Here is a 144,179-nt window from a genome sequence, read left to right on the forward strand (position 1 = left end):
AAACCATAGGTTCAAATACCAAGGACTAACTACCATGGACCAAAGGTAAGTTCTCCAACATATACACACTTTCCCTTGCATGAAAGTCCGTGTATACGCATACGCACCTTTGAAACGTCAAACCCGCGTGTATATGCGTCTTCGTCTAGATGAACCTGCGTATATGTCTTTTCCTTCATTCTGAAAGCCTGAAATGAGATCTCTTACCAAAGAGAGTTTCCATCAAGGACAACACGTGTGCCATAGCTCCAAACCTGTGCCATAATGCCAACAAAAAGCGTTTGAGGAATTCTGTGAAGAGTAAGGTATTATAAGGTACTCCTTAGTGGTCATAACTCCTCAACAAAATGGAGTTGTGGAGAGGAGGAACCGAATAATCCAGGAAATGGCTAGAGAAATGTTAGATGAAGTAGCAGTGAATCACCATTTCTAGGTAGAAGCAACTGAGGCAGTAGTATACTTGTCAAATAGAACACATCTCAGGCTTGGCAATGATACAGATCATAGAGTTATGGAATGGTAGACCCTCATCAGTTAAACACCTTAATATGTTTTGGTAAAAGTGCTTCATTAAAAGAAATCAAAATAACCTTGGAAAGCTTGACTCATGTGCTCATGAAGAAATACTGCTTGGATATTGTATTCAGAGAAAAGGATATAGATGCTAAAACAAGAGTACAAGGAAGATAGAACACTGCATTGAAATAGTGGTTGCTGAAGTAGGCTCACAACTTGAGTCCTCTGTAAGTAATTTGAATTCATATAATGAAGAGAATTCAAAGTTGAGGGTTGCAGATTTGAATGAAACAAATTCAAACAATGAAGGTGAATAAGAAAGCATGTCTTCAAGGTAAAAAATTCATTGTATTTATGCACAAAAGGAACACCCTAAGAGTTAGATCCTCAGAGATCAAAGACAAGGGGTCCAGACTAGAGGAAAACTTGTGGGAGGTACAAATCTTGCTAGTTTGGCCATATTGTCACAAAGAGAAGCCAAGAACCTTTATCAAGCAAGTGAAGATAAGTTCTGGGTGAAAGCCATGAATGAAGAGCTAAACCTAATTGAGAAGAATGACACATGGGAGCTTGTCCCAATACCAAAGGAGAAATTTTTTATTGGAATCAAGTAAGTTTTCAAGAACAAACTGAATGAAAAAGGTCAAACAATCAAGAACATAGCTCGATTGGTCTTCAAAGGGTATGCCTATATATAAGGAGTAGACTTTGAAGAAAACTTTGCATAAGTAGCTCACCTAGAATCCATAAGAATCTTCCTTTCCCATATCATTCATAATAACATCAAAGTTTATCAGATGGATGTAAATTGTACCTTTCTCAATGGAGACTTAGAAGAGGAGGTTTACATAGAGAAGCCTGAAGGTTTTCTTCTCTCCTCTGATGAAGGGCTTGTATGCAAATTAAAGAATATTGTATGGTGTGAAACATCACCGTAGAGCTTGGTATGAAAGTTTGGACAAGTATTCCCAACAACAAGTTTTTAATAAAGGCTCAGTTGACAACAACCTCTATGTAAAATCTGAAAATGATCATCTTATGATAGTGGTTGTGTATGTGGATGACATCATATTTGATGACGATCTTAAGTAGTTGGGGCATAGATTTGCAAAATGTATGCAAACAGAGTTTGAAATTTCCATGATTGTTGAACTTTCCCTTTTCTTGGGTTTGCAAATTTCTGAGTCTCCACAAGGAGTTTTTATATCTCAACCAAAATACCTCAAGGAAACTTCGAAGAATTTTGGAATGGAGGACTACAAACCTGTCAGCACACCCATGAATACTGGGCTATAGATGGTTCAAGTAGGATTCAATGCCATAGGTAAATTAGACTTAATACATATCGATGATAGGAAGCTTACTATATCTGACAGCTTCAAGGATATCATGCAAGCAGTGGGAATTATGACAAGATTTCAGGCCTGTCCACGAAAAAGTCATGTGGTGACTGTTAAGAGGATTTTCAAATATATTCAAGGTACAACAAAATGTGGGTTGTGGTATGCTAGGAGTGAAGACCTCAATTTGAAGGCCTACACAAATGTAGATTGTGATGGAAGTATTGATGATAGGAAAAGTACTTTAGGTGCAACCTTCTTTTTGGGTGACTGTTTGGTATTGTGGGTTAGTAAGAAACATGGCTCCATCTCTCTATCGACTGTTGAAGAAGAATTAATTGTCGTTACGACTTGTTGTACAATGATTCTTTGGATGAATCAAACCTTAAAGGATATACATGTATAGTTGTCTAATCCCATTCTAATAATCTGTGACAACACTAGTGCAACCAACATATCAAAAAATCTACTCATGAATTCAAAAACTAAGCATATTCCCATCAAGTATCGTTTCTTGAGGGAAGAAGTTGTAGCCAACATTGTTAAACTTGTGTATGTTCCCACTAAATATAAACTAGTAGATATATTTACCAAGAGACTTGCAAGAGAACCATTTGAGTATCTTAGGCAACAAATATGATTTGTGACTCCTCCCTCAAAATGAATTCATTTTGGTAGGAGGTGGAAACTACTCAGCAAGAGGAACTCATGGCAGAGTAGGTTTCATTTGTTTACGGGGAGTGCATGTGAAGTTTTCTTTGCCATTGATTTCAAAGGGGGAGAAATTTCCCATTGGATCAGATCATGCCTAGCCTAAGGGGGAGTCTGCAATGTTTCCATCAATACCAAAGGGAGAGGTTGTTGGATATTTGATGCTATGAAGGTGGCTAGTTGTGTAAGTGTTGGAAATGATGTCAAACAAGGCTCAACTTGATGATGGGGCTTCATGCCTTGGTTTTTGTGATGATCTGCTATGTAGAGACTTTGGAGCCATATTTTGAGCAAAAGATGAGCTCAATTCATAATCAGACTCATTCCATTTCAAATTTCTCTGGAAGAGCTTTCCAATAGTATGTTGAAGTGTAGAAATAGACTTGCGGTTCGAAAGATATCACCTGCCTGAGTTCAGGGTGATTATGGCCTGATGGAGTGAGGAATATCAAACATCGGAGGTCCAGGCAATTGGTGATTGGGGGATTCAAGTCTCAGTACACGGTTGAAGTGAACCGCTGATTAGGGATTTGTGATATCACATATTGGTGGTCCCAACAAATGAAAATTGGTGATCATAGGTATTGTCATGAAGCACAACAACGATATGTTATATGCGATTATCGATATCGGTAATTGTAGTATTGGAGGATGACATAGTGGTTACCAACACATAGTGGTGCATCCACATTTGGTGTTTCAAAAGTTATGCTCGGATTGATTCCTCTAGTGTTAAATCGCCAGGAGATCCAAAAACATTTTTACAAAGGAATTCGCTACAAAAGCAAGTATGGCGGGCTTTTTACTCTCTCCTCCAGGAGGACACATGGAGGTGTATGATTGGATTTGATAAATATAGATGAAAACATTAGAGAACCTATGATGAGGACACATGGAAATGTTTGATTGGTTTTCATAATGCCAGGATGCTACTTACGGTAAATGATGTCACGATATGGATGGACACGTGGCAGGTTATTTTGGGATTTTGGATGGCCTAACGGGCCATATTCGGGTGAAACTTGTCACTGGTCAGAATATGCCACATGGCATGTGATGACATCACTTCAGCAATCAATGATCAACGAAACGACCTCCTAGGGTATAAAGCGATGGTTTTATGAAACAAATCTGTAAGGGGGCAGCAAAGGAAATATAGCCCCCATTGAGGGTCTTAAGCCCTTAGCACCTTAAGGATGAGCCCTCGGTGACATCCCTCAGTTCTATGGATGAAAACACAAAGAGGTGCTTATACATAAGGGGCTGAGGACAATGAGAGTTTGTTATTATGTATGGATTTTATGTGTAAAAGTTTCGATATGGTAAGGGATCTCATAGTGTTCTATAGTGAAAATATGTGGATATAACAATAATACAAAGGTGTATAAAAGATGTATGAATCGACAATTGTGGCTTTGAATGCAGTTTAGTAAGGTTGATGGCTAAGGAACCCTCATGCACACATTGTAAAGATAAATGAAGAACAAAGGTGCCATGAGAATGTCCAACTAAGTCTCTGTGAGCCATAAATGATCATGGGGAGCTTTTGTGAAATGTGTATGGAGCACTGAGATTTAAAGGGAGCTATAAATTATCATGGAGAGCCTCTATGAAATATGTAAGGAGAGCTAAGATTTTATACACAGCACGAAGTGCCTATAATGAGATAAAGAAGTGATGATTGCCCATTCCTCTGATCCTAAATGCAGTGATAGCATAGAGGAAGTGTATTTTAGAAAAAGGATGGGATGCCATACTAGTAGTACACACCTAGGTAGATTTCATGATGAAAATGACTATAGCAATCCAATAGCAGCACAAAAACAAAAAGGGGAATCTCCATTGAGCTATGGTGAGGGTGAGCATATGTGCGAAAGAGAAGAGCTGAGAGATAAGGCATTGGGGTGTTGTAAGGGTAGTTCTATGTTGAAAGTAGTGGATATCCCTGAGTAGAGATAGCAGAGAATAGAGAAAGTAGAAAAAGGTGGACTTCCAAAAGTGTTTAGAAAGTAGAGTGCAAAAGTTGTATATACATACTACCATTAGATGGTATTTTACTTGTAATATTTGATGCTTCTGATTTCAATTTGAAAATTGTATGAAAATGTAGAACAGTGGAAATGACAAGTTGGTTTCTAGATACTTAATGGGTAGGTGAATCTTAGCAAGTTGGTGCTTGCTGAAACAAAGGGGGTTGGTGCCTCTTAGCAAGTTGGTTCTTACTGAAACAAAGAGGGTTGGTGCCTCCAGTGAGTGTAGGATCACAAACAAGCAGATGTAATTGACTAGGTGCTTAAATCACATCATAAAACAAAAAATAATTGGTGGTTTTTACCTTCTGGGTTTCCACGTGAAAACATTATGTCAAATGTATGCTTTACATGAGATTGTTGTTTGAGTTTGTGTATCTAAAATTTTAGTAATTTACTGGTTCATGAATGAATTGTCTCATATAAAAAATAACATAAGAAGGAACTCAAAGTACAGTAAGAAATGAAAAGTAACAGTTTCTTAAATTACTCATTCACCCCCCACCCCCCCCCCCTTCTAGCAATTCCTTATTCCAACAAGATGGAGGGAAGAAGGAAGACATAGAGAGAGAGAAGTGGAGAAAGAGAGAGGGACTGACAAGGGAGAGATGTAGAGAGTGTGTGTACATTTGAGGGTGGCATAGAAAGACAAAGAAGAAGAGGTGGGAGGGGGGGTATAGAGGGAAGAATATTTCTTACACTGGATGCATTGATTTTAACATACATGGTGATTTAGAATACTATTTCATTTCTTACACAAGATGCATTTGATTTCAGTGTAAATGCTAATTTTTAATAATATTTGATTCCTTGCACTAGATGCGTTGGTTTCAGTGTAGATGTGGTTTTCTAATCTTATTTTATTGCTTACACTAGATGCATTTATTTCAGTGTAGATGTTTTCTAATTCTATTTGATTGCTTGCCCTAGATGCATTGATTTCAGTGTAGATGGTTATTTATAATCCTATTTGATTTTTTGCACTAGATGCATTGATTTCAGTGTAGATGTTTCCTAATTCTATTTTATTACTTGCACTAGATGCGTTGATTTCAGTGTAGATGGTTATTTATAATCCTATTTGATTTTTTGCGCTAGATGCATTGATTTCATTGTAGATGGTGATTTATAATTCTATTCGACTACTTGCAATAGATTAATTGATTTCGATGTATCTGTTCATTTCTAATGATATTTGATTGCTTGCACTAGACACATTGATTTTAGTGTAAATATGACGTCTAAAACTATTTTATTACATGCATTAGATGCATTGATTTCAGTGGAGATGTTGATTTATAATTTGTTGTCACTAGATGTATGATGGTACATTAATTTTAAAGTGATTAGATTAACAGTGTGATTGATTTTAGTGTAAGCACAAAAAAATTATTTACAATCTGCATTATTTTTCGCGTTATAGTAATTAAACCTATTAATATTGGAGAGAAAGGGAGAAAAGGTAAGATATTTACTAGAATAGCATGAGTTAAGGATTTGAATGGTTTATTATTTCAGCTACACTTTTCATATAATCAAAATGAAAATATGACAAAACTAATAGGGGTGAAAATAAGAATAGTAGAAGAAAATAGTTGAGATTAATCAGAATGAAGACTATTTCTAATTGGATACACCATTATTATTCATATCTTTTCCATTCAACACTATTACAGTGCCACTTTGCATTCAGAATTTATTTTTCATCACTTTTCATAGTTAAAGTTATTGACAATATCCGTTATCTCAACAGATTGAGGTAACTCAACAAATTTCAAATTAAAATTACTCTTCAAGATATATTTTACAATACTGGAAGGGACACTATTAAGAATTAATTAGTTGTCAAAGACTGTGATACCTAAAATTAAATGAAATAGATGTGCAATAGCAGTCCTCTTGCAAGCTATTGACAAGGTTGTCTTCTTCATCACCAACTAATTACTAATAGACAATTACATGCACATATAGAAATATAACACAAAAATTGTAATATTCACAATTATCATCCAAATCCAAACACATAAAAATGAAAACCACTCAAAGCATCTAAACACAGACACAAACAAACCACTCAAAACATCCAAACACAAATGTACAAACCATTCAAGGAAAGAAACATAGACTAAATTATTGAACATAATTATATGGTCATTTTAGGCAAATAAAACATAATGTAAATTTCAAAGTATAAAGTTTATCTCAAATATATAAATAATAACGATAATCCAAATATATGACATTCCTACCCTGAACTAGAACCAACCTAGATCCATCTAACTCTAGATCTATCATGCACTGAGAAGGATCAAATCGCTCAAGGTGCAGACCTTTCCTCAAGTTCAAAACTCAAAAAGGAAGGTATGCACACCAAAGGGTTTCGATCCCTCTCAACACATGATTGATCCAGACTTAGATGGATCTAGGCTGGTGGTATTATAAGGGAAGTTGAGAAGAATGATGGAAACCTTATATATCATAGATGTAATAGAGGATCTGTAATTCAAAAGTCAGTTTAGCCATTTGGATCGTGTATTTTGGTTGAAATTTCTTTTATGTATTTGGAATTTAAATAAAAATTCATGTTACCTTAATTGAATTCTTCAAAGTTTCCAAATTCATATCTTATAGCTGAAAACATGAAAGTTTTGTTTTCTTTCATGAATTACAACCTTATATATGCATCGGGTGAAGGGTTTCCTTGATTAATTAGGTTGATGGCTAAACATGGAACACTTTTTCTTTTCTTTTACAAAGTACAACCACATGTATACATGAGGTGAAGGGTTGCCATAAATTATGTTGATGATTTTAATCGCATCCATTCTTGCCTTGATACGCCTCAACTCCAATATCTAGCCATTCTCCATTTCAATCCTTCCTCAACCACTTCTTCTTGGTGGCATACAAACCACATGATTCCTATCAACCTATTAATTTTTCTTTATATTAAAATATTTTTCAAAGATCAAAGGAACTCTCTAACACCATAATTAATGCAATGTTCCCATGAATAATATTCGTTGTTTCCCCAACAAACAATAAAAGAAATTTAAAAATAACTTCACGTTTTCCTGGCCCTACAAATTCTGCGAGGGAAAACCCCTTGAGGCTCCTTTTCTTTTCTTTAGAAATTTTTAACAAAACCTCGAAGAGAGTGTCTTGTACATAGTTTTCAAAGTCCACATGGTGCCCACGAAAAGCCGAGACTTTCATCGAAACCTTTCATTATTTTCCAGTGCAATGTTTCTCCGGACTATAGGTAAGACCCAAATTGAGGTTGGGGTTGCTCACTCCGCTTCTCACCAAGTTTTACACTAATAGCCCCGACTACCGACTATCTGACGGGCTTACGCACACGTTTGGGGTCAGGATTTATTTTTGAAATGGATAGAATGGAAGAAGGTTTGGAGGATTGACCTTTGAATACTACTCTATCAATTCAAATTATGATGATTAAAATAGAGAACTATATACTAATGAAACTCGACTCCTAAACAGGGATTTATTCTTCCAAATTAATTTTTAGAACTCCCTTCAATAGATATTCAAGTCACCTTTTGTAACAAAACTTGATGTTATTCTATCATATAAACTTCCATGGATTGGAGAGTAGTAATTACTATGATGTCATCCTTTTCACTTTGCATATGAGGGATTTGACACAAATCATTTTAGTGAAGAATGAACCACAAGAATTAGCTCGATATTTGGAGATTGGATAATGGTAGAACATGAGAGAAATTGTTCATAACACAATCACGAGGCCCTTTGATCATACATATATATTCAATATCAAAAGAGAAACTATCAATTAGAAAACCTAGGTAGGATACTAACAAAAACTTCTCGTGAGCCAACAACTCGACCTATTCCTAGAAGCCTCTTCGTAACAAACAAAAAATCTGTCCCATAAAAATCACACATATACTAATAGAAAAAAGACGTTTGTTATAGTTGTCCCTCAACGGACACATAAGAAAAACTGTACAAATATTTACATAGGAAATTTTCTTAAAAATGAAAAGAAAGTGCAGCGATGCTCTCCATCAAGAATTATCCTCGAGTGTTATATAGTGTTGATGAGGTCCATACTTTTTGAAGTGAAGTTTCATTGAGATGTGCTTCTTGGAATGATTCCTCTTATCTTCCACTTTAGTTTCACGTGATTAACTTAAAACATCTCTATTTTCCTAGGCATGGGTGTATGGGGATAATTAATATTATCAAAAATGGGTGGGAATATTAAGTGTGGGAATATTAAAATGGGTCGTAATGACCCATTCATGACCCTTTGTGAAATGTGACATATGTTTTGTTTAATAGATGTAATATATAGGTGGTGAGGGAATGTTAGTGTTAGACATAAACATATAAAGAACTATAGTCTATATAGAAAGTGAAAACTTGAGAAAATTATTATCAAACTTTTGTATAACTGAACGATTTCGGATAATAAATCACCCCTCGTCTTGCAAATATTTTACTTTTGTGATGTTAACATAATTTTGTATGAAAGAGTACAGAAAATCACATTCGAATACAAATTAAACAAGATAAAAAAGAAAGGAAACCATGAAGAGGGAGAAGACCAAAACTTGATAACGAGGTTCATCGAAGGTGCACTATGTCTCTGAGCCCTACTCAAAGTTGGGAGGAATTTTAGATTAATCTTAGAAAAATAAAAATGTACACATGGGAAATATTACACCTTATATCTCCAATTCTAGCGATGGCCTAAAAATGCACTGCTCGGAGGAAGAAACATACTACACGGTTGTATTCTTGGAAAAAAATCATAAAATTTCACTATAAACTCAACAAAATTTTGTCACTATGACTTATGGGCTATAGGGAATGTTAAACTATTCCCTGCAATATTTACCTACAAGAATATTCCAAGAGTATTGTAGGAATGTGCTAGGGAATATTCTGTCGTCTTTGTTTCTGTGCGCATAGAGTTCCAATGCAATGTTCCAACCCATGGTGATGTACAAATGATGTGTTGAAATAAATGCGAGATGTAATATTATGTAATTAATATTATCATGGCACTGTTGATGCATTCATGATGGAAATCCTGTGGGTCTGTTGGCCACCTAGAGGTCCTATGTTCGACTCCCTATAGACTCGCTCTCTATATATATATATTGAATATAATATAACTCCCTGCCAATTTTCCATTCAACTAAACGATTATTTGTTCCAACAAATTAACTCTGAGGTTTCATTGGTCTTTCAATATTGCAATCAACCAACCCATTCATCCAAGCTTATCTTACGATGCCACTTTTCTGCTAATTGAGCCCTGAAATTTTGTAAAAGCACCAAATAAATCATTGCTAATTTCCTTGGAAAATATGTCGTGGTCCAAGGCCAATCACCCAATTATGAGGTGCCACATGGTTTCCTATGATTTGGCCAAATGGAACCCTTTGATTGGTTTTTATCTAGCAAATTCAAGCTTTCCACTTGTCAACACTAGATTGGTCCAAAATATTCCTCATATTTTTCCATGTCAATGTATGTACAGATGACAACAACATCTGTACTGCTGATGTTAGTTGCGATGTTGCAGCTTGTGGGTCATGCCTGCAAAAAATTTAAGTTGTTTGTCAAAAAATTCAACTGGCCATAACTTTCAGATACATTTTTTAATTGATGTGTCTTTCATGCCATTTTATTCATAATGACGAGCTATTTAATTTGAGATATGTTTCACCGAGCTTTTTTCGACTTAACAAAATTATCCTTTTAGGGTCCTCCTAGATTATTCTTACCCACTAAGGAGCTTCTGTCCTCCAAAATAATAAACATGATCTGTAATATTCTATACTCCCTCATCTACACAACAAGTTCCCCAAGAAGCCACACTTCCTTCTCATTGACTTTTGTACTTTGGAGCCATATGTGATGAATCGACACCCATATTCTATGAAAACCTATAGTATAAATTGAAAAATACATGTCCTTTTGAAAAGATGAATCATGACCCAAGAAAACCACATACTTTCCAAAAGTGTATAAAACACATGGTCAAGCTTACATCATAATCATAATATCAACCATTTCCAATCTATCAACGAAAAGGGCTAAAGGTATCACCATGTTGCATTCATAGTGATGGAAAACACTTCATCACTTTTACAAACATGTCACAACATGTGATTTACAAAATTTGGTCATGGTCACCTACTTAAAAAATTTACCCATCTCCTACCCAACTACGTTAATGGGTTCTCTTCCTATAGTTGGATTTCTCATTGAATTTCTTCACTGACTGGCTTTTTATATTACCTACGAAGTCACAACTCTCGATGGAGCTCTGCACATGTGGCCGTGTGATGTTCACCATTCTTGCATTGGCTGCAAAATTTCTTTCTCCTCCAAACTTTCCTGACTTTATTTGAATGAATCTATTTTGTGTGACTTTGACGAGGATAGCTTGTCATAGATATTCCTTCGGAATTCTCACTATCATTAGAATGTTGTCATGTTCTTTCCACATCTGTCGTTGACCAGTCACTAGTTGTCTTGGAACATTATCTAATCTCCTTTCTAACATTTCTAAGTCTTGAATAACAAGGAAATTCCTCCACTTTGATGGTATTCACAACTCCATCCCCTTTAATGCTGAGTCCTTTTCCTTGATTCCCATTTTCTTCACCAACTTTGAACCTATCCCTATAGCATGTTTCTCAAAAGCGGTTATATCATCATCATAAAGAGAACATGAACTTTAAAACTTAGTTTTTACCTCTCGTGTCTGTGATGATGGCTTGTCACATTGAAAATTTTCCAACGCCTCTTGCTTGGCTTGTAATTGATGTTGCAAATTTTATTTCTCGTCCTCTTCTTCTTGTAGGATTCTCCTCAATTCAACATTATTTGCTTAAATTATTTGGTTGACCTCGTCAAGTTCTTGAAGCCATGTAGTGTTTGATGCTTATCTCATCTTTGGCACAACATCAACTGCAATATTTGTCTCATCACTTGAATCAGAACCAAAGTCAATAGGTCCACCACTTGTAATCCCAATCACTACAATAATCACCGCATCACATGATTCATGTGCCAGGCCAACTGGTTCAACACCAGCAAATCTAGTAGTTATGACCATGGCCTCATTTCCTTAATCAGATTCATGGTCATGTTGCACAGTGGTTATTTTCTTCTACTTCTCTTTCATGCCATTCCTCTTTGGATTTAATTTTAGATGTAGTTTCTAGAAATTCTCCTCATCGTGACCTTCATTCTCACAATGAGCTATGTTTCATTTTCCTTTCTTGTTGCTGCCTTTTTTGCTTAGTTTCCTTGTTCATACTTCCCCTTATTTCAAGGTGAATTGATTTCACACTAGTCAATTCAAGAGTAATGGGTTAAAATAACAACAAATTATGTCAAACGTAATGATGTAAAAACCCAATATACTTCATGTAACATACCTCCATCTACATAATTTTTTATTTATCTTTTACATGTATAATGACAAAGGTTTCTACATACCCTGATAATTAGTAATCAAACATTACCATTTCTATCTTAGTTGATACGCATCACATGACTATATTAGATACTCTCATATCGATTGTTATTAATGTTGCTTGATACATATATATTGTGGTTCTAGTATTTTTTTCTGTGTTACTTACTATTCAATTAAGTAGGCATTGGATCATTTGCTAGTTCTAGCTTATTCACCATTGTCTCCTCCCCTAGAGATGTGTTATGTAAATATTAAACTCCATAATATCAAATATTTGGGTTCATGGTGACACATACAATGTTTCTCTTACCTTGGTGTCTGGATGAAGTCGAACATAACTGTGGGTCATAGTCCACACTGATGCTATTACCCTCTTAATATATAGTCTCCAAAATGTATAATTAAGATTTTTTCTATAACTCTATCCCATACATCAATGCTTGATATTTGTTCCATTCACCTTAATATTTACCGAGAAGGGTATGTATGGCAAGCTTCATTTCCTATGGGTGAATGGTAATAGGCCACATATAATAAACCCATGTGACCTTCACATGGCCTACTACACCAACCACCCATTTACAGTTGAATTGGAGCTATATTCCATCGAATGGAAGAAGTGAATCCTCCTCTGTTACCATAGCGTGGAGGCTATAGCTTGCCACATTTGGTAACTTCTAATATTTCTTGCAATGTTGAGCTCAAGTACGCTGCAATGAGAGAGATGGGGATGTTAAAAGATGGGTTTTCTTCTAGTTCATCATGGAATTAACCAGTTTGCCTTCTCACTTCCACCTATCACCGGTAAGAATACATTTCCTCTAATTTAGTTGTATTGTTCGTTGATGTTTTAGCATGCCTATGTCCATATTTGCAATGAGGCATGTTGATACTATCCGTTTGAATTCTAGTTATGACCTATAGTGAGATTTTTCTCATTTCTTCTTATAGGTAAAGACCCTATTCCTCGTTACTCTAGCTAAAAATATTTCACCAATAGTTTATTAGGGTTTTAGGTATACAAATTTTATTTTTTGTCCCTTCATGTCCTAAAATTTCTAATCATGGGTTGATGTGTAGAATCAGTGACTTATTTAGGAGATGTTTAGTTTTGTTTCCTTGACATGGGTATAGGTACACTTACCTATTTTCTATTATTCATATATTATTATGGGTATTTTCTTGGTAACCCCAGCCATGGCAGGTTGACGCCCCAATTTATGATATTTCGTGAACTTCCTAGGAAAAGTGAGTTTTCGAGAAAAACCCCATCATCAATAAGCATCCAGCCAAATTTATTATGGATTATATTTGTTATCTATTCCATTATGGTACCCATTCTCGCAAGCAAGGTTCTCACTGACTCGTTCCACTATTGCAGGTAATTTTGGTACGTGTAGGCTTAATGTCTTTTTTTAATGACGAAGTGAGGGTTAGAGTTTTGTCTCCCACCTACTAACTTCTTCTATTCACACCCAGGTCTGTTCCACTGCACAATTTTTTCCTCTTAAATGTGTCATTTTAGAATAAAAGGGATACTTGTTTCTCTTCTTTCTCAGTTTATATTTCTCTTGTTAATGGCCACTGCTAGATTTTCCAGTCTGGCCACACACTTAGGAACTTGAATACTCTCTTGTTATCACACTTTTCTGTCAACAGTTGAATGTAGACAAATACATAGAAAAGGTTATAGACCTCCAGCTATTTAATGAGCTTGGAAAAAAATTTCCCACTAGGAAATTTTTCTTATAATTATTTTCTTCGAATAAAATGTATTTCAAATTTTCCTCATAGTGATTATATACTTCCTTGTTCCATGAGTTATATAAATTTAGTCTATATGCCAAGCATATCATTGCCTTTCCTAGTTCTCCTATATTTTAATTCTCTCTAATATTCGTATATGACGATTAAGTATGGTTTTTGTATGTATCTATTGCATATTTGGTTAGAGAATGGTTTTATTTTATTTACTCTTATTAATTGTAGCTTCACAGAGGATGTGGTTTGTAACATTTTGTTTTCCCTTTTCTCTCTCTTATGTATATACATTATTCTACAATTGATTTTACAAACTCGTTGATTTATGTCGAATAATTAAGTGGGAAATTTATATTCTAGTCAATTTGTAAATACCTTAAGGGCTTTATGTCTCTCTAACCACTATTGAATTTTCCCTTCTCAGCGAGTTCTATTCCAAGGGTTAATCATGCTTGTGGTAATTTCCTTTTTCTGAATCCATGTTCTAGTGCAGTATTAATTCTATTAAGTCTTGTGTACCATTAGTGGATCTGAGAGGAAGTACTAGAAATAGGTTTCAGAAATTGTAATACCTCTCTTGATGATTCCAAAAATGATAGAACTTAATATTTCTCTTCCACTCTGACTTTGAAATCGGAATTACCTTTGTATTTTCCTTGAAATATTGATTCCACTACAGCTAATCTCCTCCTTTGGTAAGATTGGGGAGGGAATCTACACTTTGACTATATCAGTCGATTATGGATAGTAAACCACTAAATACTCTAAGTATCAACGAGTATACCTATTTCATTTACCATGGATCACAAATTTCTTCTCAATTTGTATTTCCTATTGATTGCTCATCAAAACATATAATTTAACGATCCCTTCATTTACGAAACGTATCTTGTGAGTCCAACGGGAAATTTTATGCACTCTTGACTGTAAAATAAATTGACCCATGAACACAAAAGTAACCATGTACTCAATAGATATTTGAGGTAATACGCCCTAATATAACACAAAAGCACTATATTTTTTTCAAGCACGAGTAGAATTTCCTTCATACATTATTACACATTTACTATTTTCCTAGTTCAAGCATCTTCATATAACACATTCGTCAAAATTTAATTATTCATAGATTCATGTTGTAATTGTTATTTTGTAGTTCATGTGCATACTCATAACTACCCGGCCACCTCACCCATATAGGTGCAATAATTATGATAATCAATACAATATACAAATATAAATATACAACTAACGAGTCCCATCAATAGACCTTGCACGCTTAGAGAATAATATAACATAGGAGTACCCACATAAACAACACATTCAGAATTTTCCTATAGCCATAATTTTAATATGTATCTAGAATTCTAATTATATTTATAAACTGGGATTGCACTGGAATGAGTCAATTTCTTCCTGACCTTCAACTAAATCCTCGAGTTCTCCCTGAGCAAAGATGTGCTCTCTAGAGATCCAACAAGTCCATCCCTTGACAATTTACTTTTATACATTTCTTCCATAGCATATGTTACTTAGCAACACCCCTCTTTCGTGGCTTTGCCAACACATGCATGCCAAGGCTTCCTTCTTTTTGTCTTTAAAGCCCACTTTTCTCTCTTGCGGTGCTTTATTCCACCCATACTTAGCATCTTTGTCCAACAAAGTGATTTATTGGATATCTCTATCCTATCCTATTAAATATTATTTATTGCATCCTAGGGATTTTTAGGAAGTATAATTATGAAAGATTTTATCTTGATCTCATCGATAATTTAGATTTTCTATGTTTTTCACAAGAATATCTTAACTCTAATGTCTCATTCCCAAGCAATCTGTTGTGTAGTAATCCTTAGATCTTTTATCTCTTTCAACATTGACACTTCTATAATCAATAGCTTTGTGTCCAAAAATATGACGCTTATAGCAGTGACCATTAAAAAAGTAGGCACACCTATTGTTAGAAACATTGTAAGATTTAACAGAGAAATACCTTGGTCAACTGGTTGTTCGACTCATCCTCCATTGGTGATATCCTATTTGTTTGGATGCTCTTTTGTCTTCATGAACGATTTCATGATGATTCCTCCTATGAAATTGTGGTTCTTCAACTCCTGCAGACATGAAGTTTATCTTCTTCTTCTTTTCGATAGAACATTATTGTTCCTTTGAGTACCCCAATCTGGTTCTGATTATTGAGGTCCTTTAATAGCTCAGAATTTGATTTAGTCTTCTATTCCCTTCAACAAATCTCTCATTTATACCCCTCTAGGTCTTTGCCCTCTCAAGATCAGTTATAAGAGAGACCACCTCTGCTTCAAGATACTGGCATTTTTCTTCCCGTTCTTGAATAATATTTTGGAATAACTCCTCATTTCATCTGGCTTCCTCTAGTCTAACCTTTAAAGACTGAGAATCATCTTTACAATCTTTTGAGGTCATTTCCCTCTTTAACTTGAAAAAATCTCGTTTTAGTTACTTGTTCTTATTGGCTTGAGGGGGCTTGGACCCAAGTTTAGATTTAGATGCGCTAACCAACAAAACCACACACAATCGGCCCTTTCAGCAACAACCCATGTATCACAGACTGCAGTCTCAGTAGAGGAAGTATTGTGGGGTACTAGAACCATGCTTCCTCATCGAGAAGGATATGTCATGTGGCTTAAGGTGTCCTCTACAGTTTTAACCTAGTTTTGACCTTGGCGAGCTCTTATTCATGGGATTTAGATGATTTCCAATTAAATAAAGCTATAAACTTCGTGTAACTATCTAATCATTCACAAAACAACATCTAATAGTTGATCCCGATATTGGGAGATTAATTAAGATAGAATACAAACAAATATGATTCAGTTACACGTAAATACAAAAAATAAATAATGCATGAAAATAGACACAAAATTTCCTTAAATATCTCTCTATTACTTTAGATATTCATTTACAACCTTTCCAGACCCTGTGCACACAACTATAGGGGCCCACACACTTAGTTGCAGACATACCAAGGTCTCCATGCACTTAGCTGTAGGAGCCTTCCCCTTCACGAAAAACATAGAAATATCTACAATTACACACCCAAAATCATATCATCATGAAGTACTTTTTTCTATTCCTTGCCTTAGACTTACTAAGACATCCCTTTATATATCCTTCGCTATTACAATACCATGGTCCACAAACCATGAGTGGATCTCAAAACAATATCAAGACATAAAGGGTTTTGACCTTCCTAAAACCCCTTGACACCTATTTGACCTATGCTACTCATGCTCTGCTCCTTAAAATGTGGAGACTTACAATATTTAACAAAATTTGACCGATGGGACCCTGTCCAAAGAGGCCCCCAAAACAATGATGTGACTCGTCCTTGGGTCACTCCACTGGTATGCTCTAGATATTTTCTTTTAGGCTATTGATCGAAGACTTCACTGGGTGAAGCACCTCTGTGCATCGAACAACTGTCTATCGCACTTCTTTCACCAACTTTTATGTAGTTGACCCATCTGTCACTAAGCAAATGGTCTGCTGCATTTGGTGCATACTCTTAGGAGTGATTTCCATGTCTATGATAGATGCCATGGTAGATGCCATGATTTCCCCTCTTTCAATCGAGCAAACCGTTACATAGGGGCCAGGGTGTGCGTCATTGCCTTTATCTCATCGTACAACATATGCTTATCCCAAATGGAAACTTCAATATTCTTTACCTATGGGTCCTCTTGCATTGAAACCCACCATTCGAGAGCTTCATCAAACAACTGGCTACACTCCTTTACTGCAGCATCAAACTTTGCCCCGTCAGTTTTGATGGAAGCCTCACACTGCTCTCTGACTTCTCGTGGGCTGCAGCTTTCGTTGAAAATCATTGATTTGGAGTGGTAAATCAAAACAAAATGTGTCCACCTGCACCTTTGAATCTCTAAATGCATTTTCAATGTATTTCACTGTGTCTTCAGAAGCAAACTTTGACTAAATTAGGAGCTCAGGGAGCTCACTACATAACCTTGAAATGGCTTGCTCCAGTTGTGCCCTTCTCGCAACTCCTGCATCAGAGTCCTGGAGAGGCTTGTGCTTTTCATGTAACATCTATTGACTAGTGATATGTACATCCTTGATCACCATGAGATCCAGTTTCTCGCGGACTTTAAGCTCATATGCTACAGCTTGGTGTAGCTCATGCGGTCTATATAGAGGGAGTGCCACAAGATTAACACTTACGTCTTTGGGTAGCTGGGCACACTCCAATTGCATGACATCATTCAAATGTAAATATCCAATAGGAAAGCATACAACACGGATCTCTGAGATGAGGAATGATTGCACACTACTTGATGTCATTTGTTGCATGCTTGCTTGGGACTAGCTCGCTTGAACCTGTCTTGCATGAAACTACAACTCTGTGAGGCCCACTTCGACCTTAGACAAAACGAATTGGTACTAATCTTCAATATGACCCCAAATTTTTTTGTCGTAGTCCAAATATTGTCTCTAATCTCATTAAGGTCCCCCTTAGTGAGGAGCATGGCCTCTACACCGACAATCTTATCAGACTTGCGCTTCTCGCATGCATCTCCCACACTTGACTTAGGTTTCCTTTTAAGAATAAAAGCATAACCAACATTCTCTGGGACATCAAAGGGGTATTCAGTACTCTGATCTTGTTCTTTAGTATGTGGCTCAACATTGGCCTCACCCTCTCATTCTTGCACAATATTTTTCTCTAGATTGATGTTTCACTTCTTCTTTCCTTTTGCACTAGTTTGTTGGTGCCTGTTGCACCTTCAGAACTAGTACCCATGATACCTTCAACAACATCCGTGGGAAGAAGCTAGTCAACCGTCCACTTAATGACTAACTGTGTGATATCATCTTCAGTGACCAAAAATGACAATGCCCTCCATTTCTTCATCATATCGTGCCTTGTGTGGATGTATACATTATGGAAATGGGCCTTAAAATCTACAATGCTTCGATATTCCTTGAACAAAGTGGGTGATAACTGTGGCTTTTGGTTAATCACCATACAAAACTCGAATTCAAACAGTACCCAAAACATCTTGGTTTCAATGATATGGTCAGAGTCTTTCGTTTCCCACAGTAAGGTGAATTTTATAGCCTCGTACAAGTCCAGATATGTCATTGGGAATCAGGAATCCTCTAGCATCCTCCAAGCTAGAAACACAATCAATAATGGTAACCACATGTAGTGGAACACTTTTCTATCCTCCAGGGCTTCGCGGCAATCATCCAACAATTATTAGCAGAGTTACTTTTCCCAATTAAATTGGAACCCCTCGCTGCACTACACAACTAATGATACCACTGGTGCCAGCACTTCATCGGCACAACACTTCCTGATTAATTTTTCTGCCAAGATCTATGCAGCAAACCACCCAACTTCATTCGATATAGAGCTAGTGGCATAGCCTCGTGACTTCTTCACCAATCTGAAGTCACTCTTCATCCGAACTGTGAGATTTTTCTCCTATGACTAGACCACAAAAGCATGTACGAGGTTTGCACCCTGATAAGGTAGTGTTGTGATTCTATAAACCAACATATCATTAATTTGGATCGACCCTCACAGCTAGAGGTACCGATCATGAACCAACGCGAACAACTAATGCACACAGATGGTATTAATAATGTTGTGGCTAGAATGTGAGACATACAACATGTTGAGAAACCGTACACACTCAATACCTACCACCCACTTCATTGATTCAAACCTCGTGACACTCACCTCCTCATAATAGACCGATTTCAAGAATTTACTAGGTTCTAACTGTGGAAATTTCTCATGCTCGCCCAAATCCCAATCCTCCATCTTTAGAAATCGTACACGGGCTAATAAGTTTCCCTCAATAGGTAGTTCCTCTCAAAGAAATGGCATGAATAACTTGAGTTTAAATGAGTTAGGGTCCTTAGTTACTTTTGTAGTTGATCTCCTTGGGGTTATATATGGCAGTAGCTGAGAAATAGGTTTTCACCCTCTACATTGATATTTTCAATCCCCATAGTTAAGTCTTCTTCATCGAGGTCCTGGGGTTCCATAGACTACTTGGTTTATCCATAAGACCCTTCTGTCTAATCTCAGTTGGGAATTTTGCATGATGGTATCTGAACCAAGGCTTGTTGTGGCTTTTTCTTCTTTTTCTTTCCTATCGTGGAGGTAGTAGGTTTCGGCCTCAACAACCTAGGTGTTGTAGTAGGTATTGACTATGTTCGAGTCATGATATTTCTTACCCCTCTCTTCAAGAATTCTTTCTCAATTTCTGCCCAACTCAGGTAACCAGATATACATCAATTCACTCAGCTCGTTAAGCACAACCACACAAAAAAATTTCTCAAGAAGAAAACTGGCCAAATATGGAGCGGGGTGCAATATTTATAACTTGGTCTAAATTTAGACTATCTATTCCCCCACAAATCATACTCATAAATATGATTTTGGTGGCATATGCTCCCATATTTGCAATTTAAATGTAGTTCTCCCACTCCATTTAATGGAAAAATAGTCGTCAAAACCACTGTAGTTGTTCCAATGATCATTTTTTGGGCAAGCTACATGGAAATTCTCCTTTTAGCACAAATAGTTCATCGCAACTTCCATCTGTGCATTCCTCCAACACATCACGTAGCCTTCCTTCTTTGACAATTTTTTTTCTTGGCAATGTAGTTTATAGGCTTGTTCTTTCTTTCAGCTACGAGTAGCACTAAGACTTTCCTCTATCGACGTAATGGTCAACAGAGGTAGGATCACCCCTATAAACCTTCAACATACTTCCATTAATCCTACCTAAAAATATTTCCCCACTGATCTTCGTGAGTTGAATTGTAATACCATCCAAAATGTCCTTAATGATATAGGGTCCCAACTAGTGCATCTAAAACTTCCCTGGAAACTTGGTAAAATTGTTGTCATACGTTATTACTAGATTCCCATTTTTGAAGGTGCACTACTTGATGTGTCAATTGTCCCATGCCTTTTTGTGAGATTTTTGTAGTTGCGAATGAAAACCATCCAAAAAGTGTTGTTACTCTAATTCCACCAACTGTGCAAGTCGTTCCTCCATGATGTCACTATCTGCCATCTTGGTTATTTCTCTGATTCTTAGGTTGGGCCCTATGTATTCCATCTAAATTACTTGTTGTTGTCCGTAAAGCAATTGAAAGGTTGTTTTCCTGGTCAATTTCCTACAAGTAGTCCTATAGGTCCACAGAGCCCCTGGTATATGCACATCCCCTATCATTCCTATTAACATTACATACCTTTGTGAGGGCATTCTCCAAGATTTTGTTGAAAACTTCAACAATGCCATTTTCCTAAGGGTGATATGGTGTACTCTGGTGATGATACCTCTGGAATTCATTGGTTAAAGATGTGATTGTTTCGTTCACGATGTGCGAACCTCTACCACTCATCAGAATTTTTGGGCATCCAAATCTTAACAGAATAAACTCAAATATGAACTTCATGGAATTGTCAACGCTACAATCCTTCAAAAGTTGTGCCTTTGCCCATTTGTTTAAGTATTTTGTCGCAGTGATAATATAATGCGATCCCATCCTTTTCTGTGGTCGATGAATAGGTCCAATGAAGTCAATCACCCACTTATTAAATGTTTGTAATGTGACCTGTGGATTTAATCGAAGTTCATCTTTGCACGACGGTCTCCCATTTCTTTGAGACATATCGCATGCACTATAGTATTCCTTAGAATATTTATGTACTATTGGCCACCATAGTCCTACGCATAGGATCTTTTGTGTGGTAGCATTAAATGCATAGTGTCCTCCGACGACACCACCATGTGACTCTGCTAGAATATTGTGCCTCTGATATTTAGGTACATATCAGCGTAGGAATTCATATGACCCCATCTTATATAGTTCCTTCTTTTGATGCATAGTATAATGCTCAAGAGCTACGCTAGTAGATAAGAACTAAATGATGTCTATAAAATCTTGGTTCGCAACCCCGACAACAAAGAGCTATACGTGAGGTAATCGTTCCCCAATATTCGTAGGATCTTTGCTATTTTTGATCCGAGAGAGGTGGTCCAATCTAGCATTCAATCTCTCTAGCTTTACTATGATTTCAAAATCATATTCTTGAAAAAGGAGTAACTACCTATAGATTCCCCCCCCCCCCAACACATGCTTATTGACCAGGTACTTCAAAGAAGAATTGTCCGTGTACATCTTAAAGTGTGTACCTAGTAGATAATTCCTAAACTTCTGTAGTGCATAAACCACAACCAAACCTTTTTGCTCTGTGGTTGACTAGTTCCTTTCAGCCTTAGATAGTTTTTGACTGGCGAAGGCAATCGGGTGATCGATATCTCCTGCCCCTGGTTGTGTTAAGATGACTCCCAATGATATGTAAGATGCATCCACATCCACATGAAATTCCTCCTTCCAATTGGGGAATACTAGGATTGGCATTGTAACCATCCTCTCCTTCAAAGTATCCAAGATTTTCTAACAACCATCATCCCACCAAAACGTAACCTCCTTCTTTAAGAACTTGTCCATGGGCACAATGATCGGCATACATGCCTTAATAAACATCCTATAGTACCCAGTGTGAACCAATGTCACACACAACTACTTTACATTCCTATGGGGATCCATATTTATAATGAAGGCAATCTTAGTAGGGTCTACCATAAATCCCTGCTTACAGACAATGTGGGCCAAAAATATTTTGTAAGGTACACAAAAAATGCATTTCTTCAACTTGAGAGAGATCTGGTAGCTCCTACAGGTATCCAACCTCATGTGTAGACTAGAAACATGCATCTTGAGCAGCCAAAACACTATCCAATCGTCGAAATAAACCTCTAAAAAAATATGAATGAACTCCTTGAGCGATGTGACAACCACGCTAGACAAAATTGCAGGGGAATTTTTGAGTCCAAAAGGAATAATTTTATATTGGAATAACCCCCATTGAGTGGTGAAGGTAGTCTTACTTCTTTCTTCTCACATGATTTTAATTTGGTGGTAGTCCGAGACTCCATCCATAAATGAGTATGCTTCCTGTCCGCCAACATTCTCAAGAACTTCACCTATAAATGACGTAGGGAATGGATCATGAAAACATGCATCATTTATCTTCCATAGATCTACACAAATCCTGATATCGCCTTGTGTTTTCTTCTCTTCGACCACCATGGGACTGACCCACTCTGATTCCTCTACAAGCTCGATTATTCCGGCTACAAGCATTTTATCGAGTTCCCCTCATACCTTTCCATTGTACTTGGGTTTCAATCGATATGACCGCTACTCAATAGGCTTTGCATCGGGTTTTAAATTGATCTTCATTACCCCCAAATATCCTACGATCCCCTTCAAATTAGAGAACTTTGTTGGAAATAATTCATGATATTCATGGATCAACTTAGCTACCTTATCGACAATATCTTCGTCCTTATAGTCACCAATGTTTGCAAATTTTTTTTATGTATTTGAGCCAATGTTCACCTGATTTGTGAGCAAAATTTGCGAAATATCAGGGATCTCCGCACCAGGCCCCTCAACTTCACATTGTTCTTCTGATTTAGGGAAATTAATATTCCTCGGATCCTCATCAACTTCTTCTGTTATAACATTGTAACATTTTAAAACATGTTTTTGTTGAATATGTTAGACTCCATCTTGTCAGCCTGCTGCAGTCAAATTCACCAAGGTTCATTTCTCGTCATTTGCAGTCATTAAAGAGTCATTTTAATTCTTGAGTCCAGGATTTGGTCTTCTGCAGGCCAGAGGAAGGTTCAGTAAGTTTTTCAGGGATGTCATTGTCAATAATGTGAGATTGATTCTTCCTCAAAACCCTGTTTTGAAGAAGAAATCATCAAATGTGTTTTTTTAAGAAGATGTGATTTGTCAAAATGTTTCAAATTCTCCAGCTCTTCAAATGGCAGCAGCTTCAGCAGCTCCTGTCCCTGCAAAAGCACAAACAAAAAGAACATCATCAGCAATCAGAGACAAAGAAATCAAACAAAACAGAGTTTTACATCCAAATTTCAGAATGCCAAATTATACAACGTGCCCAGCTGTTTGGTGGAGTTGATGGTTATAATATTGAAAGTGAACCATGTGTGGCTTGTAGCTGGCCAGACATTGGCAAGAAAACTCATGCTTTCTCTCGTAGATAAGGCACAACATAATCAACCTTTGAGTGTGGATCCAAAATTTTTTAATGGACTAAGAAGTCTTCTCTGTAATTCGAGTTTGGACAAAGGCAATCACTGGAGAGGGAACAATGTGATGGAGTAAAGGTTGAATTACAGAAGTGGAGAGCGAAAATTTGTTTACAGAACCATGGAGTGGAGATGCGCGCTACCCATACAGAGTGTGCGCTACCCACATAAGATGCGCTACGCACATAAGCTCCACAGCCAATATTAATTAACACGGGTGCTATCCACTTGTCAGGCGCTACCCGTTGGGCAGGGGCGCTACCCATACAGTGACAGAGCCCAGAAATTTTTTGTCTTGTGCCCAGATTCTTATCAAATCGGTTCCATTGACTTGCAAGTAGGATTCTAAAGGTTGCTCAGTAGATTTTAGCATGATTGTGGTGTTATTAATGTTGGGAAACAAGCCTTGGTTGAAGAGAGAATTGTATTTCATTCTCTGTCATTCCAATGTGATCGACGATAGAACTAAGAAGTTTTGGATTGAGCGGGTGACAGGATGACACCACTTTCAAGGAGACAGCAGAGCTTCTTGCAGTATGAATATGCTCGATATTGGAGTAACGCAAGATGCCACAGTTGAAAAGGAAGGATACCAGTTGACTCCCTTTAGATGTGTAGAGGAATGCTATGGTTCTATATTGTTGGACATGTTTTGAATTGTTATATATGGTTCACGGTGTCGTTGAACAACTGGAAGACAAGCAACGATATTCATATATTGTTGTTTGGAAAAGTTCGTTGCATATGTTTGAAATACACAGATGTTTTTGTCTCAGGCCATTTTAAACTCTGAGGTGCAACATTATAACATAAAATGTTATGACGATTATGTTTGCTTAACATATATGTAGACATGTTGGAGGAGGCTTTCATTTGTTTTCTTCTATGACAAGATTGATAATAAGGGGAGTCAGAGTTAATGTTCTGTTTCTTCCAACAAATAAATCGAAATGAAAGTGGCATTTCCTAGGTGGCAGTCATTGCACTATTTGGGCATTCGATTCATTTAAAGAACATATGTGGCAGCATGGAAACATGCCCTTAGCAGAGACACCTGTCGTGATATTTTGGGAGGGTGGTATAATGGCAATGGAAGTGAATAAATAGTCAAACCAAAATTAAATGAAAAATACCAACCATAAGCAGAGAAATAGGGTCGATTTGCCTATTTTTGGCCTCAGTTGCAGTTCAGAAAGTCTAACTATAGGTTCTACCAATTCATTTGTTATCAACGAATAAATTATAACGCTGCTCCTTTTAAGAGCAGGCTTATTTTAGGTGAAACTGCTCCTTATTTTCATCTATCAGTTATCACCTCTCATAGTTTATTTAATGTATTGAAATATCATTTGTAGAGGAGAGTTCTGAGAGGTGCATGGAGGAGAACAGAGAGCTTTATTGTACAGTTGTTTGATAGAGATTAATTGAAGAGTACAGCTCTGATTTATAAGATTCCTATGGATTGAAATTTGGCATATGTTTTTCTCTGTTTCATATGTATCTTGTAATGTTTTTCATTTCATTCATAAATCGTTTTCAATTTGAATGTTTCTGAGTGAGAAGGGTAAAATTCAGCTTACTGCTTTTCCCTAGAGAAGCATTCATGTTTTGTGTTTCTTCCTCTGTCTAAAAGGGATTCATATATTAAAACGCCTTTCAGCTTTCTTAACAGTCCTTCCATTTCATATAATTTTAGTTTGGATGCTTAAGCTCTTGCCTACCTTGCCTTATGGAGTAATCTGTGCCTTTGATTAAATCTCTGCTCTTACTGTCTTTGCCCCATGCAACCCAGAAACCCAATTATTTATTAAAACCTCATTTCATATCTATTTACTAGCCTAAAATCAGTATTAATTTTGAGTCATCTCAGCCCCTTTAAAGAACTCTTGCCGAGACAAACCCGGAGAGAGCCCTCTCCTGTCCTCGTAGGGCTAGCTACGAGGCTAAGCTTGGTTTGATGTTGCCTCAAGTTTTGCCTTCCTCAGCCTGAGGCAGATTTGAGCGCTAACATAGTGGCGACCATACTGGGGAAGATGGTTTGCTGTTGATGTGACCTTCAACTTGTAGATTGTCTTTCTCCAGTACATGAAATCAAGTTGCAGATCTGATGCTGATGGTGGACAGCAACCGGACACATATGAAGGCTGAGACATTCACCTGGTGACTCCAGCTTGATCCAGAGATTCCAGTGTGCACTGATCCATTCATGCAATGGTAGGGTGTGTGGCAAACCCTGCACTTTGTGAAGCTATAAAAGAAGTAAGAAATCAGTTAGCAGATTTTGAAATTAATGAAGATTTTTTCAGTGCCTTGCTTCAATGTTTGAAATCTCCGAAGCTTCCTCTTGAAGCTATAATTGGTGTCTGTGAGTTAATTGTTGAAAAACTTGAGAAGGAGATTCAGTATTTGAATGAGCAGATCCAGTCATATGATTTCCGAGACCCTAAAATGTTCTTGGAAACTCTTCCTCCTTCGAAACAAGAAACAATAGAGTTGCCTATACATGTTTGCATTGATCATGTGCAGCTGGATGTATGTATTGCAGAGTTGGGGAAACAAACAGAATCTGGCTTTCGCGATCCTATTGCAATGTAGATGGAAATTTTTTTGAGTTTGACTGACAAATCAAACTGTCTTTTACATGATCAGGCTCATTACGTGCATGAAGGGATGCCAACAATTACATCTGTGTCCTGGTGGAAACTTTCTCAAGCGGCATCATTCTCAGGTTTACTTGAATGGTTGATCTGGCATTTTAGTATTACCTGATCTATTGTTTTTACAGCAAAGTAGGGTAGATTTTGTAAATAAATAAGCAGCCATAAGGCCGCATTTCGTTCTGAGTTTCATTACAGTTTTAGTGTGAAGTTTTCCGAGTCAGTTTTTTAAGCATTTCAGTCAAGATTCAGTCCATAAATAAGTCAGAAGTCTCGTGTTGTCTGTTGAAATAACGACTCCATACCCCAATGGATAGAGGCACTGTCTGCTCTCCCAAAGCTCTGCGGTTCTTGGCACCTTCAAAAAGCGGCAGCTACCATCCGCATTGGAGCCAATGTTAGACTCCATCTTGTCAGCTTGCTGCAGTCAAATTCACCAAGGTTCATTTCTCGTCATTTGCAGTCATTAAAGAGTCATTTTAATTCTTGAGTCCAGGGTTTGGTCTTGTGCAGGCCAGAGGAAGGTTCAGTAAGTTTTTCAGGGATGTCATCGTCAATAATGTGAGATTGATTCTTCTTCAAAACCCTGTTTTGAAGAAGAAATCATCAAATGTGTTTTTTTTAGAAGATGTGATTTGTCAAAATGTTTCAAATTCTCTAGCTCTTCAAATGGCAGCAGCTTCAGCAGCTCCTGTCCCTGCAAAAGCACAAACAAAAAGAACATCATCAGCAATCAGAGACAAAGAAATCAAACAAAACAGAGTTTTGCATCCAAATGTCAGAATGCCAAATTATACAACGCGCCCAACTGTTTGGTGGAGTTGATGGTTATAATCTTGAAAGTGAACCATGTGTGGCTTGTAGCTGGCCAGACATTGGCAAGAAAACTCATGCTTTCTCTCATAGATAAGGCACAACATAATCAACCTTTGAGTGTGGATCCAAAATTTGTTAATGGACTAAGAAGTCTTCTCTGTAATTCAAGTTTGGACAAAGGCAATCACTGGAGAGGGAACAGTGTGATGGAGTAAAGGTCGAATTAGAGAAGTGGAGAGCGAAAATTTGTTTACAGAACCATGGAGTGGAGGTGCGCGCTACCCATACAGAGTGCGCGCTACCCACATAAGGTGCGCTACCCACATAAGTTCCACAGCCAGTATTAATTAACACAGGCGCTACCCACTTGTCGGGCACTACCCGTTGGGCAGGGGCGCTACCCATACAGTGACAGAGCCCAGAAAATTTCTTTCTTGCACACAGTTTCTTATCAAATCAACTCCATGGACTTGCAAGTAGGCTTCTAAAGGTTGCTCAAGATATTTTAGCATGATTGTGGTGTTATTAATGTTGGGAAACAAGCCTTGGTTGAAGAGAGAATTGTATTTCATTCTCTGTCATTCCAATGTGATCGACGATAGAACTAAGAAGTTCTGGATTGAGCGGGAGACGGGATGACACCACTTTCAACGAGACAGTGGAGCTTCTTTCAGTATGAATCTGCTCAATATTGGAGTAACACAAGATGCCACAGTTGAAAAGGAAGGATACCAGTTGAATCCCTTTAGATGTGTAGAGGAACGCTATGGTTCTATATTGTTGGACATGTTTTGAATTGTTATATATGGTTCGCGGTGTCGCTGAACAACTGGAAGACAAGCAGTGATATTCATATATTTTTGTTTGGAAAATTTCGTTGCATATGTTTGAAATACACAGATGTTTTTGCCTCAGGCCATTTTAAACTTTGAGGTGCAACATTATAACATAAAATGTTATGACGATTCCGTCTGCTTAACATATATGTAGACACGTTGGAGGAGGCTTTCATTTGTTTTCTTCTATGACAGGATTGATAATAAGGGGAGTCAGAGTTAATGTTCTGTTTCTTCCAACAAATAAATCGAAATGAAAGTGGCATTTCCTAGGTGGCAGTCATTGCACTATTTGGGCATTCGATTCATCTAAAGAACATATGTGGCAGCATGGAAACATGCCCTCAGCAGAGACACCTATCGTGATATTTTGGGAGGGTGGTATAATGGTAATGGAAGTGAATAAATAGTCAAACCCAAATTAAACGCAAAAAACCAACCATAAGTAGAGAAATAGGGTCAATTTGCCTATTTTTGGCCTTAATTGCAGTTCAGAAAGTCTAGCTATAGGTTCTACCAATTCATTTGTTATCAGCGAATAAATTGTAACGCTGCTCCTTTTAAGAGCAGACTTATTTTAGGTGAAACTGCTCCTTATTTTAATCAATCAGTAGAGGAGAGTTCTGAGAGGTGCGTGGAGGAGAACATAGAGCTTTATTGTACAGTTGTTTGACAGAGATTAATTGAAGAGTACAACTCTGATTTATAAGATTCCCGTGGCTTGAAATTTGGCATATGTTTTTCTCTATTTCATATGTATCTTGTAATTTTTTTCATTTCATTCATAAATCATTTTCAATTTGAATGTTTCTGAGTGAGAAGGGTAAAATTCAGCTTACTGCTTTGCCCTGGAGAAGTATTCATGGTTTGTGTTTCTTCCTCTGTCTGAAAGGGATTCATACATAAAAGCCCCTTCAGCTTCCTTAACAGTCTTTCCATTTCATATAATTTCAGTTTGAATGCTTAAGCTCTTGCCTACCTTGCCTTATGGAGTAATCTGTGCCTTTCATTAAATCTCTGCTCTTGCTGTCTTTGCCCCATGCAGCCCAGAAACCCAATCATTTATTAAAACCTCATTTCATATCTATTTACTAGCCTAAAATCAGTATTAATTTTGAGTCATCTTAGCCCCTTTAAAGACCTCTTGCCGAGATAGACCTGGAGAGAGCCCTCTCCTATCCTCGTAGGGCTAGCTATGAGGCTGAGCTTGGTTTGATGTTGCCTTGAGTTTTGCCTTCCTCAGCTTGAGGCAGATTTGAGCAGTAACATAATACTCCAGTCAGGTTGTACCCATGTTAATCTCCTGAAGAACTTCATCAATATAGGAAAACCCATCTTCAAAACTGAATGTGAGTAGGAATCTCTCCTTCATCTCATCCAAGTCAGTGGTCCTTTGTTACAGCTTTGCTTCTAAATATGAATTCTTTGGAATAACATCTAGGGTATGAATAAAACTATGCAACCAATTAGGTTGAGGTATTTCACCCCATGCCTTAGTCCATCGCACCAAATTCTCGTGTGGATCATCCTTCGCTTTGTAATTTTTTGGGATTATTCATGTAGCCAAATCTTAATTGCATCATTCGACGATATTCCTTGCAATCAGAAAGATTCTCCCTATGCGTACCCCACCATCTTGTAGGAGTAGCTCGTAACGCCAGATCTAAGGCCTTGAACAGATGTTCTTCTAGTACATCTCTTTCAAAATGTTTAATAAATAAATTTAAATCACCTAAGGCATCATAATAGGGTAACTTACATACGTTAGCAGACACACAATGTAGTGATTTTGTAATCCAATTGCATCGCAACGTAGAGACCTCATGCAACCGATTCTTCTAGTTTTCTAACTCTTCATATGAGTTGGATTGGTAGGAGCTATTCTTTTCCCAACTGATCCTTCCATCCATAGTGGGATTGATCCAATATTCATCCCACACAATTAACTTATAAATGTCCTCAATGTTGTCATCTTCATAATAGTCACGTTTCGGTTCTTTGTACACACAACTTCATCTAGATCCAATCAGACAATTACTCGTAGTTCATTCTTCTCAAATACCATGCTTCACTTCTTTAAGTTGATGATTTCATTCATGTCAAAATCCAAATAAATCCCAAGCAACATAGGGTATGGATTACTATCATCGATGATATCAATAACTTTGAAATCATCCACTGCTCTAGCTACTTCAATATCTACAATTACTCCATGTAGGCGCCCCATTGGAATTATCTTCTATTGATTCACCATGCGCAAGTGAATGGGAAACCATTGAAACTTAGGCTTTACCATACGTTCCCAAGTCTATTTTGGCAATACATTAGCATTAGAGCCCATGTCTAGGATGACCTGATCCATTTCAAAATCATCAACCTGTGTCGTCAGTTGCATCTCTCTACTAGTGCTCTTCTTGCTTTGATTTACCCTATTGACTGTAAGTTGTCGCAGGGATGGTTTATCCTTGCTTGCGTATTTATATATTAGGTCTTCCAATCCCACTAGTACCTTCCAATCTCATAGTAGCTTCATACAGGTCAACATAAATGATTTCAACACTATGGGATCTAACTTTTGGGTTCCAATAACATCTTCAGGTTTCTCTTTTCGCAAGGCTACCAACATCGGGTTCTAAGATGTAGAACCACCATCAGTCATAAAATATTTTCTGGCATCCATGAATGTTTCATTTTCTTTATGTAAATAAAATCGAGTATTCTTCTCACCAGCCTTTTAGAACCATGACTTTGATTTTGGATGTTTCCCTTCAACCTTGTCTTAAGCAGTGGCTACACTGCTTCACTTGAGTATTTTGATACTATGATCATCTTTGCGTGGCTCACATCTCATCATTTTTATATTCTGCGTTGTTTGTTGGGTCTTCTTCTCCTGCATCTTCACGATTAAGACTGTGAAATATTCTATAGCATGATCAAATTGACGACAGTACTGACATGAGGGTTGCATTGGATTCTGGCAGTCATGCGGAAAATTCCCTGGTTCTCTGTAGTTGTAACAAATTATCTGGCCCCAACCTCTTCTAGCTCCTCCTCTTCATCCTCTTCCTCGTACTTGAAATCCTCCATAAGTTGTAGGTGAGCCTTAGTCATTCTATGTGCCATTCTTAACTTGCATCCTATATAGGGGATTTTTTTCCATCATTAGCTCATAGCTTCTACAATTCCTTCGTCGTGGCCAATTGACTTACAAAATTTACAAAAGTATTTCTTTGGAGATTGTATAAACTTATATAATAAGGAGCAATTATTAGTTGAATGGTGTCCTATAATTGGAAAATACTACACCAAGTACTCGCACCAGTACTTGATATTTTTAGTGGGTTAGAACCTCCCACAGCTATATAATCCTGAAATATAGGGCATTGATCCTTATTATGACTTTCTGCCTCGCATTTTGAGCACCAAACTTCAGAGTGTGTCTCTATCTTAACCTCCTTTCCCTTCTTCAAGTCCTGCAACACCATATGTAGGCTTGCTAGTTGTGCATGGATCTGTTTAACTCTTACATTTGTATCCTAGATTGACAAAGCTTCTAGCTTCGTTGTGATTTCCAATGCTTTGGCCTATGACCCAATCGTCTACTGAGACAATGGTAACCTTAAATGAGGTAATATTGAAGCTATGTACTGATCCCTATGTTGCTCATTCGACATTTGAAGATTAGCCTGACTTAATAAACACTTTAGTTGTTGATCTATATCCCATGAAGATTTATTAAACCTTTTTTAATCTCCTTGATCTTAGTCACACATTGAGCTTTTGATTTTGGCTTCTTAAATTCTACGTTCAACGGATCCTTCATATTAGTTAATGAATCACCCAGTTCAGTCATGTTGTATCTAACATACCAGGTAAGTGTTCTATCCTACAACACTGTAACAAGCTGTGATTTCTTTATATCATCATCAGTGATCAGTTGTCCTTTCCACACAACTTCTGTGATGAACCAAAATTTTTCAGGATCCTCGGATCCCTGGCCCATGAATGTAGGAATTTTTATCATATTTGTCATACTGAATAACATAGGTGGAGGTTGAGGTGTAGGTGTATTTGGTGGAGGTCAACATCGAGGTAGAGTGATTGGATGTGGAATTCGTGAGGTACCCTATCCTATAATTTGAGGCACACCTCTAGGAATATTAGGGCTACTTCACTCTTCATCACTTTTAGAATCTCCCAATAAGGGACTCAATTCACTTTCGAAAAATTTGTCTTGATCTACTCTGCATCGCTTTCCACTTCGTGTAGATCTGATTGAACCCCTATTAAACATTAAGGTAAAGGTATAACCTTCTTTTGTCATAAAAGCATTTTAATCTAGGTTTTTAGTGATCTTAGGTACTTACCTCTCAAACCTTTGAAGAATCGTCGTTCGACTTCGCTATAAGACACATACATATCTATTCAAAATTTAGTGATGAAACCACCCAAGATAATATCAATCCAATAGTAAACATCCTTCACAGCCTTATAATCAGATCTTTCCAAACATCTGATGACTTTTGGAGTCCACACAATAGGATCATCGTAGTTATGAGTAGGTTCGCTATCCTCTAATTTGGACAGCCACTCGTAGAACTTGCAGGGGAAGGATGAAAATAAAATTTCATGCAATTATATATAAAGATACCTTTGTAGCCTCTTTTCGTTTGACAAACGTGGATTCCTATTCTCCTGGGCTGCAAACTCATGCATCTTTCGATCTATCCACTTCTTGATTTCCTTATTAATCAGTACCCACTTATGCAACATCACACATCCCTCAGTTAGATCCAAGCATCAGTAATGGAACGATTTGTTGGACGAAGGGGACTTTTACCAAGGTTCACAATTAGTTGCACTTACCAACAAAACCCTTAACTACCGACACTTTCCACAACAACTCATGTAGCGTGGGTTGCAGTCTCACACGAGGCAATATTAGGGGATGCTAAAACCAGTCTTCTGCATCCAGAACGATATGTGATGTGGTTTAAGGTGTCCTTTATGGTTTTAACTCATATCTAACCTTCACGAGCCCTTATTCTTGAGACTTAGATTATTTCGAGTTAAAGAAATATATAAACTTCATGTAACTATCTAATCATTCACAAAACAACATCTACTAGTTGATCCCCATGTTCGCAGAGTAATTAAGATCAAATAGAGACAAATATCATTTAGTTACGCGTAAATAAAAAAAACACACAACGCATAAAAATAGACACAAATTTGATTCAAATATCTTTCTATTACTTCATGTCTTCTTTTACAACCTTTCCAATCCCTGTGCACATAGTTGCAGGGGCCCGTGCACTTAGCTGTAGTAGCCTTCCCCTTCACCAAAAACAAAGAAAAATCTACAATTATAGAACCAAAGTCATATCATCATGAAGTACTTTTTTATATTCCTTGTCCTATATTTGCTAAGACATCCCTTTATATATCCTTCGCTATTACAGTACCATGGTCCGTAAACCATGGGTGGATCTCAAAACAATATCAAGACATAAGGGATTCTGACCTTTCTAAAACCCCTTGACTCCTACCTAATCTGCACTACTCACACTCCGCTTGTTTAAAGGTCGATACTTACAATATTTAACAACATTTGACCAAAGGGAACCCGTCCCAATAGTTCTCCACTTCTAGTGTTTCATGGTTTCCTTGTTCTCCTTTCGAAAGAAGAGGCAGACTATCCTTGCTCTTGATAGCTTCTTCAATTTTTTCTTTCTGGTATGAAAACTCCTCATTATCTAAGTTATACATTCCTTCTTCTGCATGTGCAACTGTTCCTTCAACTGCTTGCTTTTCTTTCTTTCTTTCTTTCTTCAACGTATCAAGGGAACTAATGAGTTCTCCTTCAATGTTTACCACTCCTTCCTCGTCTTCCTCTTTAGAGTCCATAAGACCATGTCTCTTGGAGTTTGTTTTGAGGGCCATAAGAAGATACTTGACTCATTTTCTGATGAGCCTTCACAGTCTAATTCTAGAGCCAAATTATCTTCTTTGGAATAGAACCCATTATTTTTGTAGGGTTTCTTCTTTTGAAATGTCTGAGACTTATTTATAAATTTTAGATCTTCATTTCCTTCACTCTTTTCTTTATAGGGGCATTGTGAAGAGACATGTCCAACACTTCCACAGTCAAAACATTTAAAGCGAAACTTCCCTCTATATTTACTAGAGCCATGCTTAAGTTTTCTGGATAGTTGAGCCATAACCCAATAAGATTCACTGCTACAACGGTCTTGATGAACTATGTGCTCCATTTTGAGATACTTCAAGTTGACCATTTCCTTTGTGGCTAAGATTTTGGGATTAAATCTCATGGGTAGAGATCTCAATACCTTTTGAACAATAAATTCTTCCTTTATTTCGTCACCAAGTCCTCTAATCATATAAACTACTTCATTAATACTGAGGAATTATTCAGCAATGATTTCATGCTTAGTCATCTTCAAGCTTTCAAACCTCATTCTAAAGGTACAATTCTTTTCTTTATCCACTTTGTCATCTCCTTCATGACACTAGTTAAGCTTCTCCTACATTTCATAAGCAGACTTACAGTGCATGCCTTTCACAAGTTCAGACTGACTGAGACCAATGAGAATCACATGTTTCGGTTTACCATTTGTTAGATAGAGTTTCTTTCCATCTGCATCTGTGGCAGGGACATTTGAAACATTGTAATTTATTAGTGCAGAGGTCCAAACATCTACACCGAGGCACATGAGATATACCACCATTCTTACTTTCTAAAATGCATAATTGGCTCCATCAAATACTCGTACGTTACTCAAGTAAACTTCTTTTTTCTATTGCATATTCATAATTACTTGAGGATCTACCTTTCAGTGGTTAAATTGTTACTGAAGGAGCTTGGCTCTAATACCAATTGTTGCAGCAACGAATTGTTGAGAAGGGAGGTGGGGAGGGTGAATCAGTATTTTAATAAACTGTTACTTTTCTTTTCTTATTTTACTTTGATTTCCTTCTTATGTTATTTCTTATATGAGAGCATTAATTAATGAACCTGTAAATTAATAAACTTAGCTTCAGAATCAAATTGTGAAGACTCATCAGAAAATGAGTCAAATAAGTATATTCTTATGGCCCTCGAAACAAACTCCAAGAAACAGGCTATTACGGACTCTGAAGAGGAAGAAGAGGAAGGAGTGGGAGAACTTGAAGGAGAAATAATTAGCACCCTTGATGAGTTAAAGAAAGAAAGAAAGAACAACAAGCAATTGAAGGAATAGTTGCAACATGCAGAAGAAGGAATGTATAACTCAGGTAACGATTATATTACATACCAGAAAGAAAAACTTGAAGAAGCTATTAAGAGCAAGGATAGTATGGCTCTCCCGTTGACAGGAGAACAAGGAAACTATGAAAGATTAGAAGTTGAGAACAAGCAGCTGAAACAAAAATTGTTCAATTTAAAGAGGGAAGCAAACTAAAAAAAGTGAAAATATGATTGTCTGTCTTTGAAGGTTGAGCAGGAGGTAGTGAGACAAAAGGAGGAGGTACTTCAAGATATGATTCAATAATTAGAAGAAAAATGTGAGCACCTTGAAATAGAGGTGGTCTCTCTAAGAATTGACCTTGCAAAAGCAAAGACCGAGGAGGTTCGATATGAGAGATTTTGTGAAGTGACTAGAAGACTAAATCAGATTCTGAGCTATCAAAGGTCATCAGGAATGAGAACCAGACTGGGGTACTCAAAGGAAAAAGAATATTCTATGGAGAAGAAGAAGAAGATAAACTTCAAGTCTACGGGAGTTGAAGAACCAAAAATTCATAGGAGGAATAATCATGAAAGAGTTCATGAAGACAAAAGATAAGTTTAACAAACAACAGATCGTCAATGGAGGATGAGTCGAATAGCCAGTCGACCAATTGCTACATCTTACAATGTTTTTAACAATAGGCGTGCCTACTTATTTTATGGTCGCTGCTATAAGTGTCATATATTTGGAAATAAATGTATTGCTTGTAGAAGTGTTAAATTTGAAAGACATGAAAATATCAGGTTTAATGCACATCGGACTGCTAAGTCTCTAGACTCCTCTTTAAGGAATCAAAATTCCTTCACTCCCCTACAAAGTGAAGTTGAAATTTTTAAATGTAATAAATTCGGGCACAAAACCAACGATCGTAGAAGTAGTTTTTAATACCTTTCTAAATCTCAAACTGATAGACATAAACACCTACAAAAGGATAAAGGAAGCCTGAAAAAAAAGACAAAAAATAACATGCCATGTGGGATCACATTATCAGTTCATGATAAGGAAAAAAAATGGTATGTAGATAATGGTTTCTCTAAACACATGATTGGAGACAAAATAAAGTTTATTTCGCTAAAATAAAAAGGTAGATGAGACAATGCCACCTTTGGTAACAACACTCCGCAAGAATCAAGGGAAAAGGCGAGGTGAGCATTAATTAGAAGGCAGAACCATAGAGTGGGATGTATGTGGAAGGATTGAAACACAATATACTCAGTGTTAGTCAAATGTGTGACAATGGGTATAATATGACCTTACAATATAAATATTATGAGATCCACAATATAAAAGATGGAAAACTAGTGGGAAAGACAGTCAGGTCTCACAATAATGTTTGTGTTCAATGACTCAAGGGTCAACTATTACTTGAGTAAAACAAGAGAAGCCTATCTCTGGCATAAAAGGCTCGAGCACATGAATTTTGGTGTCCTAATAAAGATAAGAAAGATAGGTGTAGTAAAAGGATTGCTTAGATTCTCAAGACCTGATAAGACAATCTACAAGTCATGTAAGTTTTTCAACAAGACCAGGACTCATTTCAAATCAAAAGAGTTCTCCTCATCCAGAGCTCTGGATCTTATTTAAACAGATATCTATGGTCCCACTAGAATAAAAACATTAAAAGGAGAAATTTACTTCTTATTCTTCATTGATGATTTTACTAGGGCTACATCGATTCACCTCGTAAAAGAAAAATAAGAAGAATTTGAGCACTTCAAGAAGTTTAAAGCTCGGGTAGAGAATGAGAAATATTTGAAGATAAAATGCTTGAGATAAGATAGAGGGGGATAGTTCACATCAAAATAGTTTGAGGAATTATTTGAGGAGTAAGGTATTATAAGTTAGTTCTCAGTGGTCATAACACCTCAACAAAATCGAGTTGTGGAGTGGAAGAATGGAATAATCAAGGAAACAACCAGAGTGATGTCAGATGAAGCAAGAGTGGCTCACCACTTCTGGGGAGAAGTAACTTAGGCGGCATTATACTTGCCATGTAGATCACACCTCACACTTAATAGTGATAAAACTCCCTATGTGTTTTGGAAGGGTAGACCCGCATCAGTTAGAAACCTCAAGGTGTTTCGGAGAAAGTACTTCATCAAAAGAACTCAAAAAAACATTAGAAATATTTACTCACGTGCTAATAAAGAAATACTACTTTGATATTGTATTCAGAGAAAACGATACAAACACTACAACAAGAGGAAAAGGAAGATAGAAGACTACATTGAAATAGTGGTTGATGAAGTAGGCTCACAACCTAAACCCTCTATAAGTAATTTGAACTCAGATAATGAAGAGAGTTTAGAGTTGAGGGCTGCATATTTGAATTAAAAAAAATTAGACAATGAAGGTGAGGAAGCAAGCACATCTTCAAGGCCAAAAAAACCTTGTAGGTATGTACAAAAGGAAAACCTTGAGAGTCTTATCCTTGGATATCAAAGAGAGGGGGCCTAGACTAGAAGGAAACTTGTGGGAGTTATAAATATTGCCAGTTTTCCTCTACTATCACAAATAGAACCCAAGAACCTCTATCAAGCAAGTGAAGATAAGCTATGGGTGAAAGCCATGAATGAAGAGTTAGACCAAATTGATAAGAATGACACATGGGAGTTTTCCCCAAGACTAAATGAGAAAAATGTTATTGGAACCATGTGGGTTTTCAAGAAAAAACTAAATGAAAAAGGTCAAGTAATTAGATTAAGTATTGGTTGCTCTGCAAAGGGTATGCCCAGATAGAAGGATTGGAATTTGAAGAAAACTTTGCACAAGAAGCTCGACTAGAAGCCATCAGAATCTTCCTTGCTCTTTCCATTCATAAGAACATCAAAGTTTATCATATGGATGTAAAGTATTCCTTTCTCAATGAAGACTTAGAAGAGGATGTTTACATGGAGAAACCTGAAGGTTTTCTTCTCTCCTATGATGAAGGGTTTGTATATAAATTAAAGAAGGCCCTGTATGGTTTGAAACATACCCCTAGAGCCTAGTATGAAATATTATACAAGTATCTCCAGCAACAAGGTTTTAAGAAAGGCTCAACTGAGAGCAATCTCTATGTAAAATATGAAATTGATCATTCTCTCATGGTGGTTGTGTATGTGGATGACATCATATTTCACAATGATGTGGAGTACGTGGGGCACTAGTTTGCAAATGATATGCAAACATAGTTTGAAATGTCAATGATTGGTGAGTTTCCTTTTTCTTGGGTCTGAAAATTACTTAGTCTCCACAAGGAGTTTTTATATCTCAATCCAAATAGCTCAAGGAAACTTTGAGGAAGTTTGGAATGAAGGACAGCAAAGTGGTCAACACACCCATGACTAGAGGTTGTAAATTGTGGAAGGAAGATGTAATGCCATAGGTAAATCAAATTGAATAGAGATCAATGATAGGAATATTATTGTATCTAACATCTTCAAGGCTAGATATCATGCAAGACGTGGGAATTGTGGCAAGATTGCAGGCCTATACACGAGAAAGTCGTGTGGTGGCTATTAAGAGGATTTTCAAATATCTTCAAGGTACAGTAGAATATCGGTTTTGGTATGCTTGGAGTGAAGATTTGAATTTCAAGGCGTACACAAATGTAGATCTAGATGGAAGTCTTGACGATAGGAAAATTACTTCAGGTGCTACCTTCCTTTTGGGTGGTTTCTTGGTATCGTGGGTTAGTAAGAGATAGGGTTCCATCTCTTTATCGATTGCAGAAGCATAATGTATCATTTTTATGACTTGTTGTACAATGATTCTTTGGATGAAGCAGGCCTTAAATGATACATAGGTAGAGTTGTCTAATGCCATTATAATAATGTGTGACAATACTAGTTCAATCAACATCTCAAAAAATCAAGTCATGCATTCAAAAACCAAGCATATTCCCATCAAGTATCATTTATTGAGGGAACAAGTTGTAACCAACATTCTTAAACTTGTCTATGTGCCCACTAAAGAGGAACTAGCATATATCTCTACCAAGTCACTTGCAAGATAATCATTTGAGTATCTTAAGCAGTAGATAGGAGTTGTGACTCCTCCCTCCAAATGAATTCCTTTGGGAAGGATGTGTCAGCTACTCAGTGAGAGGAACTGATGGGAGAGTAGGTTTCATTGGTTTAGGGGGAGTGCATGTGAAGTTTTCTTTTCCACTGATGTCAAAGGGGGAAAAATTTGGCATCGGAGCAGATGATTACTAGCCTTAGGGGGAGTCTGCAATGTTGCCATCAATGCCAAAGGGGGATATTGATAGACATTTGATGGTATGAAGATGGGTAGTTGTGTAAGTGTTGGAATTGATGTCAAACAAGGCTCGGTCAAATGATGGGGCTTGATTCCTTGCTGGTTGTGAATATCTACTATGTAGATACTTTGGAGCCCTATTTTGATGTAGAATATGGGATCAATGGATAATTAGACTCCTTTCATTGGAAAATGATATAAAAGAGATTTCCAATGGTATGCAGAAATATACAAATAAACTTACGGTTCGAAAGATATGGCCTGTTCGAGTTCAGGGTGATTCAAGCCCTATGCAGGGAGGAAAATCAGAGATCAGATGTCTCGAAAATCAGTTATCGGGGGATTCAAGGCTCAGTGCAGGGCAGAAGTGAACCACCAATTAGTAATTTGTGATATCGCATATCGGAGGTCCCAAAAAATTGCAATTAGGGATCAAAGGTACTATGGTGAAGCGCAACATCGATATGTGATATGCAATTAGCGATATCGACAATCATAATATTGAAGGACAACACAATGGTGTATCAGAAAACAGTGGTGCATCGAAAATCTCCTTTAAGTGTTTCAAAAGTGACTTTGGGATTGTGGCCTCTATTGTTAAATCACTGGGAGAGCCAAAAATATTTTTCCAAATGAATTGGATGCAAAACCAAGCATGTTAGGTCGTTTTTGCATCTCCTCCAGGAGGACACGGGGAGGTGTCTAGTTGGCTTCGATATGGACATATGGCAGCATTAGAGAAGCTCCAATGAGGACACATGATAGTGTTTGATTGGTTCTGATAATGCGAGGTGGTTGCTGACATCAGAATGATGTCAAGATATAGAGGCCCATGTGGCAGGTTGTTTCAGGTTTTTGGATGGCATAATGAGACATATCCGAGTGACACATGTCACTTGTCAGAAGATGCCACATGTCATGTGATGACATCGCTTTGGTAATCAAAGATTGGTGATCCTTGGTTACTGGCATAGTTGCAACATAAATAATTATTCTATAAATGGCCTCCTGGGTATAAAGCACCAGTTTTAGGAAACAACTGTTTAAGGGGCCAAAAAAGGAAATATAGCCCTCATCAAGGATCTAGAGGCCTTAATGCCTTAAGGATGAGCCCTCAGTCACAACCCTCTATTCTATGGAGGAATACAAAAATAGGGGCTTATACATAAGGTGCTGAGGACTATTAAAGTTCGTTATTCTATATGGATTTTATGCGTAAAAGTGATGATATGGAAAAGGCTCTGATAATGTGCTATAGTGAAAATATGTTGATATAACATTAGTACAAAGCTGTATTAAAGATGTATGAATTGGCAGTTGTGGCTTTGAATGCAATTCATTAAGGTTGATGGCTGAATAACACCCATGCACGCATTGTAAAGAGAAATGAAGAACAAAGGTTCCATGAGAATATCCATCTAAGTCTCTGCGAGCCGTAAATGATCATGGGGAGCTTCTCTGAAATATGTAAGGAAAGATGAGATTTAATACACGGCATGGAGTTCCTGCAATGAGACAAAGAAGTGATCACCCCCCATTCCTCTAATCCTAAATGCAGTGATAGCATAGGGGAAGTGTGTTTCAACAAAAGGATGGGGTGCCATGCCAGTAGTACACACTTGGGTAGATATGATGATGAGAATGACTACATCAAGCCAATAGCAACAAAGAAACAGAAGGGAGAATCTCCATTGATCTATGGTGATGGTGATCATATGTGTGAAATAGTAGAGTTTAGAGCTAAGACATTGAATTAGAGTGTTGCAAGGGCAGTGTTGTGTTGGAAGTAGTCGAGAGCCCCAAGCAAAGATAGCAGAGCATAGAGAAAGAAACAAAAGGAGGACTGCCACAAGTGTTCAAAAAGAAGAGTGTAGAATTTGTATCTATATACTACCATTAGATGGTATTTTACTTGTAATATTTTATGCCTTTGTTTTAAGTTTGAAAATTGTATGGAAAATTATAACAATGGTAGTGACAGGCCGGTGCCTAAATATTTAAGGGGTTGGTGCCTCTTGGCAAGTTGGTGCTTGCCGAAACAAAGATGTTTGGTGCCTCTAGTGAGTGGGTTATCACAGAAAAACACATGTAATTAAGTTGATGCTTAAATTACATCATAAGACAAACAACAAATTTGTGGTATTTTCCCTCAGGGTTTCCACATGACAACACTATGTCAAAAGTATGCTTTACATGATATTGTTGTTTGAGTCTGTGTATCTCAAATTCTAGTATTTTACTAGTTCATGAATGAATGCTCTCATATAATAAAGAACATATTAAGGAACTCAAAGTACAACAAGAAAATAAAAGTAGCAGCTTCTTAAAATACTAATTACCCCCCGCCTTTCTAACAATTCCTTATTCCAAGAAGATGGAGGGAAGTAGAAAGATATAGAGAGAGACAAAATGGAGAGAGAGAAGGAGTCAAAATGGAGAGATATAAAGAGTGTGTGTTATGTTTGAGGGTGAGATACAAATACAGACAAGGAGAGATTGTTGGTGGGGGAGGGAAGAACATTTCTTACACTAGATGCATTAATTTTAACACACATGGTGATTTCTAATACTATTTGATTTCTTACACAAGATGCATTGGTTTTAGTATAGATGTTGATTTTTAATAATATTTGATTTCTTGGACTAGATGCATTGATTTCATTGGAGATGGTACTTTATAATCCTACTTGATTTCTTGCAATAGATGAATTGATTTCAATGTAGATATCGATTTGTAATGATATTTGATTTCTTGTACTGGACACATTGATTTCAGTGTAAATGTGATTTCTAATACTATTTGATTGCGTGCGGTGGATGCATTAATTTTAGTGTAGATGTTTTCTAATTCTATTTTATTGTTTGCACTAGATGCAATGATTTCAGTTTAGACGTTGATTTCTATTTATATTTGATTGCCTACACTAGATGTATTGATTTCAATGTAGATGTTGATTGTTTATTATATTTTATTCCTTGAACTAGATGCATTGATTTTAGTGTAGATGTTGACTTCTAATTTGATGTCACTAAATGTATCATGGTACATTAATTTTAAAGTGATCAAAATAATAGTGTCATTGATTTTAATGTAAGCACAAAAAAATTATTTACAATGTGCATTGGTTTTTGTGTTATAGTAATTCAACCTATTAATATTGGAGAGAAAGAGAGAAAGGATAAGATATTTACTGCAATAGATCGACATAAATATTTGAATAGTTTATTATTTCAACTACACTTTTCATATAATCAATATGAAAATATGACAAAACTAACATGGGTGAAAATATGAACGGTAGATGAAAATAGTTGAGATTGATCACAATGAAGACTATTTGTAATTGGCTACATTCTTATTATTCATATTTTTTCCATTCAACGATATTACATTGCCACTTTGCATTCAAAATTTTTATTTAATCATTTTCCATCATTAAAGTTATTGACAATATCTATCATCTCAACAGATTGAGGTAACTCGGCAAATTTAAAATTACAACTATTGTTCAAGATATATTTAGTAATACCTGGAGGGACACTATTAAGAATTAATTAGTTGTCAAAGATTGTGATACCTAAAATTAAATGAAATAGATGTGCAATATCAATCCTCCTTCAAGTTATTGACAATATTGTCTTCCTTGTTCATGACCAACTAATTACTAATAGACAATTACATATAAGTATAGAGATATAACACAAAAATTGTAACATTCACAAACATTAACATCCAAATCCAAACACAGATGTAAAAACCATTCAAGGAAAGAAACATAGACTAAATTAAAGAATAAAATTATATGGTCATTTTAGGCAAAGAAAACATAATGTAAATTTGAAAGTATAAAGTTTATCTCCAATATATATATATGTAGTAACGATAGTCTCAAAATATGACGTTGGTTCATTGAGCTAGAACTAGCCTAGATCCATCTAAATCAGTATCTATCATGCACCGAGAGGGATCAAATATCTCGAGGTGCAAACCTTTCCTCAAATTAAAAACTCCAAAAAAAAGTTATTCACATCAAGGGATTCGATACCTCTCGGCACATGATATATCCAAAGTTAGATGGATCTAGGCTGGCGGTATTATAAGGGAGGTTGAGAAGAATGATGGAAACCTAATATATGGTAGATATAATAGAGGATATCATAGATGTAATTGAGGATCTCTAATTCAAAAGTCAATTTAGCCATTTGAATCATGTTTTTTTGTTTAAAATTCTTTTATGTATTTGAAAGTTAAATAAAAATTCATGTTACATGAGTTGAATTATTCAAAGGTGCCAAATTCATATTGTATAGCTAAAAACATGGAATTTTTATTTTCTATCATGAATTACAACCTTATATATACATGGGGTGAAGGGTTTCCTTAATTAATTAGGTTGATGGCTAAACATGGAACACCCTTTTTTTCTTTTATGAATTACAATGACATGTATACATGAGGTGAAGGGTTGCCTTAAAATATGTTGATGATTTCCATGGCATCAATTCTTGCCAAGATACGCCTCAACTCCAATATCTAGCCATTGTCTATTTCAGTCCTTCTTCAAACTGCTCTTTTGGTGGCATACAAACAACACGATTCGTGTCAACTTCTCAATTTTCCTTGCTGTTATAAGATTTTTCAGAGCTCAAAGGAATGCTTTATCACCACCATTAATGCAACGATCCCATGAATAGTTTTCTTTGTTTCCCTTAAAAATAATAAAAAACAATTCAAAATAGCTTCATGCGCTCTTGGCCCTACAAATTCAACGAGGGAAAAACCCCTTTAGGCTCCTCTTCTTTTCTTTCGAAACTTTTAACAACACCTCAAAGAGATCACTCTGCACACATTTTTCAATGTCCACATGGTTTCCAAGACAATATGAGATTCTATGTGAAACATTTCACTATTTTCTAGTGCAATGTTGCTCTCGACTATAGGTAACACCCAAATTGAGGTCAGGTTTTATCACTTAGCTACTCACCAAGTTCTACACCAATAGCCCCGACTACCGACTATCTGATGGGCTTATACACAAGGTCGGGGTTAGGATTTATTTATGAAATCAATAGAATGGAATAAGAGTTGGAGGATTGACCTCTAAATGCTACTCTATCACTTCAACTTATGATTAATAAAATACATAACTATATATTAGTGAAACTAGACTCCTACACAAGGATTTATTCTTCAAAATTAAATATTAGAACTCCCTTCAAAATATCTTCGACTCAGCTTTTCTAACAAAACATGATGTTATTCTATCATATAAGTTTATGTTGATTGGATACTAGTAAGAACTACACTTTCATCCTTTTTTTGTCACTCAAGAGGGATTTGACACAAATCTTTTTAATGAATAATGAGTCATGTGAATTAGCTCGATATTTGGAGATTGGATAATGGTAGAACATGATATAAATTGTTTATAACACAATGAAAATAGTTCCTATTTTATTCTCCATCCCTCGTACTCACGAGGCCCTTCAATCATACATATATATGAAATCTCAAATGAGAAAATAACCATTAGAAAACCTAGGTAGGCTACTAACAACAACTTCTCATAAATCCACAACTAGGCCTATTTCTAGAAGCCCCTTGGTAACAAAAAAAAAAAATATCCCATAAAAATCACACGTCTACTAACATAAAAAACACATCTCTTACAGTTGTCCCTCAAGGGATGCATAAGAAAATCTATACAAATATTTACATTGGAAATTTTCTTAAACAATAAAATAAAGTGGAGTGACACTCCTACATGAAGAAGTATCCTTGAGCGTTATATAGTGTTGATAAGGTCCCTACTTTTTGAAGTGAATTTTTAGGGAGATGTGCTTTTTAGAATGAGTCCTCTTATCTTCCACTTTAGTTTCAAATAATTAACTTCAAGCATCTATATTTCCCTAGGCATGGGTGTACGAGGATAAAGAATATTTTCAGAAATGGGGAGGAATGTGAAGTGTGGAATTACAAGAAGAGGCGTATAGGATTTAATAATTATGTTAATGTAGAAAACTATGTGTCTAAATGTTTATTCTCCTTTTGGTAATGACCTGTTCATGACCCTTTATGAAAAGTGACAAATGTTTTGTTGAAATAGAGGTAATATATATGTGGTGAGGGAAGGTCAATGGCAGACATAAACATATAAATAAGTATAGTCTATCTAGAAACTGAAAACTTGAGAAAATTATTATCCTACTTTTGTATAACTGAAAGACATGGGATACTAAAGCACCCCTGATCTTCAAAAATATCTTACTTTTGTGATGTTATCATAATTTCATGTGAAAGAGTATGAAAAACCGTATTCGCATACAATTTAAACAAGATAAAATGTAAAGGAAACCAAGAAGACAGAGAACACCAAAACTTGATAACGAAGATCATCCAAGGTGCACTATGTCTCTGAGCCGTGTTCAAACTAGGGAGGCATTTCAGATTAATCTTAGCAAAACCAAAGTGCATACATGGTAAATATTACACCTTATATCTTCAATTCTAGGGATGACTTGAAAATGCACTACGCGAGTGAAGAAACATACTGCATGGTTGCATTCTTGGAAAAGTATCGTAAAATTTGAATATAAACTTAACCAAATTTTGTCACTATGACTTCTGGGCTCTAGGGAATCGTAAAATATTCCATGCAATATTTCCCTACAATAATATTCTAAGAATATTCTTGGAATGTGCCATGAAATATTCTTTTGTCTCCACTTTTCTGCGTGTAAAGTTCCAATGCAGCACTCTAACCCCTAGCGGTGTACAAACAATGTGTTTAAATACATGTGAGAGGGAATTAATATTATTGTGGCATTTTTTATAAATTCACAACAGAAATCCTGCGGGTCTATTGGTCATGTAGAGGTCTCGTGTTCGACCCTCTACAGACTCTCTCTCTCTCTCTCTCTCTCTCTCTCTCTCTCTCTCTCTCTCTCTCTCTATATATATATATATATATATATATATATATATATATATATAGAGTTATATTATAATCAATATAAATATAAATATAAATATATATATATATATATATATATATATATATATATATTTATATATATATATATATATATATATTTATATTTATATTTATATTTATATTGAATATAATATAACTCCCTGTCATTTTTCCATTCCACTAAACGATTATTTGTTCCGCCAAATTAAGTCTCATGTTTCATTGGTCCATCAATATGGCGATCAACTAACCCATTTGTCCAAGATTATCTTCCGATGCCACCTTCCCACTAATTTGTCCCGAAAATTTAACAAAACTACCAAATAAGTCATCACCAATTTTCTTGCTAAATATGTCATGGTCTAAGTTGAACCACCTAGTCACAAGGTGCCACATGGTGTCCTATAATTGGGCCAAATTGCACCCTTGGATTGGGCTTTATCTAGCCAATTTAGGCTTGCCACGTGAAAAATATAGACTGATCCAAAATATTCCTAATATTTTTCCACATCATTGTATGTACCGATGACAACAACATCCTTACTGTTGACATCAATTTCCATGTGGTAGCTTGTGGGTCGTGGCTGCAAAAATTTTTAGTTGTTTGTCAAAAACATCAACAGGCTATAGCTTTCGAATACGATGTCATATTGAGGTGTCATTCATTCCATTTTATTCATAATGACAAGCTATTCAATTTCAGATATGTTTCACTGAGTTCTTTTGGACTTAAAAAATCTAGCCTTTTAGGATCCTCCTAGATAATTCCTCCCCACTAAGGAGCTTTTGGTCCTCGGAAATAATAAACATGATCTGTAATCTACTATAATCCCTCATCTACACAACAAGTGCCCTAAGAAGCCACACTTCCTTCTCGTTCACTTTTTGTATTTCAGATCCATATCTGTTGAACAGACACCTGTATTCTATGCAAACTTGTATTACAACTTTCAAAATACATGTCCTTTTTATAAGGCCAATCATGACCCAAAAAAACCACATACATTCAAATATTTTATAAGACATTCATGGTAAAGTTTACATCATAATCATAATAGAAATCAATTCGAAGCTATCAACTAAAAGGGCCAAAGTATCACCATGTTGCATTCATTAGTGATGGAAAACACTTCATCACTTTTAAAAACATGTCACGACATGTGATTTACAAAATGTGGCCTTTCCGAGCTACTCAAAAATGCTACCCATGTCTTACCCAACTAGCTTAACGGATGTTCTTCCTATAGCTGGATATCTCATTGAACTGCTTCATTGACATCTTATTTCTATTCCTTATGATGTCAAAACTCTAGATGGAGCTCCCCACATGTGGCCCTCTAATGTTCGTCATTTTTGCATTGGCTGCAAAAGTTCTTTCTCCTCCAAAATTTCTTGACTTTCTTTGAAGGACTGTATTTGTGTGACTTTGATGAGGAGAGCTCGCCTTAGCTCTTCCTTTGGAATTCTCACTATCATTGGAATGTTGTGATGTGTTGTCAACATCTGTCACTAATCATTCATTGGTTATCTTGGAACATTATCTAACCTCCTTTATCACATAACTAGGTCTTTCATAATAGGGAAATTCCTCCATTTTGATGGTATTCACAATGCCCCTCCCATTAATGTCAAGTCCTTTTCCTTGATTCCCCATTTTATTCATCAAATTTGAACCTATTCCTATAATATGTTTCTCAAAAGTGGTTAAATCATCATCATAAGGAGAAATAAAATTAAAAACTCAATTTTTACCTCAGGTGTCCACGATCATGGATGTTCACATTGCAACTTTTCCAAGGCCTACTACCTGGCTTTTAATTCATGTTGCAAATTTTTTTTCTCCTCCTTTGCTTCTTGTAGGAGTCTCCTCAGTTCAAAATTCTCCACTTAAATTCTTTCATTGATCTTGTCAAGTTATTGGAGCCATGTACTGTTCGAGGCTCTTCTCATCTTAGGCACAACATCAGCTAAAGTATTTGTCTCATCACCTGCATCAGAACCAAAGTCAATAGGTCCATCACTTGTCATCCTAAGAGTTGCAATAATCATCTCATCACCTGATCCATGTTTGAGGTCAATTGGTGAAACACCTACAAATCTGGTAGTTGAGACCATGTCCTCATTTTCGTAATGAGATTCATGGTCCTCTTGCATAGTGGCTATTGTCTTCTGATTCTCTTTTCTTCCATTCGTCTTTGGCTTTAATTTTAAATGAATTTTCTAGCAATTCTCCTCATCATGTGCTTCTTTCTCACAATCAGTATAAGAGGGATTTGCTTCCTTTTCCTTTACTTTCCCTTGCTTTCAAGGTGAATGGCTTTCACACTAACCGAGTCAAGAATAATGGGTTCAAATAACAATAAAGTATCTGAGAGATAATCATGTAAAATCCGAATATACTTCATGTAACATACCTCCATCTAGATAATAATTCATTTTTTAAAACTTGTATAAAGACAAAGGTTTCTACATACCCTTTTAATTGGTAATTAAATCTTACCATTTCTTTCTTAGTTGATACCCATCGCTTGACTATATTATATACTCTCATATGTATTATTGTTAATGTTGCTTGATAAATATATGTTGTGGTTCTAGTATTTTTTACCATGTTACTTACTATTCAATTAACTAGGCATTGGATCATTTGGTAGTTCTAGTTTGTTCGCCATTGTCTCCTGCCCTAAAGATGTTGGATGGAAATATTAACCTCCATAATTTCAAATATTTGGGTTCATGCTAGAGTCATGGGAATACATAATTATTATAATATCCTTTACTTATTTATACATGGTGACACATACGATGTTTCTCTTACCTTGGTGTCTAGATGAAATTGAATATAATTATGGGTCATAGTCTGCACTGGTGCTATTACCCTCTTCATATATAGTCTCCAAAATGAATAAGTAAGATTTTTTCTCTAACTCTCTCGATACATAAATGCTTGTGAGTTGTTCCATTCACCTTAATATTTAGTGACAAGGGTATGTATGGATGGCTTCGCTTCCTATGGGTGAATGGTAATATGCCAGATATAATAAACCCATGTGACCTTCACATAGCCTACTACACCAGGCACCCATTTACGGTAGGATTGGAGCCATATTCCATCCAACAGTAGAAGTTCCATTGTTACCCTAGCATGAAGGCTATAGCTTGCCACCTTTGGCAACTTCTAAACTTGTTCCCACAATGTCGAGCTCAAGTACAGTGCCATGAGAGGAGTGGGGATGTTAGTAGATGGGTTTTCTTTGAGGTAATTGTGCCCTCAACCAGTGTTCCTTCTCACTTCCACCTGCCACTAGTACGAATACATTTCCTTCAATCTAGTTGTATTGTTCGTTGATGTTTTACCATGCCTATGTCTAGATTTGCAATGAGGCATGTCGATACTGCCAGTTTTAATTATGGTCATAAAGTATCAAGAATTTTGTCTCATTTCTCGTTATAAGTAAAGACCCTATTCCTTGTTACTCTACTTGAAAATACTTCAATGTTAGTTTATTAGGGTTTTAGTTATATGAATTTGAGTTTTTGTCCCTTCATGTCCTAAAATTTTTAATCATGGGTCGAAGCACAGAATGGGTGATTTATTCAAGAGATGTTTAGTTCTGTTTGCTCGACATGAGCACAAATATGCTTACCTATATGCTATTATTCATACATTCTTCTACATATCTTCTTGGTCACCCCAGGCATGGTAGGTGGACTGCCCCAATTTCTGAAATTTCAGGCACTTCCTATGAAACCTCGGTGTTGAAGCGAAACCCCATCCTCAGTAGATATCCAACCTGATTTTTTATGGATTATATTTGTTATATATTCCATTATGGTTGTCATTCTCGCAAGAAGGGTTCTAACTAAATGGTTCGGCTATTGCAGGTAATTTCGATACCTGTAGGTTTATGGTTTTTTTAAGGACCAAGTGATGGTTAGAGTTTGGTCCCTCACCTCCTAACTTATTCTACTCTCACTCAGGTCAGTTCCACTGCGTAACTTCTTCTTCTTAGAGGTGTCATTTAAGAATAAAAGAGATAATTGTTTCTCTTCTTTCTCAATTTATATTTCTCTTGTTAATGGTTGTTGCTAGATTTTCTAGTGTGGCCATAGACATAGGAACTGAAATACTGTATTGTTATCATTTTTTTCAGCAGTTGTATGTAGACAGATATGTAGGAGAGGGTATAGACATCTAGCTATTTAATGAGCTCGGCTAAAGATTTCCCTATTGGTAATTTTTCTATTAATTATTTTCATTGAACAAAATGTATTTCAAATTTTCCTCATAGGGATTATATACTTCCTTGTTCGATGAGTTATATAAAATTCCTTTTGTTTGCTAGTTCTCTTATCTTTTAATTCTGTCTAATATTCATATATGATGATTAAGTATGGTTTTCATATGTATATATTCCATATTTGGTTGGAGAATGGTTTTATTTTCTTTCCTCTTATTCATTGTAGTTTCACATAGTATGTGGTTTGTAACATGTTTGTTTTCCCTTTTCTTTCTTTTATGTATATACGCTATTCTACAATTGATTTACAAACTTGTTGATGTATGTCAAATAATTAAGTGGGAAAATCCCATTCTAGTCAATTTGTAAATATCTTAAGGGATTTATGTCTGTGTAACCACTATTGAATTTTCCCTTCTTAGCGAGTTCTATTCCAGGGGTTAATCATGCTTTTGGTAATTTCCTTTTTCCAAATCCATGTTCTAGTGTAGTATTAATTTTTTTGAGACTTGTGTACCATAACTGGTAGTTAAAATGATATTCTTTTCCTCACGTGCATCCGAGAGGAACTACTAGAAGTAGGTTTCATATATTGTAATACCTCACTTAATGATTCCAAACATGACATAACTTAATATTTCTTTTTCACTCCCACTTTGAAATTAGAATTACCTCTGTATCATTCCTTGGATTTTGGATTACATTGTAGCTAATCTCCTCCTTTGGTAAGCTTCGGGAGGGAATCTAGACTTTGGTTGTATCAGTCGATTATGGATAGTACACCACTAAATACTCTAACTATAGACCAATATACCTATTTCATTTACCATGGTTCACAAAGTTCTGCTCAATTCGTATTTCCTATTGATTTCTCATCATAACATATAATTTAATGATTCCTTCATTTAATCAACATATCTTTTCAATTCAAAGGGAAATTTTATGTACTCTTGACTATACAATCAATTAACCCATGCACACAAAAGTAACCATTTACTCAATAGATATTTGAGTTAACATTCCCTAATATAACACAAAAACACTATATTTGATTCCAGCACTAGTAGAGTTTCCTTCATACATTATTGCACATATATCATTTTCCTAGATCAAGCATTTCATATAACACATTTGTGAACAGTTAAATATCCATAGATTCATATTGTAATTGTTGTTTTTCGATTCGTGTGAATAATCATGACTACTCGGCCACGTCGCCCATACAGGGAAAATAATTCCAATAGTCAATACAATATACAAATATAAATCTACAACTAACGAGTAACATCAATAGAAATTGCATGCTTAGAGAATAATATAACATAGGAGTACCCACATAAATGACACATTGAAAATTTTCCTATAGCCATAATTTTAACATTTATCTAGAATTCTAACTATATTTATAAACTGGGGTTGCACTAGAATGAGTGACTTTCCTCCCGAATTTGAACCGAATCCTCCAGTTCCCCCTGAGCAAAGATGTGCTTTCTAGGGATTCAAAAACTCCATCTCTTGATAATGTATTTCTTATACATTTCTTCCATATCATATTTTTCCTTAGTGATGTCCTCCTTTTGTGGCTCTGCCAACCCATACATGTTAAGGCTTCCTTTTTTTTTCCTTTAAACCCCTCTTTTCTCTCTAGCAATGCTTTATTCCATCAATACTTAGCATCTTTCTCCAGCTAAGTGATTTATTGGATATCTCTATCCTATCCCATTAAATCTTATTAATTGCATCCTAGAGATTTTTAGGAAGTATTATTATGGAAGATTTTATTTCGATCTCATCTATAAATGAGATTTGCCAAGTTTTTCACAAGAATCTCTTCACTCTAGTGTCTCATTCCCAAGTAGTCCCAATATATTTGTTTATTAATAAATAATCTATTTATTACATCGCAATACTTTACTGTTCACATTGTATTTTAACCAACATGGCTTTCCTGCCATCCACTCTAATAATTCAATCTACATATAGTAAGGCATTACATAACAAAAAACATTGGCACATTACACTCCATTAGGGTATCAAGTAAATCTAAAGGAATGCCCAATGTTAAAGATTTTTTTTTTAAATTCTTCTATGAAGATTTGAACATCTTGTCCTATATCTTGTTTCAAAGGTTGACATTCTATCATGGCTTTATGTCATTATGCTAATGGATATTATTAACCATACCATACTATGGGAGAATATTGTTGGGCCTCCAACCTGTCACTATTTTATTGATGAAACCATCCATTTTCGTATCATTCCACTCACCCATTGCCATAATTATTAACCATATTTCGTCATAAGTGCACCAAAATCCCTTATGCATGTTTACATAGTTTGTTATTATTATCTCTTTTATTTTTAATGAATTAAGAAGAATTTTGCATGGTTTTACTAATGACAGTTTTCCCAATTCAGGATTTTGCATCTCAAGTCAATTAACATGGCTAAATCCATGGTTAAGGTAGTAGCACCAATATAGAAAGAAATTCATCACATGGATTTGGTTCTTAGAAGCTCCAACAGGGATTTTTGTTGGTCAAATCCTACCCATGTTGCACTTCTGAACCTGTAGCAAGAAATCAAAATAAAAACGCAACATTTTTGGTAATTTCACTGTCAATTCCCTGTCACAAAGAAGATTAGAACACATTGATCTTTAGCAAATTCATCACAAGGATATAAGTGTGATCATATGTCGACTCATCCTTGATCCTAAAATCCTTGAAAATATATTTGGTTTTATTTTCAAATTTATTTACTTACATCTCATGGATTGAATTCATGAAATGAAATTCTGAGTTTATTTTTGCCTCAAAACTCTATAAATTGTAGTCCCTTTGATGAGCGATGGAATCAGATATCAATGATGTATCTTAAATTGTAATTTTTGCTATTTTTTGTAGAATAAAAAACTTTTTTCCTTTTCCAGAAAATGTAACCTCTGATATGGCACAACTCTGAATAAAATTGGTGATTTAAATCAAGTGATAGGAGTTTATAATTCCTCATGCTCACTAGGACGTCCCCCTGTGGACTTTTGAGATAGCATAGTTGTCATTTTAATTTCATTATTTTAGTATTTGCTTCGATTTAATTTTCAATCTCTTTAGATGTTTCAATTATCCATTTTCAATGTAGTTTTCTTACTTTCTTTTTGTCTGTTACAGATTGACTACTAAATATAAACTTGAAACTCCAAAAACACTTTCCTTGAAATATTTGATCGCTATGGTTGACTTTCTATATAATATACACATTAGTAGAATACACATTGATTAATATAATAACTTTCAATTTTTTTTACTATAATAGATTTTAATGTCTCGTCTAATTAGAATAGATATTGAAGTTTTCATAGTATATTTTTCTTTAAAAGTTCATTTAAATTTAGAAGTTTTGAGTTTGTGTTCATTGTCCTTTTAATATAGAACATGCACATATGCTTATCAAAACTTAGTCATAAATAGGTTTTAATACCTATGTGAAGTTAGATTACTTTCTTTGAATTCATAGTACATATCCTAGCAGATATACTGCACATATACTTCGCATATTCATGAACCTTGGATTTTGACAATTAATGAAAAGTAATTTAAGCGTCAATTAAATTACCAAACATTTTGGTGTTGTTTCTGGGGAAGTATAAATATGCGTTACCTTTCAATTACATCTCTTCATAGTTGTAGCCATTTAGTTGCATAAGATTAATTTCATTTTATTACATCATAGAGGTAAATTTATTAATAAATAAATAAATAAATAAAAATTGAAAAAGACTTCAATCACGTACCACCCCCACTAAATCACGTGGTGTAGTAAGAGCCACATCATCTTCCACATAATGAATTCATATTTTTGGAGGTAGAAGAAGAGGTGACAAGAAGAGGTTGAAGAAATGGATGGAGATTATAGCAATGAGAAAGATCCTTTTGGACTTCCCATTCAAGAAACTAATGTCAACATTCATGTGAAGAAAATCCCTCAAGTACTTCCTAACATGAAAGGTATGAGATCAAAAGAGCCAGAAACTTGTAGGTTTTACCCCCGTACAAAAATTACCTGCATACAAAATAAACAATGGTGAGTGCATAAAACATAAAATAGATACATACATATATTTTCACCTTGATCCCAAAATAGGGACTACCAGATTGATTTTTCATTACATTCCTTTCAATTTTACAATACATATATATACATGCCGAGGCATCCATAAACCCCAATCCATTAACCCTGGATTAGAACATAATCATAGGACACTTGACTAGATCTATAAAATACCATGGGAAAAAAACCATCATGCCCAAAACCATGTGCAAAATCCATGTACAAAACCATACGTAGCTTTGCCCACTTAATATAGGATCCAAAAACATTTTCCCCACGGTGTTGCCATAGACCACGTAGAGGGGGGCTACAATCCCCCTCAAACCCCCTGATAAGTGGAGGTTCCTCCCCGCTACTGCGCCTGACGCAACAAACAAGGGGGGCCCTCGATTCCCCTGTGCCCCCCCGTGCGTCGGGCTAGTCGTGGAAATAATATAACACACATCGAACATTCTGCCGCTTGTTGTTTTATTTCCACAAGGGGCCACATGATAGCTTAGTCATTGGTCCAACACTGACATGTCCACTATTTCTCTACACCAAGATAATTTCTCAGTGCTGGCAGAATTTGTCAATGCATCTCCACTATTCTTCAAAGTGTCCACCTTGTCGAGCAACACCTTTTTGTCCTTAACCATATCCCTTACAAAGTGATACAAGACATCAATGTACTTCATATTTGAATGATAAGAAGGGTTCTTTTCCACGAAAATTACACTCTGGCTATCAAAGTCTATCATTATAGCTCACTGTACTAACCCCATACTTGAACACAATCTCTGCAACCAAACAACTTCCGTGCTTGCACAAATGGCTGCCATGTATTCTGCCTCTATAGTTGAAAGTGCCACTATAAAATGTCTCTTGTTCATCGAGCTAACTGCACCTCAAAATAGGTTAAACACATACCCACTTGTAGATATTCTCTAATCCAAATCTCTAGCCCATTCTACATCAACAAAGCCACGAATGTCCAAAAATCTGTCTAATCCTAGTATTCCTTGGTAGCACAAAAAATAATCACTAGTGCCACACAAATACCTGAAAACCCACTTCACTATTGTTGAATGTTCCTTCCCTTGTTTTGACATAAACCTACTCAATACTTCCACTGCATGTGGAATGTATGGTCTAGTATAGACCATTACATACATTAGGCTATCGAGTGCACTTGCGTATGGAACATGGAACATGCTCTCTTCCTCTTCTTGTGTCTTGGGACATTGTTCAGCAGATAACTTTACACCGACAAGAATAAGAACCTTCCATGCCCAAAATATAGGTTTCATTACCAAGATTTTTCATGTCGAATTTGGAGGATAATGGGGTCTAAAATTCCTAGACAGTTTCTTTGTTATTTAAAATACACACAATGGTCTTCTTTTCTTCTGGTGAAGCCAAGTCCCCGTATATATGTATCAAAGTTCTAATACCACATCCTTGGTGACTGTTTTCACCCATACAATGACCTTTTTATCCTACATACCTATTCTTTCTTCCCTTCACCACAAAGCCTTTAGGTTCCTTCATGTAGATCTCTTCCTTCAAATCGCCATGAAGAAATATTGTCTTCACATCCATCTATTCTACCTCAAAATCAAAAGCAGCAACAATAGATAAAAGTATTCTAATAGAAGCTACCTTCGTAACAGGAGAAAAAAATATCACAAAAATCTATTCTCGACACTTGGGAATAACATTTTTCTACCAACCGAGCTTTTTATTTCTCCACCTTGCCTTTTGCAACCATCTTCTTCTTAAACACCCATTTTCTACCAATGGGTTCCCTTCTATTTGGAAACTCCACTAGATCCCAAGCCTCATTTTTTTTGCAAAGATTCCATTTCATCAACCATGGCCTCTTTCCATAGTTTTCCATCCTCTTAGTCTACCAATTCCCTGACAATTTTGGGATTTTCATCAGTAATAGATAAAGCAAAATTTGAATAGAAGATAGTTGGACTATACCATTCTGGTTGCCTCACAACTGGAGCTCCTGGCTCTTCATCTTCAGATTCCTCTTCTACTGTAGAGTTTGATTCCTCCTCCATTATCTCAAACTCTATCTTCTCAGGTTCCTTTGGTAGGACTTCATGTTTAATAACATCTTTGACCTCTCTAAACAACACATCATGGTTGTACACAACCTTCCTTAATTCTAGTTTCTAAAGCTTACAACCTTTTAAACCATCCTTATAACCAATAAAGATGCACCTCTCAGATTTACAATCCAACTTAGTTCTTTTCTCCTTTAGTGCATGTACATATGCATCACAACCAAATACCCTTAGATGTGAAAGACGGGGTTTCTTACTTGTCCATACCTCCTGTGGAGTCTTATCCTCCAATGTTGAGGAAGGTGATATATTGACTAGGTAACATGCAGTATCTACTGCCTCTGCCCATAATTCTTGTCCTAACCCGACACCACTGAGCATGCTTCTTTCCTCTTCCATCAACATCTTGTTCATTATTTTTGTAACTCCATTTTGCTGAGGTGTGTATGGATTATTCTTATTTCATGTTATACCACACTTTTTACAAAACTATTCTAATTCCTTCTTGCAAATCTCTCCACTGTTATATGTCCTTAGCACCTTTATCTTCTACTCTTTCTGGTTTTCCACCAAAGCCTTAAATTCTTTAAACCTGTCGAAGACATCAAATTTCTTCCTAAGGAAATATATCCATGTATTCCTTAAGAAGTCATCTATAAATGATACATAGTTCATAGACTTACCCATTGATGGAACCAACACAAGTCCAAACACATCACTGTGCATAAGCTCTAATATTTGTTTCTCCCTCTTAGCATGAGAGAGGAAACTCACCTGATTTTTCTTCCTATATACAAAATTTTTGTAGAAATCAAAATCCAGAGAAAAATTAGACATAACTCCTATCATGCCGTTACCATTAAGTATTCGAAGGCCCTTCTCTCCAATGTTGCCAAGCCTTTGATGCCATAGCATGGTATTCTCTCCAGAGACCACTAGATTTTCTGCTCCACTTTCAGGAGTGACATAACTGTTGCACCCATCAATAAAAGTGCTACCCTGAAGCTTGTACAAAGTTCCAATCTGAAATCCTCGCATCAATACCAGTGCTCCCTGAACCATCTTGTAGGTATCTTTCTTGAACACTGTTTTTACATCTTCTTCATCCAACTTGCTTACAAAAATCATATTTCTAGCCAATCCAAGAATATGCAGAACATCAGGAAGTTTTTTAATCCTTCCACCTTGCAACTTCAACATGAATTTTCTACGACTGATGATTCTATCCTTCTTATAATCCCCTAAGAATACATCGCCACTACCATATTTATCATACTCATAGAAGCACTCTTTGTGGGGAGTGAAGTGAAAGGATGCACCAGAGTCAATCAACCATGACTCATGATCTACATCCGTACTTGAAGAAGAAGCCAAGAACACATCCCCACCTTCATCCGAGGTGGTTTTTGCCTCTATAGAAGGACCATCGTCAGATCCCTTTCCTTTCTAAGGAGATTTAGATCTACAATCATTTTTGAAGTGCCCTTCCTTTCTACATTTCCAGCACACCTTTACAAGTTTTCTTGGAGATTTAGATCTCCCACTTGAGGATTTATTTTTATTTCTATTTTGGGACCATCCTTGTATAGACAAGGCATCATCCTTTTGTCCCTCCGTATTTTTCCATGTCATCTCCTCCAATAGTAAGGATAAGACTATTTCATCAAACTGCAAGGCAATCACATTGCTATATATTGCAACAACCAGACAATCCCATGAATTTGGTAGAGAACACAACAAACTGATGCACTTATCTTCATCTAAAATTTTTATATCAACATATAACAACTAGCTTACCCTAGTATTAAAGACGTTGAGATGCTTTGTCACTGGGTCTCCATCCTTCATCATTAGGTTATAGATCTTTTTCCGTAGGGCGAGTTTATTCACCAGATACTTAGATTGGTACAAAGTCCCTAACCTCTCCCACAAATCCTTCACCAAAGCTTCCTCTAATACATTAAAAAATATTTAATATGAAATACACAATCGTATTGTGGTCTTTGCCTTCCGATCCTAATTCACCTACTCTTCAGGTGACATTGTCGTTGTTTTAGTACCCAGATCTACCGTGATCCACTGATCTTTATCCACTAGCAGATCCTTCATCTTCAGTTTTCACAACTCAAAACTCTAACCATTAAATATCTCGATCTCTATCTTTTGACTAATTTTCATCTTCTTTCACCACAAGAATCGATCCCGCAGATCTCCCACTGAACAGGATCTACCATAGGGCCGAGAAAAACCCCTCAGTAGCAAAGGAGTCCCCTTGAAGCCAAAAAAACTCTGATACCAAATGTATGTTTTAACGTCGCACAAAAATTACCTGCATACGAATTCTAAAAATAAAAGATAAACAATGGTGAGATTATAGAACATTAAACATATATACACAGAGATTTTCCCCTAGATCCCAAAATCGTGACAACTAGATTGACTTTTCATTATATTCCTTTCAATGTTACAATACATATATATACATGTTAAAGCATCCATAAACCGTAACCCACTAACCCTAGATTTTAACACAACCATAGTTCCTATAACCAAATATACAAAATACCATGGGCAAAAAAACATCATGCCCAAAAACCATGAGCAAAAACCATGCACAAAACCATAGGTACGTTCACCCACCTAATATAGGTTCATATGTGGGGCTAGTAGTTGAAATAATATAACACACACCCAACAAAACTTTCTTTTTGAATTTGAAATACTTTGTAGATATTATGGCTACGCATTACAAGCTCAAAAATTGAATTTGCTTCTAGAAACATTGAACAATAAATCTCTTATATCATTCATGAATTTACGAACAAATTCTATAAGTACATGTAATGATATGAAAAGAGTATTTTTGAAAAAATATACAGATTATTGCATACACAATGACCTTAGCAATGAAGTCTCTAAGATAAACCAAAAAGAGGATGAACACCTAGAAGATTTAGTGGAGATATTTACCAATAATGTCAAAAGATCTAAATTGTATGATTTAGGATTTGACACATTGAAAACTCTCCTACTAAAATCTATCAGGGATGAATGAATGGATTCATTTTCTTAATATGGTGGGAAAAGGAGATTCCTCTATCTCAATTGTCATTTCAGGATATTTGTGAACTATGCAAGAACATACGAAGAAGAAAATAAAAGTATGGAAGATCTCGTTAGTAAATCAACATCAAGATTGGTAAGTCAAACTGAATTTAATATGTTTCTAGACAGTCTTGGTAATTTAAATAAAAAAACTAATATGCTAAGAATGAAAAACAAGGAAAATTTTGAGAATGTTGCTTCATTTATATTTTTTCCTAAATGTAAAAAGAAACATGCTTTGCATGAATTTCCACTTGATATAATTAAAATTTGTAAAATCTTTGCAGGATCACATACTACTAAATATTTCCCATCATTACGAGGGTTAAAGTTATCTTACCAAGGAGAAAATCAAACACAAGAATAATCGTGTTCTGTAGCTCCAATAAGAGCATGCAAACCTCATCAACTCGGTATGATGCAAGATCTTAATTCATGATTTCAGGATTATGAAAAATTGTCTCAAACTAATTGGCAAACACCGTTTCCTTGGAAACCTTGGCCATCTCAATCTGAACCTTGAAATTTATCTTGGTGACAAGGTTGGCAAGAGACTTATAGAGGAAACCCACCATATCCTCAATATCTTCCTCATTATCCTCAATACCAATATCAATGTTATCCATGCCATTCACCTCCACCAAAACATCAGTTCCACCCTTAGTTGACCTCAATTCAACCTTTCAGATTACCACCCATATAAGCACCCCAAAGATCCCTTCCCACTCCACTACCTACACAACCATTTTAGATTCCCAACAATAAAACACCTCAATCCACTGTACAATGCTGAGGTATTGCAAAATAATTCTCCAGCTATCATTGAAGAAGAACATAAAAAATAAGAAGATTTATATGAGGTCCAAGAATCAAGGATGCTTGTTGATGAAGAGCAGTTGTTGGAACCCGAGATTGAAGAGTTTCTTGCATGCCTATCACCATATTCTATGAATGGGGATCATATCTCTGAAGACTTGCATGACATGATATCAGGAAGCCAAGGAATACAAGATTACTTTAAATCATGTTTCAAGACAATCATTGGATCCCATTGCTCAATTCTTCAATACTTTTCGACACCATCTCAATTAAGGCAGTTGGTCTCTCATATTATGGTATATATCAAAGCATATATTTTAAACATGCATATGATTTTATCTATTATCTGGTTATGCACATGGTTCTATTAGAAGTATTCATATACTTGAACGAGGTTTGTTTTTCAAGTATAATAGGATATTAAAAAAAATGTAAGTAGAAAAATAAGTCCTATTGTGAACACTAGTTTACTAGTGCAACTGGACATGAGCTTTGCTTGAAAACCTCGCAACAAAGAAGCACATTTAACATAAGTTCTGCAATGTCATGATGATTTAAATATTTCATTATGGTTCTCTAAAATATATTTTCTATGCTCGAGTTAGCTGATGTTGGATTCCTCAAGGCCCACCTTCCAAGGGATCTTGTCCCATCAACTTAAACACCTTATCTGGGACCAAGATCATAAATTATTTGGAGTTCCTCGGAACTTGCATACATCAATGGAAAACCTCCTCACCGAAAACAATGGGAATACAACAATGTCCCTTGATTATCACATCTTGTAGGTGACAACACTTCAACACATTCATTCATCCCTATCCAGATGCACTTAGGTACCTTCACACTAACTTACATTATCTGTGAGTTCTCTGGCATTGGTTAACAATTTTCATTATTGATCGATAATCCAATGATTTCTTTGCATGCTCAACTTTGACACATTCATTCGCATGGTAAAAATTGTACCATGAATTTTGGTTTTAATGAAGACTATATGGTTCATTGGAATCAACAACAGTTTTCAACAATTTTCCTTTTTGTTTCTTGTAGCAGAATGATGGCACCACTAAAATTCTTCTTCATTCATTTCATTTTCAAGAAAATCAATAAAATTGGGTCTATTTCAATCAATATGCATTATGTTTCCTAGTTTCTACATCAACATACATCACACAATCCAAATTAGAAGATTATACTAGGAGAAAACAAATTTCAAAAGAGATTGACATTTTCTGCAATAGCTACTGAAAATTGCACTATCTGGAGCTATTTTTCTAGCAACTTGTTTTTTTAATGGTAGAAGTTGTTCTTGGCCACTTTTAGCACAAATATTGAAAAGGATTGGAGAAGATTTTTTTTTAGATATTAGGCTTTCTCAAAGTATGGTAAATTGAGTAATACATGAGAAAAACTCAAAAAAAGTGCAATTTTCCGGGACATTTCAATGGGGTTTTTAAGGTAGATTTTCATTTTTCACCACTCTGCACACACAAAGACAAAATTTAGTATTTTCTCACAACTTCTTTTCTTCATCAAAATAGGAATTTGAAGGCATGTGGCGGTAAAAAGGTAAAAATACGCTATTTCCCTTTTGAAGCACTCAATTTGACCTTCAAAAACAAGTTTGTCACATATGTTTTTGTTGCAACATTGGATAGTGTGATGGGTGAAATGGGAAGAAATTGATTTGATCATAGCTTTCAAACCGTCCCTAAATTGGTCTTAAATTTTTTAAGGTAAATGAATCATGGTAAGGTTAATAAATACACAACATTTCAAGAAATTCTAATGTGTATTTTTCAAGAAATGGGCCACCATCATATAAAACCATTTATCCTTTTCCTAGAGATATGTGCACCCATTGGCTTATATTTTTCATGGAATGATGAATAATATTAATGGTAGCAGTCTCCAAAAATTTCAAAAGAATCTGAATTACCATTTTAGAGAAATTTGAAAAACAAGTCTGCTACATGAAAAAGATACATTCTATGGAGCAAGTTCAAAGTGATAATCAATGCATCATGGAGGAGAGTAACTGAGCCAAATCAATACTAAATCAACCATAATATTATGTTCTCTTCTCCAATTCCAAAAGTTAAACTTGGGGTAAAAATAGCTTCAAACTTTTTAATTTGTTAAAGATCTTGCAAATTGTGATAAGAAAACTATTGTAAAACATGTGATCTATGTATTTCACCATATCATATCCACATTCTTAAAACCATTTTATCAATCCTTCGTTCTTATTCTAGTTTCCATGCATAATCAATCCGAAATAATTGTTTCGAGCTCTCATCCCTTATTGGATACTCTACAAAACTTGTTATGTTTGAACCCCATACTATGATTGCATAATATTTTCCTTCATAAGGTTGTATGCTTGTCCTGGTAACAATGTTGCCTCCCACCATTCTCTTGCCTAAATTTCTCTTCTTGCTGGAATACAAATTGATTCATACTTGATGAACAATTTGACCTTTTTCGGCTGTCGTATGAGACTAATAAAAAATATGGAGATGATTTTCTTAATGAACCATCATAGTACATGTTTGTAGCACATGATGAAAATGTACATGGAGCACCTTAATTATGTGTCATATTGTTCATCTTCATATTTTTAATGGAAGCGAAGAAATCATGAGTACAAAGGCACAGGGAGAAGAAGGTTGCAGCAAGGATTTTTTCACACTCTTGAAATCACCTAGAAGTATATTTCCTCTTTGATAAATTGTACAACCCTCACCTAGAACTCTTATTTTTTTTTATGTGCAACTCATATTTCCAAAACGTCATAGTGGGAAGTCTGATTGCATTAACAAGAAAACACTCATGTTTCACATAAATATCATTCATTAGTTGGTGAGTTCTTGAATAAACTACTTAACGACATCGTTGAAGTAGGTTATTAAGAAAAGAACAAATCAGTAGGTATCACTTCTACCTTTACAACATCCATGAGAAATCTATTATGTGAAGACTTCAAGTTTCTTTACTTTCAAAGGAGGATGGGTAACTCTCCTTTCTTACTCTAATGACACAACAAGAAAATGAGGAAACAAAGAGTTATCCTAGAATATGTGTAATTTTGAAAAACGAAAAGAGAATAATGAATCTTATTGAGATAGATAGTCGTTATTGATCTATTGGAGCATTGGTTAAGGATCCAGTTGAAATGCAAGAATAAAGCAACACTAGGAACTAGTTGGATTATGAAAAATCCTTATTTTAATGCGGACATGTAAAATCTCTAGTGTGGGGGAATGTTGGGCCTCCAACTTGTCATGATTTTGTTCATGAAACCATCCATTTTCGCATCATCCCACTCACTCATTGTCATCATTCTTAACCATATTTCTTCATCAATGCACGAAAATCCCTTATGCATGTTTAAATATTTTATTATTATTTCCTTATTTTTAATGAATTATGGATAATTTTTCATGGTTTTACTAATGACAATTTGGTGAGTTCAAATTCTACAACTCTAGTGAATTTTCGTAGCTATCTCCACGGTTAAGGTAGTAGAACCACTCTAGAGAGAATTATGGCACATGGACTTGGTTCCTAGAAGCTCCAATATGAATTTGTGTTCGTCAAAGTCGACCCAAATCGCATGTGTGAACCTCCAACACAAAATAAAAAGAAAAGCACAACAATTTTGACTAGTCAACTTGAAACACATTTTTTGAGCAAATGGAAATGAATTTTGGAAAACGAAAAGATGGGTTTTTTTCAGCATGTGTCCAATTACGTTCCCATAAAAGAGTTTCCTCAAATTCATTACCATTTGACATATTTTTGGGGTTCTTTGGTGCCATATTTTCGAGATTCCATGAGAAAATGGTTTGGTAATTTTACAGTCAACAACAAGTCACCAAAAAGATTTGAACGAGTTTTTCTTTAGAAAATTTGTTAGAAGGGGTAAAGTGTGATAATATATGGACTCATCTTTGATCCTAAAATCATTCAAAATATGTTTTATTTTATTTTCAAACGGATTTAATTAGATGTCATAGCCATAATTCATGGAATGAAATTCTGGGTTTCGTGTTGCCTCAAAAATCTATAAATTGCAGCACCTTTGATGAGAGGTGGTTCAAATGTCAATGATTAATCTTAAATTGTAATTGTTGTTATTGTTTGAAGAAGAAAAAACTGTGTTTTTTTCGAGCAAATGTAATCTTTGATATGGCGCAACTCTGAATGAAACTGGTGATTTAAATCAAGTGATCTAAGTTTATAATTCCTCACACTCACCAGGAGGGCCCCTTGTGGAGTTGTGAGATAGTATAGGCTTCATTTTAATTTCATTCTTTTAGTATTTTCTTCAGTTTAATTTTCCATCTCTTTAGATGTTTGAATTCTTTATTTTCAATATAGTTTTCTTACTTGCTTTTTGTCTATTATAGGTTGAGTGCTCAATATAAACTTAAGAATCTGAAAACACTTTCCTCAAAGTACTTTCTAATAATTTATTTCATTTTCATGCTTTTTATGGTAATCATTTTGATAGCTATGGCTGGTTCTCGATAGAATACACACATTAGTGATCTTTGGAAGGTCCCACACTCGAATGTTTTCAACAAATCATTATTTTTTACTTCCTTCTAGAATACATTACAATTCCAAGTTTTGTAGAATAGTTGTGCTTTCAATTTGATACTTAGATTTCCTTTCAGTATTTTAGAATAGATTTACTTCGAGTCCCATAGATTAAAATTAGAGTAGAATTATTTTATAGTTCATACAATAACTTTCCTTTTTCAAGTCATCTAGTTAGATTTCATTTCATTGTTTAATAGAATATATTTCAATTTCTTGTCAAATTAGAATAGATCTTGAATTTTTCATAGTTTAATTTTCTTTAAAAGTTCATTTAAATTTTGAAGTTTTGAGTTTGAATTAATTGGTGTTTTAAGGAAGAACATGTGCATATGCTTATCAAAACCCTTTTATGACAGAACATGTTATGCTCTTAACCTGCAAAACAATACCCAGATACAGAATATGCGCAGAAAAGATACCCAGAACACAGAATATGCGAAGAAAAGATACCCAGAACACAGAATAGCAATGAATTTATTATTCAAGAGCAATGTTCACATGCCTCTTCGAGGGGGCAACCTCCAATAGAGCAGAGCTCGATTACAAAATAAGACACGATGCTCCTTGCAGGGAGTCTCTATCCTTTATATATGACTCATACATGCAATACGACGGGCCAATACCGTGGGTTTTATTAATACCATATATCTAATACTACGGCCCATTTGCAACTAACTGTGGTCCTGTCATTAATTGCGGGTTAACCACTTACAATTATTAATATGGGCTTTATTGACTCTTGACTATGACGTGATCCCATGACATAAATAAGGGGGTTAGGGTGGGACCCTAACATGCCCTCCCCCTTAAGACTAGCCTTGTCCTCAAGGCTGAAGCTGCGGAAACTGCTGAAGAATAGTGGCTGGTTCCCAAGTTGCATCTTCCGGAGAGGTGTCTTTCCATCTGACGAGGACTTCCTTAATCATGTGGCCGCGCAAGTGCTTGTCTCGTGTGTCTAGAACCTGTTCGGGTTGAAGCCAGATTGACCCTTCTTCGTCTAATTCAGGTAGACTGGATTGAACTCGGCAATTGTTCCCAATCACTTTCTTGAGGCACGATACATGGAAAACTGGATGGATTTTTTCTGTAGGTGGCAAAGACAACTTGTAAGCCACTTCTCCAATGCGCTGAAGTACTAGGTATGGTCCGTAGAATTTTGGAGAGAGCTTTTGACAACCCTTGTCTTTCAGTGATGTTTGCTTATATGGTTGCAGCCTTAGAAAGACCTGATCCCCTTCTTGAAATTGGCACTCTGAGCGATGTTGGTCGGCCTGTTGCTTCATGCGGTTCTGAGCTTGATGAAGATTCTTGCGAAGATGGGCGAGCATGGTTGCGCAGTGTTGTAGGAGTTGATCCACTGCTTGTACTTTGGAGCACCCCTTGAGATAAGAAGTAGGGGAAGGCGAAAGTTGACCATAGACTGCTTCATAGGGAGTCATTTTGGTGGTAGCATGATAGTTGGTGTTATACCACCATTCAGCTAGAGGTAACCACTGTGCCCAAAGGTGTTGCTTTTCTGAAGTGAAACACCTAAGATAGGTTTCTAGACATTTGTTGACGGCTTCGGTTTGACCATCTGTTTGCAGATGATATGAAGTACTGAGTTTGAGTTGAGTGCCTTGTATTCTGAAGATTTCCTGCCAAAAATTGCTGGTGAAGATCAGGTCGCAGTCGGACATTATAGAAGTGGGCATGCCATGTAATTTGAAGATCTGATCCATGAAAGATTGAGCAACCAAAGTTGGTGTAAACGGGTGGGGTAGGGCGCAGAAATGAGCATACTTCGACAGTTAGTCCACAACTACCATGATGACTGACTTGTTCCCTGACTTTGGAAGACCTGTAATGAAATCCATAGAAACCTCCATCCAAATTGATGCCGGAATGGGCAATGGTTGTAATGTGCCTGGTGTGTTGATGGTTTCCCCTTTGTGGCGTTGACAGACATCACATTCTGCTGCGAAAGTAAGGATGTCCTTTTTCATGCCTGTCCAAAAGAATGATCTTCTGGTGCGAGCATATGTCTTCTGAAAGCCTGAATGTCCTGCAATGGGAGATGAGTGCAATTCTGCCAAAATGCAACTTTTGAGGGTAGATGTTGGTGATATTACGACTCTGTCCTTGTAGCGAAGAATATCATTCTGCCACGAGTAGCCCTTGCTGGAATTAGGATCTACCTGCAATTGAGAAATGAGTTGGGAGAGCCTTGGGTGTGAAAACCATTCCCTGCAAGCCTCTTCAATCCAGTCTGGAATGGGAAGGGAAATTGCAAGTAGAGTACTTTCCTCCTCAAATTGGTGCGATAATGCATCTGCTACACTATTGTCTTTCCCTTTCTTGTAAATGATCTCATAATCATATCCCAACATTTTGGCTAACCATTTATTTTGTTGTGGGGAGGATAGGCGTTGCTCCAAAAAATATTTAAGACTGTGATGATCTGTGCGGATTTGGAAACGTCGCCCCAATAAGTAAGGTCGCCAGGTCTCGACTGCATGTAAGATGGCCATCATTTCCTTCTCGTAGGTAGATTGGCCCAGATTCCTCCCACTGAGTTGTTGGCTTGTGAAGGCCAATGGTCGCCCTTCCTGCATTAAGACCGCCCCAATACCTGTACCTGAAGCATCACATTCAATGACAAAGGATTTTGTGAAGTCAAGTAGTGCTAAGACTGGAGTGGAACACATGGCGTTTTTGAGAGCGGTAAATGCCTGTTGTGCTTCGTCATTCCAGAAGAAGGAATTTTTCTTTAGGAGTTGAGTGAGGGGCTTCGCTATGCGGCCATAATTGCGGACAAATTTATGATAATAGCCTGTGAGACCCAAAAATCCTCTCAAGCTCTTCAAAGTCTTAGGTTGAGGCCATTCTTGCATTGCCTGGATCTTTTTGGGGTCCACCTTGACACCTTCACGCCCCACAATGTGGCCCAAATACTCAACTTCTTCCATGCCAAACGAACACTTAGACATCTTGACAAATAATTTATGCTTGCGGAGCAGTTGCAAGAGTAGATCCACATGCTGAAGATGTGCCGCCCAAGTGCCACTATAGATGAGAATGTCATCGAAGAAGACAAGGACAAATTTTCTGAGATATGGTTTGAGGATGTGATTCATAAGACTCTAAAAAGTAGAAGGGGCATTACAGAGACCAAATGGCATGACCAGGAACTCATAATGGCCTTCATGAGTTCTGAAAGCCATCTTGGGAATGTCGACTTCCTTCATGCGAATTTGGTGGTAGCCGGAGCGAAGATCCAACTTAGTGAAGAATTGAGCCCCATTGAGTTCGTCCAGCAAATCGTCAACCACCGGAATGGGAGATTTATCTTTGACTGTCAACTTGTTGAGGGCCCTGAAGTCGGGACACATCCGCCACTCCCCATCTTTCTTGAGGACCATGACCACTGGGGATGAATAAGGACTAATAATGGGACGAATGACACCTGCTTCCAACAATTCCTTGATGATTTTTTCTATTTCATTCTTTTGAGTGAACGGATATCTCTATGGCCGCACATTTGGGGGTTGGGCCCCTGGAACCAAGGTGATGCTATGATCATGTTCCCCTCTCGAGGGTGGAAGCTCATGAGGCTTGTCAAAGACCGTCCGATGGTTATTTAAAATCTACTGCATCTCAGGATGAATTGGCAGAGACATGGTTTCGACTACATGGATGGCATTAAATTGAGCTACCACTCCATGATGGCCCTTTTTTAACAATTTTTCCATCCGATGCGGGCTGATGACAGAGGGGGCTCCCGGCTGGAGTCCACGGAGGGTATGTGTGGAGTTGTTCTGCTTAAAACTCATATATAACTCCCGGAAATCCATTGTGATTGGCCCAAGAGTGCGGAGCCATTCAGCGCCTAGGACAATGTCGCAACCCCCCATGTGTATGGCAAACATGTGGGTTTTCAACTGATAATCCCCGATTTGAAGTTTGACATTTTCATAGCGGCCTTCACATTTCATTGTGCCCCCATCTGCAATTTGGACTTGGAAGTTAGAAACTGCCCGTACAAAACAATGCGCTACTTCGGCGATTTTTTGATGGATGAAATTATGGGTACTTCCACTATCAATCAAGACTACTACTGGGTGATGTTTAAGAAAACACCTGATTTTGAGAGTTTGACGGGAAGAAATTCCTGCCAACGCATTTAGCGAAATAACTGGTTCATCAGATACAATCTCCTTTTGGTTGTCTTCTTCGACCACCTCCGGTTCCTCAAGTGGTGGATCTTCCTCGGTGGAGCTGTAGTCAGTGGCATCTATTTGAAAAAACTTGGGCTCCTTACATTTATGACCCGGGGAATATTTTTCATCACAGTAGTAACATAGTCCTTGCTTCCTTCTTTTGGCCATTTCCGCAGGTGACACCTTTTGAATCTTAAGTGTCTGAGTCGTGTTGGGAGCCTGTGGGGGACGACCTTTAGCGGGGAAATTGGGGCGGCTGTACTGGGCTGCTAATGCATGTTCCACCTTACGAGCTACCTGGCAAGCCTCTGTCCATGTGGGAGGGTGGTGAAGTAGAACTTGAGCTTTGATGGCTTCTTTAAGACCACTGATAAAACATTCAGTGTAGAACTCATCTATGAGACCCTTAGTGCGGAAGGCTAAGGCTTCAAAAGCGGTAATATATTCATCCACTGTACCCGTCTATCGGAGCTTAGTGAGACGTCCCAAAAAAGACTCTTCCTGTTCAAAGCGATTTTGAAGAGCTTTGGTAAATTGGTCCCAATTCTGAAAAGGTGCATTGCAACGCTGATGCCATTCCGCCCATTGCCATCGTTCATTGTCCAAGTACATGGTCCCCACCATAAGCTTAGTCCAATCATCTAGGATATGATTCAATTTGAAATACTGCTCCATTTGTGCTAACCATGTTGACGTGTGAGAACTGTCAAATTTATGCATATCCAACTTGGGAGGTCGCTCACTGGTTGGTGGATGGGTGTGCCAGACATGAGGAGAGTGGCTCGACTCACCCTCATGGTATTCAGGGCCCTTATACGCCTCCTCATGGGCTGGTTCCTTGCCCTTCGAGAGTGCTTCCTGTACCTGGAGAGTTAGTCCGCTAATCTCACGTTTGAGGGAGTTCATCATAGTGTGGATGGTGTTCACAGTGTCTTCAAGTTTGTCCATCCTTTCATTGGCCATTGCTTGAGCTCTAGTCTCTACCATACACCAACCGGATGAAAAATTAGGACCGCCTAAATTTTTTTTTCTAATAAATTGAATGGTACCACCTTGCTCAGATCGTCGTCCTGATTCTGATGGGCTAGATCACCAATAAGCACCCCGGCAGATCTCAGACTTTTTTTTTTTTTTTTCGGAAAACTCCTAACAGAGTTTTACTCCTTCTTTATCAATACTGCATTCGCCAAATCCTCAAAATGTCAATGCTGCCAAAAGTCCTGCGAAAAGTAGACCCCGCTATAGGAACCCTTCACAACAACTCCGATCTGGTGGATCTGAGAGATCTGAATGGTGGAACAACTGCTGCTGCGGATCTGATGGAGCTGCGGGACTGATGTCTGCTGCTGCAGCACGTCTTTGCACACGCGGATCTGGAATAGATGATGTGTGATCCCCCGATAGAAAAGGGAACTATGGTCTAGAGGAGTGTCAGGTGCTACAGATCGCAATATACATAAGGGTCTGACAGTAGTACTCGGCCCAATGTTTTAGGGCTCTAACTAAGGAGGATCGACCGTACCCTTAGCCGTACAACCCGACTACCCTATCGTACGGGCGAGTAATCTCTCCGAGTGCTGTTCTCGGTGTACTGTAGCCACAAGACGGCCGAAGGTTTATCTATGGCGAGGTTTCAAGGAGCCTAGGGGGCTTCCTATATACCCAGAGGGTACGTGGAAGACAGTCCGTGCACGGTTCTGTCTAATGCGCTACTACTCGAAGGGGTACCCACAGGGGTTACAAGGGAGTCCAACAGACGTGACCACCTCTTGTATTTCCTGCGTGCATGCCTCCCCAAATCCGCAGGTTTATGCGCTTAACGACAGATCCTGTGGTTTAAAGACGCCGAAACACGTCTCTAGCCAAAAAAATTTTTGCTAAAAATTGGAGATCCCACTCAGCCCTGGAAAGTCCTTTGATACCACTTGTTATGCTCTTAACCTGCAAAATAATACCCAGATACAGAATATATGCAGAAAAGATAACCAGAACACAGAATATGCGAAGAAAAGATACCCAAAACACAGAATAGCAATGAATTTATTATTCAAGAGCAATGTTCACATGCCTCTTCGAGCGGGCAACCTCCAATACAGCAGAGCTCGATTACAAAATAAGACACGATGCTCCTCGCAAGGAGTCTCTATCCTTTATTTATGACTCATACATGCAATACCACGGGCCAATACCGTGGGTTTTATTAATACCATCTATCTAATACTACGGCCCATTTGCAACTAACTGTTGTCTCGTCATTAATTGCAGGTTAACCACTTACAAATATTAATATGGGCTTTATTGACTCTTGACTATGACGTGATCCCATGACATAAATAAGGGGATTAGGGTGGGACCCTAACAGAACATGTGCATATTCTTATGAAAGCCGTAGAGTCCACGCATACTCCACAAGATCATGAACCCTAGGTTTGAAAATTAATGACAAGTCAATTAAATTACCCAACATATAAAATGGCTTATCAATACCACATGCCCAAAAACCCTCTCTTCTTTCACAATCGAAATAATACTTACAACATAACAAAATTTTTAACCATGGATACTCACCCCCACTTTACAATGGATATTATAAACCATACTATACCATGGGCCAATACCATGGCTCATTCGTACAACATGCCCAAAAACCATCTCTTATCTCACAATCAAATTATTTTATCATTTTTGTTTTTAATTTTTTTAATTACATTTTTGGGTTAAGAGACACTCTCCATCCTAGTATGGAAGAGAAGTTCTAATGTGTGCTTATATTATGTTATCTAAAAATTCTAAAGAAGTCAAACTATATAAAAATAAAAAATAAAAATAAAAAATTAATTTATTAATTAAAACATTTTTGACTCATTGAAATTACACAAAAAGAAAAATTAAACTAAAATAAAATTAATAATTAAACCATCCTAGATCCATCTTGACTCTCGATCTATCCAAATCTTAGAGGGAAGAAATTTCTCGAGGTGCAAACCTTTCTTCAATTTTTTCAATCAGAAAAGAGGTTTGCACGTCAAGAGGGCTCCTAGAGGGATCAAATTTCTCGAGGTGCAAACCTTTCTTCAAGTTTTGCACTCAGAAGAGAGATTTGCACCTCGAGGGCTCCTAGAGTGATCAAAATTCTCAAGGTGCAAACCTTTGTTCAAGTTTTGCACTGAGAAAAGATGTGATCCCTCTAGGAGCTTGATAGATCAAGAGTTAAGATGGACCTAGGTTGGTTTAGTTATAATTTTGATATTATAATACAATTATTAATACATTTTTATTATTAATATTAATATATTAATTTTTTTGTAAGCTTGGTAGAACGAACCCCTGAACTAATATATCACACTTGGGTGGGGAATTGAACCGCTGAATTAACCTCAAAGAGTGCCTTATTAATTTATTAATATTAATATATTAATATTGACATATATTCTGGTAATACCATTAGTAATATTACTATTATTCCTTAATAAATTATTAATATATTATTACTAATTTTAATGATTTTATTTTTTTTATTTGATAATAACAATTAATATTATTATATAATATTTTTTTTAATTTCTTACCTTATTACATTATCTATTTTGATTTTTATCATTTTATTTTTCTTTAATAGTCTTTAGCTTTTGATTTTTATTATTTTATTATTTTTCTTTAAAGGTTACTTCTTTTGATGTTTGACCCTATAATTTAGCTTTCAACACTTCTCTCTATTTATAAACTTTTTTGGATGAGATTATCTTCATTATTTTGTGTTTTGATGAACAACATTAATTGATTCTAAACACTTAAAACTCGAAATATGCATTTGATTGATGTGAAATAAGTATTTCTCTAAACATCATGAATCATAACAACTTGAGTTGAGAGATAAATTATAGTTTACAAAAGATTTTTCGGCGAAGATCACATGAAACACCATTTGTCGACGCGTTTCGAACCAACGAGTGTGGTTCATCGTCACGACAAGTTGAAGAAACAAATCTAGCTTAGCAAGTTAAATAGATAGAGCAGAGCCTCCAATGGCTAAAAAGACCAACAACTACTTTTGACTATGATACCGGGATCAAAACCTTTTTAATAATTTAAGGAAAAAAAAACGTTACCCTAGGAGGACCAATCCCTTAAAATAAATAAAAATAATTTTATGATAATAGTTAGTTAAAAATTATTAATAAATAATTAAAATTTTATGTTAAATTAGTATTTAAAAATAATTCATGATAAATTATACTTTTAATATGAAAATAACCAAAATTCCACCCATATAAAAAAAAAAAATTAGTAATATTAAAATCTATATAAAAATCATACATATAAAAAAATAAATATAAAGATTTACTTTTTATTTTCTGAATATTTAATGAATCTATTTTACTCTGAGTTAGTAGTATCAGAATTTATATAGGAAGTATATATATAATGAACATATTTTAGTTTGAATTAGCAGTATTACAATTTATATAGGAGTTATATATATAGAATTATAAATATAAGGATTCATTTTTTATGTTTTTAAATCATTTTCTTCCAATATAATGAATCTAATTTACTTTCTCATAGCATAGTTGATTTAATGGTTTAAAACGTGTAATCAGTTTTTAAAAACAATTAGAGTGAGTAATTTTTTATAAATATTATTACAATTTTTAATAAAAAATTACAAAATAACAATTTAAAATTTTAACAAAATAATTTAATTTATATAACTTATATAGAATCTTTTCCATACTATTTATAATCACGGTAATATGTGAAAATGCACTTTCAAAAATTTGAAGAATAACATTATTTATTATCACTAAAACTTAATTTGAAAATAAATATATATATATATATATATATATATATATATATATATAATTTACTAAAATATTTTCCATAATATTTATAAGCACGATTATCTATAAAAATGCACTTCCAAAAATCCCAAAAATAGTACTATTTATTATCACTAAAACTTAATTTGAAAATAAATAATTAAATGGGACGACCACATTTCCTTTACAGCTGCTCTCTCTGTCTGCTACATTAAATCAGACGACTCCATTTCCTTTACAGAGGTTATTAATTCCACTTGAAAATTTAGGGATGGTCTTCCGGGGGCCGCTGATCTTAGATTCATTCGCGGCCAACTCCTCCAGTTGTAATTTGTAAAGATGAAAGAGTGTAGATTGTAGGGATTGGCATCCCAAGCTGTACCATTCTACTTTCCTTTTTCGTTTGCATCAATGAAATCGATATATATCTTACATACTTCTAACGTTTCGGCAGCTCGTGCAGCTTATGTACTTGCAACATGAACCCACTACTACAAATTGTGCGACACAATATTTTTTTGGGAAAATGTAAAATAACGGGCGAACTAGCAAGTCGATTCGACAAATCTAACCAAATCATCCAAACACAAACGGATCATAGTCATATCGACGGAACGCCATCATATCGAACACTAGGGCAACCCAGAAAGATGTCCCGTACAAAATTACGACAAATGAAGTGGGACCCTCTAACAGAAAAAATGGACATTAAACATCGCGTAAGATTCTAAGGTGAAAGCATTTATCGCATGTTTGTGCTGATAACATACAACTCTCTTTTTTCCAAACGTCTCCAGTACTAAATAACATCATTAGCGTAATGGGAATGATTTAGTTTAGTATACTATAGATATTAGTTTTAGGTTTTTTAGTTCTATACAAAACCATAATACACTATTACCATTTATAGTTGTACTAATAGTTTTAGGTTTTTTAGTTCTATACAAAACCATAATACACTATTACCATTTATAGTTGTACTAATAGTTGGATAGTAGGAAAATATTAATAAATTATATTCATATTTATAATTTTATTTTAAATTATTATTAAGGGTTGTACAACTTAGTAAAGGTAGATGTTATTCATTAATGTTATTTTCAAAAATGAAAAATAAATAATTCAAGTATTAGGGGTTTACGCAGTGCATTATATTGGATATCGTTTTTGGGATTCAACTGCTTTAAGTAAGTCATTAACGTATGACTATTTCCATGAGAGGTAGTCGTAACTGACTAATTTCTCATGATTTTTGAATTGTTCACTTAACACTCATTGCATCAGGTGATGCTCACACGGGTGAAAGAAGTGGGATTGAAACTAGTGAAATGAAATCCCACTAGTTTCAATCCCACTTCTTCACCCTGTGAGCATCATCCGATGCAATGAGTGCTAAGTGAACAATTCAAAAATCATGAGAAATTAGTCAGTTACGACTACCTCTCATGGAAATGGTCATACGTTAATGACTTACTTAACCCAGTTGAATCCCAAAAACGATATCCAAAATAAATAATTATATTAACAAAAAAATAATAACTACAAAAAAAAAATTAATGTTAATTATAAATAAAATACTTCAATTTTCATTTTAATTTTACATTTTTATATTAACAGAAAACTTAATTGAGAATAAGAAAAAAATAATTTACTTTTTTAGTATAAGAAATATAAAAATAATATTAATTAATATGGAGTTGTCATATAACATGGTGAGATCATGTTATTGAGATTATATGATTTCTACGTTAACTTCATAGGTAATATTTAAAACAAAATTATATTAGCAACAAAAATGTTTAGTGTGAAATAAAATAATTCAATATATATATTAAATAAGATAATTTCATAATAATTTTATAGAGAAAAATAAAATATTTCAAATTAGAATTTATTTATTTTGTTTTCCTTTTCATTGTGAGACTGAAGTGTAATTTATTTCATTATTAACCGAAATTAAAAAAAATTATTAATATTAATAACAAAAATAATTTAAAATATATATGGTATTAATAACAAGACTAATTTAATATATAGACATAGAAACATTGCATTTCCAAATAAAAGTAAACATGTATTAATATTTTAAGAGAGAAAATATAAATTATAAATAAAATATTTCAATCTAAACTATAAATATTATATATAAAATGAGTAAAAACAAAATAAAAATTATCCTTAAAAACATTTTATTAATAATTTTCCACATCTAGACTAATGAAATCTATAAAAATACAAACAATTTTTCAAATTTTATATATATTTTTTTCATATATTTGATAGATTCTACTTAAAATAAATCTATAATTTTTATAAAAAAATAAATAAAAATAATTAAACCTATAGATTTATTAAAATATAAAAAATATATACATTAAAATTGTGGAATTTAAATTTGGATTGTGAAAGAATCATCACGCCCTTCTTTTCAGAGGAAATTGTTTGTTAACAAACGATTCAACGTTTTCAATATTCGAGTTCAAATCTCAAATGATTGTAACATTGGAGTTTTACTGCGACAGTGGGGACATTATAGAATGCGGGAAATAATGGCACGGTTGTACGTTGCTGGGGACTCTCGGACATAAATCATGTTCTGCGTACGTAAAACAGAGATGTTGTGTCATTCAATAAGCCAACCTCGTTCGTGATATCCAATAATTCCGTCAGTTTGCACATTTTCCGGCTTTCATGAGATGCGATATAAACCACATTTATTATAAAATAGTTATATATTTTCAGCTGTTCCAACCCTCACTAACATTTTTGACAAAAATATTACATCTAAACTACCTATATTTTTCTTAATCTCTGATTGTATACTTACTCCTATCACTTTCCAGTACTTAAAAAAATTATAAATATATAATTGCATACGTAATTGTTTTTTACAAAAATATTACATCTAACCTACCTATACTTTTCTTAATCTCTGATTGTACGCTTATTCCGATCACTTTCCAGTACTTGAAAAAAATCATAAACATATAATTGCATATGTTATTGTTTTTTTATGGTATTATAAGGGAGGTTGAGAAGTATGATTGAAACCTTATCTAATGTAGATGTAATAGAGGATATCACAGATTTAATAGAAGATATCTAATTCAAAAATCAGTTTAGCCATCTGGATCGTGTTTGTAAACTTATTTCTATTACTTTCTAGGACTTAAAAATATAAACAGATAATTGTATATGTAATTGTACTTTATTGTTTAGAGGGGCACATTTTACAGTTCACTATGATCTCAATGTGTAATTATGCGCATACTTAAAGTTAAATTTTAGCTAATGTGGGCCAACATAAAAATAAAAAAATAGAAATCTAAACATGTTTATGTTCTTCTTTCCAATAAATAATAATAATGAAAATAGAAAAAAATAAGGTTGGCTCTAAACAAAAATCAAAATAACCTTATATATAAAGAAAAACTACAATACAATTATCTCATGCTTTTAGATTAAAAAATTACAATATAATTATATAATGTGTTTAATAGTTCTTTATCATATACCTTGAATTTGAATGGATCATTAATTTACCTTCAACAAAAAAAAAATTTACCACATTAAAATTCCAAATTAGGTAAAATTTTAAACATCTTTACTCTTTACTAAAGCCCTTACTATTTCTTAAATAAAAGTAAATGGTTAACTAAAAACAAAGAATCCAAATTCTTGCTATAAAATCTTTTAATATTTATTTTAACTAATTATTTGTAAAATGAATCTTTAAAAAGAAAACTATATCCTATGAATATATTAAAATATCTATGCGCATAAATATTTCCATTAAAAAAATTGTAATATTTGAAAATATTCATTTGATGTAGTTTTGCTATAATTTTTTTTATCATGTCATGTAGAAAATAACATTAACTCTTATATATATATATATATATATATATATATATATATATATATATATATATATATATATATATATATATATATAATCGAGATATATATGGGCGGAAGAACAAATAAATAGTGATAAAGATGGAGAGATAGAGGGATAGAGAGATGAAGTTGGAAGGAGAGAAAGGGAGGGAAGAAGAAATACATCGAGAGAGAGAAAAGTAGAGAGAGAGGGAGTGAAAAGGAAGAAATGGAGAGAGAATGTTTATGCTTGGGGGTGAGATAGAGAGACAAATAAGGAGAGATGGAGAGAAGAGGGGAGAGAAGGAGAGAGAAGGAGAGAGGGAGGGAGATAGTGATAGAGTTTGAGGGCAAAGAGAGAGAGAGAGGGAGAGAGAGAGTTGATGGGGAGAGATAGAGGGAGTTGGGAGAGAAAGGGAGAGAGAATAAGGAGCAGAGCAATCATGTGAGATGGAAAAGGAGAGAGGATGGGAGAGAAAGAGAGGAAGGTGAGATGAAAGACACATAGAGAGAAAGGTGGAGGGAGTGAAAGGGAGTGATAATAGAGATGGAAAGAGAGGGAGGGAAGAGAGTGGGAGGGAAGAGAGATAGAACAAGGGAGAGAGGGAGAGAAGGGAAAGAGAGAGAGTGAAGGAGAGGAAGAGGGAGGTACAGATAAATAGATATGGAGAAAGAGTGTGTATGTTTTGGGGGTGATCTAGAAAGAAATGATAGATAGAGGGAGATAGAGATATAGATGGAAGGTGAAGAGATGGAAGAAGAGAGAGTGAGAGATATATAAATATGGAGAGACAGAGCATGTGTGTTTGGGGGCGTGAGATAGAGTGACAAAGAAGGATAGATGGAGGGATATATAGATATAGATGGAGGGGAGGGTGAGGGAAGAAGATTTCTTTCACTGGATGCATTAATTTTAGTGTAGATGGTGATTTATAATCCTATTTGATTTCTTACACTGAAGGAGATAAACTAAATTAGAGAGTATAGGATGAGTGTAGAGAGAGAAAAGGAGAAGAGTGAGAGAGGGAGAGCGAGATAAAGATATGGAGGGGGAGAGAGGAGGAGAGAGAGAAGTTGAGAGGGAGGGATAAAGTGACAGGGTGAGAGGGAAAAGGGAGAGAGAGAGAGAGAGAGAGAGAGAGAGAGAGAGAGAGTGTGTTATGAAACCAGCTCAAGAAAAGATAGAAAAGATAGATCAACGCCTTAGAATTCAGCCTCTTCGAGGGGGCAACCTCCTTTACATTACATAAATGAACAATTCTTGGATGATCCAAATGACAAAACCTCCTTTCTATATATAGGAGTCTAGGGAGTCACAATATAATCCAGCCGACCTACAATAATAATATAAAGCCACAAAAATAACAATAGAGGGATTCTATGGGGCACAGAAATAACAATATGGGGGTAATAGGGGCACAATAATATAAATAAGGGGTATAACTACAATAGTAATGGGGTAATCACTAGTATTATAGGGACCCAACATGCCCCTCTCCTTCAAAAAAGTGTTGTCCTCAACGCTTGAGTAGTTCTGGATACTTCTGCATAAAATTCTCATCCTCCCATGTGGAATCTTCAGAAGATAAGTTCTTCCACTTGATAAGATACTCTGAAATTGATCAATTTCGTAGCTGTCGAGTTCTTGTTTTTGTGACTGCTTCTAGTTCCAATATAATTTTTCCTTCCTCGTCAAGTTCTGGCAATATTGTTTGAATTGGGAGCTTGTCACCTATAACCTTCTTTAAACATGAAACATGGAAAACTAGGTGCAATCGAGAAGCTGCAGGAAGCTCCAATTTGTATGCCATAGTACCAATCTTTTGCAACACCTTGTACGGAACATAATACTTTGGTGATAATTTATTATCCTTCTTAGCTTGCTTTAGGGACATTTTCTTATATGGTTGTAGCCTTAGGAATACCCAATCACCTACATCAAAACTTATTTCACTGCGATGTTGATCTGCCTGTTGTTTCATTCTATTTTGTGCCAACATGAGGTTATCCTTTAAGAGTTGGAGGACTTGTTGTTGATGTTCGATGTGATGTTCCACTGCCTGAACCTTAGAATTTTCTCTTAAATATGATGTGATGGATGGTGGTTGATACCCATAAATTGCCATAAATGGGGTCATTTTTGTTGCTGTATGGAAGGAAGTGTTATACCACCATTCAGCCAGAGGCAACCATTTGACCCATTGTGTCTGTTTATCAGATACAAAGCAACGAAGATATCCTTCCAAACATTTGTTTACTATCTCAGTTTTCCCATCAGATTGAGGATGATAAGATGAGCTATGAGCTAACTGAGTACCAAGACAAGAAAATAATTCCGTCCAAAAATTTCCAGTGAAAATGGGATCTCTGTCACTTACAATAATCTTTGGGTTTCCATGTAGCTTTTGAATTGTTTCCATAAATGCAGTAGAAACTGTACTGGCTTTAAATGGATGTGATAATGCACAAAAGTGTGCATACTTGGTAAGTCTGTCAACTACCACCATGATGACACTCTTTCCCTCTGACTTGGGTAAACCTGTGATAAAATCCATTGAAACCTCCTCCCAACGTTGGCTTGGAATGGATAAAGGTTGTAATAGACCCGGTGTCTTAATTGTTTCAACTTTATTTTGCTCGCAAACCAAACATTCTGCCACAAACTTTTGAATATCTGATTTAAGGCCATCCCAAAAAAATTCCTTCTTAACCCTGTGGTAAGTTTTTAAAAATCCTGAGTGCCCTCCTAAGGGAGAAGTGTTCATAAGAATCTTTTGTTTTAGCTGGGAATTCTTATAAAGGTATAAGCGATCTTTGTACCATAACGAATCATTTTGGCAGCTAAATGTATCAGAAGTACTGGAATCTTGTTGTAGCTTTCGAATAAGTGCCCACACTTCTTCGTCATTCTTCCATTCCTCCCTTGCTTCGTTTATCCAATCTGGTTGGATAATAGAAATGGCACACAACAATGCTTCCACATCCTCATCCTTTCTTGAGAGTGCATCTGCCACCACATTTTGCTTCCCTTTTTTGTAGATGATTTCAAAGTCATAACCCAACATCTTTGTGACCCACTTTTGTTGCTCTTCAGAGGATAATCTTTGTTCTAAAAAGTATTTAAGGCTATCATGATCCGTTTTTACCTTGAAGTGTCTTCCCATTAGGTAGGGTTGCCATTTCTTAAGTGCATGGAGATTTGCCAACATTTCCTTCTCATAAATAGCTTTGCTTAAAAACTTTCCCTTGATTGGACAACTTTCAAAAGCAATGGGTCTTTCATCTTGCATTAGAACAGCACCAATTCCATTTCCTGAAGCATCACATTCCACAATAAAGGTTTTTGTGAAGTCCGGTGTAGCTAAGACTGGTGCTTGGCACATTGCCTCTTTAAGATGTTCAAAGGCCTTTGTTGCTTCCGGAGTCCATGAAAATGAATCTTTCTTCAATAATGTTGTTAGAGGTGCTGCTATTCTCCCATAATTCTTAACAAACTTGTGATAATACCCTGTCAACCCAAGAAATCCTCGCAGATGCTTTATGGATGTGGGGATTTTCCATTCCTTAATGGCTTTAATTTTGCTAGGGTCTACCTTAACTCCTTCATGAGATACAATATGACCCAAATATTCCACCTCCTGGACTCCAAAGAAACATTTGGATCTTTTTGCATATAATTGTTTCTCCTCCAATAGTTGTAGCACCTTGTCAACATGTTCAACATGATCCTTCCAAGACTTGTTGTAGATTAGTATATCATCAAAAAATACTAACACAAATTTTCTAAGGAATGGTTTGAAAATTGAATTCATCAAACCTTGAAATGTTGAAGGTGCCTTGGTAAGGCCAAAAGGCATGACCAAAAATTCATAATGACCCTCATGAGTTCTAAATGCCATTTTTGGAATGTCTTCAATCTTCATTCTGATTTGATGATATCCCGAACGAAGATCCAACTTGGTGAAGTAAATTGATCCATGCAATTCATCCAATAATTCATCAATAACAAGAATGGGGAACTTATTTTTAATAGTGAGCTTGTTGAGCTCCCTATAATCTGGACACATGCACCATGATCCATCCTTCTTGTGCACCAATACTACTGGAGCTGAGAAAGAACTTTGACTCGGTTGAATTATACCAGCCTCTAGTATTTCTGCAACCATACGTTCAATTTCGCTTTTTTGGACATAGGGATATATGTACTGCCTGATGTTTGGAGGAACACTTACTGGAATCAGATGAATAGCATGATCATGATCACACATAGGTGTGAGACCCTTGGGAGTCTCAAATACCTTGGAATGATTGTCCAGGACTTTTTGGAGATATGGAGAAATAGATGATTCCAATGTGGAAACATCTAGCGAGCATAATTGTGCAATTACACCTCTTTGCTCCTTTTTTAGAAGCTTTGTCATACCATGAGAGCTGATTATCTTTCCCGGTTTCCCTGCAATACCCCTTAATTCAACTTCCTTTCCTTCCATAGAAAATTTGATGAAAAGTTCTTGAAAATTAAAAGCTATTGTACCCAAGGATTGTAGCCATTGGACTCCTAGTACAACATCCGCACCTCCCATTGGAATGGAAAGCATTGGGCTAGTCAATACATATTCTCCCATGGATAGCTTGATATTATGGCACTTTCCAGAGCAATTTATTGTTCCTCCATTTGCAATCATCACATGACACTCTGGTGCTGGATATAGGAAGCAATTCAATTCTTTTGCTACCCTATAATGAATAAAATTGTGGGTGCTTCCTGAATCAATCAACACTATTACCATTTTCTTCTTGATTTGTCCTTCTATTTTGATGGTTTGAGGAGTGGTAATTCCCGCCAATGCATTACAAGATATGGTCGGATTTATTTGTTCTTCATCTAGGCTTTGTTCCTGAAGTATATCTTCCTCTTTTGACCTTTCTTGCTCCTTTTCTTCTTCCTCTTCACAATCTATGTAGAATAATTTCTTCTCAGCACACTTATAACCTTTTGTGTATTTTCTATCACAACTGTAACAAAGCCCTTTTGCTCTTTTTTCTTCCGATTGTTGTGGTGTCAACCTTATAGGTTGTGGAAGACTAGGGGCAACAACACTTCCGTTTTTATAGCTGTGAGTGGTATGCTTCCTGGTTGCCATAATTTTGCTTTCCATTTTTCTTGCTAACCTGAATGCCTTCTCTAATGAATCAGGTTCCCAAAGGCGAACATCATGTTGGATATTATCCTTTAAAGACCCTATGAACACATCAATCCTATGCTCCTGTGGAATATCTTTTACCCTTATGTTCAATTTTTGGAACTCCTCAATGTGCTCCATTACTGAACCCTTTTGTTTGAGACTTATCAATTGGCTAAAAAAAGTGTTTCTTTTTGTATCTTCATAATGTGCTATCAATTCTTCCGTAAAAATTGCCCAAGTGATAAATTGTTTACGAGAGAAAAGCCATTGATACCATACAAACTGATTTGGTTCCAAATATATAGTTGCCATACGTACCTTTTGTTCGTTTTGCACATTATTGAGATCGAAGAATTGCTCCATCTGTAATATCCATGTGGTGGGATCCTTGCCATCAAACTTCCTCATATCGATTTTTGGAATATGGTGATTCTTCGATCCAACATTAGCGTCTATGGAATCATGATTAACATTTCTTTTGTTCTCATCATGAGTTTCCTTTACTACCTTTTCACCATTAGTGACCCTTTCTTGTAGCAACTTCTTCAATTCTTCCATGTCTGTCTTCATATCTATCTTCAAATCTGTCTTCGAATCATCCATCTTAGCTTCCATGCCCTTTATCTTAGATTCCACGCCGTTTATCTTAGATTCCACGCCACTTATCTTAGCTTCTGTTAGCTTTTGTGAGCGTGACATTTGTTGCACTTGTTCTTGTAATTTTGATAGATCATGTAGCATTTCTTCCTCTTCTTCATGGGTCATGCTAGAGCTTTCAGGTTCCTTACTAGGTGTTTGCATTTTCTTTCCTCGGGCATCAGTTACCGATAATAATGCTTTACTATGCCCTTTGAATTCCGTTAAACGAAGCTTACACAAAAATTAAAAAAAAAACTACACACCTGATATTGAATCTGATGTATCTCTGTAATTTCGAATCATCCAATTATGAAATTGCTACCTGTAGTATCCTTCTGTGTCCTCTTTCCAATGCCACAAGTCTGAGCCAAATTGGATTCTCCAAGGAAGAGTTATGTGAAATCTCCCACAATGACTTGTTTTTAGACTGGTTCAGTAGAGCGAACTTGTGTGACGTGCCACGAGTCACTGTTTCAACCTTTGAATCTGAAACACACACACAAGAAACTATATTCTGTCCTCTTTTTGTACCTTCTTACGAAATTTCAATCCGATCCCCAGAGAGAAAGTTATGACGATTTTCCCCAGGTCACCTGTTTTGAATGTAATTCAAGAGTCTGCAAAAAGGCCAACTTCCTCAGATCATATCTCCGCAAATATCACGCGAAAAGCTCTGAAATTTGGACCCAAGGTTCAGCACGATTTCTTCTCAAATGGGTTTTTTTTGTGACTTCTGAAACGTCACAGAAAAATATTTATAACGAAAATGCCACGATGGCCTGTTTGGAGCAGCGAAACCCTAGAATCCAAAGCTCTGATACCAAATGTTATGAAACCAGCTCAAGAAAAGATAGAAAATATAGATCAAAGCCTTAGAATTCAGCCTCTTCGAGGGGTCAACCTCCTTTACATTACATAAATGAACCATTCTTGGATGATCCAAATGACAAAACCTCCTTTCTATATATAGGAGTCTAGGGAGTCACAATATAATCCAGCCAACCTACAATAATAATATAAAGCCACAAAAATAACAATAGAGGGATTCTATGGGGCACAGAAATAACAATATGGGGGTAATAGGGGCACAACAATATAAATAAGGGGTATAACTACAATAGTAATGGGGTAATCACTAGTATTATAGGGACCCAACAGAGAGAGAGAGAGAAAGGGATAGAGAGGGAGGACAAAGAGATAGAGCTGGAAGGGGAGAGAGGGATGGAGAAAGATATGGAATTAGAACAGGAGAGAGTTGTTCGACATTTGATGGTATGAAGGTTGCTAGTTGTGCAAGTGTTGGCATTGATGTCAAACAAGGCTCATCCTTATGATGGGGCTTCATGCCTTAATGGTTATGATGATGTGCTATATAGAAACTTTGGAGCCATTTTTTAAGGAAATAGATGGGACTAGTGGCTAATCAAACTCTTTTCATTGGAAAGTTCTCTCGAAGAGATTTCCAATAGTATGTGGAAGTCTAGAAATGGACTTGCAGTTCAAAAGATATGGCCTGCTGGATTTCAGGGTGATTGAAGCCTTATGTAGAGAGGAATATCAGAGATCAAAGGTCCTGGAAATCGGTGATTGGGGCATTCAAGGCTCAATTCATGGTAGAAGTGAACCATCAGAGGGCCTGTAAATCATAATCGACAATCAGACATACTGTGGTGAAGCGCAATAGCAATATGTAACATGCAATTAGCGATATCGATAATCGAAATATCGAAGGATGACACAGTGGTGTACTGGTACACAATGGTGCATCGGTGATCGGTGTTTCAAAAGTGATGTCAGGATTGAGGCCTCTAATGTTAAATCACTAGGAGAGCCAAAAATATTTTTACAAAGGAATTTCCTACAAAACTAAGCATGACAGGATTTCTCTCTCTCTCCTCCAAGAGGAGACATGGAAGTGTTTGGTTGGCTTTAATAAATATAGATGGAACCATAAGAGAAGCCCTGATGAGGACACATGGAAACGTTTCATTACTTCCGATAATGCTAATTAGTTGCTGACATCAACATGACCTTATGATATAGAGGGACATGTCGTAGGATGCTTTGGGATTTTGGATGATGTAATGGGGCATATCTGGGTGACACGTGTTACTCGTATGAAGACGCCACATGCCGTGTGATAACATCACTTCAAAAATCAACGATTGACAATCCTTGGTGGCTGGCATAGTTGCAACATAAATAATTCTCCGATAAATGGCCTCTTGAGCTATAAAGAATTAGTTTTATGAAACAAATGTGTAAGTGGTCAACAAAGGAAATATATCTCCCATAGAGGGTCTAGAGTACTTAACACCTTAAGGATGAGCCCTTGGTCACAAGACTTGGTTCTATGGAGGAAAACACAAAGAGGGGCTAAGGACTATCAGAGTTCATTGTTTTGTATGGATTTTATGTGTAAATGCGCCAATATGGAAAAGGCTCTCATAGTCTTCTATAGTGCAAATCCACTGATATAACAATAGTACAAAGGTGTATTAAAGATGTGTGAATTGACAGTTGTGGCTTTGAATGAAGTTTAGTAAGGTTGATAGCCGAAAAATCCTATGCACACATTGTAAAGATAAATGAACAATAGAGGTGCCATGAGAATGTCCAACTATGTCTATGAGAGCCATAAATTATCATGGGGAGCTTCTATGAAATGTTTAAGGAGGACTGAGATTTAATGAAAGACGTAAATGATCATGGACAACCTCTGTGAAATATATAAGGAGAGTTGAGACTTAATACATAACATGGAGTTCTTACAATGAGACAGAGAAGTGACCACTGCCTATTCCTCTGATCCTGAATGCAACGATAGCACAGGGGAAGTGTGTTTCAATAAAAGGATCGGGTGTCATGCTAATAGTACACACTTGGGCAGATTTGATGATGACATTGACTACATCGATGTAATAACAACACAAATGAAAAAGGGCTAATCTCCATTAAGCTATGGTGAGGGTGAGCATATCGGTGAAAGAGTAGAGCTTAGAACTAAAGAATTGAACTAGAGTGTTGCAAGAGTAGTGTTTTGTTGGAACCAGTGGAGAGCGCTAAGTAAAGATAGCAAAGCACAGACAAAGAAAAAAAGGAGGACTGCTACAAGTGTTTAGAAAGAAGAGTGCAGAAGTTGTATCTACAGACTTCCATTAGATGGTATTTTACTTGTAATATTTGATGTGTCTGTTTTCAACTTGAAAATTGATGAAAAATTAGAACAATGGCAGTGACAGTTTGGTGCCTAAATACTTAAGGGGTTGTTGCCTCTTGGAAAGTTGGTGCTTTTTGAAACAAAGTGGGTTGGTGGCTTCGATGAGTGGGTGCTCAAAAACAAACAAACGTAATTAAGTTGTTTCTTAAATTAAATCATAAAACAAACAACAAATAGGTGGTTTTCTCCATTTCGGTTTCCATGTGAAAACACTGTGTCAAATGTATGCTTTACATGAGATTGTTGTTTGAGCCTGTGTACCTAAAAGTTTAGTAATTTAATGGTTCATGATAAAATTCTCTCATATAAGAAAGAACATAAGAAGGAACTCAAAGTACAATAAGAAAATAAAAATAACAATTTATGAAATTACTGATTCACCCCCGCTTCTCAAAAATTCCTTATTCCAACAATTGGTATTAGATCCAAGTTCCTTTAGTAACAGTTTAGCCACTGGAAGTTAGATACTTAAGGAATTTTGAATAGGCAAGAGAGTCAAGAAGTTTACTTGAGTAGGGTACCAGTCCTTGATGGAGTAAATTATGTGTTTTGAAAAGTAAGAATGGAGGCATATCTCATATCCCTGGGGGTAGATATTTGGAACTCTATATTAGTAAATTAAAATGTCCCAAATATACCTCCAATAGATACAGATGGCAAGAAACTATATCTAGGAAATGGTAAAGCCAAGCATGCGGTTCTGGCTGGTCTTAGTTAGTTTGAACTTGTGAGAGTCATGCACTGTAAATCTACTTATGAAATGTGGGAGAAGATTAATGAGTGTCATGAAGGAGATGATAAAGTGAAGAAAGAAAAAGTTCAAAACTTCACAATGAGGTTTGAAAGCTTTAAGATGAGTGATAATGGAAGAATTATTGAATACTTCCTCATAATTAATGGAGTAGTTAATATGATTAGAGGACTTTGTGAGGATGTCAAGGAAGAGTTTATCATTCAAAAGGTATTATGATCTCTACCCATGAGATTTAATCTAAAAATATTAGCCAGGGAGGAAATGGTCAACTTAAAGGATCCCAAAATGGATCAGCTACATGGTACTCTCATAGCCTATGAGATGAGAGTAGGAATGGATAAATCTAAACCAAAGGAAGTGGCATCGAGATTATCCAATAAGGGAAAGGAGAAAAGAGTTTAGCAAGAATGCTGGTGAATCTTATGAGGATCTGCCTCAAATAGCTCGAAAACCGAAGTGTGTTTCTGGTAAATATAAAGCGATGTTTCCCTTTAAATGTTTCAACAATGGAAGAGTTTGATATTTCTCTTAAAAATTCCCCTATAAAGAAAATAGTGAAGGAGAAGAATACCTGAAATTGAGAAATAAGTCTCAAACATTTCAAAATAAGAAACCCTACAAAAAGAAGGAATTCCATTCCAAAGAAGCTAGTTCGGCTTGAAAATCAGACTGTGAAGACTGATAAGAAAATGAATCAAATAGGTATATTCTTATGGCCCTCAAGATAGAATCAAAGAAACATGGTCTTATAGACTCTGAAGAGGAAAAAGAGGAAGGAGTCATATACCTTGAAGAAGAACACATTAGTGACGTTGATGATTTGAAGAAAGAAAGAAAGAAAAAGAAGCAGTTGAAGGAACAATTGCAATGTGTAGAAGAAGGAATGCATAACTTAGATAATGAGGAGTTTGCATAGCATAAATAAAAACTTGTAGAATATATTAGGAGAAAGGATAGTCTGGCTCTTGTGCTGAAAGGATAACAAGGAAACCATGAAATATTAGAAGTGGAACAGGCAGATGAAATAGGAGTTGCTGAAGTTAAAGAGGGAAACGACCTCAAAGAGTTGCAAAGATGTTTCTCTATCTTTGAAGGTTGAGCTGGAGGAATCTAGGAAAAAGGAGGAGGTACTTCGAGATATGATTCAAGAATGGGAATAAAATAGCCAGTATGTTGAAGCAGAGGTGGTCTCTCTAAGAACTAGCCTTCAGAAATCAAAGACCTAAAAGTGTCTAAATGAGATATTTGATGAAGGGACTAGAAAACTAAATCAGATTCTAAGTTGTCAAAGGCCCTCAGGAACTAGAGCCAGATTGGGGTACTCAAGGGAAAAATAACCTTCTATTGAGAAGAATAAGAAGATCAACTTCAAGTCCATAGGAGTTGAAGAACCACAGAGGCATAGGAGAAATCATCATGAAAGAGTTCATGAAGGGAAAAGAGAAGTCGAAAAAGGAGGAGATCATCAATGGAGGATGAGTTGAAAAGCAAGTTGATCAAGTTATTTCTGAAATAAAATCTTACAATGTTTTTAACAATGGTTGTTCCTACGTGTTTTATGGTCAATACTATAAGTGTCATATATTTAGAGGCAAAGCTTTTGATTGTAGAAGTGTCAATGTTGAAAGAGATGAAAATCTCAAGTTTAATACACATCAGACTGCTAAGTCTCTAGACTCCTCTTTAAGGAATCATAATTGCTTCACTCCCCTACAAAGTGAACTCGAATGTTTTAAATGTAATAATTTGGGGCACAAATCGAGCGATATTAGAAGCAAGTTTGAATACCTATCTAAATCTAAAACAGAGAGATAGACACACTTGAAAAAGGATAAAGGAAGCTAGAAAGAAAGGACCAAAAAGAGCATTCCATGTGGCCTCGCATTATCAGGGCGTGATAAGGAAAGAAAATGGTATCTAGGCAATGGTTAATCCAAACAGATGACTCAAGACAAAAGAAAGTTTCTATCACTAAAATAAAATGACAAAGGAGCCAATATCACATTTGGTGAAAACACTCCAACAACAATCAAGGGAAAAGTAGTGGTAAACCATGATCAAAAGATAGAAGCACATAAACTGTTGTATGTGGAAGAACTCAAACAAAAACAACTCAGTGTTAGTCAAATGTATGAAAATGGGTATAATGTGACCTTTTGATCTAAAGATCATGAGATTCACAATATAAAAGATGGAAAACTAGTGGGAAATGCAATTAGGACTGACAATAACATTTGTGTGTTTGATGACTTAAGGGTCAGCTATTATTTGAGTAAAATAAGCAAAGCACAGCTGTGGCATAAAAGGCTCACACACATGAATTTTGATAACTTGATAAAGATAAGAAAGATAGGTGAAGTAAAAGGATTTCCTAGATTATGAAGGCCTGATAACACCATCTACAAGTCATGTGAATTTGGAAAGCAGACCAACACTCATTTCAAATAAAAAGAGTTGCCCTCATCGAGACCTCTTAAGCTTATTCACATAGATATTTTTGGCCCCACTAGAAGAAAAAAGTTAAAAAGGAGAAAGGTACTTCTTGTTGTTCATTGATGATTTCACTAGGGCTACCTAGATTTTCTACTTAAAAGAAAACTCAGAAGCATTTTAGCACTTCAAGAAGTTTAAAGCTCAGGTAGAGAATGAGAAAGATTTGAAGATAAGGTGCTTGAGATAAGACAAAGGTGGAGAGTTCACCTTAAAAGGGTTTGAGGAATTCTAAGAAGAGGAAGGTATTAGAAGTTAGTTCTTAGTGGCAATAACTGCTCAAAAAAATGGATTTCTGGACAATCTAGGACATGGCTAGAGTGATGTTAGGTGAATAAATAATGGCTCACCATTTCTAGGGAGAATACTTGTCAAACAGAACACATCTCAGGACTAATAGTGATAAAAATCCATATGAGTTATGGGAAGGTAGAGTCACATCAGTTAACCACTTCAAGGTGGTTGGCAGTAAGTGCTTCATTAAAACAAATCAAAAGAAGCTTGGAAAGCTTAACTCACATGGTCTTGAAGGAATATTGATTGGATATTGTATTCAGAGCAAAGGGTATAGATGATACAACAAGAGGAAAAACAACATAGAAGATTGCATTGGCATAGTGGTTGATAAAGTATGCTCACAACTTGAACCCTATGTAGGTAATTTGAACTCAGATAATGAAGAGAGTTTAGAGTTGAGGGCCGTAGATTTGAACGAAACAAATTCAAACAATGATGGTGAGGAAGCAAGCATGTATTCAAGGACAAAAACACCTGCTAGGTATACAAAAGGAACACCTAGACAGTAAGAACTTTGGAGATCAAAGACAGGGGGTCCATACTAGAAGGAAACATGTGGGAGGTACAAATCTTGCCAACTTGGCTCGACTATCACAAATAGAACCCAAAAACCTCTATCAAGAAAGTGAAGATAAGTTTTGGGTGAAAGCCATGAATGAAGAGCCATACCAAATTGATAATAATGACACATGGGATCTTGTCCCAAGACCAAAGGATAAAAATGTTATTGGAACCAAATGGGTTTCCAAGAAAACACTAAATGAAAAGGACAAGTAATCAAGAACAAAATATTGGTTGTTCTGTAAATGGTATGCTGATATAGAAGGAGTCAACTATGAAGAAACCTTTGCACCAATAGCTTGACTAGAATCCATAAGAATATTCCTTTCTCTTGTCATTCATAAGAACATTAAATTTTATCAAATGGATGTAAAGTCCGCTTTTCTCAATGGAGACATAAAAGAGGAGGCTTACATAGAGCATCCTGAAGTTTTTCCGCTCTGCTCTAATTAAGGGCCTGTATGGAAATTAAAGGCGGCGTTGTATGGTTTGAAACATGTCCGTAGGGCCTATTATGAAAGGCTAGAAAAGTATCTCCAGCTATAAGGTTTTAAGAAAGGCTCAGTTGAAAACAATCTCTATGTAAAATATGAAATGATCATCTTCTAATAGTGGTTGTGTATGCAGATGACATGATATGTGGTGGGGATGGGGAGAAGTTGCAGAATCGATTTGAAAACTGTATTCAAGCATATTTTGAAATGTCCATGATTGTTGAGCTGTGATTTTTATTCAGTCTGCAAATTACTCAATCTCCACATGGAGTTTTTATATCTCAATCCAAATACCTCAAGGAAGCTTCGAAGAAGTTTGGAATGGAGGACTACAAACTAGTAAACACACCCATGCCTACAGGCTATAAATTGTGGAAGGAAAATGAAATGCCATAAGTAAATTAGACTGAACATAGATCGATGATAGGAAGTGTTACACTAAAAAATGTCACCTTGACTACTTACAGTTAGTATGGCTCCAATCAATAAGTCATGCTACCCTCTTAGGCAAGTCTCATGCCTCTGTTATCCATCTCAAACTCAAAGAAGAGAGAAAGTCTTGTAAAAATCATGTTTATCTCTGGGGTCGCAGGTTCTCTCTAGCCTTACCTGCGGGGACGCTGACCATGTTCACAAAATCCGCGTCCATAGACGCTCTGTATGTTAAAGGACAGGTGCGTCCCTCTGTAAAAGGCAAAATGCGCGAGTTTTATCTTGAAAAAGTTACTTGTGGTTACTTCTAGAACATTCTAGAGGTCGGTTTGATGAAATGGATGCGCCTCCAGTTGGTTCATGTATCTCTATTAAGGGGGAACTTATCCCATCAATAAGGGAGCTATCCCACCCATAGAGGGGGATGATCCCATTGATAGTGGACCTGAATAACCTCTTTACAGCACTATAAATGAAGGCATTGAGCCAGAAGGAGAAGAGGTTGGAGCTATACATTTTCTTTGGGTAAATGCTGCAGGATTTAGGTCTTCCATTAGAGCCTTTGTGAGGAGAGATTGTCTTCACTTGATTCTACTTGGGAGAGGGTGAGCTTTGTCAAAGTAGAGGAAAACCCTTGATGGACCCTGGGAGGAATTTGCACAACACCAAGGCCAGGTTGTAAGAGTTTCTTTGTTTCGTTATTAATACAAACTGGTTTATTTTTCTCAATAGCTTGTGTTAATGAGTTATTTCATGTGTTCCTTGGTCTGCATGTTGAATATATGTTTTATTATATGAAATGCAAGTGCTTGGTAATTGTTTGATTGTTTGTGGTTGCAGGAATTGACTTGAAGGAGGAGCTCATCCGGATCGTCAAGAACGGACTTCAACAACAGCGTTTTGGAATAAGGTAAGCCTAAACACTTGTAGTTTTCATGTTGTAAAAGGTGTATTTAGAGAAAGATCACTCCATTTTGTCTTGTTTGTCATTAGAATGTCTTAGACTTCTAGGAAGGTCAGTCGTGTCCGCACCCTTGACAGATTCCGTGTGACAAATTGGCGACTCCGCTGGGGAATCCATTAATGAGAGAGTCTTTTCCTTTATATGAACTTTGCTTTGAGAAAATCATTTTTATTTTCTGGTTTTTGACTGTGAGAATTAGTATTTGGGTGGCTTAGCTGTAGCTTTAGTTGGCTTTAGTTTTTCTTCTTTTTTCCAGAAAGACGCAGTCTCTGTGTGCTGCACAGTGCGTCCTTGGACGCGCTGTTGTTGACTGCACAGTGCGGGGCCGCACCTGTGAAAACGGCTGGCCTGCGTCTTCCTGTAAAAGTTAAGAAAATTCCATTTTTGCCTTAAATTACTTTTAGATTTTGTTTTTCTTAGTGTTTTCCGCCCAGATCCTTTAGTACCCTGTCAAGAATTCTCACCTGAACTCGTTTTGTGAGCTTTGAGTGTTTTAGTGGTTTTCAACGAAGTTTAGACCTAGGGTTTGATTTTTGGTAAGGCTTTGTAGTGACTTTGAGCTTAGAAAGTTGTCCAGCCTTAGATATCTCTGGTTAGTCAACCTTCTTAGAAGTTGAGCCTGCCGTAAAGTCTCCTTGTTTGAGCAACTTGTCATTTGAGTTGTTTTGGGTCAAATTTCGAATTGCTTTTTTTAAAGTATTGATTTCCATTTTCAAAAAGGACAAAAAGATTAGAATTTTGTTTTGACTAGTTTTTGGTTCTGCAATAAGCTAGTCCTTGATTTGATTGTGATCAAGTAAAACACCTTAGAAATAATCATTGTTAGTTTTGGCCTCGTTAAGATTGCTTAGAGTAAATTTGCCTTTAGTTTGCTTATGAGTGCATTTTCATAGATTTTAAGAGTTGTTAAGATTGATTTTTGGTTATATTAGATTTATTTGCTTTATTAAAAGAAAAATACAAAAACATCTTCTTAAAAGTCTTGTTTCAAGTAGCTTTTTGTTTTCAAAAGAAGAAAAGAGTTTTTCGTGCATGTAAAGAGAAGTTATGTTTTTATGCTTGGAAAAGAAAAACGAATTGTTTCTTTGATTGTCTTCAATTAAGAAGTTGCTTTTATAAGGATTGCATTCTCTCAACTTTTTAGTTAAGCAATTCATCGAAAAAGTAAAGTAGTGGATAAATCATTTTAGGTGCATTTTGTAGTGGTTTCGAGTCGAGTCAACATACCACTAGTTTCACTTCCATCACCTTTTGACTTAAGAAACAACCTTAAAAGTAACGCTTAAATTAAAATCAATCTAGTAATCTTTATTTTTCTAGGGCTCTGAAGCACCAACATAGCTTAGGCTAGGGTCTTGGAGTAGGTGAGTACTTAACTCTCCAAGACTACAAAACCAAACAGATAGTCTATCTTGAGTAGAACAAATCCAATTGTTTCAGTTACATTCTGGGAAAGCTCCTCTTAAAGGAGAAACACGAGCTCGTGTCCGAACCAGTGAGGGGATCATTCCTCCCTCGTTGGGAACGACGCCAGGCAGTACGTATTACAAACGGTAAACCTCGGATTAACCATTGTCGAGGAGCCAGGGGTCACTTATCGGTAAACCTTGGATTGTTGTCAAGGAGCCGGTAAGGGGATTGGAGCTTGCTACTCTGCCCTTGCGTGCTGTCGGAGTTTAGACTGTTCCCCCAGGTGTAATTGTTGTGATTGGTAACCTTAGTGGCCATAATATCTAGGATTCTACCCAAGGTGACGGTGGAGGGAAGGTCCCACTGTACCTGGAGCAGACGTCGGTTATACTCACTTGGATTTTCTGGGGGGTTCGCTTCACTTCGAGACGGTTAAAGTGGAGGAACTTGGTCCAGTCTATTCATTAAGCAGGTTGCCGGGGTAACTGTTCCACCCACTATTTCTGTACTGAATCCTGCGAGGTTGGGCCTAATCACCAACTAGCGCTTTTGGTCCGGAAGACTACTGTTTGTGTGTGGTTTGACGCTCTAGATTATTTAGGCGTGTGCTTCAAATTTGATTGGTTCTTTAGAAGACTTTAGGTGGTTTGATTTGAAATTTTTTACTTTGATTTCGTGTGTTGTAGTTAAAATCTTTAATTGTGGCGGAATTACCGAGACAGTCCCGTAGACTTCGGGGCAAGTCTCCTGAGATTGTTACCGGGATAGATTTGTTAAGAAAACTCCGTAAATCGCGGGGTGAATCTCCTGAAAACATTCCGGGTCATTTAGAAGGGTTAAAGGTCCTTGTAACTCCTCCTAGTGGCAGTAGAGTAGGTTCACCTGAAGAAGGAGAATCTTCTTTGGTAGTCCATCCAGATTACCAAAGATTAGAAACAGGTTACAATCCCGAAGCTGTTACAGTTTCCGAGCTTGCTGGTAGTTTTTCATCTGCCAGTGAAACAGGCGAAGAACCTGAAATTTCAGAACCTGTTACTCCAACTCCTAGTGTTCCTGATTCACCAAGAATAGAAAGAATTATCACCGAAAATCTTCCTGTTGGATTAATTGCTATAGAAGAACTTGTTCCAGAGGAAGAAATAGGCGTTTCTGATTCTGAAGATCTAATTACCCTTGATCTAAGGGAGCGTGAATCCATCTTTTACAGTCCTCCTAGAAGTGAATCTTGGTACCTTGCATTAACCAATTTTTTAGACAACTCAGTAGGTTTTTCTACACCTCGTACTCCGGTTCCACCTAGAGGAATTCATTCTCCTGTAAATATGTCTGGTCAGTCATCTGTGTTTTCGCAAAGTCCTGAATCATTTTTACATGGCGGTCCTTCTGTTCCTACTGGGTATCAGTCACTTTCTGGTACCTTTGCGGGAGCATCTCCTCAACCTGTTGATCATGGGTTATTAGTTGGAAACAGTGGTAATGTACCATTGAGTATAGGTGAAGTTTATATGATGTCAGGTTCAACTCCCATTAACCAACCTCAAGGTGGCCAATTACCGCCTGGGGGGCAACCTTCGTTAATGCCTGGGGGGCAACCTCAAGGTACTTCATTTGTGACTGGGGGGCAACCTCAAGGGTATCAACCCCAAGGGTATCAACCCCAGCCTCAATACGTACCCCAAAGTCAACCTCAGTATCAGTATCAACCTCAAGGATGGCAACCTCAAGGATGGCAACCCCAAGGGTATCAACCCCAAGGGTATCAACCTCAAGGATACCAACCTCAAGGTCAAGGTCAACCCCAGTATTCGTATTTACCTCAAGGTTATCAACCTACGGGTCAATACCCTGGTCAAGGTTATCAACCACCTCAAGGGCAATCATATGGGACTACACCTTACAGTTATCAACCCTATCCTCAATACGGCTATGGATCTCAGTATCCTCAACCTGTTACGAGTCAATACCCTGGAATGTTAACATGGGATCCGTCACAGGGTCAACAGATGTCGCAACCAAGTATACAGTCGGTACCTCAAGCAGGACAACCTGCAGTTCCTGGTCCACCCCAGCAACCGCAACCTGTCCAGTCAAGTGTTCAGACCCCTGTAACTTCTGTAGTTACTCAGCCGCCAATTGCACCGAGTACTCCACCTCACACGGCTGCAGCAACTACCGCTTCATCTACCATGCTTACATCTGGAGTATCGGCAGCTCCGGTTTCTACTGTCCCTGTAACCGTTCCTCAGACATCTGTACCGTTGTCTGGACCCACGGTTCAAACCACAGTCCAGATGCCTGCAGGTCAACCTGGTACAAGTACGGTTGTTACTACTCAACCTCAATTTGTTCAACCTCCGTACCAGGGACAGTATCAACCTGGTCAAGCTGCCCAACAACCGGTTTACCAGTATCAACCGTATCCTGGGTACAATTATCAACCACCTCAACAACCCCAGTACGGTCCGGTTAATCCTGGTTTTCCAGGAGGATATAATATCCCCAATGCGAATCCTGTTCCTAGTTATCCTGGATATCCTCCTCCTGGGGCTGGTATTGTGACTCAGAGTTTCAGAGATCCTAACCGGCAGTTACCATTTATTGCGACTTTAGATTTACCCGACTTGACGCGCCTAACGAACGATCCAATTCAATATCTTCCGTTCTGGCCGCCAATGCCAAATAAGTTGCCCAGCGATATACCCAAGTTCGAAGGTAAGTCTGGAGAGGATCCGTCTAATCACGTGATGACTTACCACCTCTGGTGTGCATCAAATTCCATCTCAGATGATTCTATCCGCTTACGTCTTTTCCAGCGTACACTCATTGGTCTCGCAGCCAAGTGGTACATTGAGTTGCCACGGGCTTCTTTTTACAACTTTAGCCAGTTAGCTACTTCATTCTTAACTCATTTTCAGTTACCAGTCAGATACGATAATGGTACGGAATTATTAACTTCGCTAAAACAATCGACATCCACGTACATTTCTGATCACATCCATGAGTGGAGACGTCGAAGGAGATTAGTGAAAGTTTTTATCCCGGACCAAATTTTAGCTGAATGGTTTGTAAAATCATTATTACCAAGAATTACTGAAGATGTAGCTAAGGCCGGCGTAGTTACTGAGGAGCAAGTCATTGCTCAGGCACAATACCTTGACTTAGTTTACACTCAGTCGGGTACGTTACACGAGAAAATTCCGGATCTTCCAAAGTCAAACCAAATCGCTGCTGCTCCTTCGGGATCTCATGCCGCTGATGGTATGATCGGTATCGTGACTACGAAGAGTAAGAAGAAGTCTTCCAAGACCTCCAATACTCCAATTATCACTTTGCCTGATTCTCCGACAGGAGAGTCTTCTCCTCCTGAACTTACCGCCGACATTCACGCTGTAGAGTCATCTACGGCCAAATCCAAAAACGGTGGAAAGAAGAAAGGAAAGAAGAAGGCTAAAGCAGACAAGGCTCCAAAGGAGAAAACGGAAAAGTCGGAAACCAATGACGAAAAGCGCAAACCTCGTTATCCTTGTCTCATTTGTGAAGAAGATCATTTTACGAGAGACTGCCCTCATCGGGCCGAGGTAGTGAAAATAGTTAAAGGTTCTCCGACTCCTGCTGTGTTAAAGAATCCATTTCCCGAGCAGGAAAATAAGATGATAGGTTCTTCTTCGAATGCCAGTGAAGAACCCATTTTGATGATGTCTCATGTCAGGATTGCGACTCGATCGCAAGATTATGGTAGTAAGGCTCCTGTTGATGGTAAAGAAGCAGAATCTTCTAACTCTAACCCATCAACCTCAGCTCCTGGTTCCGATCCACTACAGATCGAAAAACCTAACCCAGACTTAGTGATTAAGCCGCCCGCCAAGGGTGTACTTCGAAGGTCTGCTTTCAATCCACATGCGAGAGCAGCCCAGAATTACAACATTGTTGAAGACTTAGCTGTTTCACCTTCAGCAATGTCGGCACTCGAAGTGCTGCAATCATGTCCAGCGCAACGAAAATTGCTTTTGTCGGCTATTGGAGCTGTCGATGTTCAGGACCCGAACCTAATGATCTTTGATCTAGAAAGTAGTACACCGCGTCTCCCCCATCAAATGGCTTTCCAAATTCCAGTGATAGTCAAAAACAGGCCTATTCATCGGACTGTGATTGATGAGGGAGCTTCTACGTGTATTATGTCGATTCAATGTTGGAGATCGCTTGGTTCTCCTTCGTTGAACCAATCCCCCACCATCCTTAAGGCCTTTGATGGCCGTGGGTTCCGTCCGTTTGGTATTCTACAAGAATTGCCTATAGGGGTCGAAGGTAAAACCGTTAGTCTGGATGTGGAAGTGGTTGATGCCCCTCTAGACTACAACCTTCTTTTGGGTCGAAGTTGGTCATATGCTATGACAGCGGTCGTTTCATCGGTCTTCAGAGTCATTAAGTTTCCACATAACGGTAAGATCGTGACTATTGATCAGCTGACATACTTTTCATCCGACCCAACCTCTTTAGAAACTATCCAGCATGTTGGTAAAACGACAATCCCTTATAGGGACATTGGTGTAGGTTTAGTTAAGGATTCCGGTTTACTGGGAACTTTTCCTCTCCCTCCACTCAATGCAGACCCTTCGTTCGCAACAATTCATATGATCACGTCAGAAAACATTATTTATGATGATCCTTGGTATGTTCCCTCTGACTCTGAGCTAGACTCACTCGGTGATGTTATGCCGTTGAGTCCGTATGAGATTGCTTATGAAGCTCTTATGTCTTTTACCGACTTTCATTCAACCGACCAAATGAATGTGGTCAGTGAAGAGTCACTTTTCACCTCACCCTTAGAACGGATAACGTTTCCCGAAGAAGTGTCATCTGACGAACAACTTCGCGAAATCCTAAGTGTAGATGATCTACCATGGGACGATCTCCATCACAGATCTTCGTTTTTACCTAAGGATGATGCCTTTGAAAATGATTTTTCATCTATCTTTACCGCTGAATATGTCAAAGACGCTCAGGATCCAACGAAACATTCTGATTCAGAGCTGAATTTAGGGAATATTTCTCGTACTATTCCCATTGATATTTCAGTGAAGCCCGGAATCAAGGAGAACATTCATATAGGTGCCGCATGTACTGACGAAGAAATTGAAACTTACAAGGCCCTATTCCAAGAATTCCGCGACGTGTTTGCCTGGTCCTACGAAGAAATGCCAGGAATCGATCCTGCCATTGTTGTTCATGAAATCAAAACCTACCCGGATGCTAAACCCATTCGGCAACGGTTGCGTCAGATTCACCCTCGAAAAGCAGCTGCAATCAAAGCCGAAGTCGAAAAGCTGTTGAAAGCAGGTTTCATTTATCCGATCCCGTTAACGGATTGGGTATCGAATATTGTTCCCGTCAATAAAAAACAAGGAACAATAAGAATCTGTATCGATTATAGGGATATCAATCGAGCTTGTCCAAAAGACAACTATCCTACGCCTTATATCGATCAAATTATTGATGATTGTGCCGGAAGTGAGATGTTTTCCTTCATGGATGGTTTCTCAGGGTATAATCAAATCAATATTCTACCTGCCGATCAACCAAAAACGGCATTCATTTGTCCATGGGGGACATTTGCTTATTGCAAATTACCTTTTGGCCTTAAGAATGCCGGTGCTACTTTTCAACGGGCCATGTCTTATGCATTTCATGACATCAAGCACATTGTGCAACCCTATCTCGATGATTTGCCTGCTCATTCTTTACACCGAGCTGATCACCTTGTCCATTTACGAGCAATCTTTATGAGGTGTAGGCATTATCGAATTCGGTTGAATCCCCACAAGTGTGTTTTCTGTATAGAAACAGGTCGATTGCTGGGATTTGTTGTTTCCAAAACCGGCATTCGCGTCGATCCCTCGAAAGTCGAGGCTATCATCCAATTGCCTCCTCCTTCGAGTTTGCGCCAACTCCAAAGTTTGCAAGGGAAAGCAAACTTTTTACGCCGATTCATCCCTAACTACGCCGAGGTCACTAAAGGTTTTACACGGTTGTTGAAACAGAACGTACAATTCTTTTGGGACGAGATTGCTCAACAATCTTTTGATGCACTGAAACACGCGTTGACCCATGCACCGTTATTGCATCCTCCCAACTACAACCAGGACTACTTCTTATACCTCGCAGCTTCGCATTCCACCATTGGAATGGTGTTAGTTCAAGAAGATGAATTCAAGGCAGAGCATGTGATATATTACCTTAGCAGAACCTTAAATCCAACTGAGTTAAAATATTCGCATGTGGAGAAATTGGCCCTGGCAGCCGTTCAAGCTGTCCAGCGTTTTCGTCACTACATTCTTCTCCGCAAAACTACTGTTATTTCGGATTGCAACCCTATGATTTATATCTTGACAAAACAACTGCTAGGGGGCAAGTACTCTAAATGGATCGTCATCCTGCAAGAGTTCGACTTGGAGTTTGAGAAGTCCAAGTCTAAGAAATCTTTAGTCTTCGCGGAATTGATGTGTGATTTCCCGAGTGCTGACACAGAGACTGTGGCAGAGGAGTCCATTGCGGACGAATCTTTGTTTCTTATTAGCACTGTAGATCCGTGGTATGGGGATATAATCATCTATCTCCAAACCCAAACCTTTCGGCCTGAAACTTCCAAGGAAAACCGTCGAAAAATTCGGTTTCAATCCCAGCAATACAGAATTATTGGAGATACACTTTATCGCCTGGGGGCAGACTTAGTTTTTCGACGTTGTTTAACTCACGATGAGGCTGAGAGAGTTTTGAATGATTGTCACTCTGGAGCATGTGGCGGTCATATGTCTGGGTATGCCACAGCTCAGAAGGTGTTGCGCGCTGGCTATTTCTGGCCGTCTATGTTTAAAGATTGTATCCTTGCCGTCAGAAAATGCCACAACTGTCAAGTGTTTGATCGCAAGATGCGCGCTCCACCTGCTCCTCTCCACCCTATAATTGCCGCTGGTCCATTCGCCAAATGGGGCATTGACTTTATTACTTGTAACCCTCACTCGGCCGGGGGGCATGCGTATATCATCCTTGCGGTTGATTATTTTACTAAGTGGGCCGAGGCGATGCCTACATTCGACGCAAGCGGCAAGACAGCTGCACTTTTCGTATTCAATCATATCATAACTAGGTTTGGTGTCCCACAAGCAATCATTACGGACCATGGAAGCCATTTTCGAAATGTCATGATGACTGAACTTACAAGCCAGCTTGGTTTGCGCCACGATAGCTCTACACCTTATTATCCGCAAGCCAACGGTTTGGTTGAGTCAATCAACAAAGTTCTAGTCGTCATGATTCGACGGATCATTGGTATCCATCGAACGAATTGGCATAACATGTTATTTTCGGCACTATGGGCATATCGAACTTCAGTGAAAAATTCAACAGGTTTCACCCCTTTTCAGCTAGTTTATGGCTTAGAAGCTGTGTTACCTATTGAGTGCGAAATCCCATCACTTCAAATGGCTGTCGAATTACTTCCAGCTACTTCCGAAGAGGAGAAACGGTTGTTATACTTAGCTAAATTAGATGAGACTCGACGTGACGCTACTTTAGCTATCGAGACTCACGCGAAACGAATGAAAGCTCAGTACGATAAAAATGTAACCCCTCGAAGTTTTTCGGAAGGAGACCTAGTACTATTATATGATCAAGCAAACGATAAGCTAGGTGCTGGAAAATTCGTTCCCATGTGGCATGGGCCCTACATTGTAAAGCGAAAGCTAGCAAAAGGGGCTTATGAGTTAGTTGATTTTGATGGGGACTCTTTGGGCAAACCCAGAAATGGACTTTACCTAAAGAGGTATTATGCTTAAAATGGTGGATGGAGAAATTTTTAGATAGGTTAGATTTCCTTTCTAGCTAGCAAGTGTGTTAGTTTAGTCAGTGTGCTTAGCTTAGCAAGTGTGGTTTTTCGTCATTATTTTGGCTCATCTTGGTTTTACTCTTGATATTGTAGATGTCGACGCCTCTCCAAACATACATTGGATTTGCTGATGGTGCTTGTCGTAGTACACGGAATATCTCTTCCGCAGCTTGGGTTATCTATTCGCCCTCTGACGAGTTAGTTTCTATGCATGGGGTAAGCCTCGGTCAAACAACGAATAACATTGCAGAATACAGTGCAGTGGTTGAATTATTATCCGAATCTATTTCATTTGGAATTCGACGTTTGATAGTGAGGTTAGATTCTGAACTTGTTGTATTACAGCTTAATAGAGTTTATGCCATTAGAAATCCTGTGTTATTAAGGTTGTTTTTGAGAGTGCGTCTCTTGGAACGTGAATTTGATTACATTGAATATCAACATATTCCAAGGTCTTTGAATACATTAGCAGATGCAATTGCTTCTCAAGTGTTGGACAGACATTTATAATAATCATGCAAGTAAATTTAAAGACATTTCATCATACATGTTAAACAAGATAAGCCGATAATAGTGATATATAGATATAGATAGAAGTGTGTCCAAAAATATATACATCGTCTTCGATCATAGGTTTAACACACCTTATGATCGGCAAAATGATAGTGCAAAAAGTCAAAAATGTCACATGTGACTACAAAAGTGACTAGTCAATCACTGGTGGTGCTCTCTGTACGACACCACTGCGCGGGCTATCTTGCGCAGAAATCTCCTAAACGGTCCAGGGACTGCAACCACGAAGCGCTGAAGCCTCATTGGAATGTCATCCATAGTAGTCTCAGGTATATCTGCCGTGAGACGCTCTAGATCATGCTCCAAATCGGCTAGTACTTCTGCTGTCGCATCCTGTAAGGCCGGTGCCGGTGCAGCTGGATGTCGTCTGTCGTAAGGCCGGAGATTGGCTGGACGCTGTGGTCCAACATCTGCATTTTTAAAATTTTACTGTTACTTTGAGACGATATATATGAAAAATAAAAAATACATAATTAGAAAACTTGTGAAAATGAAAGTACCTCTGTCATCCCATTGTTCTCCCTGTGGAAGAACCATGTCCGGATCACCTCTGAAATCCATTCCGGCATATGGAAAGTCTTGTATCACAAAAAGCTGGCCCTCTAGCCAGTCGAAGTAACTGTCAGAGAATCGAACCACTGCAGCACCCTCGTCAGGATGCCGGGCCATCACCGCAACCCATCGAACAAGCTTTGGCTCCCGAGGACCCAAGTCATCAACAGTGAGTTGCTGAGGGATCAGCATAGGAACTCTCTCCAAGGCAAAGCTCACGACTAGAGGCCCATATCCAAAAGTCTTTAGTCGTCCGTTCTTTGCCTTGGTTAGTTGGCTCTTCATATGAGCCGACACAGCTTCGCACCAGTTGAAGATGGTGCCTTGGTAACAGTCAACTGCCATCCGCATTTGGGATCCGGAAGCAATGTGCAAGGCGGCCGCGCCACAAATCCTAGTGACCGTAAATGCAATAACTCTAAGTTCCGCCAGAGCGATGTGCTTTATCTCCACGCCCTTTTATGGCGAGTCCCTGGTCTGCACCACTCCTCGCGGAGATCATCAAGGGATTGGCCACCCGGCCTGGTCCCCGCAAGGTTGAGTTGCTCACCTCTGTTTGGCAAGCCAGTGAGAAAGTATACATCCGAGGGCTCTATCTCGAGCTGGTGCCCTCCAATGTAAAAGCATTGATCTTGAACGTTCCATCGCTCAACTAGCCATTCCAAAAATCTTACCTGGCCCCTCATGCCCGGTATGGTCCAATATTTGTACAATCCACATGTTCTTAAGGCATCCAGAGAGGGTTGGTGGTTAATCGCAGCTTCATCGTCTTCTACGTGCTCTCTCTCTCTCCAGTCTAACATGTTTTGGGCCCTGCACATCAAAAGAGTCAATTAGAAATTAATTTGAGAAAATTTGGTGGTTTTTTGAGAGAGTTAGGGTTTTGAAATGCGCCCTTTGCGGAAGACGCACCCCGGCTTTTTAGCACAGGGCGTCCGGACGCAGCTCGCCTGAAGGCGGACTGCGTCCCCAGACCTTTTTCCCGTGTGAGAAAAAGTCGGGGGACGCGGCTCACCCGAAGGGCACCTGCGTCCGCCGAGGGGCGCATTTTGAACCCAAAACCCCCCCAAAAAATGAAACAGAGACCAAAAACAAAAAACTAAACGGATAAAAATGAAGAGTGGGATGTGTAAAATACCTCGGTGAAGCGGCGTTCGATTCCGACGGTCAGATTTTCCGCAGCAACCACGGGAAGTTTCTTGTCAAAAGCTCCTTTTTCAACCTCAACAGTGAAACGGTAAAAATGACATGGTAAAAGGTCTTTTTATAGGTTTTTTGGATGAATTAGTTCATTTTTTACCATGAAAAGATGTTTTCAAATGTATTTTTGCCTATTTTAAACAGGTATGAGTAATGTGTCGCTTTTGTGCAGGACGAAGGGATTTCAAGGGAAATTGTAATTTTTCACAAACAAAATTTCAGAGTCATCTTTTAAGCCCTTTTCTGACTCCTAAAACATGAAAAGATCGCCGAGTGTTTCTTTTTCACTCGTTAAAACGGAATTAAAAGACGGTCCCCTTTTAGCTCTTTTCTGACCGTAAAATCAGGAAAAGATTGCCGGGTTTTTGTCGTTTCAAACTCGATAAGGAAATAAAACGACGTGTCTTTGATCGCTTTTTACTTTTCAGGTCAACGATACTATTATGAAAGTACTCCTTGGTCGCAAGATCAAGCGGTTCCCCCAGGTATTATTTTATACTTTTTCGGGCTTGAGGGACACAAATATACGAAAAAGTTCAACGTGGAGTTTCCTTAAGTTTTTCAGACTCTCTAAAATTGAAAAACGCCGAGTTTCTCCTATACTGGGCTCGTTAAACTTTTACAGTAAAGGACCTGTTCAATTACAAACAGGAACGAACCACTCCTTCCTAGGGTTCGCATTTAAACTAGGTTGGACTCGTCCGAAGGATGAGCTTATAATCAAGCATATGTTATCCTCCTCAAGCTTGTTAAAAATAAAGAGGTACTTGCCAGAAATGGTGGGGAAAAAAGAGAAGAATGAACCTATTTGTCACCTTTTGCCTCAGAAGAAACTTTATTACCACTCTTGAACACGACACTTTTCATTCACCTGGGTTGGGAAATCTTTTACCTCACAGTTGACTAAATCACTTTGAAAATCTTTAACCGGGTTCAGGGATCAACTTTGAGTTATTCGTCACCAAACCATCTGTTGTGTCGTTATGTGTTCAAGAGGTCTGCAAGCAAAACTTTCATCTGCAAAATACTTGTCATCCATTGACCATCCCTGAGTCAGTCCTTACAGCAACATTTCTTCAACTTGAACAATGATTTCGTGTTGCAGGCTTGCCTGCAACGGGTCGCTTTCTATCGACATCGACACATTATCTAGAAAGATGACTTAGGAATCGACAGTACCTTGAAGTCTGCATGCATCAATGGCAGGTTTCTCGCCTTTGACGTCAGTTTACATCATTGACTTTCGATCAGAGGATTCCGTGAAGTGTTCGACATCAAAACATCTATTCACATTTCACGGGTTGTGCTTGGTACTTTGAGAACCATTGACATTACTGGTGGTTTCTCTCACGCTTGTTAACAGTTTACATCATTGACTGGTAATCAAGTGGTTTCTACCATGTTCGACATCGAATCATTTAATCACATGGCTAGAATCGTACCAATTCGGGAAGTAGAAGTGAAGACCCTGGATCTAGTTTCTACCATCCAGGCTGCGAGGAGTTTTGTATTCATTATCTATGTAGACTAATCATAAACAGATGGCTGCGTCCATACTGTGTCTACAAAAGTCTATAAAAATGATGTACTGCAAGATCATTCCTGTATCAGAATAGTTAGTCCATTAGTTAAAGTTTTGAATCTGAGTATGGGAATGCCTACCTCAGTGATGATATAATCTTATCCATGTATTTTGTGTTGAAAATTGCAGGTTCCAACCAGGCCATCCACAAGGCAATCCTTGAAATGATAAAGCGCTTCACCCTTCCTAGAATTACAAAACCCTATTCTATTCCAGGCTTCGCACTTTAGGGGGCAATCTGTTACACTAAAAAATGTCACCTTGACTACTTACAGTTAGTATGGCTCCAATCAACAGTCATGCTACCCTCTTAGGCAAGTCTCATGCCTCTGTTATCCATCTCAAACTCAAAGAAGAGAGAAAGTCTTGTAAAAATCATGTTTATCTCTGGGGTCGCAGGTTCTCTCTAGCCTTACCTGCGGGGACGCTGACCATGTTCACAAAATCCGCGTCCAGACGCTTTGTATGTTAAAGGACAGGTGCGTCCCTCTGTAAAAGGCAAAATGCGCGAGTTTTATCTTGAAAAAGTTACTTGTGGTTACTTCTAGAACATTCTAGAGGTCGGTTTGATGAAATGGATGCGCCTCCAGTTGGTTCATGTATCTCTATTAAGGGGGAACTTATCCCATCAATAAGGGAGCTATCCCACCCATAGAGGGGGATGATCCCATTGATAGTGGACCTGAATAACCTCTTTACAGCACTATAAATGAAGGCATTGAGCCAAAAGGAGAAGAGGTTGGAGCTATACATTTTCTTTGGGTAAATGCTGCAGGATTTAGGTCTTCCATTAGAGCCTTTGTGAGGAGAGATTGTCTTCACTTGATTCTACTTGGGAGAGGGTGAGCTTTGTCAAAGTAGAGGAAAACCCTTGATGGACCCTGGGAGGAATTTGCACAACACCAAGGCCAGGTTGTAAGAGTTTCTTTGTTTCGTTATTAATACAAACTGGTTTATTTTTCTCAATAGCTTGTGTTAATGAGTTATTTCATGTGTTCCTTGGTCTGCATGTTGAATATATGTTTTATTATATGAAATGCAAGTGCTTGGTAATTGTTTGATTGTTTGTGGTTGCAGGAATTGACTTGAAGGAGGAGCTCATCCGGATCGTCAAGAACGGACTTCAACAACAACGTTTTGGAATAAGGTAAGCCTAAACACTTGTAGTTTTCATGTTGTAAAAGGTGTATTTAGAGAAAGATCACTCCATTTTGTCTTGTTTGTCATTAGAATGTCTTAGACTTCTAGGAAGGTCAGTCGTGTCCGCACCCTTGACAGATTCCGTGTGACAGGAAGCTTACTATATCTAACATCTTAAAGGCTAGATATCATGCAAGCAGTGGGAATTATGGCAATATTTGAGGCATGTCAACGAGAAAGTCATGTGGTTGCTGTTAAGAGGATTTTAAAATATCTTCAAGGTTCAGCATAATATGGTCTACTCTACGCTAGGAGTCAAGACTTAAATTTCAAGGCCTGAATAGATGCATATTGGGTTGGAAGGCATGATGGTAGGAAAATTACTTCAGGTGTAGCCTTATTTTTGGGTGACTACTTGGTATCATTGGTTATTAGAAATAGGGTTTCATATCTCTATCAACTGCTAAAGCATAATTAATTGATGCTGTGAATTAATGTACACAGATTCTTTAGATGAAGTAGACCTTAAAGGATATATAGGTATATTTTTCTAATCCAATTCTAATAATGTGTGACAACACTAGTGCAATCAACATGTAAAAAAATCCCATCATGCATTCAAAAAAAAAAATCATATTCCCATCAAGTATCATTTCTTAAGGGATCAAGTTGCAACCAACATTGTTAAACTTGTGTATGTGACAACTAAGGAAAATCTGGTAGATATATTTACCAAACCACTTGTAAGAGAACCAATTGTGTATCTCGAGCAACAGATAAGAGTTGTGACTCCTCTCTCCAAATGAATTCATTTTGGTAGGATGCTGCAGCTACTCCACAGGAGGAACTCATGGTAGAGTGGGTTGAATTGGTTCAGAGTGAGTGCATGTGAAGATTTTTTTTCCATTCATGTCAAAGGGGGAGAAAATTGGCATCGAAGCAGATCATGTTTATCCTGAGGGGGAGTCTACAATGTTTCCATCAATACCAAAGTGGGAGATTATTGGACATTTCATGTTAAGAAGGTGGTTGGTTGTGAAAGTGTTGGAATTGATGTCAAACAAGGATCATCCTAATGATGGGGTTTCATGCCTTTGTGGTTGTGATGATATTCTATGTGGATAATTTGGAGCCATATTTTTATGGTACTATATGGGATCAGTCGATAATCATACTCCTCTCATTGGAAATTTATATCGAAGAGCTTTCCAACGCTATGTGGAAGTTCATAAATGGACTTGCAGTTTGAAAGATATCGACTACTGGAGTTCAAGGTGATTCAGGCCTTATCCATTGAGAAATATTGAAGATCAGAGGTCCCAACAGTTGGTGATAGGGGGATTCAAGGCTCAGTGCATGGCGCAAGTGAACCACCAATTAGCAATTTGTGATATCACATACTGAAAGTCCCAAAAAATCACGAACATCGATTTGAGATACTATGGTGAAGTGTAACAATGATATGTGATATGCGAGTAGCGATATCAGTAATCACAATATTGGAGGATGGCATAGTGGTGTACACACAAATAGTGGTGCATCGATGATCTACATTTGATGTTTCAAAGTTGATGCTAGGATTGAGGCCTGTAGTGTTAATCCACCGGGAGAGCCAAAAAAAAAATTACAAAGGAATTCACTGCAAAACCAAGCATGGCGGTCCATTTTTCTCTCTTCTCTAGGAGGACACATGGAGTTGTCTCATTGGCCTCAATAAGGATAGATGGTAGCATCAGAGCAGCTCCAACGAGGACACATGGCAGTGGTGTATTTGTTCTGATAATTCAAGGTGGTTATTGATGTCAGCATGAGGTCATGATATAGAGGGACACATGATAGGTTGTTTTGGCATTTTTGATGGCCTAATGGGCCATACTCGGGTGACACATGTCACTTCTGGGAAGGTGCAATGTGGCATGTGATGAAATCACTTCAGAAATCAACGATCCTTGGTGGCTAGCATAGGTGTAGCATAAATAATTATAATAAATGGCCTCCTAGGGTATAAAGTGATGGTTTTATGAAATAAATGTGTAAGGGGAAAACAAAGAAAATATATCCCCCATAGTGGGTATGGATGCTTTAGTGCATTAAGGACTATCCCTTGGTCACAACCCTCAATTATATGGAGGAAAACATAAAGAGGGGCTTATACATAAGGGATTGAGGACTATCAGAGTTCATTATTCTGTATGGATTTTATGTGTAAAAGCATCGATATGGAAAAGGCTCTAATAGTGTTCTATACTGCAAATCTATTGATATAACAATAAGACAAAGGTGTATTAAAGATATATGAATAGACAATTGTGGCATTCAATGCAGTTCAGTAAGGTTGATGGCTGAAGAACTCATATGCACACATTGTAAAGATAAATGAGGAAGAAAGGTGCCAAGAGAATGTCCAACTAAGTCTTTCTTTTCCATAAATGATCTTGGAGAGCTCCTCTGAAATTTGTAAGGAGGACTAAGATTTAATGCGAGCCATAAATGATCATAGAGAGCCTCTGTGAAATATGTAAGGAGAGCTAAGATTTAATACACAACACGGAGTGGTGGAAATGAGACAAAGAAGTGATCAGTTGCCCATTCCTATTATACTAAATGCAGTGATAGAATAGGGGAAGTGTGTTTTAGAAAAAGGATGGGGTGCCATGACAATAGTACACACTTGGGAAGATTTGATGATGACAATGACTACATTGAGCCAATAGTAGCACAAAAACAAAAGCGTGAATCTCCATTGAGCTATGTTGAGGGTGAGCATATGTGTGAAAGAGAAAAGATGAAAGCTAAGGAATTGAATTAGAGTGTTGCAACGGTAGTGGTTTGTTGGATGTAGTGGAGAGCTTGGAGTAGAGATAACAGAGCACAGAGAAACCACGAAAAGGACGACTTCCACAAGTGCTTAGAAAGCAGAGTGAAAATGTTGTATCTACAAACCACCATAAGTGTTCATAAAACAAAGCATAGAAGTTGTGTCCACATATTTCCATTAGATGGTATTTTACTTGTAATGTTTGATGCCTCTATTTTTAGTTTTAAAATTTCATGAAAAAGTAAAATAGTGTCAATGACAAGTTGGTGCACGAATACTTAAGGGGTTGATGTCTCTTGGCAAGTTGGTGCTTGTTTAAACAAAGGGTGTTGGTGCCTTCAGTGATTGGGTGCTCACAAAAAAACAGATGTAATTAAGTTAGTACTTAAATTACATCATAAATAAACAACAAATTGGTGGGCTTTCCACTCTAGGTTTCCACGTGAAAAAACTATGTGAAATGTATGCTTTATATGAGATTGTTGTTTGAGTTTGTGTATCTAAAAGTTTAATAATTTACCAATTCATGAATGAATGCTCTCAGATAATAAAGAACATCGAAAGGAACGCAAAGTACAATAATAAAAGAAAAGTAACAATTTCTTAAATTAATGATTCACCCCCCCTGCCTCAACAATGCCTTATTCCAAGAAGAGAGAGGGAAGAAGCAATACATAGGGATAGAGAAGTGGAGAGAGAGAGGGAGTGAAAAGTGAGAGATGTAGAGAGTGTGTGTATGTTTGAGGGTGAGATGCAAAGAAGAAGAAGGTTGAGAGATGGTGGTGGGGGGGGGGGGGGGGGGGGGGGGGGGGGGGGGGGTGGGGGGAGCAAGAACTTTTCGTATGCTATATGCATTGATTTTAACATAAATGGTGATTTATAATTCTATTTGATTGCTTACACTAGATGCATTGATTTTAGTGTAGATGTTGATTTTTAATAATATTCAATTGCTTGCACTATATGCATTTGTTTCAGTGTATATGTTTATTTCTAATCCTATTTCATTACTTGCACTAGATGCATTGATTTTAGTGTAGAGCTTCTCCATTTCTATTTGATTTCTTGCACTAGATGCATTGATTTCAGTGTAGATGGTTATTTATGATCCTATCTTTTTTTTTGCATTAGATGCATTCATTTCATTGTAGATGGTGATTTATAATCATGTTTGATTGCCTGCTCTAGATAAATTAATTTTAATATATTTGTTGATTTCTAATTATATTGATTGCTTGCACTAGACACATTTATTTCAGTGTAAATGTGATTTCTAATACTATTTGATTGCATGCACTAGACGCATTGGTTTTAGTGTATATGTTTTCTAATCCTATATGATTGTTTGCACTAGATGCATTCATTTCAGTGTAAATGTTGATTTCTAATTATATTTGATTTCTTGCACTAGATGTATTGATTTCAATGTAGATGTTGATTTTTTATTATATTTTCTTGCTTGCACTAGATGCACTGATTTCATTGTAGATGTTGAGTTATAATTTGATGTCACTAGATGTATGATGGTACATTAACTTTAATGTGATTGGATTAACAATGTGATTCATTTTAGTGTAAGTAGAAAAGAATTATTTACAATGTGCATTCTTTTTGTGTTATAGTAATTCAACCTATTAATATTGGAGAGAGAGAGAAAAGGTAAGATATCTATTACAATCACTGAAGCTAAATATTTGAATGGTTTATTATTTCAATCACACTTTGCATATAGTCAATATGAATATATGAGAAAACTAGCAAGGGTGAAATTAAGAATAGTAGAAGAAAATAGTTGAGATTGATCACAATGAAGAATATTTGTGATTTGCTACATTCTTATTATTCATATTTTTTCCATTCAATAGTATTATATTTCACAGAATCTCCCCATGATTATTTATGGCTCGCAGAGAGTTAGCTAGATATTCTCATTGCACCTTTGTTCTTCATTTATCATTACAATGCATGGATGAGAGTTATTTTCATGGAACCTATGTTCTTCATTGATCTTTCATCCCAAAATCTTAGCCACAGAGGAAATGGTCAACCTGAAGGATCTCAAATTGGATCAGCTGCATGGTACTCTCACAACCGATGACATGAGAGTAAGAATGGAGAAATTAGAACCAAAGGAAGTGACATTCAGAGTATCTAATAATGGAAAGGAGCACAGAGTTCATCAAGACTACTTGATCAATGAATCTTATTAGGATTTGGCTCAACTAACTAGAAAATTGAAGTGTTGTTCTAGTAAATATAAAGGGAAGTTACCCCTTAAATCTTTTGATTGTGGAAGTGTTGGACATTTTTCTTCCAAATTCCCCTACAAAGAAAAGGGTGAAGGAGAAGAATATCTTAAATTTAGAAAATTGCCTTTTTCATTTCAAAAGAATAAACCCTACAAAAAGAAGGGGTTTTATGCCAAAGAAGATAGTTCAAATACGAAATCTTACATTGAAGACTCATCATAAAATGAGTCAAATAGGTATCTTCTTATGGCCCCGGAAAATACTCCAAGAACAGAGGGTCTTATGGACTCTAAAGAGGAAGAAGAGGATGTTGGAGCTAAGATGCACAACAGATTAAACATATATTCAGCAAATAAAATCAAGCACAGGAGACACAACAATTTAACGTGGTTCACCCAACCAATCTGGGCTACGTCCACCAAACATAGGCATCGGCAATCTTTATTAATCAAACAGGAGATTACAAAATTAACCAAATCCTCACAAACTCTCACACCCTAAAACCATCCGTATGGATACCTGTTTTATAGCAAGGAGAATCTAACTGCCTCATAAATCCTCTCAACTCAAATTTAGGATGCATTAACTCCCTCCCAACAACCTGGAGCTAATCTAGCAACAAATTCCTATTGTTGTCATCTACTGAGATTTTTGCCTATTTTACATAAAACAGAAAATCTCAACAATCTCCACCTTGACAAAAATTAGCCTGATGTGCTGTTTGTTTATTATTTTATCTTTTCTGCAAGCCAAGAGAAGCCAAACACCAGCGTAGCTTCTCCAACAAAACTGGTTTCGTGAACATGTCTACACAGTTTTCCTTTGTATGCACCTTTTCAGGAGAGACTCCCCTTTCAGTGATAACCTGTCTTACAAAATGGTACTTAATTGGAATATGCTTTGATTTACTATGATAGGCCGGATTCTTAGCCAAATGTATTACACTTTGACTATCACAAAGTAACCTGATGTTGTCCTGTAACCTACCAAACTCAGCAAGCAAACCTTTCAACCAAACCGCCTCTTTGCAAGCAAGCGAAGCAGCAATGTATTCTGCTTCAGTAGTGGATAAAGCAACAATGTTTTGTAGCCTTGACATCCAGCTAATAGCTCCACCTGCAAGAGTAAAGGCATACCCTGAAGTTGACCTTCTGTTATCCAAATCACCTGCAAAATCAGAATCAACATATCCGCAAATAAATTCACTACTCTTATTGTAAGTGATACAATAACTACTTGTGCCTCTCAAATACCAAAGCACCCATTTCACTGCTGACCAGTGCTCTTTACCCAGATTTGCCATATACCTGTTGACAACCCCAACTGTATGTGAAATATCTGGTCGCGTACACACCATCGCATATATTAAACACCCTACTACATTAGCATATGGAATTCGAGACATAAATTCCTTTTCTTCATCTGAATTACGACATAAACTTGAAGAAAGCTTGAAATGGGAAGCGAGAGGGACTGACACAGGCTTCACTTTATTCATACCAAACCTCAAAAGTATTTTCTCAATATACTTTTGTTGTGATAGCCATAGCTTACCATTGCTCCTATCACTGAAAATCTCCATGCCCAAAATCTGTCTTGCTGCTCCTAGATCTTTCATATCAAATGTCCTTGCCATCTGAGCCTTCAACCTATTGATTTCTTCTATGCTTTTGCTTGCTAAAAGCATATCGTCAACATACAATACTAAGATAATGAATATGCCATTTTTAAATTGCTTAAAATAAACACAATGATCATATTCACTTCTAACATATTTCTGAATCAACATGAAAGAATCAAACTTCTTATACCACTGCTGAGGTGACTGCTTCAGGCCATATAATGACTTCTTGAGCCTGCAGAAAAATTTCTCATTGCGATGTTGAAAAAACCCTTCCGGTTGTTCCATATATATTTCCTCATCTAAGTCTCCATGTAGAAATGCAGTCTTAACATCTAATTGCTGCAACTCTAAATCAAGCAAAGCCACTAATGCTAACACAATTCTAATTGAAACAATTTTAACTACTGGTGAAAAAATCTCATGAAAGTCAATGCCGGCTTTCTCAGAAAACCCTTTTGCAACCAGCCTTGCTTTGTACCTGTCTTCCGTATCATTCACACCCCGTTTCAGCTTGAATACCCATTTACACCCCACAGTTTTCCTGTCTTTCGGAAGCTCAACCTATTTCCCATGTGCTGTTCTTACCCAAGGCCATCATTTCGTCCTTCATGGCTGCTTTCCACTTGTCACTATTCGAACCTTCTATTGCTTCCTAATAGCACAGAGGTTCATCGTCATTAGCAGTAAAAGCAACAGAAGTGACATAATCAGCATACCTTCTCAGTGGCCTTTTGATTCTTGTAGACCTCCTTAAGGATGTTTCTGGCGCTTCCTCAATTGGTTGACTACCATCTGTAGGAACTTCTTGATGATCAGTATCTGAGACCTATTCATGATCTATACCTGAACCCTGTTCATGTTCTGATTCTGAAACCTGTTCATGACTAGTATCTGAACTATGGTCATCATGACTATCATCAAACTGAATATGCTGAAAGTTAGATACATCATCCTGTTTCAATCTACTATCTACATTTAACTGTACAAGAGAGGATTCATTAAACTTTACATCTCTGTTGATGATGATTTTGCGGGTAGTAGGATCCCACAATCTATATCCCTTTGTTCCAACACCATACCCAACAAAGATATACCTTTTAGACTTTGGATCTAATTTAGTTCGCTGATGTTTAGGCACTAGAGCATATGCATCACAACCAAACACTCTGAGTTTAGAATAGTCACAAGGGTGTCCTTTCCATACCTCTTGTGGAATTTTGCAGCCTATCGCCATCGATGGAGATCGGTTTATCACATAACAAGCTGTTGCCATCGCTTCTGTCCACAACTCCTTTTGCAACCCAGCGTTACTCAGCATACTCCTTGCTCTCTCTAGAAGAGTCTTGTTCATGCGTTCAGCAACTCCATTCTGCTGAGGAGTATAAATCGTGGTCTTATGTCTCTCGATCCCTGCATCCTTGCAATAGCTTTCAAACTCCTTAGAAGTAAACTCACCACCATTGTCAGTTCTTAAACATTTTATTGTTCTAACAGTGCTATTTTCTACCATTGCTCTAAACGGCTTGAAAACTGAAAAAACATCAGACTTCCTTTTCAACATGTAGACCCACGCTTTCCTAGAAAAGTCATCAATGAATGATACAAAATTAGACGAACAACCATATGAAGTTGTAGGGGCTGGTCCCCAAACATCTGAATGGATATAATCAAGTATGCCTTTACTAGTATGTTTGCCTGTTTTGAATTTTTTCTTACTTTGTTTTCCAAACAGACAATGCTTACAGAAATCTAACTTTCCAGACTTTAGATTTGGAAGTAACTTGCGATCAGCCAAAATTTTTAACCCTCTTTCACTCATATGCCCCAACCTTTGATGCCATAAGTGAATGGTACTACTGTCATGTTCAAACACCGTAGACACATAATCTAACCCTGTACTTCCTTCTAACTGAAATAGATTTCCTACCTTCTTAGCTTTCATAACTAGTAAAATACCTTTGTAAATTTTCATTACTCCACCTTGAATTACAGTTTTATATCCATTTGAATCAAGTGCTCCTAATGAAATCAATTTTTTTCTTAAATCTGGTACATGCCTCACATCAGTTAATATTTTTGTTGTCCCATCAAACATTTGCAGTTGTATACTCCCAATTCCCACAATATTACATGTTACATCATTACCCATGTACACAACACCATCATCAATTGATTTATATGTCGTAAACCAGTCTTTATGAATACACATGTGGTTTGATGCATCAGAATCTAACAACCAATGTTTACCATGAGTTGACACATTAACTAATAATACTTCATCACTCATACCTGAACCATATGTCGAACCTATATCTGTCGTATTTGCCTCCTTCTTCTCTGTCGAAGAATCTTCTTTAGAAGTTTGTTGCTGTCGCTTCCAACAGTCCCTCTTTAAATGCCCTGATTTTCCACAAAACCAACACTTTAGCTTACTCTTCTTCCCTTTTGACTTTGAACGTGAGTCGCTCGGCTTCCTAGGGCATCTTTCTTTCGAACGACCTCTAACCATCATAGCTTCTGATGTAGAGGTTTCAGAATGCGACCTTCTCCTTGTTTCTTCTGATAATAAGGGTGCAACTACATCATCAAACTCAATAGTTTCTGGTGAACTAAGACTTATAGAAGTAACAAAATGATCCCATGATTCGGGAAATGAGCACAATAAAGTAATAGCTTTATCTTCAGATTGAATTTTTACTTCTATACTTTGTAATTTCACACGAAGAGTATTAAAAGCATTTAAATGATCAGCAATCGATGTACCTTCCTTCATTCGCAAACTGTACAACTATCGCTTCAGGAGAATCCTATTGGTTAAGGATTTAGTCATGTAAAGTTTCTCCAGTTTCGTCCACAAACTAGCAGCTGTTGTCTCCGACACGATATTAAACAGGACATCATCAGCTAGACACAGTCGAATAACACTTATCGCTCTTTCATCCATCTCGGCTCACTCCTTATCTGTGATGTTGTAAGGCTATTTGGATTTGCCCAACAATGCCTTTTCCACACCATGTTGGACAAGAAAATCATACATCTTCACCTTCCAGATCTCGAAATTATTTTTGCCATTAAACTTCTCAATTTCAAACCGGGCACTCTGAGTTTTCGCCATCTTATATCAACCAAAAAACACAATAATCTCCAAAATCCAACTTTTAAATACCAGCAATTAAAAAACTGCCTATGCCTTATATGCCTTTGCTTTAAAAAAAAAAAAATTGTTTGTTTGTTTACTGTGTGCAAATTGGGCAATAAAAATAAAAAAAATCTCAAAACAAAACTCTTGTTTTATTTGTGCTGTGCATATTACAGCACACAACCGAGTAAAGCAAAGTGCAATGGAGCAATGCGCATTCTCAACACGCACCACAAAACCAATCCAATATGCACCAGCAAAACCAATCAATATGCACCAGTGATCAATACGCACCAGCATCAATTGAAAGCTCCAGCAATCATATATGCACCAATTCAACCGCACCAGCACCAATTGAAGGCTCCAACAATCATATACGCACCAATTCAACCGCACCAGCACCAATTGAAGGCTCCAGCAATCATATACGCATCATCAATATAACACATACAATCCTCCACGCAGCTAGTTACAACAAAACTCCCCGCAGGTAATACACACCAGATAGCAATGAATTTAACTCGGCCACTGCAGTAATCAATTAACACCCCATCAGTATTAACACACCAGACAACAATGAATTTAACTCGGCCACCGCAGCAATCAATTAACACACCACGCAGCATTAACACACCAGACAACAACGAATTTAACTCGGCCACATCTACAACGAAGGGTTGAACCGGCGCTGCGTTAGTAAAAAATAGATTGCTCACTCCACCAGCAGACTCGGCAATCTTCACGCAGTTGGACAGCAGTCCAACACGCCTCTAGCAATCAATTGAATACCACCTCAACTCAGCACTCCGGGACTCAACGCACCAGCACTCGGGAACTCCACGCAGGTTTATCACGCAGGTTTATCACGCAGGCTCAATCATGCATCAGCAGTTGGTCCATGCCCAACGCATCAACAGCAGTGCACACCAACAATTCTTCACATCACCAGGCAACACCTCCACGCACCAGCGCTCCAGCAACACCTGCGCTCCAGCACGCTGCCTGATCCAATGCACCACCAGCAATCAACTGCGCTCCACCTCCAACATTGCTCTGATACCACTTGTTGGAGCCAAGATGCACAACAGATTAAACATATATTCAACAAATAAAATCAAGCACAGGAGACACAACAATTTAACGTGGTTCACCCAACCAATCTGGGCTACGTCCACCAAACATAGGCATCGGCAATCTTTATTAATCAAACAGGAGATTACAGAATTAACCAAATCCTCGCAAACTCTCACACCCTAAAACCATCCATATGGATACCTGTTTTATAGCAAGGAGAATCTAACTGCCTCATAAATCCTCTCAACTCAAACTTAGGATGCATTAACTCCCTCCTAACAACCTGGAGCTAATCTAGCAACAAATTCATATTGTTGTCATCTACTGAGATTTTTTGCCTATTTTACATAAAACAGAAAATCTCAACAGAGGAAGGAGTGGTATACCTTGAAGGAGAACTAATTAGTGCCCATGATGAGTTGAAGAAAGAAAGAAAGATAAAAATGTAGCTAAATGAACAATTGTAGCATGCAGAATAAGGAATGTATAACTTAGATAATGAGGAGTTTTCATACCATAAAGAAAAGATTGACGAAGTTATCAAGAGCAAGGATAGTCTGGCTCTTTTACTAAAAGGAGAATAAGGAAAACATGAAAGATTAGAAGTGGAGAACAAGTAGCTGAAATAAGAGTTGTTCAAGTTAAAGAGTGAAACGACCTAAAAAACTTGTAAATATGATTCTTTGTCTTTGAAGGTTGAGCTGGAGGAAGCCAGATGAATGGAGGAGGTACTTAAATATATGATTCAACAATGAGAAGAAAGTCGTGGGTATCTTGAAGCAGAGGCGGTCTCTCTAAGAACTATCCTTGAGAAAGAAGAGGCCTAGAAGGGTCGAAATGAGAGATTTCTTGAAGTGACTAGAAGACAAAATCAGATTTGGAGTTTTCAAAGGCCGTTATGAACTAGAACTAGACTAGGGTACTGAAATGAACAAGAATATTATATAAAGAAGAATAATTAGATGAAATGTCAGTTCGTAGTAGTTGAATAACCATAGAGACATAGGAGGAATCATCATGAAAGAGTTCATGAAGAAAAAAGAGCATCCGAACAAAGAGGATATTTTCAATGGAGGATGAGTTGAAGAACCAGTCGACTAGGGTATTTCTCTACCAAATCTTACAATGTTGTTAACAATAGGCATGCCTACTTGCTTTATGGTAACTTTTGTAAGTGTCATATATTTGGATACAAAGCTCTTGATTGTAGAAGTGTCAAAATTGAACAAGATGAAAATATTAGGTTTAATACACATCGGACTGCTAAGTCTCTAGACTCCTCTTTAAGGAATCAAAATTCCTTCACTCCCCTACAAAGTGAAGTTGAATGTTTTAAATGTAATAATTTTGAGCACAAAGTGAATGACTGATCCAGGTGGATATTGGTGGCCACCTGCCAATTCCACTTGGACCCCCACCATTGTTTTTCAGTTTTTTAGTTTCCTTGATTGTAGAATAGTTTACTATTTTTAGTAGTTTTTCGAGTCCTAAACTTCTAGAGTTGTTTTAAGGCCCTAGACAATGTTTTTTTGGAAATCTACGCCAATGATTTTCTATCTAAAATAATATTTTCTGTCATAGTCCTTAGAGAGATCTTTCCAATGGGTTATCATGCATGTCAGATGAATATAATATGACCATGTTGTGACCCTGGGAAGTCGGCTGCCGAACTCACACTAGTGGGGCCCATAAACTCTTGTTGTTACGTCTCCTCGGGTTAGGGTTTTGGTTGTTTACGGTTTTCTCTTATTGTTCAATAATAAAAATTCCCTTGAGCCTCATTGTAATTCAATTCGGAGGCATGTAGCTGTTAGGGCCTAAATCTACCTCAGGCTGAGAAAGGCAAGATCTAGGGTAACATCAAACAACGCTTAACCTGGTAGCTAGCCCTACCAGGTCGAGGGAGGGCTCTCTCCTTGTTAATATCTAAAAAATATGGTCAATAGAGCTTGAGATGACTAATGTAAATATTGGTTTTAGTCTAGGTATATGCTCAAAGGAGTTTGATTGAATTAAATTTTGGTTTGCTGGCTCAAATGTGAAAAGCAGATTTGGGTCTGGGGAATGGACACAGTCTTGTAGAGATCTCTATGGGGCGAGGTAGGAAAATTGTTCGATACTTTGAAATAAGTGAGATGGGGAGTCTTAAGACTGGTGAGGAGCTGTAGAGGGCATGAAACTCTCGGGGATCCTCTTAAAACAGTTGAAAACATAAATAACTAAACAAACCCTAGGTAGAGAACTGCAACATCAAAGAATTCTACCTTTATCCTTGATTCACTTAGTTAATATGAACAAAGAGAGATGATGGTATACATAAACACATATAAACTTTCATTACAGAAGGAAAAACAATACCAAATCATGTTGCCACAAGAATCCCACAAAGTGCTGCAAACCTTGGTGTATTCCTTTGCCAAACTACAGAAATGAATGTACAATAATGCTCAAAGCATTCACAAGAGTCCAACCTTTACCAATCACTGAAAAACTGCTAGATATAGGCAACAAACAACTCATGCTAGGCTTTAGGGGTCGAATTAATGAGTTTAGGAGGTATTTCAAAAAAATCTAAACTAAGAACTAAAAAGTAGGCAGTGGAACAACTTGCCTCTAAAACCTAGGAAACTGATTCATTTAGTTGCAAACTACCTTTTGATGATGGATCTACCTCCATGAGTGAAAATTTAGCATATTTACATCAAAATCCATCAAGTCACATCAAATTACATCATGATTTTGACTATTAGAGAGAGGAAAGTCAAACTAAGAAAAAACTAGGCGAAAAATAGAGTTTTTTGGCCAAAATGACAAAATTTCATCCTGTGCGCTACACTCTTGTCCCTGTGCGCCATGCTATATTGGAGCTAATTTTGGAGGCCTTCCTCTGCACCAAATTTGCTCCAAGTGGGCTTGTTGGAAAGGGATATCTATCTTCTTTCCAGAACAAGTGGAATTTCTCAATTTGGTGTCCATTTTCCCCTCCAAAAATGAGTTCTTCCAACATTTCTTCCTGTGTGGCCAAAAAGGGGCAGAAAGGGCATTTTTGAGGTGTTTTTGACCCTTTTGGAAGCTCAAAACTTGTCAAAAGTTCTTGGCCATGTGAGGGAATTCATATTTTTGCCTGAGGAATCCAAAAATCCAGAGTTTTCCTCCAAAGGAGGTCACTAGCAAAAGTGCACGCCAGGTGACGTGGCACACCAGGCAGAAAAGCCTATTTTTTAGTCCAAAAATTCAAAATTTGCAAAAAGTCTCCCAAATTTCATGAAATTTGGGCTGTGTCTCCTTCATCAAGTGCTAGGTTGGGCTAAGGAATCCTTAGCCAATATTTGGAGTCTATCTTGCTCCTTTCTCTTCCTTAATGCTTTCCTCAACTTGGCCTTCAAAGTCCTAATTCTCGCTTTGCAAGCTTTGTTTCTCGCCAAGTAGTGGTAGGCCATGTGGCTCAACATATTTTTCTCTTTGTTGGCCTTCTCCAGCATATTTTCCAAGTGCATGTTTGTCCTCTCAAGCAAAGATTCATGATGAACTTGATTTTCTTGCTCAAGTGGTGTCAACTTGGTTTTCCTCCTCTTGGCAGCTTGTCGGTTTGCCCTTACGTTTTGGAGCTCCATGATGGTATGATGATCTTCTAACTATTTGTTTCTCTAGTCCAAATAGTTGGTTATCCACTTGGCTCTTTCCAAGTTGAGAGACAAGTCATGAATGTCATCTTGTTGCTCCCGAATGATCTCCTTGAGCTTTGAGCTCAAATCAGTGTCATCATCCTGAACATGAATTAAATCTGCCTCTTGACCTCCTGAAGACCCCTCATCATGTAATGGCTGCTTATCCTTGTCCTATACCTACTATGCTAATGAAGGAAACAAGACCCCTTCCACTCTAGGTGGAGATAGTACTAGTTTTGCTGCTACAAACAATCTCCTAGTGCCCTTTTTGTATGTGACAAACACTAGCACACTGGTGGTTTGTATCTCATGCACCTCTTGCTGATGTGAAGGTTCTCCTACCTCACGTACTTGAGGACCTGTAAAGACCTCATGTGAACTGAAATCCTCCCATGAAACATTAAGTAAATTGAGCTGATGCAAAACCACAATTTTGATCAAGGCAAAGTGATAGATGTTGTTATATTATTGATGAGGAGGCTTCCTTTGCACCAGTGTGGTCATCTTCTCAATATTCTGGCAAATGAAATATGGGAGGATCATCTTCCTCACCCTAGTAAAATACATCAACAATCCTATATGACAGGTCTATAAGCGAGAAAATCTACCCTCACAGCTGAAATATTTGATTATGAGTTTCATAAGGGGAGCATATGTGTCTTGTAGGTACCTGAAGTGGAAAACCCTACTGACATGCCTCTGAAAACCATCCTTGATATCAGGCTCATAATGATCTATGTCCACCAACTGCCCCTTATTCCACTGCACACCTACATTCGAAATACCGTTGCTTGAGCTATAGTCTCAGGTGTCAAGGTGAATGTTACACCTAACAAATTGACTTGGCCATTATGAAGATGGAGCACAAACAGTCTCACAAGCTCATGGTGGTATTTGACTCTTTCCACCACCTCACAAAATTGGTAATAAGATTGATGTTGGAAGTATGTGATAGCAAGAGGGCAAGCCAATAGCTCACAAGTGAAGTAGACTCCTCCCCGTTATGTTTCCCACTCTTTTGAGGTCTCCTTGGTGCATGAATTTATTTGGAGGAGTCACTGACTGTTTCCTCATTTCTGTCATAAGAAGAATCTGACTCCATGTTTTGCCAATGCTTGAGTTTCCTTGGATGAGTATGAATATATTTTAGAGTGACAATAGGTATTTGCTACTAAAAGATATGAATTGATGAGGTACTATGAAGGGACTCTATATGAGGGAGTTTGGGATGTTGTTTATAGGGTTAGTGGAAATGGAAGGGTTTAGGAATTGATATTAGGGTTTAGGGATATCAATTAGGGTTTGGGGTAGGTGAAGGTAGGGATTAGGGTTAGTAGTTTTAGGCATATGGGGAATAGGGAATAGGTAAGTATGAATGAAAAGGGAGGGAGAAAATAGGTGAATGAAATGTAGTGAAGGAGTTAAAATGGTAGGTGTGGGATTTAGCAACAATAACAGCAATTTGTAAACCCTAGCCAGCTTTTTTCAACAAACTGTTCAAGGAACTAGGGTTTAAATTTTTCCCTATTGAATCACCATGAACAATAAAGCAAACTCATACATTGGCCATATGGGGGTGTCAACTTACTTGTGCAACGAGGAATTTACGATTTTGGGAGCTCTGGAGGAAGATTTGAATGATTTTTGGCCTTGAAGACTGGTGTGTTGTGCCATCTCACAGGTGCGCCACGCCTCTCTCATGCATTATGCCAGTTAGAAATTACAACATAGACTGCTCTTTGTGTGCGCCGCACCTTGACCCAGGTGTGTCGCGCCTGCAATTTTCTCTATTTTGGTACAAAATCACTCCCTTGGTTTTGAAAACAAAAATTGCACTTGCTCTCTTCTCCTTTGTACACAAATGAACCTCTTTGACATGAAAAACACTTTATATACCAATGGTTTTAATTTTTGACTAATGAAAACCCACTTTGCTAATGTTTGCTTTTCACTTGTTTTTTCAAACTCTATTTTGGGCGATTTGTCTTACTTTTTTCCTTTGGTGGACTGAATGCTTTGACATTTTGTTTCTTTTGCAGGAACTAGAGTGGAAGAGGCTTGGAAAGGTGACCAGGGCTACCTCTTGAAATTATTACATATGGAAAAAATGGAATTACATAAAATTTGTACATAAAACATAAAAACTTTGTTTTTCCTCAAAATAGGGTTTTGAGGAAAAATCAATCACTGAGCATGTGATTATTGAAATTATTGTTGTTGAGACTTTATTTGACCTCCTCATGCACTTTTTGACCATTATTGAGCATTCTCAAGACCTTATTGGTGAAACCCTAGACCTAATGAGACCAAAAATGCTAAAAATGACTCTTGCAGATTTAAGGACAAAAAATGACTGCAAATGACCTAAATGAATGAAAATGGGCCAGCAGGTAAAAGCATGAGGGAAAATGTATAATATGCCACTACCATCAGATGATCCATGACCCTAATGGAATGCAGTTGATCAGATGAGACACCTAGCATGCAATGCAACAAGATAATTTGATCACTAATGGAGGGATGAAGGTACTGACACTAACAGTAGCCACCACAACTCTTCTCAAAGATAAGCTACCATCGCCCTAGCTAGTTTATTTCTATTTCTATTTGTATGCATATTTCAGTATTTTATATTAATGAAATGAAGTATCACTTCTATTTCATTTCTATATGTATGGTTACACCCATAATTTGTTGCATTCTTGTTTAAATCTGGATCAATGGTATCAGAGTGGTCTATTGTTTCTCTGTCTTTCTTTGCATGTCCCCAACGAGGTCGAGATACAAGGAGTTAGGGCTTGAACTAGTCAAACCTTTGGAAGACTAGCCTCTCAAATCCTAACGACCTCCCATGGAAGATGAAAAGAAAGATGAGGGGGTAGGAGATCTTATCAAAATCCTTCTTGAAGAGGCCCTCAAGCGATAAAGGAATGCGATGATGGAAAACTTTGCCTAGATCTTTTAGCGGCTACCCAGGGGTGATAAATCTACTACCAACAGCTACTTTGGAAGAACCACACCCTTTAAGGTACAAGTTAAATTTGAAATTCCCATATTTGAGGGTCATATAGATGCAGATGTTGTAGATATATGGTTAAATCTGCTAGAAGGGTATTTTTATGTTCATGATTTTTGCGGTAGGGAAAATATTACTTTGGCTCTTCTTAAAGCTGCCCCCCACGTCAAGGACTGGTGGGAAAGCTACTACGAGCAGAAGGATGAAAGTATGGCCTCACTATTTTCAGCCGCACCCAATACGAACTCATTTCGTGTTGCCATCAAGGAGCAGTACTAATCTATCGGAAGCTATGAGGATCAATACACAAAGTGGATCACGCTGCAGCAGGGAAGGGACCAATACGTGCCAGAGTTCACCAATATTTTTCATACCTTTTCCACAAATTTTGGTATCCAGGATTTAGAGCATCATTTAGTACTCAAATACCACAAATTCATACATAGGTAACTCCAGGATGAAAAAAAATTCCTGAATATCTCCTTGCTTGCTATGACATACCGATATGCCATAAAGATCGAGCCAAAGTTTAAATAAAAGAAGCGAGATGTTGGATCTATGAAACTGAAACAATGGAAAGGTGCCCACAACCTACAGAACAAAGGAGAAAGCTAAGGCAGTGCATCCCAAGACAACCCACCAAAGCTGCAATCAATGCCACAAAGCCGAAAAAGGACAAGGGAAAGTGGTGTGAGATTGATAAGAGCTCCACTCACAACAGAAGTGAGTGTCAGCGAAGCAGTCACTGGTGGCCGAGCTAAAGGTTTCAGAATGAGACGTATGTTCCAACTCTGAGTCAGAACTTGACAAGGGGAATGACAAAGGGAAGAATATTATCGATGAGGAGCCTGACACCACTATTGCCAGCACGAAGATCCAAAAGGACAATCCAGAAGATACAGAGGAGGGGGAGTGCCTCTTCCACTCCAAGATTTGGGTAAAGGTTTCCCCGCTACAGTTTATTGTTGACAGCGGGAGCCAGAAGAACCTAATTTTGGTAGAGGTCACGAAGTGGCTGGGCTTAGCAACCACAACACATCCATAAATGTACACCATGGGGTGGCTTCACCAAGGACGAGATCTTCACGTGAGCCAAAAGTAACCTTCCATAGAACATCAAGCCCATCACGAATGAGGTATTGTGTGACATTGCTCTGCTTGATGTTTGTGATGCATTGTTAGGCCAACCATACTTATGGAAGCAACATGCTATGTATGAATCAAGACCTCGTGTTGTTACTGTTAGTTTGGGAAATAAATTGTACAAGGTACCAGAGGTAGCACCACCTACCACCATCTCTTTGGTTACTATAAAACAATGCAGTAAGCTCATTTCCAGAACCATGATTTTTTTCCTGATGATACTCCCTCAAGGAAAGAAGAAAAGGGTGGCCATGACCTCGAGATAGGGCCACTCACCATGAAAAAAATAGATGGACAAGATCACGGAGGAGTATGAGGACATCTCCACCTCTCGCACAGGGGTTCCTCTCCACTATCAGGTCAAGCACACCATCAATCTGACCCCAGGTACGTCGTTGCCCAATGGACCAATCTATCGGCACTCCGTTCTAGAGAACAATGAAATGAAGAGGTAGATTCAGGAGTTGCTACAGAAAGGCCACATCCGTCTGAGTTGATTGCCCTATGGGAGTCAGATCTTGATTATACAAAAGAAGGATGGGACTTGGAGACTCTGTATTCACTATCAGGCATTGAACAAGATAATTTTTTAAAATAGGTACCCGATCCAGCGGATTGATGACTTCCTGGACCAATTGAAGAGGGAAAAATATTTCAGCAAGATCAATTTGAAGTCACGATATCACCATGTACCAATCAAACCCTTCGATGTGTGGAAGACTTCCTTCAAAACCAAGCAGGGCCTTTTTGAATGGTTGGTTATTCCTTTCGGGTTGACGAGTGCTCCTATAACGTTCATGAGTGTAATGGATGATATCTTTCGACCATTCACCAACACATTTGTAGTGGTATACTTGGATGACATCGTGATCTTCTGCTAGAGTTGGGAAGAGCACCCCCACCACATCCGACAAGTTCTCTAAACACTGCAGTAACACAAGTTATGTGTCCATTTGGAGAAATACACTTTTGGCATGACCCAGGTTCAGTATCTGGTTTACATTATTGATGAACAGGGGATGAATGTGGATCGAGCCAAGATCCAAGGAATTTGGGATTAGTGATCTCCAACCACTCTGAGAGAGCTTCGCAGCTTTCTGGGTCTTTCCAACTTCTACCACAGGTTCGTGTTGGGATTTTCTCATATCACTTAGCCCTTGAGCCAAGTCACGAAGAGATTAGTGAAAGAAAATTTCTTTTGATCTAAATCTCAATAGAAGGAATTCATGGAAGTGAAACATTTCCTCTTCTCAACACCAGTGTTCGCACTACCAAACTTGCAACAACCATATGAGATCTAGATAGATGCCTCTGACTATGCTATTGGGCAGTCCTTACTCAACACAGGAATCTAGTGGTCTAGCACAGTGAGACACTTTCAGACACAATCTGGAAGTATCCCACTTATGAAAAAGTGATGTATTCCATTGTCCAAGCCTACCGACAATGAGAGAATTACATTTTTGGGAAGTAAACGGTCATCCAGATAGACTGCCAGCCCCTGTAGTTCATACAGACCTAAGGGAAATTGTAGAATGATCGCCATCAGAACTGGTCCACATATCTGCAATAGTTCCATTTGAATATCAAGTATAACAAGGGCAGCACCAATAATGTTGCAGATTGCCTCAGTCGACTACTGATCATAACATTAACCACCGTGATCAACTCTTATGGCCACAAGACTTTGAATTGGCCACTTCTCTAAAAAAGCAACCCAGAATTAAACCACACATACTAGACACTCTTGGAGGGTCAACGTGTTCTAGATTTTCACCTCCAGAATGCCCTGTTATGCCACCTAGGTCACCTTTATGTTCCTTCAAGCACATCTGCCAAGATGATTTGGGAAGCACACTACAGTCGGGTTGCTGGGAATTTCAGGGTCGAGAAAATGGTGGGAGTACTGCATAAGTATTTCTATTGGCTGAATCTTTGATATAATGTCGGGAAATACATCAAATCCTACATTTCCTACACCATTTCCAAACCCACCATCAAGATGTAAGGCCTCTATACCCCGCTGCCAACCCATAGTCAACCTTGGGAATCCATCTCCATGGACTACATGTCAGGCTTTCCTTCTACTAAGCATGGAAATGATTGTATTTTTGTGCTCATCGACAGGTTCTCGAAGATGTACGTTATGGTGGCCTGAAAGAAGAATATCATAGTAGAAGCCACTGCTAAACTCTTTTCTCAACAAGTGTGGGTACTCTTTGGGATCCCACAATCTATCATCTTAGATCAAGACAACAAGTTCCTTAGTACATTTTGGTCTAGTCTCTAGTGGATGTTGGACACCAAACTCACTAAGTCCATAGCGATCCTATTAGCTCTGCTACAATTTGCAGCATTTGATGGGCAAAAAGCAGGTTTGATGGTGCTGCTTGTGCTTTCAACAGGTTCGTAGTAGTGGATTTGTTCTTCCCCTTCATTCTCATTATTTTCCCTCATTACCCCTTAATCCCTGTTTTCCTCTTAAACCCTGTGTAAACCCATATTTAATCAAACTTCGATTTCACCCTTATGGCTCCCTTTTCCTTTGTTTCCCGCTTAACCTCTACACAAAACCCCTTTATACCATTTTCCTAGTGACCACGCATTGTGCTTTAAATACTTCAAAAAGGCCCCGCATCAACCTATGTTTCACGACTCCTGGGCGCTTTTGTTTTAATTTCATTAAGCCCCATATATAAACTTATCATTCACTCAACCTTGAAACTATAGTCTTAACCCTTATAACACACACATATAAAAAAATTGTAGCCGGTCCCACCCCGTACATATCACATCACCCCGAGATATGTGCGGTAAATTCTGACTGCCCAATCCTCCGCCCGTTAATCCAACGCCATTCACAAGCCCTCACCCCGTTAACCGTTCTTCCATTAGCCAGCGGGAAAAGTGGTTTCCCCATCGTCTCGTCAAAAACACGATGCCATATTACTGCATCGGAATGCCCGTCACGGAAACCACCCGCAGCCCAAAGGCGGAGCGGGGAAACCGCCCGTCCACTATACCGCCATTCTCGCGCCCCTTAACATGTGCATTTCTCTGTCGTGCGATAACCATTGGATTTGCTGCGAGCATATATAATGTTTGTCATCCCTTCCTAATCCCGATAGCTACTCTTGTGCGATCTCAGCCGATGAGTTTTATGATCTGACTGTCAGTATTTGTTTTCGTCTTCTGCTCATGCTTCCGCTATTCTCTTCTCACCCGTAATCTGTGTTATTCATCCAAAGGATGAGGGGGATGATCTACTTGCCCTTTGCACGTTAAGGCTTCACCAACTGCAGTTAAAGAACAACACGGTCAAGGACAAGAAAGTACTGCCTCGAGCAGTTGAATTCATTCGACAGTTATGGACATTTATTCATGAAATATTCCACCTGTTCGAGGAGTACACTGAAGTACTAGAGAATGTCAAACTTGTTAATTAAAATAATTAGAGTGTATCAGAGGCCCATAATAATCTGTAAATGTGGTTGGTGTCTAGTTATGACCCCTCCATGCATAACCTAGCAAAGATTTTTTGTAAAACAAACTCTATATATACCAAAAAACAGAATGTAATCAGGTTGATGAATGTCATTTTATTGCAAGCTTCAACTTCTGGAGAGTGTAAGTACTTTGTAACCTGCAGCTTCTAGTTTGCATGTCTAGCTAATACAAGCTTCTTTTGTTGTTAATTGCTCACTTTCCACTTCTTCTTCTTGTTCCTGGCTATACCTGTTTTGCAGTTGTTCATGTGCTATTAATGTTTAGCATTAGAGAGGTTGTCATCCCACCTCTATGTTAGGATTTAGCATGTAGCATTGAATTTGCTTGCAGGTTTCTATTGTTTTAATGCCAGAGAGTTGTCATCTTGTCTGTGCATTAGAAAAAAGATTTACATACCTTTAAACTGGTTGTAGATGGCCATCACAAGGTCCTATGCATCTGCTGGTGTGATCAGTGTTCTCCATCATCACATTGTCCCTAAAGCTGTGAGTAATTGGTGGTTAAAAGCCTTGTAGTCTGGGGGTGTTCACCCATGTCTACGGTCAATCATAGTAGGAGTGGCTATCTGGCTTGAGTATGCAACATTTCTTTCATTCATCCACCTATTTTTCCAACATTTTGTTGAGTTTGTAATGTTCTCAAGCATCAGTGATATACAACCTAGGTGAGTTTCTTGGGGTGATAACATTAATTGGCACCGTTGCCGGGGAGAGGAGAATTGAAGCTCAGCTTCCCTGGGAAAACGACTCAGCTTCAAACTTTGATGACAGACAATGTTTGAAGATAGTTTCTGGTTGTAATCACCTGTCTGGCAACTCCATTGGTGGAAGTCCATCCCTTGGTGACCTCACATCGAAGTTATGGCTCAGTTTGTGAGACATACTCAAAGAAATCCTCAGAAATCACCAGCTGAACCAGCACTTGAACCTGAGAGGACTGTTAAATTGAAGAAATCTTCACAGAAAGGGGCATCAGGATTAGGTAAGCCTAAGAAATCTAATTCATCTCTGAAAGATAAAGTTGTAGCTAAATATTTATAGTTTGAAGACTTAGAGTCCAGTATTGTTAATAAGGAAAAACCTTCAGAGATCAGTTCAACCCCTTGTACAATCAATTCCCCCTTTGAATCTTAGTCCAAAGAAAGCATCCCATTCAGTCCAAAACATTCTTTTAGCTCTACCATCCATCACATTGCTCCCTGCTATTCAATCTGCTAGTATTCTTCCAAATATTCCAATCATGGCAGGACAACAAGAACCTACGAGGATTGAGAGAATTGTGGCTGCTAGATATGGACCATTGGTATTTCCTATGCCTTTAAATCCTATGCCTATGGGAGAATATCAAAAATGTATGCATAAATTCACTGGCACAGAGGAAGTAATAGCAGAAGAACACCTTGAAGCTTTTTACAGTTATGCTGATAATTTAGATATAAGTGAGAATGATGTGTGGATGAGAGTTTTTGTCTAGAGCCTTGATGGAGAGGCTAGGAAGTGGTTTAGAGAGTTACCCCAAAGATCAATAACAGATATTGAAGCATTAGATGATGCATTTTTGAAGCAATGGGGAGATAAAAAGGACTTGCTGTATTATCATACTGAGTTTGGTAATTTGAAGAGGGAAAATAGGGAATCCATAACTGATTTAATAAAAGATTCAATAGAATGTATAGTAAGATACAAACTGAGGTAAAGCCTACTCCTACCTCTGCCAAACTCACTTATGCCAATGCCACTCTGACTTCTATCTGTTATTAAGAGAAAAAGGTGTGATACCCTAGCTGATATGCAAGATGCAGCACTAGAAGTAGAATCCAACATTATGGATGTAGAAAAGTTAAAGAGTCAAGCTAACAGGAGAAGACAGAGAAGTCAGGCATCTACTTCTTCTTCATCATATTTTGAGCCTAAAATAGATAAAATGACTAAGATGATAGAGTGATTGGCTGCTGAAATTTCTAAGCTAAAGGTTGAACAAAACTTAGGGAAAACAAGACGGCAAAACACACTTTCTCCAAAAAACCCTGATCCATTCAGAGGAGCAAATGAGCGGTTACAAATTATGCAGAGGGGTGAAGAAACAATGGATGAACAGAAATTTAAGGCTCCCTTTCAGAGGAGGAAAAATTTGAAGAGGAAGAGGATGAAATTCCCTGTATGGAAGACAAAGGCAGCGCTGCATTTCTGACATTGGCTGAGTATGAACAATCATTGCTGCAAGAGCAAGATAGTCAAGAATGGGACAGAGGAGATGTTCTACAATCTGGTGAGCAGCAACAGAGATACAATCTGAGGTCCAATGTAAAGAATATCGGAGGAAATGTTGCCCATGGAGCTGCTGTCCAAACAAAACCACAGAATATCAAACAAAGAAGACCAGTAGCTGATCTAGTCATCCTCAAAGCTCCAGTTCAAGAGGTAAAAAGTTCTGATAAATCATCTTCTTCTTTCAGATTTGAGTCAGAAGTTCAGAAATTGAAAATATATGTACCTTTGGTTGAGTTGGTGAAGAGTGAAGTATTTAGGAAACCTATCCTTGAAGCCCTTGAACTTGAAACCATAAAAACCTCCACTGACTCTGTCAATTTGCAAGATGACAAGCCTTCTCTTGTGCTCAGCCCTATGATTGAGCCTGCTGATAATAATTCTCCATACTTTTATGTCTCATTGACTATGCATGACAAAATCCTTCACAATTTCCTGCTAGACACAGGGGCTAGCCACAATTTAATGCCTAAAGCTGTCACGGAAGAGTTAGGCGTTGATATCACTAGACCTTACTATGATTTATTTTCTTTTGATTCAAAGAAGGTGAAATGTCTTGGATTGATTAAATATCTAGCCATTACCTTAACTTAGCCACCCATGAAGTGTATGATGATGGATATTGTGGTAGCAGATGTCCCTCCTAAGTTTGGCATGCTGTTGTCCAGAGGGTGGATTAAGAGACTAGGTGGGACATTACAAAGTGATCTATCTTATGCCACTGCCCCAGTTTTTTGAGGAGAATGTGGGTAATTGTACAGAGAAGCACAGTTGGCATATATCATCAGTGATGAGAAGAATCCTACAAATCATCCTATATATGCAGTGGACACTGATTTTGGAGCATGTATTCTCCAGATAGAAGAATCTCAAAAGGCTGTAATGTAGCTCAGACAACCAATAGCTCAAGCTGAGAAAGAGCAAGGAAGTCAAATTTGGGAGATGTTCTTTGATGGATCATGTTCCAAGGAGACTGTAGGAGCAGGGGTGGTGCTAGTATCTCCACAACATGAAAGCATTCAACTGTCTTTCAAGATGGTTTTTCAAGTCACAAATAGCATAGCAGAATATGAAGCTTTGTTGTTAGGCCCTAATGCAGCAAAACACAGAGGAAACAAGAATCTGAAGGTGTTTAGAGACGCTGATCTAATAATTCAAAAAATAAATAAAAGATTTCAAGCAAAGCACCCAAGGCTAAAAGCATAGAGAGATGAGGTATGGAGAATCAGAGACACTTTTGATTTTTTCTGTATTTCATACATTCCAAGAGCCCAAAATCAGCTTGATGATTCCCTTGTTGTCTCTACTAGTTTATCTATACCTCCTTTCCCTCCGAGACTAGTGTATGAAGTTCAAGTGAAATACAGACCATCCTTGCCTGACAATGTCCACCATTGGAAAGCTTTTGAGGATGATAATGAGTTAAATAGGTTCCTTCAAGTCATTGATGAATTTGCTGAGATGCAAATTGACCAAGAAAATGGTGTCTTGATAGAAAAACCCCAGTCCCAGCTCAGAAATAAAATTGGGAAAAACAACATTGTCCAGCTTCCTAGTAACCTGTTGATGCCTCGAAAATCGTTGCATCAACATCGGGGATAACCACCCGGTCCAAACCTTAAAGGCAGCTCCTTTTCCATTTGGTATGGTGGCTCTGACTGGATATAATGGGACCAGTTTCCCAATGATTGGTAAATGGGATGAATAAATGATTGATTTTCTAATATCTAACGACAATGGATGAATGATCTAATTTAAAAGTAAAATATAAACAACTATTCTATCCTGGGAAATTGTTGCTTTTAGTGTAACTTTGGATGGTCTTCATTCACAAACAGGCATATAGATGACTCTTGTTGGTAAGAAAAGATGTTTATTCATATGATAATTACTAAGCCCAAATAGTTGAACAAAGCAATCAAGCAAACATCATTACACTATTTCTCATTTATATCATAGACATAAGCATGAGTGAAAGAATAACAGTCCTCGGACATCCAATAGTGAAAAGTACGAGGCTTTCTTTTAAAGCACATATATATATATATATATATATATATATATATATATATATATATATATATATATATACAATGATAGCAAAATTTAAACGAATGTAGATTCACATAAAAATGACAGAAGAGCATAGATAATAGTACCATATGTTTATTCGAGTCACTCCCAATATCAATCGCATTCACATTCCTTTTTCCAACTTATAAAACACTTCCACAAGAGGCAATAGTGCACAGATCATCGAAGCTTTCTTTGTCAAAAATCAGAATACTGGCCCAGTCTTTATAAAAATAGATCAGAAGCACAATAGTGTGACTTCCTGATTTGAGTTTATACAAAAACTGAGGACCCTTTCCAAATGCATGAAAGGGCCTATAAATACTAATTAAGCTAACTAATTACAAAATAAAACTGCTAATAAATTGGTACAACTATGCTATGAAGATCTCCTCAAAATCAGCTTATCTTCAGTCGGCAGCATGATTCATTGCTTCGAATGATCTCCCTTCTGCTTGAGCTAGCAGATATCTAACATCGGTTGCAACTCTGGGGGGCAGCTTAGGCAAGAATTCAGTTGAGCTGAATATGTGGCATCTTGTATCTCGGGCATCGTACAACTGATAGCATCAGTTAAACACTTGAGCGCGGCCCTCTGACTGAATGGCTTGGTTAGGAAAACCAAAAGGTATCCCAAGTTAAACTTTGGATGCCAGCGATTAATATTCCTTTCTTTTCCAGCTCCTGGTTGCATGTTTGTTCCAAGGCTTTGGCCGATGTTAATTTTCCTGGATTACACTGTGAAATTATATTAGACAGATAAAACGTTTCATTAACAAATTCAATTAAATTGCTAGTAGATATCCGACATCTCAAGGTTTCTCTTTCTGCCTTTATTAATTGAGGTTGCCATTCTAGGAACATGATGTCTTTGTGTGCTTCAATAATTTAGGGCAGATCTAAAGCCTGTCCTTCAAGGGAGTCTTTCGAAGCGAGAAAATTGGTTAAGGTCTCATCAACCTGTTCCAATTCCTGTCTGGCTTCAACTGATTTATCAACTATAGCTCTAGTAGTTTCACAAAGAGGTTCAGCCAAATAAATTTTATGAAATAGCAGTTTCAGTTGTGTAATCAATGCCTTATTGATTTGTAGAGCTTCAGTTCTGAATTTTGCTATTTGAGGAAGGCTCCTGAACTTTTCCATTTCCTGTGACAGTTGAGCGATTTTATCATCCTTAGTCTTGCTCATTTGTTCGTTCATTGCCTTTAATTTGACCACTGCTTCAGACAGTTCCTTCTATTTCTGCACTGCACTTGAATCTATCCTCTGTTTCTCTTTGTGTAATTGCTCAGTTAATTGGCTGTTTCTCTGCCACTGTGTTGCTAGTTATTGTTCCAATTGTTCTATTTTCCGCTGTGCTTCGGACACCTGCGACTGCAATGAATCAATCATTTGATCTTTTTCCTTGAGGAGACTGCTCACTTCCAAAGCCTTATCCATTGTGGCTGTCGAATATGCTCCGGCATACTGGGAGAGTTTTGTAAGGTCATCGGAAGGGTTCAGTTCGTCCTTCCACACCACGTTACCATCTCTGTTTGATCTAGAAATAGGGAAGATTGATCAAGTATTTTCATTTTCCTCTATATTTTCACCACAACCCTGTGTTTAGGACTGTAAAAGATGTCTAGTGGTGGTATGTCTTCTACCTGTAAAACAATCTGATCGAATGGATCTGCTGGGATTCTTTCTGCATCCTTACTACTAGGTAGGCCGCTGGTTCCTTCCATCGAAACCATAGTTGTGGTTGTTTCTTGGCTAACTGTCACTTGAGGCATGCCGAATCCTGGTGGAGTCTCGGGATTATTAGTAATAGAGTCAAATTGCTACCACTCTTGGAGGAGTTTTGGATCAATTTGTGTCTCCAAATCAATAACTTCACTGTCATGCTTCTTCCCTTTTTCCTGCTCCTTTCCTTTCTCCTGCTCTGTTTCTTTTTTGAGAATTTCTTTTGTAGTGAGAGGCTTATCAGTACTCTTCTGCCCGGGCTCGCTTGACTTAGTTGTTGGTGTAGTGGCCAACAAGTCCAGAGGTAGAGTTTGCAACCTCTGCTCTCTGAGCCTATTGAATTCCACTAGTGCTTCGTCATTATATTTCATTCTAGTCAATGTTTTAACCTGAGACAAAGATTCTGCTGAAGAAAATAAATCATCAAATTGATCTTTTTTCATGGTCAAACTTGGTGAGTTTGGCTTGTTCAAGCACATTGTAGACAACCTTCCGTGAATCGAATTACCTGCTAGGGATGGTCGCAAGGTTGAGCATATTAATTTTGCATGCCTCCTTCTCAGCATGTTTCCAATCAAGTATTGTGTAAACACCACATCTTAAAGGGAATACGGGCCATAACTGCTTTTTGGAAGTCCTAAGAGTTTTGGACGTTCTAGCGGTTGTGATTTGGTAGGCTAATTCACATGCCAACAGTTTATCGGGCACATATAATGGGAGAACATGGGGTTTCGTGGCACTGCCAAACACCCGTATATACGTGAATTTATCTTCCCCGAACCAATTCCCTACTGCAGTCAAATCAATTTAGGCCTCCTCGAAAATCCTTCGGGCAGGCCTATCAAAGATAGCATAATAGATGGGCAACATAAAACCATTACAGAATTGATATAAGTGGTCTTTGTAATGTGCCTTCCATAACATCTGATGGTAGATGTGAATTGGTTTGGGGTCCTGTGGTGTCCACCTCTACCCGAGTATCAGGTATTCAAAATTAACACAAAGCATATCCATAACATAAGCATTGTAATAGAAGGGAGGGATAGTCCGAGTAGTTTTGCTTGAATTGAATCTAAAATCAAGAATTGCAGAGGCTAATTTATCAGATAATATATTGGTCCAATGCATGATATAACTACTAGTTTCTGCTTCCATTAAAGGAACCATTTCGAAATCAAATTTTGCAGAATCACGCATCCCCCATATCCTACACATCATCGCCCCAGCTTAACAATAAGGAGATGCTAAGGAATCCACGGAGTACTTACCCGATGACTCGTGTTTGTGCTTTGCCGGATTTTTTCTCCACTGTTTAATTGGGGCTGATTCTGTCTCATTTTCATCTGCGAATTTCTTTAGAAAAGCTTTGTTGTATTTCTTCTCCGGCTCGGGAAAATGGTACATTTTTCTCAAGTTGTTAGGCTGAAACGAACCGAAAACTCTTCCATCAACTGTGCAAAAGGTCCTATTAGAAATAGGAATTTGTTCAACCACCCATCTGACCACATCAGTGTAAGGGAGAATTTTCTCCCGAGCTGCTATCCTGTGTAAAAACGAGTCGGCCAAATCCTTTAGTGAAGCTTCTGATTTGCTGGTTCAGTCTGTAGTCACTTCTTCTTCCGTTTCCTCTGGTTCTTCAGCCTCAATCGGATTATAAATGCTTTGCCAACTAGTATTTCCCAGGCCGAGACATGTAGTGTCTGAAATCAATCCCTTCTTACTTGGTCTTGGGTCACTGGTGGGCTGGATAGTAACTGCAGGGGCTGCTGCCGCAGCGAACCTCTTAGATTTCTTTCCCATTTTCTTAAAACTTGAAACTTCGACGGAATTCTGCACAAGGAAGGAAAACCAGCGTAATACAAAGAAACAGATTACAAGATCCGATATGAAAGAGGTATGAATAACAAAAGATCGTGATAAAAATTGCCACAAATAAAATCTAAGTGGAAAATCTTGGCATAACTCTTTCATTAATTGGTCACTTCATCTGTTAGTGATGATAAGGGGCCTTTTAAATAATCCATCATAATGTATATTGATTCAAGCATGGCTTATATTTTGGTGGTTAATCGCATTTGATGATTGGCGTCGTGAAAAGGAGGATTTACATAATAATCCAAAATATCATTCAATCACTGAAGGTGATACAATGCATGCCAATCTTTATTATGTTTAGAAACACGCGACATGATTTAATGCGTCACAATCAGGGCGGGGCTTGGGTCCCTTTATTTATGCCATTGCAAATCACCTATCGTCGATGACGATACGCCTTATCGCGTCGAGGGATTTGAGGGTGGCAAAATTAACGCAATGCTTCCCAATGCCCATTGCCGATAGTGATGTCTTTATCGCATCGGAGGAATGGGGAATGTTTTATAGGTGATGTGCTTCGTCTTTCCCCAATATCCAATAGCGATTTCCCTTTTCAGATCGGAATTATTCAATGTGCCTTTACTTATGTTCCTTTTATTATTGCGATATGCGATCTTGCGATCGCTTTATCGTAATAATAAAAGCTTTATCATTTGTTTTTTTAAAAAGGCCTTTTTTCATTGTTTTAAAAAGGAAATCATATTTCAATTGGACTTTTTATGAGGGTTTTTCTAATAATAAGTAAATACCAATTTATTCACACCTCTATGTTTAAAAAGGGACCCATTTCATATTATGATTTTAAAGAAAAAATTTATGAAATGGGGGGGTTGTTGTATAGCACAACAATTGGCGATTCACTGGGAGAAATAGTTATCTCTGGGAAAAGTTAAAATACTTAAACTTTTTAATTTGAAAATCTTATCTGAGTGAAAGATTCTAATATAACTAGGCAAACATAAATTCTGAATGTAATGGTAACTATTTCTGCTATCCTCTTCTCATGTTATAATTAAATACATTCTGTGTTTCAAACTAGCCTTGATTGGTTGCTAATGATAAAACAAAAACTTCTCCAACTTAGCTTTATAATGACTCCTTTGCCATAGGTAGAGCCTCTGCTGCCAGCAAACGTCTATAGTTTCGACAGGGATACCTTTTAACCATTTGATCGTTCATTATCCCATCCATTTCAGAGTATGATTAAAATGAATGAATCTAGAAATATGTTTTCATATTTTTGTATCATTTTCCTTTTTCTTTATTTTGTAAGATAAAAAGCCATTGTCCTAGTTTGGTAGCCAGCTGTTTGACAATGCCATTCACTGGTGATAATTTAACTGAACAAGCTGGCTCGTGATGAGACCCATTGTCTTATAACTATAAGCCATTACCTTGTTTTGGTATGCAATATTGGTAATGTCAGTTCAATTATTTACCTATGATCATGGTAAGCAAGCTTGTGATAAGACCTCTTATCTTTTATCTCAAGTATATTTTAGAACTACACTCTGAGTAATTATAACTCTTGATGAATGGGATGAATGATTTTCTCCTTAAGAGAGGATGGACGATAGGATAAGAGTTGAAGATGCTAAGATTGAATCAGTATCTGTTTTGTATTGATAACCATTTTTAGGCTGCTTAAAAATATTAAAATGGTTTACAGTACTTCTAATCTTTGAGAAGAGTTTACATAAATAAAATGGGGTTTCAGAATCTAAATATACCTAACATCCTAGAAATCTTCCTTTCATTTAAGGTTTCCATTTTAAAAGCAAATATCATAACCATTTCTTTTGAGAAACTTTTCAATATAGTAAAGACCAATGGAAGGCTAACTTTATTCTTGTAACATCTAAAATCTAAGCTATGTACAAAAGTTTAGCTGGAAATTGAATGTCTACAAAGGGAGAAGGGGTTACCTTCTCAATTGAAGAATTTTTTCAAGATAAGGTCGTTAACAGGAAGAGAATCTCTCTTTCCTGATAGATCTTGCAGAATGAAAGTAGAACGGCCTATCTTCTCATTGATTTGAAATGGTCCAAGCCACATTTTCTAGAACTTTGTGTGTTTTCCTTTATCCTCATGGGCTTTGTTCCATTTCAAAACTAGATCACCAACTTGTAATTGTTTTGAACTGGTTGAAGTTGTATCAAAAGATGACTTGATAATTTGCTGATGTTTTGCATGTATAATCCTGGCTTTTTCCCTTTCTTCTTCTAATTTCAAAATTTGATCGTGTCTTAGTTGAATAGAGGATGAGGGACTTTCTTCGATAAATTGCACTAAGGCTAAAGATGGAAGCACTAAGTTAGCTGGTATGACAGCTTCCTTTCCATACACTAGATTGAATGGAGAAGTGCCTATAGAGGTTTTCTGAGTTATTCTGTCAGCCCAAAGTGCAAATATAAAAAGTTTATGCCAGTTTTTATGATTCTGTTCAATAGTTTGCTTAATAATTCTAATAAGGTTTTTATTGGTGGATTCTGCCAATGCATTACCCTGAGGGTATTAATTTGCAGAATACCTCAATTTAAATCCCCTTTCGATAGCAAACTCAAACATAGAATTACCAGAGAAATAAGATGCATTATAAAAAACAAGAGCATTTGGGACACCAAACCTGGTAATAATGAATTGATCTATGAATTCCATAATTGCCTCAGAATTTGTTGTCTTTAAAGGAATCACTTCAACCCACTTAGTAAAGTAATCAGTGGCAGTAGGGATATACTTATGCTGTTTGGATGAGTGTGGAGTGATTTCTCCAATGATGTCCAATCCCCATTGCTCAAATGGTTGCTCAATGTTGACAGGTTGCAAAGGGAAAGCTGGCTTTCTTTGTCTTCCATTGGAGGTTTGACAGCTTTGACATTTCTTTACATACTCATGAGTATCCCTGAACAAGGTGGGCCAATAGTATCCAGCATGAATGATTTTGTGAGCTGTGGTGTCAGCTCCAAAATGTCCTCCTGCTGGTCCATCATGAAGTTCCTGCAAAACCTTTTGTGCTTCAGGTTTTTCTAAGCATCTTAATAAAATTGAATCATAATTTCGCCTAAACAATACGCCATCTATAATTGTAAAGTTTTTTGCTTTCAATCTAATGGCACATTTTTTTTTATAGGAGAGATTGGAAGGAGCATACCCATTTCTTAGATAGAAAATCAGATCTGTATACTGTGATTCAGAACCTGTGATACTTATCTAATTGATTTCTTCAATATCTTCTGTATTTTCAAGTTCTTGAATGTTGGATGCTCCTGCTAACAACTTGCAAAAACCTTGGCCTTTGACAATCTTTGCTGGCTTGATTTCCAAGTCATATTCTTGTAATGTTGTGACCCAATTTGCTCTCTTTTCTCCTAATTCCCTTTGAACCAGTAATTGTCTTACTACTGAAAAAGGAACTATAACTTTTGTATGAGCTTTTAAGAGGAAGGGCCTATAGTGTTTTATGGCTTTGTACATAGCAAAGGCTTGTTTTTCAACTTCCGAATAATTTAGTTCAGCACCTTGGAGATTTGAGCTGTAAAATGAAATTGGTGCTTCCAAGTTTTGATCATTGATTTGAGTCAATATTGTTGCATATTATGAAGCAGATGCGAGGGTATATAGTATGAAATGATTAGAAAAATTGGCAGTGCTTAAAGCAGGGGCATTAATTATTGATTTCTTTATGGAATCAAATGCCTCATTTTCTGCAGATCCCCATTTAAACACTGAATTTTTCTTAATCATCATTTGCAATGATAAAGTAATCTGGGAAAAATCTGGAACAAAACGTTTAACAAAGTTAATCTGACCCAAAAATGACTGCATGGATTTTTTATATGGGGAAATGGAATTTCAGAAATCTCTTTAATTCTGTCTGGATCAATATAGATACCATCTTTTGAAATAATGAAGCCTAAAAGTTTTCCTTGATTAAGGGCAAAAAAGGACTTCTTTGGATTAAGAGAGATACCATATTTTCTACACCATTCAAAGATTTGTTTTAAATCATGTACATGCTTAGACCTTTTCTTGGAAAATATAGTAATATAATCTAAATATACAACTACTAATTTATTAAGCAATCCTTTGAACGTTATGTCAGTGGCTCTCTGAAATGTGGCTCCTGCATTGATGAGTCCAAAAGGCATATTTTGGTAGGCATAAGTTCCCCACTTAGTTCTGAAGGTTGTTTTAAGCCTGTCATCAGGATGAACCAGTATTTGGTTATATCCTAAAAAACCATCTAAAAAGGAAATTAGTTCTAAACCAGCTACTGAATGTAACGTTTGCTCCACTGTAGGTAAAGGGAAGTTATCCTTTTAACTTGCCTTATTAAAATTTCTGAAATCAATGCAAATCCTGATATCGCCATTTTTCCTCCGAACAGGCACCATGTTGGAAACCAAGTTTGAATGTCTCACAGGAAAAATTATCTTAGCCTTCAAGAGTTTATTTAATTCAGCCTTTATTTGACTCTCAAGGTTAGGATGAATCCTTCTTAACTTCTGTTGCACTGGTTTTTGTTCAGAAAGCATTGGAATAGTATGTTGAATAATTGATGTATCATATGTTTTCAAATCATCATATTACCAAGCGAAGACATACTTGTTTTTTGTTAACATCTTAATGAATGTTGTTCTTTCTTCTATAGAAAGTCCTACTCCCAAATTGATTTTTTGAGGGTTCTCATCAGTACCTATGTTTATCAATTCAAATCTTATAGTGGAACTCTGGATTTTTGAATTGGTCACCTATTTAAACATGTCTTTAATATCATAAAGATCTTCAAGCTTGACCACTCATTTTGGTATTGAGTTTCCCTCTTGCTTTTCCTTCACCTGAAGGTCATGATCGCTTTCGTCAATGATTTGGCCATCATAGGACTTGTCTGAAGTCAAGAAGCTTAAAATGTCTTCATCATTATTGAACACTCTCCAATTGGTGACATTATCGGGAATCGATGGTCTAAAAATTAACTCTACTGAAAATCTATCTGGGTTGTAATCTTCAGATGGTAGGAGTCTGGAAGCAACATTAGCTAACAGGTCTGCTGCTACATTCTGGGACCTAGGGATGGGAGAAATATTGAATGCTAAAAATTGAGAGGTGAGTTCCTGTACCAAAGACTGATAGTGTTTGAGATGACCAGAGAGGCAATGAATTGTATTTCTCACCTATTTAATAACAATCTCTGAATCACCAAACACTTTCAAATATTGAACCTTGAGGCCAATCGCTTTGTAGAGTCCCTGGACTAGGGCCTCATATTCAGCTGTATTGTTTGTGCATTCAAATTCCAATTTGCATGATAACATAGTTTTTTCTCCCTGAGGGCTAACCAAAATACATCCTGCTCCTGAGCCTTCACTAGACTTAGACCCATCAAAATATAGTGACCAAAATAAAGAATTATCAACAATTTTATTTACAGTTTCCTCAGTAACATTAAAACATCTTGACCTATCTATTTGTGAAAAGTTTTCGATCTGAGATGTGAAATTATTAGATGGGAAAGGATATGGTTGGGCAGTGAAGTTGCCAAAGAATGATTCAGATGAATAATTCCCCAAGATATTTTTATTAAATGCTATTGGTTGGTTTTCTTATTCAAACTCAATAACTCCATGGGTCATGTGTTTCTCCCGATCAATCTTGATCTGATTGGGTTTTCCTTTATAAGGTAACCAGATATGAGACCAATTGGTGGAAATATAACCGTGGAGTTTTTCAGACCAATCTCTACTTAAAATCAACCCATAAAATTCAGGTATATCAGCGATCAAAATATCAATTCTTTGAACTACTCTAGGATCAGCCGATAACCTGATAGTTACTGAGTTGATTTCCCCTAAAACCTGGACCTTAGTTCTATCCAACTATACAATATGAATTGCAGACTTTTTGGGTTCAATGTT

The sequence above is a fragment of the Pinus tabuliformis genome, chromosome 5_1, assembly GCF_031772625.1.
Source record: "Pinus tabuliformis cultivar Carrire ecotype Pingquan chromosome 5_1, CPIR1, whole genome shotgun sequence".
Taxonomy (NCBI): domain Eukaryota; kingdom Viridiplantae; phylum Streptophyta; class Pinopsida; order Pinales; family Pinaceae; genus Pinus; species Pinus tabuliformis.